Genomic DNA, 115,132 nt, shown 5'->3' on the forward strand with positions numbered 1-115,132 from the left:
CCTTTTTCCTAATGGTGTGTTATGATTTCAGTGATGCCTATGAAGAGAAAAGTGACAGCGGCCCAGAAGGGCAAGACAGTGGACGGAAGAAGGACTGAGCGAGAGCCGCCGGTAGATATAGAGGAGGGTGAGTCTCAGAATGAGGTTCCATCTCGGACCTCTCATACTCTACCAATTTCAGAGGAGCATGAAGGGGCCTCAACTCCCGCTCCGATACCTCCAGTTCCTCCACTAGATGTCTCAAGTCAGCAGATGAGAGAGGCCATTCAGTTGCTGACCCAGTTAGTCACCGCTCAGGCCAAGCGGCATGGTGCAGGCCAGGGTGATAGAGCAGTCAGTGCTAGGGCCCGTGATTTTGTTAGTCTGAACCCTCAAGAATTCTTTGGAACAAAGCCGGATGTGGACCCGCAGAGTTTCATAGATGAGATGTTGAGGACACTACGGATAATACATGCTTCTGATGTTGAGTCAGTAGGGTTAGCCTCCTATAGATTGCGAGATGTAGCTGTTCATTAGTATAGCAACTGGATATCTTCTAGGGGATAAATGCACCTCCTCCTCTATGGCAAGAGTTTGTAGATGATTTCCTCTAACATTATTTTCCGCTAGAGGTTCGACGGGCCAGAGCTGACAAGTTCTTGAATCTCAGACAGGGTAGTATGAGTGCTCGAGAGTATAGCCTTCGATTTAATTCTTTGGCTAGGTATGCTCCAGCCATGGTAGCAGATATGGGGGACCGCGGGCACTGGTTTGTGAGTGGTTTGGGGCCACATTTGATTAAGGAGTGCTTGACAGCCTCACTTCAGGAAGGAATGGACAACTCTCGTATTCAGGCTCATGCCCAGAATCTGGAAGAACAACAGCAGCAGCAAAAGAGTGAGCGTGATTATAATAGAGGTTATAATAAGAGGGCTAGATCTTCTAGTGCTATCAGTGAGTATAGAGAAGGTCAGTGGCAGCAGTATTCTAGGTATTTAGGCCAATCAACGGCTAGTGCACCTCCTCGGTTTGCAGGTAAGAGATTTTACCATCCTATTTATTCTGGACCGGCTCAAAGTTCCGGAGTTTCGGGTTTCCAGTATAGCGGTGATTTCGGGCAGGCGAGACCACCTTTACCGCGATCTACTCAGTGCGGCAAGTTGCATGCAGGGCAGTGTTGTTTGGGTTTAAATGTTTGCTATACTTGTGGGTGGCCAGGCCACGTTATGCGAGATTGTCCTTTGAGAGGAGGTAGAGGTATGGTTCAACCGACGGGGTCTGCAGTTGGTTTTTCATCATCTGTGCGCCCTCCTGGGTAGATTTCTCATACTCTAGCAGGCCATGGTAGAGGCAGAGGGGGAGCATCCAGCTTGAGCAGTCCTCAAAACTATATTTACACATTGACTGGTCGACAAGACTTGGAGTCTTCACCCGATTTTGTTATAGGTATATTGTCAGTATTTTCTCATGATGTGTATGCATTGATTGATCTAGGTTCTACATTGTTATATGTTACTCCTTATATTGCTGGTCGGATTGGGGCGAGACTTGAGTCGATTAAATATTTCAAAGTGTTTCATTAATGAGACGTCAGTATGATTAGATGGGAGTTGTAACTTCTTCTCGAAGTAAGGAGTGAAAGGGATAAGTATATGTTTAAAAATGATCCTTAAGTATAAATATGCTAATGATTTATGAGTACAAAGGGGTCGAAGAGGTAAGAGAATGATGTACGTTACTAAAAGAGCCAGATATCGACAAAGGCCTTTTTATCGTATAAATTATATTGGCAATGATGTTGTATGGAGGTACGAGTATAAGGATTTATGAATATAAGACAAAGGTACAGAAAAATTCTCTTCTCTTGTCACAAGTAATACAAGGCTGAATAGCTAATGAAGGATGTGAATGACGCTTTGAAGGAATTAGTTATATGATGGTAGATGAATGAGTTTGAAGTCGCGAGTTGATATACGATGTGCCCTTCATTAATGAGATAAGTTTGTAGTTTAAAAGAGGCTCATCTAAAGACCGAGTGTTTAGGTAGCGAAGAAAAAGAGGAATATTAACAATCAGGGCAGAGTTTGAGAATAAAATTTGCGCTAGATACCATCACGGTGATGAAATGGGAAAGCGAGTAATAGGAGAAAGGGTATTTTGGAAGAACAATGAAGAAACTATGAAGATCTTTTGATGAAAGATTAGACCCATCCAGGGCTAGTACGTCCACGAGAGTATGTGACTCGTTACAAATATGTGCAACTGACTAGATAAAGTCAGACGATGAATAGTCACAACTAAGATTAGTTGCGGATTCGTTGAGAGTATGTACTTACAAGAAAAAGGAGAACTAATGGGATGTTAAATATAGAATAATGGGCTAACTCCCTAAGGGGGGAAGATGAGACAAACAAGTATTGGATCAGGAGTATGCTTGTTAGAAGCTGGAAAGATAGCAACAAGATCAGGAACTATCTCAAAAAGGATAAGTACGTTGAGTTAGGGTTAAGTAAAACCACTTTGGAATATAAGGAGCAAGCATTATTAAGTATATTTAATGAGTGAAGGATGTATATAATGTATACCGGAAGGTTTTATAAGGAAATGAGTGGAGGAAATGAAGTAGTATGACTTTGGAGAAAGGATGGGTAATGTTTTGTGTGACAATTTTGGTCCAACTTGGGGGACGAATATTTCTGAGCATATGAAGTGTTTTAAGGTGAAACAAAATCCTAAAATGAAGTTCGTCGAGTTTGGTTTCCAATGCAACAAACTGCTCGTCGATAGGACATCAGAGTAGAGAATTATGGACGTTACAAGTCCAGCTGACAGAGCAGAAACGTGTGCTACAGCGCTGCTACAGTGACCCCGACCCGAATTTGACCCTTATAAAAAGGGTAAGAACCCCTTTTTTTCACCAAATTTTGCTGGAAAATTCCAGAAAATTGAAGAGAGAAAGTGAGGGAATCAAAAGTGTGCAATTTTTAAGTCGCAGAGTAGTGGTTTAGGTCCGGGTAACGCATGGTTGTGATTCTAGTATTGTTTTGCGGGAGATTTTAGTGTGGATATTGAGGATATTTCTGTCTTAACAAGAAAAAAGGTATGAATCTTTCTCTTTTGGTATTATTTAAGGCTTATTTACGGAGAGAAAGTTGTTAAATAATTGTGTAGTAAGTTGGTTAGTTATGGAAGTTGGAAAACAGCGTGTGGGCTGTTTTATGGTACATATTGGTGTTGGAAATGATGTTATGGATGTTGGTATTGTTATTGTTGTTGTTGGTTGTTGAATTGAGAATTCGGGCTAGGCATATAAACAGGGGAGATGCTACCCGATTTTCGGCAGAATATAGAATAGTATAATTTGAAACTTGGTACAAGTGTGCGATGAAGAGGCTAACGTTAGTATAAATCCTCTTAAATATAGACTCACATAAGCGTAGCTACTAGGAGGTTGAACAGGTATGTTAAGGCTCATCCCTTTCTTTCAAAGGCATGATTCCTATGGTATGATTCCATAAGTGTTTTCATAACCTCCTTGATTTCAAAGCTAGAAGTTTATGACTATTAAAGCTTCTTATGATGTTAAGAACGAGAATGTTTTTATGAGGATTACATTGAGGATGATTTTATGCTTAAAGGTCTCAAATATTATTTCAACTATGATATGAAAATGTTAAGTTATTTCATGATTTTCTCGATTTATTTCATTGTTGTTGATCTCACCTTATAAATTGTTCCTCCAAGGTGGGATAGAGCGATAGTTTTCATTTGAACTCCTATACATGCCATGAGTATAATATATGCATATGGCTATTTTGTGACATTACAGAGAGCTCTATTATTTCATTTTGATTATGCACTGCACTCATTTTCATTCTTCATGTATATGTAAGGCACAGTTGACAGGGGGTGTGCTGTGGCCTTTGTTGTGATGTGTATATGTATGGCATAGTTGACAGGGGGTGTGCTGTGGCCTTTGTTGTGATGTGTATATATATGGCACAGTTGACAGGGGTGCGCTGTGGCCTTTGTTATGATGTGTATATATATGGCACAGTTGACAGGGGGGGGGATGTTGTGGCCTTTGTTGTGATGTGTATATATATGGCACAGTTGACAGGGGGTGTGTTGTGGCCTTTGTTGTGATATTTCTATGGATATATGTGTTTCTTTGATATAGCTATACTGATTCATTTATTTTGCCCATTCATTGACACGCCTCAAATGTTTTCCATGATTTTATGTATATATTGATTTCATGTCTTACATGCTCAGTACATTATTCGTACTGACCCCCTTTCTTCGGGGGCTGCGTTTCATGCCCGCAGGTACAGACCCTCAGCTTGGTTACCCTCTAGCTTAGGATTTCTGCCCAGCTGCTTGGAGAGCTCCATTGTTCCGGAGCTTGAGATATTTTGGTACAAATCCTTTTGACATAGATTCTGCTATACTCTTAGAGGTCTGAAGACATATATGGGTTGTATATGTAAGATCTGGTCAGCTATACAGATGTAGTTCGTTTGGATATTCCCGTGTATAGTGGCAGCCTTCTCGGCTTGCATATTTTGTTATGTTGGGTTAACTGTGACTGCTCATGGGACAGGTTCATTATTATATATGGCAATATGAGCCCACGACATGCTTTTACAGATTTCCACGTTGTCCATAGTATCAGTCCGATTATATCTAACAGGTTCATATACGAGTGTCCAATTCGGACACTAGTCATGACCCATCGGTTTGGGTCGTGACAAAAGTCTTACCCGAAGTTCCAAGACAAAGATGCTACGAAAGGTCCAGTGATGAAGAAACAAAGAAGGATTGGGTATGAAAACATGGAAGCAAAAGCTTATAGATGATTCAAGAATCTTAGGTACAAAAGATCTAGGATGTAAAGGAATTAAAGTGACGTTGCAAGTAAGATGGAACCAGATAGACCTAAATGAGGAACTAAATGCTGGTAGTGGTAATGAAGAAGGATAACGACGAATAACTTCGCGTAAAATGGCTTGGTTGTATTAAGAAGAATGAGAATAAATCTAACACCAAGATAGATACGCTCATTTTGGAAAGTAACAGAACGGTATAGAATTATGCATCACAAAGATGATACAAGTATATGAGAATCTTGATAAGATTATTATAGAGCTTCAACTGGTGAAGCGTAGCGTAGTCGAGGATAGCAATGGAAAATAATATGATATAAGTCGAAAAACTTGAGTAACGATATGGTATCCTAGATGTGGCATATCTCTTAAACCGAAGCTTGAAAGGGTATTCAGGAAAGAGTATCTCAGTAAGGTGGATTCCTAGGTTGAACCTATATCAAATGTAGTGAAGGTAGATGATCTATTCAGAGGCAATAAAGATGTATCATGACCTAGGTGGATCGAAAAAAATAATATTACAGAGTTCATAGTCCGCTAATAAATAAACAGAAAGCTTGAAAGACCGAGAAGAACATATGGATGGGTCTTTGATAAATGAAGGAATGATCAGTATGGATTTTATAACTATAAGGAAGTTGGGATAACCAGTTAGTGTGTTCTAGTCACCATTCCAATATTCAGATGGCCCTGTATGAAGCTTTATATGGGCGGAAGTGTAGATCACTAATTGGATAGTTTGAAATGGGAGAGACGAAATTAGTACGGCCAGATTTAATCCAGCAAGCGGTGGAGAAAGTTAAGTTTATTCAGGATTGGTTATGAACAGCCTAAAGTCGATAGAAGTCTTATGAGGATAATCGCCGAAGAGACTTAGAGTTCCAAGTTAATGACTGGGTATTCCTGAAGGTGTCGCCGATGAAAGGCGTTATGAGATTTGGTAAGAAGGGTAAGCTTAGCCCTCAATACATTGGACCCTACAAGATTGTACAAAAAGTGGGCCAAGTAGCCTATGAGTTAGATCTACCCTCAAAATTGGAGACAGTCCATCCGGTCTTTCATGTGTCCATGCTTCGCAAATGTGTTGGAGATCCTTCTAGAGTTGCACCTATGAATGATGTCCAAATCACTGAACAATTATCCTATGAAGAAGTTCCCATTGCAATCCTGGATAGACAAGTTCGAAGGCTGAGAACTAAAGATGTAGCCTCAGTTAAAGTTCTATGGCGAAACAATAATAGGGAAGAAATGACTTAGGAAGCTGAGGAAGATATGAAGTCCAGGTATCCGCATTTGTTTCCATTCCCAGAAGAAGTTCAGACAGAGACATCATTGTCTTTAGGTACGTAATGCTTTCCTTCTTATAGTTCCTTGGTCGTGTGGGGCCATTATTGTTGTTGTTGGAGCCCTGTGAGGCATTGTATATTTTGGGTTGTTGTGAAAGGATGGTAGTGGTACAATTACAGGGGAATCTTTGGCGAAATTTTCATAGAATTCCTAAGTGTTTAACATTTGAGGACGAATGTTTCTAAGGCGGGAGGAATGTTACACCGCGTAGTTTTGTAAGTTGAGATTCATAAGGTGTTAGTTGTTCAATTGTAGACACTGGAGCTATTTTCTAGGATATATGAGATAAGGCTTAAGATAAGCATATGACGGTAAGCCTAACAATAGTATGAATTCTCTTGAATGTAGATTTACGAGCTTGGAAGGATAAGCGTTAAGTAGTTAAGGAGATCAAAAAAGTACGTTAATGCTAATCCATTTCTTTCTAAAGACATGATTCTCTTCTTATGAACCCATACATGACTTCCATAATATCCTTATTCCCAAAAAGCTAGAAGTTCATGATTCTCAAAGTTCTTATGATGCTAAAGATAGATGTTTTCTATGATGATAATGATGATGATGATGATGATCCCATTTCTAGAAGATTCCAAAGCTTATGGTTTTGATGCTATTATTAGGTTATTGAGCTTATTTCATGATTTTCTTGATTTCATTCATTGTTGTTGACCTCACCTTATGATAATTGTTCCTTCAAGGTGAGATATAGCGATGATGATTGTTCCATAATATAAATCGGAAGTTACCGACCTTACGTCACTCCGATAAAGTAGTCGCTTTTATTTGGGCTCTCATGCATGATATTTATATTATATATGTATATATGATATGAGAAAAGATTGCAGCATTATATACGCGTATATTATATTTATATGGGGTATGGGTAAAGCTGACGGCGTTATATACGCATAACCACCTGATCAGTTGGTATACTATGATATCGTCCCGGACGCGAGATATATAGTTATGGATTGGGCTGTTCATTCCGCAGCAATATATATAATGATGATATGATATATGGATCGGGCTGCACGTTCCGCCGCAGTGCATATATATGTATATATATGTACGAAAATGTTTATTGTTTTTCTAAAGTTAAGCATGCATGATATCCGCCTTGAGAGGCAATTAGGTATACAGGTTATCTCTTTATCTCATGTTCCTCATATCTTTATTATGTTGTTATTCATGCCTTACATACTCAGTACATTGCTCGTACTGGCGTCCTTTCTCATGGACGCTGCGTTCATGCCAGCAGGAAAGCAGGGAGACGGATCAGATCCTTAGGAGCTTCATCAGCGGAGTTTTAGGAGCACTCCATTTGCTTCAGAGATGCAGTCTATTGGTATTACTCTTTTGTGTATATACTTGGGCATGGTGGAGTCCTGCCCCGTCTTTATGGATCCCTGTATTATTTATAAGGCTCATAGACAGATGTATGTAGTTAGATGTCTCATAACCTTACCAGTTCATATTGTTGTATAATATTTTGGCAGCCTTGTCGGCTAGTGATGATGGGCATAGTTGTTGATGATTATATAGAGATGTGTCGTTATCTTGTGATGTATGCCCTTACAGAGTATGACGCCCTTGAGCTAGCTTTGTGGCCCACCTAGAAATAAGTATGAGATGTATGTTCAGTGGTGCTCGGAAAGTTAGCTCCGGGTACCCGTCATGGCCCTCCGGTTGGGTCATGACAATATCTTACTTAATATTCCGAGACATATTCATACTATTGATGTATTTTTTTTATTTCCAAACTTGTAAATCCTAGTTAGATGCTCTTGTATGGCTAGACAGATTTTTGGGGTGGTTTTGACGTATTTCCGCATTATCGATCTATTATTATGTCAGAATTACATATTTCTATCTCTTCCGCTTAGTTTTTTTATTATATTCATTTATTTAATATTATTGGGATAAGGGGTCACCTACCGAGATGGGAAAGGTAGGTGCCCGCGCGACTTAGCTAAATTGGGTCGTGACAAGTTGGTATCAAAGCCCTTGGTTAACCGGTCTATAGTACAAGAGCGTGTCTAGTAGAGTCTCATGGATCGGTACGATGAGCTTCGTACTAATCTACGAGAGGCTATAGGACATTTAGGAAACATCACTTTCTTTTCTTTTTTGGTGCCACTTTATTCTAATTGGTATCTAGAAGAATCGAATTGGTATCTGACTCTTATCTCTTCTCTCTCAGATGATGAAGACTCGAGCTACGATAGCTCGAGACCAGGTTCAAGATCCCACAGCTATGGTTGGCGCCAAAGGGCGAGCAATAGCTAGAGGATGTGGTAGAGCTAGAGGCTGCGGGGCTACCCTAGCTAGGGGCAAACCGACTCCTGCGGTAGGGCAGCGGTGTGAGAGATCTCCAGAGCCTGATCCTGAGGTTCAGCAGGTTCGAGGCCAGGCCACTAAGGATGATGGGGCTCCAGCACGGGTACACCTCGAGGCCACTTCAAAGCAGATGATGCAGGAGACAATGTCTTGTGTACTACTCCACTTAGCTGCCCAGAAGGCTGCCGCTAGTACTGCTTCTCCGATTAGAGGATTGTTGGGGCGCCCGAGCAGAGGCCGACCCATGTAGCACATCCTGCTGTGGCTATGGCTTCACGAATGGACGTCGTGCCAGCTCTGAGAGATGATTTTAGACCCATGGTGGTCCTTGTTATGACCTTGACTGATCAGGAGTTAGTTGGGAGGTTTAGGAAGTTGGAGCCACGGAGGTTCTCAGGTACTTCTAGAGAGGATGCGTATGAGTTCACCTGGACATGCATGAGTAGTTACAATGGATGGGGATTGTTGAGTCCCATGGAGTTGACTATGAGTCCTACCAGTTTCGCAGAGACGCGAAGACTTGGTAGAGGTATTTTAATGCTTGCAGATCTGTGGGTTCTCCTCCACTGAACTGGACATAGTTTTATCGGGCTTTCCTTGAGAAGAATATGCCTCGGGCTTTGAGAGAAACGTGTAGGGATGAGTTTCTACATCTACAGCAGAGGGGATTGTCTGTGGAGGCCTATGTTACTCACTACTTGCACTTGGCTCGTTATTCAGATCCTTTGTTCCCTACTGTGCCTGACAGGATTTAGCGCTTTGCTGGTGAGCTCATTGGTTCTCTTCAGATTCCTTACCTTCAGCTTGAGGCTACGGGGGCTTCCTTCCAATCCATCGTTGAGCATGCTTCTTTAGTCAATGCTGCTAAGGACCGTGCATTTGGAGGGGTTAGTGGGAAGAGACAGCTACAATTTGGGAGTTATGTTCCAGCTCGAGAGGTGCCAGTCAGTCTTCCAGGCCGTATCAGCTATATTTTGACTGCCTGTATATTCAGCTTTGCAGGCTTCCTCTAGTGAGCCACCTAGACAGAGAGCTCCTGAGAGCTCATTTTCTCGACCAGTAGAAAGGGTTGTTCTAGCTAGGTCCTCAGCTTCAGTCTATCAGTCTCTGCCCTCTAAGGGTTGTTTTGTGTATGGAGAGTTCAGTCATTAAGCTAGGGGTGTCCCCGATCCAGGCATGGTCATCAGTCTCAAAGGACTCTAGCATCGTCAGGTAGTCGAGGAGGTGCTTCTTAGAAAGGCGGTGTTCAGTTAGGCCGTGGTAGTTCTCAAGTTTCTAGGGCTGGATCCCAGGCTGGTAGACGTGGGTCGTAGAGTTCAAGAGGTAGATCTCAGTCTAGACGTGGTGGGGCCCAGTGTTACTCATTCCCAGGTAGACCCGAGGCAGAGGCCTCAGATGCTATTATTTCAGGTACAGTTTCTGTTCGACATGGAGTAGCATCTGTGTTATTTGATCCTGGATCCACTTATTTGTATATGTCGGCATATTATGCTGTTGATTGGGATTTTCCTTTTGATAACATACCTATACCTGTTCATGTATCTACTCCGGTCGGAGATTCCATTATGGCTGATCGAGTTTATCGGTTGTGTTTGGTTACTTTTATGGGTTATGACACTTGGGTAGATTTTATGATTCTTGATATGGTGGATTTTGATATTATCTTAGGAATGACCTGGCTTTCTCCTTATTATGCGATCTTGGACTGTCATGCCAAGATAGTCACTTTAACCATGCCGGGCATTCCTAGACTTGAGTGGAGGGGCGCTCTAAGCCCCGCTCCGAAGAAGATTATTTCCTTTCTTCAGGCGAAGAAACTAGTCAACAAGGGGTGTTTAGCTTATCTGGCTTATGTGCGTAATACTATTGTTGCATCCCACCCTTTGAGTCCATTCCTATTGTGAGTGAGTTCGCGGAGGTATTTCCATCTGATCTGCTGGCTATGCCACCCGATCGCGATATTGACTTCTACATTGACTTAGATTTAGGCACTCGCCCTATTTCTATTCCACCATATTGGATGGCACCTGTCGAGTTGAGAGATCTTAAGATCCGTTACAAGATTTATTGAGTAAGGGGTTCATTAGACCGAGTGTCTCCCCTTGGGGTGCTCCTATGTTGTATTTGAAGAAAAAGGTGGATCTATGAGGATATGCATTGATTATCGCTAGTTGAACAAGGTTACCATTCGAAACAAGTGTCTTATGCCTCGTGTTGATGATTTATTTGACCAATTTTAGAGTGCTTCAGTGTTCTCAAAGATTGACTTGCGTCCAGGCTACCACCAGCTGAGGATCAGGGTTGAGGATATTCGGAAGACAACATTTCGGACGAGATATGGGCATTATGAGTTTCTGGTGATGTCATTTGGGTTTACCAATGCCCTGGCTACATTCATGACTTTCATGAATGACATCTTTAGGCCATTTCTTGATTCCTTTGTGATTGTGTTTATTGATGATATCGTGTTGTATTCCAAGAGTGGAGAGGAGCATGAGAGTCATCTTCACACTGTACTTGGGTTATTAAAGAAGAGTAGCATGTTTGCTAAGTTTTCGAAGTGCGAGTTTTGATTGGAGTCTGCGGCGTTCTTGGGCCACGTTGTGTCTAAGGACGGGATCATAATTGATCCTTAGAAGATTGAGGCTGTGAGGGATTGGGCGAGACCCACTACTGTGATCGAGATCCGTAATTTTGTGGGTTTGGCCAGCTACTACCACCGATTTATGAAGGGTTTTGCTTCTATTGCTTCGTCTTTGACGAGATTGAATCAAAAAGATGTTCCCTTCCAGTGGTCCGATGATTGTGAGGAGAGCTTTCAAAAGCTTAAGGCTCTTTTGATTTCAGTCCCGATTCTAGCATTACCCGTAGAGGGTAAGGACTTCTCAGTCTATTGTGATGCATCCCGTGTGTGTTTGGGTGTTGTATTGATGTAGAAGGGTAAGGTCATCGCCTATGTTTCCCGTCAGTTAAAGATCCATGAGAAGAACTACCCTACCCATGATTTGGAGTTATTGGTTATGGTCTTTGCTTTGAATATTTGGAGGCATTACTATTACGGTGTCCATTGTGAGGTTTTCACCGATCACCGTAGCCTTCAGCATGTGTTTACCCAGAGAGATCTTAATTCCAGGCAGCTCTGATGGATGGAGCTCCTAAAGGTCTATGATATCTCTATTCTTTATCATCTAGGGAAAGACAATGTGGTTGCTGATACCTTGAGTGGCAAGGCCATGAGTATGGGGAGTTTAGCTCATTTGGTTATTTTCGAGCATCCATTGGCCATGAAGGTTCAGACTCTGGCCAACAGTTTCATTCGTCTTGATATTTCAGCCCCAGGCAGAATTTTGGCTTGTGTAGAGACGAGATCATCCTTATTAAATCAAATCAAAACTCATCAGTTTGAGGATGCTCAATTGAGCAAGATTCGAGATAGGGTTCTGAGGGGTGAGGCCCAGGAAGTCATGATTGATTCTGAGGGTAATTTTAGGATTAAGGGGCATGTGTGCATTTCTCGTGTTGGAGACTTGATTCATTGGATTTTGACAGTGGCCCATAGCTCTCGATATTCCATTCATCCGGGGGCGACTAAGATGTATCGTGATTTGAGGCAGCACTATTGGGTCCAATTTTGTGGCTGAGTGTGGTAATTGTCAGCAAGTTAAGTACAAGCACCAGCGACCCGGTGGTGTACTTCAAAGGATGCCCATTCCCGAGTGAAAATGGGAGAGGATTGCCATGAATTTTGTTGTGGGTCTTTCGAAGAGCCTGGCTAAGTTGATTCGATTTGGGTGATAGTTGATTGGTTGACTAAGTACGCTCATTTCATTCCAGTTCAGATTTCCTATACCACAGAGAAGTTAGCCAAGTTGTACATTCGTGATATTATGAGATTGGATGGGGTTCCTATTTCTATTATATCTGATCGGGGTACTAACTTCACTTCCCATTTCTGGATGGCTTTTCATGAGGAGTTGGGGTACCCGATTGGATCTTAGTACAACTTTCCACCCCCAGACCGATGGGCAGTCCGAGTGGACTATTCAGGTGCTCGAAGATATGTTGAGAGCTTGCGTTATTAATTTTGATGGTCATTGGGATCAGCACTTGCCGTTGGAAGAGTTTGCATACAACAACAGTTATCACTCTAAAATCGACATGACGCCTTTTGAGGCTTTGTATGGTAGGAGATGTAGATCTCCGGTTGGTTGGTTTGATGCATTTAAGGTTCGACCTTGGGGTATGGATTTGTTGAAAGAGTCTCTTGAGAGAGTCTCTTGAGAGAGTGAGAGTTATTCAGGCCAAGGTTTTGGCAGCTCAGAGTCGACAAAAAATGTATGCGGATCGGAAGGTTCGAGATTTAGAGTTTTCCGTTGGTGACCAAGTTTTATTAAAGATCTCAGCTATGAAAGGTGTTATGAGGTTTGGGAAGAGAGGTAAATTATGTCCGAGGTATATTGGGCCATTTGAGATTCTTGACCGTGTGGGCGATGTTGATTATGAGTTGGCCTTGCCGCCGGGCTTGGCAGGAGTTCATCCAATTTTCCATGTGTCTATGCTGAAAAAGCACCATGCCGATGGTACTTATATTGTTCGTTGGGATTCGATATTGCTTGATGAGAATTTAACCTACGAGGAGGAGCCTATAACAATTTTGGATAAGCAGGTTCGAAAGTTGAGGTCCAAGGAGATTGCTTTTGTGAAGGTGCAATGGAAGCAGCATCTTGTTGAGGAGGCCACTTTGGAGATTGAGTCTGATATAAGTAGCCGATATCCCCAGTTGTTCGCTAATTCAGGTACTTCTCTGTTCCCTTCCCTTCATCGTTCGAGGACAAGCGATGGTTTAATTGGTATATGATGTAACGACTCGCTTGGTTGTTATAGTCTTTCCGACGCTTTTTGAGTTTTCCTCGATCTTGTCAGCTCACTTTTGACCTGAGGGGACCGTTGACATGCTTGTCGAGGTGTTTGGAGTTGATTTGGGTGAGTTTTTGGGAAAATTGGGCTTTAAGTGAAAAATAGTTGACTCAAAGTTGACTTTTAGATAAACAGACCTTTTTCAGAAATCTGTCGATTTTGAGAGATCTGGATGGTCTTTTAGAACTTGTGTGCATATCCGGTTTGGTTCCCAATGCACTCGAGTGCATTTTGGGACTTGGGTTGGGAAGTTGGAATTGAGGTATCGGGAGTTGACTTGGTCAACGAGATCTCCGTTGGGAATTCCGAGGCCATGAGTACGTTCGTAGCTTATTTTTATGTAAGTATGCATATTTGGTAAGTGAGCAGATGGCCTCGGGATATAGTCAGAAATTCGGATTGAAAGTGTGAAACTTGGAACTTTTCTTTGCCCGCTTTGGCGGCACCAGCACCGCGGCAGCGGTACCACTATAGCGGTCACCCTGCCGCTGAAGCGGCCAGTGCCATTTGGGCATGACCGTTGTAGCGGTCATGGGACTGCCGAAGCGGTGCCGTTGGAGCGGTCATTTGGTCGCGAAAGCGGGTGTCGGGTAGTTAATTCATTAAATGAAATGTTAAATTCCCTAAGTCCCTCATTCATTACTATTTTGAAATCTGAGCTATTGGGAGTAATTCTAGGATATTCTTGGAGGAAATTCTTGGTGGTAAGTCCTTCTAATTCCTTTACTATTCCATTGTCCGTAATCACCTTAGAATTTCTTACCTTGATAGTTCATTAAGTGTTTGATGATTAAAAATAGGTTCAGCAAGTTCTTTCTAGACTTCTAAATCATGATTTGTTGGTTGGGTTAGCTCTATTAAGTATGGAATTGATGACTAGAACCTATAATTGCTTGATTTCTTCCTGATTAGTCGCTAAATTATGGGATTGGAAGTTAGGGTTTATACCCAAATTTGGGGGTTTTGCCTAGAATTCGAATTTGAGTAAATTGCTAATTCTTCTAGCTTAATATTGATGGGAATTGATCACCTAGAGCTTTAATTTCATGTTGGGACCTTTAGATTCCTAATTTCACCCTTCGAGTTCATAAAACCCATTCCGTAGGTTGGGGATTTGGTTCCTGAATAGAAGTAGGGTTTGTTAGATGTTCTTCTTGATTCGCATTTGCCTTGATTTTCTTTATCTCAAGGATCAAAGGAAAGGGAAGTCCAAGGAGTGATTGTTGGTGATGTTGCTTTTCGGCCTTCCAGGTAAGTTACGGTTTACCTTACGGTGAGCCTTCATTTAGCGAAGCATATATTTAGACGATATTGTCGAAGAAAGCAAATAAACCTTATAAACCTTCGGGCATAAAGTTGGGTTAGATATTGTCTTAGGTTGGGCCCTGTTGTGTGATTGGGGTTAGCCACCCCATTATGTTGTGACTTATCTTGTTCTGTTATTGTTGGATTGATGCCACTTGGAGATATTAGATATTGGAGACGGTTGATATATCTTAATCATGATATTGTAGTATCTTATTTGTTGTCGTTTGATATGAGGATAGTGCTCTATTATGGCTTATTGTGTAGCCTTTTCATGATATTGTTGGTGTGCCCATGCATGGTACTTTGATATTGATTTGATTATTGACATTGAACTCATACATTGCATGCATTGTCATCCTTTAAAATATACTGTTGATACATTGATGATACTTGAGGAAAAACTGTTACGAGCTGGGCTCAGTTGGATGAGAGTGACGTGAGGATCGATGTCCGAGGTTTATCCCGGATTGAGGTATGAGTGTAGAGATTGTCGAGGTTGTTGCCGAAATCGTGAGGTAGCAGTTTCCGAGGTTGTTGCTGGAACCGTGAGGTACATGGACTTCGCAGCTCCCCTATGGGTTGTACTACCGAGATGTGATGTTCCATCATCGAAGTACATGTGTACAGTACATATGCATTGCATCCACATTTCATACATTATTGCATTGCATTGTACTATGCCTTCTATTGTGATATTCTTGTGATGTACTTGTGATATATGAATTCAAATTGAGTATTTTGAGACTTGGCACATTTGGGTTTAGATGCTAGACATAGGTGAGGACGTGTACTTGGATTTTGGCTCATGTTTGACTTATACCTTGTTGATTTACCTGTTTATCTTATTTTATTGCCTCGATATGTGTTAGCTAAACTTAGTCGGCCTATGATACCTACTAGTACTTGTTTTGTATTGACCTACACTCGCTACATTCTTTTATTAATGCGGAGTTCCAGGTGGGATCAACCTCGGCTTCTCGTGGATGATAGTGGTTCGAGTGTTAATGTTAGAGTCTTACAGGGTGAGCATGAGGACGTCTGCCGCATTGAAGATTCTTCTTTTATTTTATGTCTTACTTGATATTCCGAGACATATTCAGACTATTTAAGTATTATTGTTATTTCCAAACTTGTAGATCCTAGTTAGATGCTCTTGCATGGCTAGACAGATTTCTAGGGTGGTTTTGATGTATTTTCGCATTATCTATCTATTATTATGTCAGACTTACGTATTTCTATCTCTTCCGCTTATTTATTTATTTATTTATTTATTTATTATTTTCATGTATTTAGGATTGTTTGGATAAGGGTTCGCCTACCGAGGTGGGAAAGGTAGGTGCCCGCGAAATTGGGTCGTGACAAAGGGCTTCCCTGATTTTCTTTCTATCGCTTGTCAACTCCACCCGCGATTCTGAATTTGAAACATATTTCCCGTTTATTGGAGTTTTCCTTCTATAATAGAGACTAGGTTTGTAGGGGAGAAAGCAAAAATCATATCAAGGGGCATAAATATGCAAATATATATATATATATATATATATATATATATATATATATATATATATTATTTTCTTTTACCTATATTTTTATGTATATGACATTATTTAAAATATACTTAAAAGGAAATAGTATACTTCTAATTACTAAACTTTATTTAAAGTATGAGAGAGGGAAAAAGAAAATAGTTCTGAGTTTAACGTCGTCATCTCGACTTATTTGTACTCTTTTTAAGTAAAAAGAATTGTTGAAGCCTATTTGTCAAAGATTCTGGTGACATAATGCTTCAACCGATAACCGTCCACTTTGAAATTTTCTCCCCCATCTATATGTTGTATTTCGATGGCACCATAGGGTTTACTTCTATTACGATGTACGGTCCTGTCCAACGTGAGTTGAATTTTCCTGAAAATAATCTTAATCGACTATTGTACTACAGAACATGGTCTCCAATTTTAAAATCCTTATAGAAAATGAGGTTATCATGCCATTTTTTTTGTCTTTCTTTGTATAATTTAGCATTTTCATATGCTTCAAGTCTGAACTCCTCCAACTCATCAAGCTGCAACAAACAATTTTTACCTGCATCTGGCAAATTTAGATTCAACAGTTTTATGGCCCAATATACTTTATGTTCTAATTCCATAGGTAAATGACAAGCTTTTTCAAAAACAAGTTATAAGGCGATGTGCCTATGGGAGTTTTGACAGCAGTTTTGTATGCCCATAAAGCATCATCTAATTTGAAAGACCAATCTTTACGAGAGGAACCAACAGTTTTTTCTAAAATTCTTTTCAATTCATTGATGGATACTTTTACTTGCCCGCTTGTTTGAGCATGATATGGAGTTCCTGTTTTGAGAGTTACTCCATATCTTGACAACAAACTAGCAAATTGTCTGTTTATAAAATGTGTTCACTGATCACTTACGATAACTCGTGGAGTTCCAAGTCTAGAAAAAATATTTTTCTTAAGAAAAGCACAAACAACATGAGCATCATTTGTCCTAGTAGAAATTGCTTCTACCCATCTTGAAACATAGTCAACAACAACTAAAATATATTCGCAGCCATTTGAAGGAGGGAAAGGACCCATAAAGTCAATGCCCCACAAATCAAATATTTCACATACTAGAATAGAGTTAAGAGGCATCTTGTCTCGTTTGAAATGTTACCGCTTCTTTGGCATTTGTCGCAAGCGGCGACATAATTTCTTGCATCTTTGAATAGAGTAGGCCAGAAAAAGACAACTTCAAGTACTTTTGCGGCTGCTTTTCTCCTTCCACTAATCCATCGTGGCAATGACATAAGATGTTGTTCATTTCGATCTCTGGTACACATCTTCTGATTATTTCATCTGCACAAAATTTAAACAGGTAAGGATCTTCCCAGTAGTAATGTCTTGCATCTTTTTTTTCTTGTTCACACGAAAAATCTTTTGGGATCCATCCTCCAGCCAAATAATTAGCGATGCCAGCAAACTAAGGTGGCTTGTTTACAACTACTGTGATTGTATAGAAATGTTCATCAGGAAATTCCTCCTGATATCGGATATTTCAGTAGGAGGGTTTTCCAAACGTGACAAATGATCAGCTACCTGATTTTCTGATCTTTTTCTGTCTTTTAGTTCAAGGTCAAATTCATGTCAAAGGAGTATCCATCTTAACATTCTAGGTCTGACATCTTTCTTTGTTAAGAGATACTTTAAAGCTACATGATCAATGAATATTGTAGCTTTTGTTCTCATCAAATAGGAATGGAATTTGTCAAACGCAAATACTACCACCAGTAGTTCTTTCTCAGTTGTGGCATAATTTCTTCGAGCTTCATTGAGTGTTCTACTGGCGTAGTAGATAGGCCTGAAAATCTTGTCCTTCTTTTGTCCCAATACAGCTCCAACTGCTGTGCCACTCGCATCACACACTATTTCAAATGGTTGGCTCTAATCAGGAGAAACAACAATTAGGGCGTTGGTCAATTTTTCTTTGAGGATTTCAAATGCTTCCTTGCAATCATCTAAAAATTCAAAATTCACATCTTTCATCAGTAGGTTAGTCAGTGGTTTTGAAATTTTTGAAAAATCTTTTATAAACCTTTTGTAAAATTCTGCATGCCCTAAGAAACTTCTAATACCTTTAACAGTAGTAGGAGGAGGTAATCCTACTATCAGATCAATTTTTGTCTTATCCACTTCTATCCCTTTAGCAGTAATTTTATGTCCTAAAACAATCCCCTCTGTTACCATAAAATGACATTTTTCCCAGTTAAGAACTAGATTTGTCTCTTCATATCTTTTAAGAACCAAAGTTAAATGATAGAGACAATCTTCAAATGTCTTAGCAAAATGCGTGAAATCATCCATGAAAATTTCAAGGAATTGTTTTGTCATGTCTGAAAAAATTGCTGACATGCAACGCTGGAGCGTTACAAAGTCCAAATGGCATTTTTTGGTAAGCATATGTACGTTTGGGGCATGTGAATGTGGTCTTATCCTGATCTTCTGAAGCAATTGATATTTGATTGTATCCAGAATATCCGTCAAGAAAACACTAAAAATCATGACAACTCTCTCAAGCATTTGGTCAATAAAAGACGGAGGAAAATGGTCTTTTCTTGTGGCTTCATTAAGCCGTCTGCAATCAATACAGAATCTCCATCCTGTGACTGTTTTGGTAGGTATGAGTTCATTATTTTAATTTTTCACTACTGTCATACCTCCTTTCTTTGGTACTACCTGCACGAGACTTACCCAAGGGTAAGTCCTCTATGAGAATTCTATGCATACAAATAGCTGGACTGATTCCTTTGATGTCTGCTATAGTCCACCCTAAAGCTCTTTTGTGTTCTTTTAGCACTTCAATTAATCTTCTTTCTTGTCCTGTATTCAAAGAAGATGAAATGATCACTGGAAAAAAGTCAGATTCAATAAAAACATATTTCAGATGCGAATGAAGGATTTTGAGTTCTGGTGAAACTTCCTCATTTCTGAATCTTTTTGAAGGGTTTCAACTTCTTCTTTAATTATGGGGTCATCATCACTTGTGGAACCTGGTTTGGACAAACATCTCTCCAATGAATCAGTAATCAACTGATCATTTATGTATTCATCTGCAAGGTCATTTAGCAAGTCAATTTGAAAACAAGAAGATGATGACTCATCCTTGAAAATTTTATTATTTTCTGCATGTCAAAAATCACTCTTTCCGTATCAACTCGCAGTATCAATTGTCCTTGATGGACATCAATGATTGCTCTTCCTGTAGTGAGAAACGGTCTACCTAAAATTAATGGTACCTCAGTATTTTCTTCCACTTCAAGTATTATAAAATCTACTGGGAATGTAAATTTATCAACTCTTACAAGGGCATTTTCAATTATTCCATTCAGTTTTTTAGTACTTTGATCCCCCAATTGAAGAGATACACCAGTGTCTTTCATTTCACCAAGCTCTAATTTTCTGAAAATTGAAAAAGTCATTAAATTTATTGAGGCACCTGAATCACATAATGCTTTTTTAAAATGAGCACCTCCCAAAGTGCAAGGAATTGTAAAACTACATGGATCCCCAAGTTTCTGTGGAAGCTTATTTTGAAGTATAACACTACATTTTTTGGTAAGCTTAACGATAGAAACTTCTTCCAATTTTCTTTTATTTGACAAAATATCTTTAAGAAATTTAGCATAAGAAGGCATTTGTGTCAAAGCATCTGTGAAAGGTATGTTAATGTAAAGCTATTTTAAAATTTCCAGATACTTTGAGAACTGCTTGTTAAGTTTTTCTCTTTTCATTTTTTGGGGAAAAGGGAGAGGCACAAAATGAGGATTTGTAGTTAATTCATTTTCTTGCACCTTTTTTCCTTTTTTTTTTTTTTTTGACTTGGAGGCTCAGGTTCTTCTTTATTCTTGCTTTCATTTACATGTTCTACCTCTCATGGAGTTCCTTGTCGATCCGCATACGGATCATCAAGAGCTTTACCTGATCGTAGGGCAATGACTTTGAGGTGCTCCCTTGGATTCTTTCACGACCCGACTAGAGGCCATGACGGGTACCCGGGGCTAACCACCGAGCACCGCTCGTATCGTTACCCAACGTACACATCAAGCGTTCATACATTAATCTAATGCTCAAATCATAGGAAAACCATTTTTCTTTTGGAAACATAAATACTTTTATACACATAAGCCCTTCGTCTATCAAAATAATATACATACAATAATAACATCGTGAGACCATGCTACCCACACATACCTATCTACGAGCCTCTACTAGAGTACTAGACATATGGACGGGACAGGACCCCGTCGTGCCCAAAACATATATGTACACTAAACAGTAAATCAATGGCACCTCCGGAATAATGGAGTGCTCTCAAAAGTCTGCTTATCGGCTTCTATAAATCTGGGTCGCCCCCCCCCCCCCCCCTGTCTACCTGTGGGCATGAACACAACGTCCAAAGAAAACAGACGTCAGTACGAATATTGTACTAAGTATGTAAGGCATGAATGAAATGAACATAATGGAGAAATCATAAGACATAAGATGAAGATATGACCTGCATAACTTTCAGGGGTGGATACCTTTCATGCCTATATCGTATATAACCATAGTACATGTATCATCATAGCGCATATATCGTCGTATCATATATGTATATCATAGTACCGTATCTGCTCATACACATTAAACATTATCCGTATTCGGCCACATAGTGGCTCGATAGTATCACTTACATATCCTTCGGGCTTTTCATACATTCTAATACATAGTAGTATCGTACCCGACTATATATGTTCGATGTCTTACATACCCATCTATAATAATTCTTGGTGTTATACGTGTCTGGCCCTACCAAGGCTCAGTGTTGTTCATGCCTGGCCCTACCAAGGCTCAGTGATATTCGTACCCGACCCTACCAAGGCTCAGTGGTATCTGTACCCAACTGTAGTGGTGCGCGCGCATTATATATATATATATACATATATTCTACCCGGCCATATAAGCTCGAGGTTTTCATAATAGCCACACATAGGCACATATACATAAAAGCCCATGAATATCATTAGCGTCAACACTATTATCATCGTCATCATTATCGTCATCACTATCAACATCGTCATCGTTATCATCACATATATCTCATAAGCTTATCATAACTTTTCATAGAGCATGCATTTGAATTTAAAGACTATCTATGAAAATCATATCATATTTGTAGCATGAACTTCGTAAAAATATCGCATGATAGATTTTATAATCTCTAAACTTAGACTCATCATTACCATCATCGTATCTATGGCATATCTCTTAACTTTATCTCATATGGAACCACCTATGAACATAGATTCGTAACTTTTCGGAACATTGGTCATAGGACATGCATTAGAGCTTATAGACAATCTATAACAATGTCGGGGTGACATAAGGTTGAGAGCCCCCGATTACATTATGGAGTAATCATATTCATCATATCTCACCTTGAAGGGACTAACATTTTAAGGTGAGTGTACACAAGGAATGTATCAATGGAACCATATTTAGGATTATTAGCCTCATGGACATCGTATGTTACTCTAGGATTCTTTATACTTAAATTCATCATCATCATTGCCATCACATACATCTCATAGACATTATATATTGCTTTAGAATCTCTAGGCCTAAACTTACCATCATTATCTTCGTATTCATGACATATTTCTCATTTTTATCTCATAAGAAGCTCTTTATCAATATTGTCCCGTAGTTCCCGGAATGTAAGAAGGTCATGGAGAGGTAGGGAAATAATATCATAGGAATCATATAAGGATCATTATCTTCGTAGGAATATCGTATCATGAGCTTTAGGACTTCTATACTTAGATTCATCATCAGTATTGTCACGCTTGTAACGCATCTCGTTTCTTTATCTCGTATGAAGCTCTTTATACTCGTAGATTCGTAATTCCCGATATGTAGGAAAATCATGGAAAGATAGGAGGATTCATACCATAAGAGTCATGCCTTAGAAATAAAGGACTAGCCTTACATACCTATTTCGTTTAGCAATTCCATCGCTTGATTGTTCTCCTTCAATGCTCACGTTTCTACGTTCAAGAGAATTCGCATTAACGTTAGCTAATCGATTATATGAACGTGCTTACTAAAGCTAAAGAAATTGGGTAGAATTTCCTTTGTCTATACAACCTTCCCCATATTGTATATCAACTCCTAAACATTTATAACAACATTCACAATATCATAACCCACAACCTTTATTCATCTACATTACCCTCATTTCACAATTTCACTTCAATTCATCCATATTCATGGTCATAGTATACTAGTACGTTTTCTCACATATAATGATTATACCATGTCCTTAATATCATTTATAGCTTACTTATAATCACCACATCTCAATATTCATGATTCACTCCAAACTACTACTCAAAATGTCACTATTCACACACTCATGGCCCATTTTCTCTCTCCTTCTACAATCCAAGTGTTTCAAATTTTCAATACCTTAAATAACATGGAAATACCATAAAACTTACCTTTGATAGTGTATAAATAAGCCTTGAGTTGAAATACTTCTCTTGCACCAAAACCCTAGTTCACTTCCATTGATATTCCTTGACTTGGATGAGCTTTAATGTGTTTCTTACACTTGATTTTGTGGGTTTGATGAAGTGGATCTTTAGTTTCACTTGGATTCTTGTATATGAAGTGTTTGGAAGGTTCTAGAGAACTCTTGAGTCGTGGAGGAGAAATGGGAATGAAAATAATGAACTTGGGTCTCTTATTTAAAAACTTAAAATCTGACCCGACATAATTATACGGACACTTATACGGTCCGTATAAGTGACCGTGAAATCACCCCATCAAATTCTCGCTTCTGTGTTTATTATACGACACATTATTCGGGCCATATAAGTGACCGTAAAATGACCTCTTCAACATCTTGCCTCTATGACCATTATACGGCACATTATACGGGTCGTATAACTTTATACGGTCCGTATAAGTGACCGTATAATCTCACCAATGAGGGACTTCACTGTGAAAATTCTGCGGACCATTATACGGACCATATAATCGACCGTATAACTCATCTTCTTTCTGATCTCGTTCTTGTTACTTGGTTTGCTCTCAAATCCTTACGGGGCCTTCTTGATACTTGTTTAATACCTCGTTAACAATCTAAGGGACATTATAACTCTTCTTCAAGACATCATTATGTCCTCATTAATTCAATGCTCATAATTTCTTTCCCGACACACAACATATATCTTGCTTTCCTTAGCAACTTTCGTCTCCTACCTCAAATGTCTTTGAAATCTCATTTATAATCATCAAATATTATTTCTTACTCATCAAAACATCGTATTCGTCGTGCCCTTCGTAAGTCTATTCATTGTGCATGAACGGAAAATTTTCCGAGGTGTAACAGATTCTTCTCGGTATTGCTTGGTAGAGCACCTTGAATTTGTCCTGACACGAGGGTTGCTGTTTGGCTTACCTGGATCTCCAAGTTCTTAATGGCTGATTTTTGACTTTCGGCCCTCTCTTCAATAGCCCTATTGTGTTTTTATATTAGGTCATCAGTATTCTTGAAGTGTTTATACAGCAAGTCTTCGAGGCTTGATTGATGATTTATTTGGGGCTGTTGTTGATATTGTTGAAAGTTTTGTTGCCCTCTATTTTGATTTTGGAAACTAGGTGGTGTCTGCTGCTTTTGATTAAAAAATCGTTGAGGATTTTCAGCACCATTAGGATTACTCCATATTAAAGCACCAGAAATATACGCTTGAACTGAAACATGCTCTTTATAGTAAGTTCCTTTCGGTTACCTTACTTGCTATAACTAATTGCTACACCATCTTCCTCTCTCGATTACAAATAAGTGTAAAATTAATTATAACATAAACCAGATAGATGTTACTAAATAAATGTTAACATCTATCCATACCAATATTAACGTTATTACCTCTTTCGCCTCTCTCGATTACAAAATTAGTAATACGTTAATATGTAGTATAAAATAGATAGATGTTAACAGATGAAATAACATCTAATTGTAACGCGAATAAAAATTAAATAAAAGCTTCAACTCTAGCATGTGAAATTGAGGAATAATATCTACTATTATATGGAAATATCAAGATCCGTCATTCTCCCAACATAAAAGAAAGTTACTCGATATTGGAGTCCGTACAACTCATGGAAATATTCTTATCCATTAATAAGAAATATTCAAGAAGAATAATTCCGCTATTTAATTAAAAGTAGGAACTAGAATAATTTCCTACATCGAATAATTAAAGATATTGTAGAAGAATAAGCTTAAGAATGGAACAAAGAAGAAAAGAACTCTTCTAAAATCTTGTTGGCTCCCCCACCGAACTCGTCCATCAAGCAGCACAAACAAGTGCTATTTATAGAATTTCTTGTATAGGTGAAACTTACTGCTTCCTCTAAATCTGGCAACATGCAAGTTGCAACTTGCATTTGTTTTCATTTTAAATTTGTGCTCACAAGTCACAGCAAATCTTATCAAGTTGGCAAGTTGGATTTGATTTTGATATGGGTGTAGATTCACTGCATCTCCATTTCTATTTTCTACCATTTGAGTCTTTTCGTTTTAATTTTTAGTTTTGTTTCAATTCGGTGGGTCCCACTCTTAAGGAAAATTTGCACAATTATCTCCATCTTTGCAGCACTTCGTTCCTCTCTCATTTTTCTTTTCTTTTAGCATTTTGTTTTTGTGGAAAATTTTCCTTTATAAAATGTACTTGAATCCACATATCTCTTTGATTGATGAGATATTGATCTTCTTATCAAAATCATGACATTTTCTGCAAAGAAATATAAAAATGTTAGTATTAAAATTAAATAACAACTTAATTTATACATGGTATTTTTCTCTTATCATTATTCTATTGTTAAAAAATAACAAACAATTAGATAACGTATCCTTCACACTCTCTTCCCATAGGATTTGAGTGTAAGGATCTCCTATTCCTTACCTTCTTATCTTGTCAAACTCATTAACACCTCTTGTTCTCAATATAGAATTTGACTCTTATTACTATTCAAAATCCTCCTCATGTGAACTTCTAGCTCTTCAAAATTATGACAAAAAACTGCCCTATGATCCAAAGCATGATTGGCCAAAGCATTAGCCAATTTATTAGCCTCTCTCAATGTATGGGTGAAGATTACATCCATATTTTTAATTAAGATTTCCACTTCTTCCACCCAATTATTAATACTCCAAGGTGGTTTCCATCATTCAGCAAGTATTTTTTGAATCATCTTTGAGTCAGTCTGTACAATGATATTCTGTAAATCATTACCCTTGAAAAACCTCAAAGCTTCATGTATTGCACAGATCTCTGCCTCTGTATTAGTGGCATAACCTATGTCCTCTGCCTGCACATGAATTAAGTTCCCTTCCGCATCCCTAAAAAAAAACTATATGAACTTCTTGCAGGATTTCCTCTTGAAGTTCCATCTATATTGCAAACACACCATCCTAGAGGGGGAAATTTCCATATTACTTTCGTTACTCTTATAGTTGCCCACCCCCTTCCATCATTTGTACCAATTCACCCCATTAATTAGGAATATTCCAAATTGAGGGATTCCTCATTTGAACCAACCTCTAAATGGTCACAAAAACCTAGTAAATAACCCTGCTTTCAGTCTTTCTTTGTCCATGCTTTATCCCATTCCTCCTCTTTCATAATTCCCACAGAATAATTGATGGAACTGCATAATAAATCCGCTTCAATCTTCCTATCACTGGTGCTTGCCACCATTTCACAATGAGTTGTTGAAGTTGTATTACATCCATATTTATACTTGCACTAGCACAAAAATAGAACCATGTTCTCTTAGCTATATCTGATGTGAGGACAAGATTTTGAATTGTTTCTTCCTTAGGATTTAGGCAGCACCAACACCTAGACACCATATTAAATTTCATTTTCCTCAATATATCATTCAAAGGTAACTTATATTTCCAACACCTCCATAAGAAGAAAGAGATTTTACAAGGCAAGCCTTTTTCCCACATGAACTTATATTTGTCAATTTCCTGCCCCCTCAACCTAACAAAATCCCAAGCAGATCTTACTGAAATTCACCATTATTATTCAACAACCACCATGGTTTGTCAACTCCTCTTTGCATCCTGGGTGGTGTAACTGTATTTGACATATGCTCCACTACCTCTGCAGATAGTATTTCCTGTAGTCTTTCGATATTCCATTTCCTGTAGTCTTTCATTATCCTCAGTTATCACATGGTAAACTGCCCCTAATCCAGTCCAGTTATCAAACCAAACTGAGAATCTCCCAGTCTTACTTGCCACCAAATTTGATGCTCTATTAAATCCCTGGCATCCAATATCATTTTCCAAGTCTGGGATCCATATTTCCATTTAACAACTACTGCATGCTCTTTTCTACAGTATTTATTGGTCATGAAAGCACTCCATAGTGTAGGCTTAGTTCTAAAATTACACCATAATTTACAAAATAAAGAAAGAGCCACGTCATGAAGTGATCTAAAACCCAAACCCCCTTCTTTTGTTGGAACACAAAGCTGGTTCCATGAAACCCAATGTCTGCTTTTTCCCCCAATAGTATTACTCTAGAAGAATTGAACAAACATCTTGTGCATTTGCCTAATTACCCCAATTGGTGGGTTAACGGTAGATAGCATATGAATTGGCTACTTTGTAGAACATGATTAATTAGTATTTCTTTTCCTCCAAAGGACAACATCTTGCCTTTCCAACCCTGAAACTTGTTCATAAGCTTGATAATCAAGGCATTGAAGAATTCCTTTTTCCTCCTGCAATGATAAATAGGACACCCCAAATACATAAAAGGAAAATCCTTTCTATTAATACCAGTTGCAACCTCTACAGTAATGCTAATGTCCCTTGGAACATTTTTATGCATATACACAGAACTCTTCTCCATATTGATTTTTAGCTAGATGGCTTCTCATACTTCTTTAGAATTTCCATTATAAGATATAGAGAAACAATGTCTGCTGATGTGAATATAATCATATCATCAGCATAAGCAATATGTGTTACACATCGAAAATTTTCACGTCGTTTGTATCGTAAGTAAACTAACGTAAGCCCGGAGAGGTCATGGAACCCTTATAAGGTTAAGGAAGAATTTTAACAAGTGCTAAGCAGGTGTCTAAAGGTTCCGGGATCAATCGAATCGAAGGAATTAAGTTTGTCGAAATTTTGGGGAAACTTGGCATAATTTTGGTTGTGAATTTTTGGTCCAACTTGAGGGAGGTATATCTCCTAGCATATGATGAGTTATGGAATGCATAACCTATGTAAATTTAAGTTCAGTGAGTCTTCTTTCCAATACAACTAGCAGACCGCAAATCTGAGAAGTACGGGATAAAGTACGACCCGTAAAACATTATACGTCCCGCACCTCATTTCCCGTAATTTCCAGAATTTTCCAAAAAGTTGGAAAATTGATCTTCCAGGTACGGGCTGAAAGTACGGGACGTACAAAAATGCACGACCCGTACATGGAGGCCGTACCTTATGTCTGTGGAAATTTTTTGTTGGCCTATAAATAGATTTCCCATGACTTGGGGCTCATTTGTTCACCAAAACATAACCCTAGTGACCCTCTAAGCTCTCTCCATCATCCATAAACATCCCAAATCATTTCAAGAGAAGACCAAGCTCTAAAATCCTCAACTAGTTCATAGAAGTGTGTGTTCTTACTTCTAGTTAGAGTGGTGGTGAATAAGCTTTGGAGTAAATTGTGTGAGGTGAAGTTCTTCAAGCTATAAGGTATGTTCTTCACTCTAATACTTATGTTGGGTTGATTTGGAGGTTTAGTAAGTCTTAAAGCTGGAGAGAATCATAGTAGAAAGGTCATAAAGTGTTGTGTTGAAGTTGTTGACTATGGACTGATTTTGAAAGCAAATTTTGGGATTAATTTGAGATTAGTTTGCATATAATCTTTTGGCTATCGTATTGTTGATATTGTTATTAATGTTTGGGAGTTGTTATGGAGTTGGGAGGAAGTGTATGATATAGGGGAAATGCTGTCCAAATTTTGTTAGCTCACCTATTAGTTTAGTTTGACCTTATAATTGTTTCAACGACTTAACCTTAGTGTGAATCATCTTGAATTTATATTTGAGAGCTCGAAAAGGTAAACGTTGATTGGTTAAGTAGACGATGAGGTATGTTAAGGTTGTCCCTTTCTTTCTTTTGGCATGATCATATTGATACGAACATATACAAATATCCTTCATAATGACTCCATTCCTAGAAATATTGGAAGCTTATGTTCTTGATCTTCTCATGATGTTATTGATTTTATCTCATGGTTATTGATCTTGTCTCATAGTTATTGACCTTGTTTCTGGTTGTTGATCTCATCTTATGGTCATTGATTCCTTCAAGGTGAGATATGCCAATGATGTTAGCTCCATAATGATAATCGGAGGTATAACGACCTTACGTCACTCCGATAGAGTCGTAACATTTCTTTGATCTCTCATGCATACTTTATATATGTATGCAGCTATTTTCTGACACCGAGCCGCGCTATAGTCGGTCGGGTACGGCATCTATTGTGCATACTACTGCAGTTAGGTACGGATAACACCGAGCCTAATATGGATGGGTATGGATAACACCATGCCTTATGATGGCCGGGTACGGTATTATGATATATATGTATGAAAATATTTTTTTTAAAAAGGAAAGCATGGATGACATCAGCCTTAAGAGGCATTCAGATGTACAGGTTGTTTCTCTTTTATCTCATGTCTTTATTATACTGTTTCCATGCCTTATATACTTAGTACATTATTCGTACTGAAGTCTTTCTGTTTATGGACGGTGCGTTCATGCCTGCAGGTAGACAAGAAGACGGTTCAAACCCTTAGGCTGCCTTCTTTGCGATTGGTAATGGAGCACTCCACTTGTTTTAGAGTTGCGGCCTAGCTTGGTATGTTTCTTTCGTGTACATATAGGTATGGCGGGGTCCTGTCCCGTCCTTATTATGTCTTGTACTCCAGTAGACACTCGTATAATGATATGCACAGTTAGAGGTTCTATGGACATCTCGGTCTATATTTTGTTGTATCATTATCTTTGGTAGCCTTGTCGGCTTGTATACTTGGGTTCAGTTGATTACGTTTATATATATATTTATATATATATATATATATATATCTTTTGGGCTTGTGTCCCTCACGGCTCATGATATCTATTAGTTAGCACTATCGCCCACACTCAGGTATGATCACGTAATGCCATGTATGTCTTGTGGTGCTCAGTAGGTTCAATCCGAGTGCCCATCACGGCCCTCTGGTTGGGTCGTGTCGAAAGTGGTATCAGAGCAGTTCGTTCTAAGGTTGTCTACAAGTCGTGTCTAGTAGAGTCCTGTTTATGGGTGTGTAGTGCACCACACTTATAAACAGGGGGGCTGCAGGACATTTAGGAAGATTGCCTTTATTTCTTATCTTAGATAGTGCGAAAGAGCCATGTTATAAGAATTCCCTTTTTCTGGCCGTGTGTTATGATTCCAGTAATGCCTGTAACGAGGAAAACTTCAGCGGCCCCGAAGGGCAAGTCAGTAACAGGTAGGAGAACTGGACGGGTACCGCTTGTAGATGTTGAGGAGGGCGAGTCCCATAATGAGGTCCCATCTCAGACCTCTCATACTTTGCCCGCCCCAGAGGAGCAAAGAGGAGCTCCAGCTCCAACACCCCCAGTTCCTCCACCTGATGCCTCAAACCAGGAGATGCGAGAGGCTATTTGGTTGTTGACTCAGTTAATCGCCGCTCAGGCACAGCGACAGGGTACAGTTTATGGTAACAAGGCTCCAGAATTCTTTGGGTCGAAACCAGATGAGGACCCACAGAATTTTATAGATGGGATGTTGAGGACGTTGCGGGTGATGCATACTTCAGACACTGAGTCAGTAAAGTTGGCTTCTTATAGATTACGGGATGTTTTCGTTCATTAGTATGAGACCTGGGTGTCATTTAAAGGGATTAATGCACCCCCGCCCGTATGGCAGAAGTTCACAGATGCCTTTTTTCGGCATTATTTGAGGCCAGAGATTCGACGGGCCCAATCTGATAGGTTCATGAACCTTAGACAGGGGAATATGAGTGTTCAGGAGTACAACCTTCATTTTTATTCATTGGCTAGATTGTTTCAGTTGTTGTAGCTGAGATGGGAGATTGTATCTACCAGTTTGTGAGCGGAATGGGACCACATTTGGTTGATGACTTTATGACAGCCTCACTCCAGACAAGTATGGATATTATCATATTCAGGCGCACACTCAGAATCTAGAGGAGCGTAAGCAGCAGCTGAGGACTGAGCGTGAGCATGATAGGGGCCAGAGTAAGAAGGCTAGCTATTCAGGTGCTGTCAGTGAGTTTAGAGGTGGTCAGAGGCAGCAGTACATAGGCATTCAGGCCACTCAGCGGCTAGTTCACCTCTGCAGTTTACAGGCTAGAGATTTGATCGATCTACTATTCAGAACCAGGTCAGGGTTCTAGAGCCTCAGGTTCTCGGTATAGAGATAAGACAGGCTAGATTAGGCCACATTTACCACGATGTACTCAGTGTGGTAAGTTACATACGGGACCGTACTGTTTGGGTTCAGATTTTGTTATGCTTGTGGTAAGACAGGCCATATTATGCGTGAGTGTCCAGCGAGAGGTGGTAGAGGTATTGTTCAGCCCACCGAATCAGTAGTTGGTTCATCAACATTGGTATGTCCTTTGGGGAAAGGATTGCAGGCATCCGTAGGCCGCGGTAGAGACAGAGGGGGAGCTTCTAGCTCAAACGGTCCTCAGAACCACATTTATGCATTGGTTGGTCGCCAGGATCTTGAGTTTTCGCCTAATGTGGTTACAGGTATACTATCAGTATCTTCTCATGATGTATATGCACTGATTGATCTAGGTTCTATATTATCGTATATTACCTCTTTTATTGCTAGTCAATTTGGGGTGAAACTCGACTTGATTAAACCTTTTGAGGTGTCTACACCCATTGGTGATCCAGTGATACCTAGACAGGTATATAGAGATTGTGTGGTTATAGTCTGTGATCGTCATACTATGGCAGATTTGATTGAATTAGATATGGTAGACTTTGATGTCATTATGGGTATGGATTGGTTGGCTACTTGTTATGCTAATGTTGATTGTAGAACAAAGATGGTTTAAGTTCAGTTTCCAGGAGAGCCAGTTCTAGAGTGGAAGGGTAATACAACATCACTGAAAGGTAGGTTTATTTCCTATTTCAAGGTAAGGAAGATGATTGCCAAGGGTTGTATTTATCATTTAGTCCGAGTTCAGGATACAGAATCAAAGCCACCGACTCTTCAGTCTGTTCCAGTAGTTAATGAGTTTCCAGATGTATTCCCGGACGAGCTTCCAGGTCTTTCACCAAAGCTAAGAAATTATTTTCTTTGGGGAGGGACTAAGGTTACCCTTCCACTCAAGTCTAGGCACCCCGGGCATAGCTAAGGTGACTATCTTGGCATGACAGTCCAGAATTGCATGATAAGGAGCTAGCCAACTCACACCCAAGATAACATCAAAATCTACAATGTCTAAGATTACTAAGTCAACCCAGGTGCCATGCCCCATAAGTGCGACAGTACAGGATCGAAAAACTCTATCTATAGCCACAGAATCTCCAACTGGAGTAGATATATGTATACGGGCATCAAGTAAATCACATAACATATCAAGACCCATCGAGAAATATGTAGACACATAAGAAAATATAGAACCCGGGTCAAACAATACTGAATCCATCTGGTGACAGACTGAGATGTTAACTGTAATAACCGCATCTGAGCCCTCAACCTCTGTCCTGCTAGGAAAGGCATAACAATGAACCAGTCTGCCAGTAGCCTGTAAACCATTGCGATCAACCTGCCCTATCTGAACTCTACCCCTACCGGGCTGATGACCACCTCTACCATACTGAAACCCGCCTCTGTTAGGCTGAGGCCACCTCTACTGGCTACCGTTACACCCCGACTGGGCATTGTTTCCACCATAAGATCCTCCCCCTCTACCTGATGCTAGGGCTCTGGGAGCCTGAAACTGAGTACCCTAGCCGCCTTGCCTAAGTTTGGGATACTTTCTCTTGAAATGCCCCGTATCACCATACTCAAAGCATTCGCAGTCTAGCAGCGTCAGACACTGAACAGGAATGGACAAAGCCGAATAACACCATGATCTGGAGCTCTAGCCTGCGAACCCCCTGGTTGAACAGAATAGTACTGACTGGTCCCTGATGGGCCTCCAACTGAAACCTGCATGGCTGACTGAACAGGGCATCCCGAATAAAACTGGGAACACTGGCCCTTAGAGAAAGATCCATTGTAACCACCACCCTTTCGGGCCTTCTTCTCTGCGTGCATATGATAACCCTCCGGCCGAACTCCCTCAACAATCCTAGCATGATCCACCACTTTCTGAAATGAAGCACCTATTGCTGCAACCTGAAGAGCTGACAACTAAAGAGTTGTGTTTAGCCCTTTCACAAATCTCCTAACCCTCTCCTCCTCAGTAGGTACAAGCTGGAGGGCATCTTTGAGTCAACTCTTTTTTGCATAAAGCCCAATTTCACAAAAAGTCACCCGAATAAAATCTAGACACCTCAGCTAGCGTGTCAATGGTCCTCTCGAGTCAAAAGTGAGCTAACTAGGGCGAAAGTACAGGAAAAACTATAACGACCAAACGGGTTGTTACATTTGCTCACTTTAAATGGAACTTGTATAAATCTTGTGGCACATTTTTACAAAAAAAGGATATACTTGAAGCTTTCACAAACTTATAAGGACAATGAATAGGACATAACATTTGGACCAAATTAAGTTGAACTCTACTCAAGAGAAATCTTGGGTGTGTTTTTGGTCCGAAAAATGAAAACCTTATTAGTATATTTTCCCAAGGCACTCAACTTCTTTTTTCGATTAAAGGGGTTTTTTCCATAACATTTCAAATGATATGCCATGACTTGATATACAACATTTTAAACTCTTTTAAGCAAATAAAACAACAAATCACACATTGAAATTCTAAGGTCAACCATATTCTACAGATTCATAATATCAAGGTGTCTAACACCTTCCTCAAGGAATTAACAGAACTCTTACCTCGAACTCTGGGTTAAAAAGAATTTTTCTCAGCTTGAATTAACCCTTTTAACTTGGTTTTCCTAATTTCCCTTAATAAATTAAGCGACAACTCTAAAAAAAAATTAAAAAGAGTACATAATTATGAATAGCTTTTATGCCTCGCGTAAAAGTGAGCCATAACAACCATATCTCATTTATAGTATGAAAGTGGCATCAATCTTGAGCTTGAGGTGTTATTATGTGATTCATGATGTGTACATATTCATTGCCTACTTCATGCCTCTAACAACACTTGTTACTGTGCATCTTTTACTTATCCATGCATGCATACATTTATACATTCATTGTAACGAGGCATTTATGACATATGAGATGGTCTGTCGAGACTGATAAAAAGGTAAGATTGATGTGTTTAGCCCGAAGGGAAATGATTTTGGGTGTGATGGTATGAGTTGTGCAGAGATGACACAACATTATATGGTTCTTACCCAGTCCGAGGGTACATACCGGATGGTGTGGAGAAGTATATGGACCTCGTCAGTCCCCCATGGGTCACGACTAGATCGAATGACCACTAGCGTGTGTGTACCAAGTATAAGTTTTGACTAGTGCATTTGCGTACATGCATATGTTCATTTGACTCATTGCACTCTCACTTGATTACTGGCTGCCATCTTTTTGGGTAGAACATGACTAAGGTTATAAGAGGTATATAGATGTTGGTTGTATGATTCTTCTTGTATGTTCAGTTTCAACCTTTATATGTTGTACTCATTATTCCTACCTAGTACTAGTAGTTTTGTACTCATCTACACTTGCTGCACTATTTTCTGGTAAAGATACAGATCGGTGCTCAAATTCTATTCCACGTAGCTGATTCTGAGGCCATCATTCCCAGATTCTACGGTGTGTGACAGCAGGATCTGCAGCCTTAGACTGTAACGACCCGTTAGGCCATTACCGAACCTTTATCAATTCATATCCTAAAACCTTCCTGATCTATTGTGCCTGTTAGTTTCACGCGGAGGATTTTCTGTTTAAGTTGACCCCAAGTCGAGATAGAAGGATATTAGAAGTCGAGCTATGGCCACTAGGCCTAGTAGTTCACCATGGCTAGGGGTGGATCGCTGCAGTGGATCCGCCCCAGCGAATCTCAGCTCGCCATCACGGGCTGCTTATGACTAAGGGTCTTCGCCCCAGCGAATCCCACTTCTACCATGGTGGGAGAAATGGACTTTCTTGAGATTGAGCTTTCCCCCGTGGTCGATTGTTCGCCATAGCGATCACTCGCTACAGCGGCCCCATTGTCTCCACAACGGACGACGCTGGGCATACCTAGCATTTAAAGTCCATTTCGGGTTTTGACCTCATTTTTCACCCAACTGATAAATCAAGCTGCCATTAGGGGCATTTTTAGAGCAAATCTCATGGAACCTTGGGAAAAGTAACATCTATACCTTATTTATTTCATCTCTCTTGACTCCCTTCCTTTATTTGCTACGTTTTGATTATAAGGATTAATAAAAATGGTGATTTCCTAACTTGCAATGCCCTAGGAAGGTAAAATGGGTTTCTTCACTTAGAAACATGGCATTTTCAAAGGAACTCTTAGATTCCTATTCTAGGCTAATTAACCAAACCCAAATCCTATTTATTCCACTATTTTGCAAATGGGTTAAGTCTTGGATTTTCTTGAAATTGGGGACTTTAAAGAAGAATGCAATTTATGACTTGTTTCGGTGTAGATAACAATAAGATCTAGCTTATTAGTCAATGGGAACCTATAAAACCTAATTTGAGGAAACGTTCTGGTTTTACCCTTGTGGGCCTGGAGTTGTATTTAGATTCTCTAGATTTTTAATGGGTATGAATACCTTAATCCTTGAAACTTGCATACTCGGAGTCCTTGCTATTCCTAGACCTTTCCATCTCTGCCTCCTTTTTAGAAATGGAAGATGAAGATCAAGTGGATGTTCCGGGCACCTCCTCAACCTCGAGGTAGGTTACGGTTTACTTGAATTAGACTCTGATTAGAATTTCATCTATGCAAAGTATAGATTCATGGAGAAAGCATGCCTAGGTCTCTGGACATAGTGTTGGGATGGATATTCCTAGGTTGGTATTGTTATGTGTGGCTCGTTACCTCGTGATTCTTGTTGGTGTCTTGTTGGTTGTGAGTGTTAGTGACTATTTAGCAGGACTAAGTTTGTGGCGTATTATTGAGTTGTATTGATGATTCTAGTTTACCTTATGCTTAGACTTCGGTTAGCAAAGAATATTTAAGGTTAGTGATTGTTGGAGAAAGCATGTTATGCCTTCAGGTATGAAGTCTGAATAGATTACCTAGGTTGGTATTGTTGCTTGATTGTGGCTTGTTGCCTTATTATGATCTCTTGGCCTGCCGCAATGTGTGTGATACTAGACTTGATGCTTAGTTGTCGTATCATGATTGTGAAATTGTATCTCTCATTTATTGCTTATTATCTGGTATAGAAGAAGGATTTGACTTATTCTCGATATTGTGGTATGTGTCCATATGTGGTACGATTGGTATTGATATATTCTTATTGGGACTGATATACCCTTACTGTCATTGATATCATTCATGCATTCATACTCATATATTTGTAACGGGTTGCACGCCGCAACACACACACACACAAATATATATATATATATATATATATATATATATATATATATATATATATATATATATATATATATATATATATATATATATATATATATATATATATATATGACCGGGTTGCACGTTCCGCAACATATATATATATATATATATATATAGGGCTGCACGTTCCGCAACATATATCGGATCGGGTTGCACGTCGCAGCAGGTACATAGCCTTGCGGGTCCCCCATGGGTAATGACAGTCGAGGCATGGAGGTATTCTACCCGGAGGATATGTGTATGGAGATTACATTGGCCATTGCATATCATTGCGTTATATATGCATTCATTATCATCATCTCATTTTACATCCATTGATCGGATTTGTTGGTTGTACTTGTGTTTATTGTTATTCTAAGGAATTGTTGGAAACTTGGCAAACATGTGCTTTGGTGCTTCACAATAGGCTATGATTCGACTATTTGATATTTCTGTACTAGAGTTTCTATTCTCGAGACAATGTCTGTGATTGTATTTGGTTCAGTAGGGTATTTTTATATGGTATCCTGAGTCCCTGTATAGTTCACCCTTGCAGCGTGATTTGCCTGTTTATCTTGTTAAGGGAGTGGAAGAGTTCCCTGTTGAGAGTAGTCTTATTTCGAGTAGTAGGCGCGAACTTGATCTATGATTGGTTTTAGTGAGGTTTTCATACTTGATGATGTAGGTAATATTCGTGTGGGTGTTGTCTTGTATTGCATGGTTTGCGGATTAAGGAGTAGAAGTTTCATGACCCATTTTGGGATTGCGCAGGCATCTACCATTCCCAGCTCGGTAGGCGAACCCTTAGCCCAAAATCAAACCAATTTAGCAATCATAAAACAAGATTAAATTTCCTTCAATTATGACAAAAACAAAATGCGGAAGCAAACTCACTTATATAATTAAAGTAGAAGTGTTTACAAATTGCTTTTATACACAGTGACTCCTTTTCCCATGATCTGGTCTAGACTAGTACAAGAGCGACTAATTTGGAGAGAATGCACAATGAAAATAAAAGACTTAACCTCCATCTAGGAATAAGATGAGGAGGTCTTCAAGATAGGCACCACAATCTCCCGGAAACTCCAAAACAACCAGTAACCTGCACAACTCTATACCCCGAGAGGGATGTCGGAAGAGTAGTATTAGTACAATACTAGTACCGGTAAGCATCATAGGCCGACAATGGTTAAAATAACATAACGGTAATAGAATCAACAAATAAGCATGATAGACCATCCTAAGTCACTTATACATATAACCTACCATTTGTTCTGACAATTATAAAGTCTTTTAACACACTATCGCATCATTAGTAAACCATTTCCTTAACCTTTATCCTTACTCACATTCTAGCTCTTCAAGTATACTAACTAGGTAACAATGCTCAATTATCGAAACTTACAAATTCTATCAGGGCCAATCTTATGCTAATACCGCAGATCAATTATCATTTATCGGACCCGTAATTTGTTTTAAGGAAAACTCTCTATCATTTTAATATTCATCACTCACCCAAACCTAACAAGTCATACACACCTATACTAAGGTCCTCTAGCACCACACTTTCCCAATCCAAGGTCACAGCCTATAGCTATAGCAACTAAGCCCAATTGTGCCAAGTTCAAGAGTATTCATCCAAGACCCAAGTATAACTACAGTATTGCGTCCTCTAGTCACATAAAAAGATTCCAACACAATCCATATCAAATATGAGCTATAATCCAATCATGCTATGCACATAAGAGAGACAACAAAATGTGATAGGAATATATACTGCCTCAGTGTATCAACTCTGAATCCATAAATCACAACCTTATCATGCATCTAAACCCAATTGTGCCAAGTATCAGTATAACCAATCCGAACCACTACATCACAATCATACCACAATCATATTACAGAAAACCAAGAGGTACAATCCAATGCAATAATGTATGAATGATAAATGCAATGCATATGCACCGTTTTCGACCGATGGAACATCACATCTCGGCAGCACAGCCTATGGGGGACCTGCGAAGTTTATGTACCAGCCACTCCGCACACAGCCCAGAGATGACTCCATTCCCACCTATACACCTCATATTAGTCATTCCACACACAGCCCATAGATGACTCGATATACACTGTGTTTCAATAGAATTTGTATTTCCTTTTGACTTTCCATCCTCAGTACCATAACAATGCACTATCAATGTATCATATAAATGAGTATGAATACGATGCAATGTATTATCAAACAACCAATTCAATCCCAAACAGTACCACACATGGAACACAAGTAATATCAATAATAAGGCTACACAATATGCCACAATGGAATCACAATTCTTATCTCAATATCAAATCAAAGTCAAGTACTGCAATATCAATATCATGATATATCACTAATCACTAATGTTTCAACGTGGCAACGAGCCACTAAGTAAATAGAACAAGAAAAGTCAACAATGAAACGGGGTGGCTAGCCCCAAAACATACACAAGGCCCAACCTATGGCAATATCCTTCCCCAACTTCAAATCCTCAGGTTTTCATGCATTCTCCGACTATATCATTTAAACACACGCCTCGCTAATCGAAGTCCCACCATAAGGTCATCATAAATCTACAACTATATTAATAATACATAATAATCACTATTTCTTATACGTTATCAATCTAAAGTATCCATCCCAATCTCCGAAATCATATACATGCATTCTCTGTTTCATCTAACACGCGGTATATGAAAGTCTAACCAGAGTCTGCCAATAGAGGGAAGCCGTAACCTACCTCAAGGCCAAACAGGTGCGCGAACATCCACTTGGATACCATCTTCCATCTTTGTAGGGAATTTGTGGATCCGAGAGGTCTGGGAACGACGGATGATTTCAAGTAAGCAACAATTTAGGAATTGAGGTCATAGGGGTAAAATCGTCATCTCTCAATTAACACCTTAAGCCAACTTATCTCACTAACTCACATTCCAAATTATCAAAGCCTAACAAGTTAACCCATTTGGAAATAGAAGGATTTAGGCTTAGAATTTGTTATTAATCTAGGTTTGGAAATAAATAAGCAATCTTTGAGTTACCAACTACTCTAGGTCAAGAATACCTCTTCTATCTCAATTAGCCTTTTAGAAAAATGAGAAGGAATCTTCATTTGATGACTTTCCATAACCATAAATCATGTAAGAAGGAAGGAAGAATTAATGAGAGATGAAATGGGGAATTAAAGGGTGTTACCTCCCCAAGCATTCAAGTCTCTAAGGCTAAAAATCCTCCATGTGGCGGCTGTAACTTTGGGAAAATGAAATATTAGGCCAAGTCTATAAATGGGGCTTTAAATAAGTCAACCACTAACCGTCTAACGCTTCAGCGGTCAGTCTACTGCTATAGCTGCACCGCTTCAGCGGCATCGAGACCGCGGAAGCGGTCTACTGAAATCTTTCCCGCCTTCGCTTTAGCGGGGAATGGGTCACTCAGGCATGACCGCTATGGTGGTCATCTTAGCGCTGGGGCGGTCTAACTGGTCCGAGGGCCAAAATTCAATATTTTAATTCCTGCTCCCCCGACGGGTCCAGTTAGGCTAGATGCTCACCGGGGATATGTAACGAACCGAACAATTCCAGTATGTCAAAGTTGCGAATATTTTCGAATTATGGTGACGACTAAACGGGTCATTACAAGGAGTTCATATCTAGGCTTGAATGTTGAATTGTATCCTTATGGTAAAACCTTCCCCCGTACTGAATCTTTAGACTGACTGAGTTACTGCCTACCATACTTATATGTTGTTTACTATTATTATTATTATGTTTTCCTAACCATTGCCGGCCCATGATACTTACCAGTATGAGTGTTGTACTGATATACTCTTGCTACACACTGAATAGGGTGTAGAGTTGTTACAGGTTGAGTTCATGGATTAGTAGCTTCCTCGGATTCTCCAGTGTCCATCTCAAATACTTCTGCTAATTCTATTCCAAAACAGATGTTGTGCTCCATTGTATTACATTATTCAATTGTAAATCTTAAAAACTCTTGTACTAGTCTAGAACCGGTTTTGGGAATTAGTTATTATAAAAGTATTTCTTGCATAAATTCTAATTTCAATGGATAATGGAATTGCTAGTGTTGTGTCATTCATTCTTTATGTATTGAATGAGTGCTTGGTAAAAGGGTTCGCCTCCTAGGTGGGATTTGAGGAGGTGCCCGCACGATCCCTGATTTGGGTCGTGACAAGTTGGTATCAGAGGCTATAGGGCATTTAGGAAACTTCTTTTCTTTCTCTCTTATCGTGCCACCTCGGTCAATTTGGCATCTAGACATGTCCAATTGGTATATGGTTGATTCTAATTGGTATCTAGATATGTCCAATTGGTATCTAACAATGATATTATTGTGGTGTTATGTGGTCTAGTTCGTGTGTAAAAAGCGATTCGACAAGTTCTAAGTATTGTGCAAGTTTTGAGGGCTTCTGAATTTCCCACTGGTTCAACCTTCTCGCCGCAGTAAGCAAGGGTTCACGCCCGCGAAGGGAGGGTCACCGTGGTGATGGCAAGTTTTGGGTTAAGTACCGCTCCAGCGGAGCCTTGTCCGTAGTAGCGAGTCCGCCATAGCGGATTTGTGTCCGCTGGAGCGGACTCCTCATGTTCCTTCTTATCCGCTGTAGCATATCATCTTTTGTTATAGCATGTCTGCCATAGCGGATCTCACGTCCACTGTAGTAGTATTATGGCAGAAAACAGTGAGTTATTGCCCAAATCTCCAAAACCTGTCCAAATTCAAAAATTAGAGAAACAACATTTCACGACTAGTAAATTCAGATACATCACCAAGCACGACAAAGGTAAAATCCATCAGAGTCATATCACAAAAACAAATATGGAAAAACAAGAAAACCAATTGTTTAACATTCATCAAGAGAAATTAAAAACCAATGTCTGAAAATCAGGCCCTATAAGGTAAAAACCATTACTCAGAGGGAGAAGACCCCTCCTCCTTCCTTGTGCTAGTTGCTTCATTTCCCTCATCATCTGAACTGCTGACCTCCCCACCATCCTCGAGCTCGCTCAGAAAGGAGTAACTCTCTAGATCGTCCTTGTCCGCAATCGGAAGCCTTGCCTTCGACTGCATGACCTTGAACATCCCTTTGACGCCTCTCCACATCTTTATAAACAGCTTGTCCCTGGACATTTTCTTCTTCCTCTCCTTGTCAAAATCCATCTGAAGCTCACCATGGGCCTTAGCCATAGAGGTGTAGATGGTCTGCAAGGTGGCCACTTAAGTCTTCATATCCTCCTATGTCTTAAAATCCTCCTACTTCTCATCGTGAGAGAAGTAACCAGCAGCAGTACCTGACAGGCCGTCCTTGATGGAAGGCCTAGAGAGCCCAAGGATTAAACCCTTCATCACCTCCCTTTGTGTATCCAGCCGCTAAAAAGGATCCTGAGTCTGTGAAAGTGCAGTCTCGTCCTCTTTCTCTCTAAGGCCCACATCACTCCCGACGCCCTCGTCGACCTTCCTTTTCTTGCTCTAGATCACAGAACCACATCCCTTCACTTTTAGAGGGTTGAAGTCAATATCTGAGTCAACCCAATCATCCTCATTTCTTCGCTGGACATCTGCCTCCTGGCATAGGGCGGTGATGAGGGAGGGAAACATCAAGCTCGGACCCTAATCCACCATAAATTCCCTCCACTCTTGGATTACATAATGACCCACATTCACTGGAATGTCATCTAGGATGCAAGAAATCATGAGAGCCCGAGGGTAGGTAACATCGATCGTATTGCTCAAGGAGCGTACCCATCAAGAAATGATGTTCAGCCACCTCCTGGCCTCAGCAGTGAAATTGATACACTTGATTTCGGTCCTCCTATTTACCTAATCGACCTTCCTCCTCTCCTCCTCCGCTACTATCTTCGGCACTAACCAAGCCCCGTTACCCTCGTAGTTTTCTCAACCATGGCCTCCACCGGTTGGTCCCCAAAGCGATGGTGGGCATCGATCACCATAACCCCAATCTTCACCATGGTGCACCGAATAATGATTTTCGGATCCAGAGCGGACAAGTCTACCGTCTTGAGCATAGCATAAAACTCTCCTACCTTTTTTTTCTTATCAAATCCACCCAAAGAGGTGGAATTTTACTCCATAATAGTATTTACAGATAGGAAGCAAAATATTTACAGAAAAAAGAAACTATCTAATAGTGGAAAAATAAGCTAACTATGATCAAAACCTTAATACTGCATCTACTAAATAAAGCCAGGGACCTGGATTTGTATCCACCTATCACACCTTCAAGTCTAAAAAAAACTCTCTTACACAAGTTTCATTTGATTTGCCGGGATCAGAGGTGAAGCAATCACACCTAATTCTGTACAACCCGATCATAGAACTCCGGGGCACGTCGATCCACCTTGTTAATGTTAAGGCCCCTCTCCAATAACAACCCCTTTCTCACAAACTCTAAGTAGCGGCGATGATATTATAGGGTCGGGAAGAGAACGTAACTCTGACCTCCTTCGTTTTGAGCCATGTTTCCAAATTTTGTACATACAACAATCGACGAAGTTAGGTTTAGCAATTGCGCCAAGTCCAGTAACTGATTATGTGTTTTACAAGCCAAGGAAACCAGCAAAAATAACCCTAGCTACGTTAGTGCAAGGCTACTATTTTTTTTCTCCAATTTGGAGTAGGCTTCGCAGCGGCGATAGTAGCACCACTGTAGCGAGACCACGGCTGTGGAAAAATATTCGCCAGGGCGAACCTGATCTGCGATATCATTTGTTGAGATGCGGGAACGAATTTACCACAACGAACAAGCACACGCACACATGTAACAATCCCTTTTCCCCTTCGTCCACGCCAGCACACCCTTGTGCGCCACGGCAGAGTCGCGCCAGTGGATACGTTTCCGCGGTGGCGGACTCATCGTCCCCAGCGAAACAAGCCTAAAAATTTTCAAAAATTTTCTCAAATTTTTGGACTCAAAATTAGTGTTTTACTCACCGATCGGCTAGTATTCAAGCATGCATGACTTTTAAACTCTATTGAAAACAATTTCAAGCAACAAACACCCCCAAAATTTGCAAAGAAGCTAACCCACTACCAAGAACAATGCACCATTATATTCACGTTTCTCACCCCAAAATCAAGCAATTCTAAAGCATTACGCAATGATGAAACTATTTTTGGTGCTAAACAAGTCACAAATTTTGGATTCTCCCTACCACCAACTCGAAAACCCATCAACCCAAATTTAAAGTTTTCTTGCAATTTTTGGTAATAAGGCATAAAAGAGTTCAGATTGGTAGTCTCATATTTATTCTAGAGTTGTTAGAAACGATTACATACCTTGATTTGAGAGCTCGAGAGAGATTGCACTATATTTTGTTAACCCTCCTTGCAAAGGAAATTTTGCCCTTTTTGCTTTGTGGGATTTTCAAGTGTTTGATAGAGAATGGGTTTTGAATAAGGGTAAGGGGAAGTGTTTTTGGTACTAAAGGGAAGAGTTGGGAGGTTGAATTGTTATGGGAGTGGGAGAGAAATTCGTGTAGTGGGGGAGTGGAGTGAAAAGTGGGGAAGGTGAAAAATCACCCCTTTTGTATCTGGAAACGTCGACTTCCGCTACGGCAGAAGTAGGTCGCCACAGTGCAGAATTCGCCATAGCATCCAATCCACCCGTTTTCTTGGATTTTCTCCGAAATGCAATGTGCGCCGCGCCAGCGAATGTGCGCCCGCAGGTCGTGTTCCATGGTAGCGAGACCTGTCGTTCCTTTTCCCCTTAAGATTAATTATCCATTTTAATGCAGCCCGAGTTTATTCTCAGTTGGAGTGTGACCTAGAGAGCCATGTGGGTCATTAAAAATTCGGTACCCAGAGAGCCAAGTTGGAGTGTGACCTAGAGTTTATTCTCATAATTCATGGTGTTAATTTGTATTCGCAAGAGGACGGTCCCAATTCTTTTGCAAACAAGATTTGATTCGCAAATAAAGGCCAGGATCAATAAATTCAGGTGTAAATTTTTGTCGTTGACCCTGGTTATTTTTTTGTTGTCGGTTGTGTCAACCCCATTTGCCTCCTTTCACCTCCACACTGTTTGAGGACGAATGGTTTTTTAATTGATATCTTATGTAACGACCCGTTAGGCCATTACTGAACCTTTCTCAATTCGTATCCTAAACCTTCCTGATTTGTTGTGCCCGTTAGTTTCACGCGGGAGATTTTCTATTTAAGTTGAGCTGAAGTCGAGATAGAAGGAATTTAAAAGTCGAGTTAGGGCCACTAGTTCCAGTACTTCGCCGTGGAGAGGGGTGGACCACTGCAGCGGATCCGTCCCAGCGAATCTCTGCTCGCTATCGCGGGAAGCTCACGACTAAGGTTCTTCTCCCCAATGGATCCAATTTCCACCATGGCGGAAGAGACGAACTTCCTTGAGCCCGCCCCCGTGGTCGATTATTCGCCGTAGCGGTCTTGCGCTACAGTGGTCTCATTGTCGCCACAACGAATGACGTTGGGCAGACCTAGTATTTAAAGTCCATTTCGGGTTTTGACCTCATTTGTCACCCAACTCTCAAATCCAGCCAACATTTGGGGCATTTTCGGAGCAAATCTCATGGAACCTAGGGAAAGGTAACATCTAGACCTTATTTATTTCATCTCTCTTGAATCTCTTCCTTCATTTACTAAGTTTTGATTATAGGGATTAATAAAAATGGTGACTTCCTAACCTATAAAATCCTAGGAAGGTAAAAGGGTTTCTTCACTTAGAAAATTGACATTTTTGAAGGAACTCTTAGATTCCTATTCTAGGCTAATTAACTAACCCCAATTCCTATTTCTTCCACTATTTTGCAATTGGGTTAAGTCGTAGGTTTTCTTGAAATTGGGAATTTTAAAGAAAAATGCATTTTATGACTTATTTTGGTGTAGATAACCATAACATCTAGATTATTAGTCAATGAGAACCTAGAAAAACAAATTTGAGGAAAAGTTTCGATTTTACCCTTGTAGGCCCAGAGTTGTATTTTGATTCTCTAGATTCTTAATATGTATGAATACCTTAATCCTTAACACTTGTTTACTTGGATTCCTTGCTATCCCTAGACCTTTACGTCTCGGCCTCCTTTTGGAAATAGAAGATGAAGATCAAGTGGATGTTCGCGGCACCTGCTCGGCCTCGAGGTAGGTTACGGCTTTCTTGAATTAGACTCTGATTAGGATTTCATATATGTACATTAGAGATTTACAGATAAAGTGCCTAAGTCTCCGGACATGGTGTTGGGATTGATAGTCCTAGGTTAGTATTGCTATGTGTGGCTTATTACCATGTGATTCTTGTTGGTTGTGAATGTTAGTGACTGTTTAGCAGGACTGAGACTGTGCCGTATTATTGAGTTCTATTGATGATTCTAGTTTAACTTATGCTTAGACTTCGGTTAGCAAAGCATATGTAGGGTTAGTGATTGTTGGAGAAAGCATGTTACGCTTTGGGTATGAATTTGGGATGGATTACCTAGGTTGGTATTATTGTTTGATTGTGGCTTGTTGCCTTATTATGATCTCTTGACTTGCCACCACGTGTGTGAAACTAGACTTGATGCTTAGTTGTCTTATCATGATTGTGAAATAGTATCTCTCATTTATTAGGTATTATCTGGTATAGAGGAAGGATTTGACTTATTCTTGATATTGTGGTATGTGCTCATGTGTGGTACGATTGGTGTTGATATATTCTTATTGGGACTTATATACCCCTCACTGTCATTGATATCATTCATGCATTCATACTTATGTATTTGGATCGGGTTGCATGCCACAACACACACACGCATATATATATATATATATATATATATATATATATATCACCTATTACTATTGTGCACCACATATATATGTGGTGCACAATAGTAATAGGTGATATAAGTTTAACACGCACCTTCTTAATGAATATCATTAGGAGTAAAAATACTATTAAAAATAGTAAAAAAGAGGAATATGATATGCCTCTGCAATTAGATCTACTTAATAAGTGGACTATTCCTAAAATTCAGCCTAGATTAATTTATTAAATGGGTACTTTTGAGAAATTACGTATCAAACAAGTGGTAAAAACCACGGAAGAAACTATTACGGTTGATATTGATCATGCCACTTTTAGATTATTATCTAAAAGTGACTTAGCCCCTTATAGGGAAACACATAGATTTATGCATATTGGGTTTGTCCAAGCTGCATTCAAGCCACTTACATTAAGAGGTTTGCCAGAAAGCTTTATAGCAGCTTTAAGTGATGGTAGAAATCAAAATTGGAAAAAATGCCTCATAGGGACAGTTCAAACCAGTTTGGCATATGGTCATGTATATTTTAATGATTATCCTAATTTACATGTATCTTTGCAGGACGAGAATTCTTTAAATGCTTTAATATTGAGTTTTAAATTACATGGCTATGATTATGCCTGTTACTGAAGTTATATGTATTTATTATAGAATATATTTTAAACCATTATATACTATGAATCCTATGCGTAAAATTATGGATTTCAAAAATGAAACTAATTTTGGCAAATCTAAAGTTGTTACTCGGAGACCTATTAAATGGGATGAAATTTATTTTCCCAAAGAGTGGTTCATAGAGAGAGTTGCTCCCCCCCCCCCCCCCCCCCCCCAAATAATTTAAATACTGATATTATTGAAATTGAGCAAGCCCCAAATGGGACTATTAGATTAAGGTTCGCAAAACCAAAATCTTTATTAGATAAAGCTGAAAATCATAGCATCAGCACCAGATCTAGACTGACTAGATCAAATTCTTCATGTCATTCTTATATTTCACTAGTTGATTATATTGTCGAGTCTCCATCTAGCGCTCTACTTCTCAAATTAGAGAAACTGATAATAATAGAGTCAGTAATCTAAAAACTGATCAAGATAATATTGTTAGTGGTATTCAAGACACGGAATTGACCGAGTCAGACATGGACTTTCCACATATTTAATGGATCAAGACCATAAAATTCATTATAGTCGGGGATCACCCGCAAGAGCTAAGATTAGTACAGAATTGTTTTACACCCAGATGGGAACCATTTAGAAAATGGTTTTTTGCAAGTTTTAATAATATTGAAGGAACAGTTTTCCAAGAAGAATTTTGTACAGATCTTTTCAAAGCCAATAAGATTATATCTTTTGTTCCTTAGTTTATAGCTAAATATGTGGGAAATTATATTTCTGTCTTAGAATGAGAATATAAATTGACTAATGGAGAAATTATTAATACAATATTTCCTCCACAATAGTCTTTTCAAATTGGTAAGGATGATAAAGTCCTTCATTTTGCAGATTTTTCAAAATTATTTGAAACTGATACTTTACAAGTCACTCCTAGGCATATTAATAATATGCTGAAACAGCAACATTATGCCAATATTTACATGAATATTTTGGGTGAACAAATTCTTTCACTACATGATAGAATTGATAAATTATTTTCCAAAATTGGAAAATTACAAGATTCTGCTATCCTTAAAGGAAAGAAGCAAGAAACCATAACCACCCCGAGTGTTCAACCTCCACCTGAAATCAAAGATTTTAAACTAAAACTTTTTTTAGAATTAGAGCAAATGCTTGATGAAAAATTCAAAGGTTTACACATTCGTCTGTTAATAGCAGAGGATGATGACTTTTCCGGTCGGGATTATAAGACCGAAGTATCGGAAGAAATAAATAAAATATCAAAGGCTTATGTTGTAAAGCCTCAACAAAAGATGTTCTATTATCCTCGCCCTAATCCTCAAGATGTTCTACTTAAAGAACATGAGCATATTACTACCAATAGTTATAGTGGTGAAGAAATATATGAATGGAATATAGATGGTTATAGTAAGAGGCAAATTTACTATACGATACATAAAATTCTAATGTATAGTACAATTTGCAAAGTTAATAAAAATAATGAGCGAAATATTGCTGAAATGATTGTTGTCGGTTTTACTGGCCAACTGAAAGGTAGGTGGGATAATTATTTAACCCAAGAAAGTCGTGCTAATATTTTAAGCGCTATTAAGCTAGAATAGGGCTCAGAAGGATCTGTTCAGGTACCAAATGTTGTTTATACACTTGTTATTAATATTATAGAACATTTCTAAGGATGATGGTCTGATAATAATGAAACCATTAGAACCTTACTTCAAAACCTAAGATGTAAAACCCTTACTGCATTTAGGTGGTACAAGGATGTGTTCCTTAGTAGGGTTATGGAATTACTAGAATGTAATGACGTTCATTGGATGTCCAAATTTATATATGGACTACCTAGCCTTTTTGCAGAAAGAGTTAGGAAGGCTCTTAGAAAAGGAGAAGCTAGCATCAATTATGATGAATATATTTATGGTAAGTTAATAGGATTATATATGCAGGAAGGTTTAGCCTTATGCAATGAGATTAAGTTGAATCAGCAAATTAAGAGACATGCTCTAAATGAAAGACAGCAATTAGGAGAATTTTGTGGACAATTTGGCATGGATATTCCACAAACCAAAGCGCCTCATAGGCAAAAGAAAAAGTAGAAATATTTCCAAGCCTAGAAAGAGAAACGCTTCCAAAAAAAAGCAAGAAGGAAAAAGGATTTCCGGAAAAAGAAGGATTATGTTCAATCCAAAAGCCTGTTATAAGTGCGACAGAGTCTATCATTATTATAAAGACTGCAAAGTTAAGGAAAAAATTAAGAGCCTTAACATTGATGATGATTTAAAGGAATCATTAGTCAAGCTATTGCTAAATTCAGAACTAGAAGATTCAGGTTTTGATTCAGATGAATCGGAGGATTCTATTTCAAATAAAGATCTTAGGGTTCTTGATAATGAGAGTTATACCTCTATATATTCAGATGAAGAATGCGTACAATGTCAAATAGGATAGCCTTTTACTAGTAAAGGTAACAAAGAAGAAGATGAATTTTATAATATCTATTATCAGTTTAAAGATTTAGATATTAATGTTTTAGATGGTAATAACCTCGTGGATTTATTAAAGATCATTAAGGATCTAGAGCTTAGATCCCAAATTATTGATAAGATTAATGAAGCACCTAAGAAACCAGAAATTCAAATTGGTACTCGGATTCGAGAATCTTCAGGTCCATACACCATGTCAGAAGTTAAAAAACTTCTTGGACAAAGGAGAAACATTATAAGTACTCCGACTACAACTCAAGATTTGGAAAAAGAGATTGATAATCTCAAAAAGGATATTTCCACTCTCAAAAGGCATAATATTATTCTGGATGAAAGAATTTCTAGAATCGAGGACAAAGGAAAACAAATTGTAGAACCAATTCAGGAACCTACTAAAATTGCAAATGCAATGGAAAGTACCAGCAATAACGAACATGGAGAATTTCTCAAAACATCAGAAATTATTACTTCTCAAAAGTTTTTTTTTATAAAAGTCACTCTTTTAATTGATTATAATTTCAAAAAAGAATTTACTACTCTAGTTGATAGTGGGACTGATTTAAACTATATTCAAGAAGGATTAATTCCTTCCAAATAGTTTCATAAAACTACCCATAGTCTTCGATCTGCTAATGGGCAGAAAATGGGGATTACTTTTAAATTACCAAAAGCTTATATTTATCAAAACAAAGTTTGCATACTAGAAACTTTTGAATTAGTAAAAGATATTTCCAACCAAATTATTCTAGGAACCCCATTCTTCCAAAAAAATATTCCCCATTCAAAAATGGGATAATAAAGGCATTATAGGAACCTTTGAAAATCAAGCAATAGAATTTCAGTTTATAACTAAACCATTTTCAAGGATTTCGAATGAGATTAAAGACAGGTTGATGAGTAAACATCAACAAGTTAATTTCCTTAAACCCGAAATTTATGCTCTCAACATTGAGGAAATTTTACAAAATCCTAAATTACAGCAAAAAATAGATTTTATAAAAAATCAGTTTTCATTACAAATTTGTAGTGATCATCCTAATGTATTTTGGGATAGGAAAAAACGTATTGTTACTCTTCCATATGAAGAAACTTTTTCCGAAGGAAATATTCCTACAAAATCAAGACCATGTCAAATGAATTCTGAATATTTAGAATTATGTAAAAAATAAATTTCTTCTCTTTTAAGAAAGGGTCTTATAAGATCTCCATGGTCATGCCCAGCTTTTATGTTAATAAACATGCTGAACAGGAACGCGGAGTTCCAAGATTAGTTATTAATTATAAACCTCTTAATAAAGTCTTGAAATGGATTCAATAACTGATTAAAAAAAAGGTTTTATTAGACAGGCTTCATAATGCCGTAATATTTTCAAAATTTGATTTAAACTCTGAATATTGGCAAATTCAAATTGCCGAAGCAGATAAATACAAAACTGCTTTCAATGTCCCCATAGGGCAATTCAAATGGAATGTTATGCCATTTGTACTAAAAAAATGCCCCTTCAAAATTTCAAAAAATTATGAATGATATTTTTATGACCTCTAGCAATTTTATCATTGTTTATATAAATGATATCTTCGTATTTTCATATACTATAGAAATGCATTTTAAACATCTTGATATATTCAATAAAATTATTATTCAACATGGGTTGATCATATCCAAGCCAAAAATGTCTCTTTTTCATATAAAAGTCAGGTTTTTGGGACATAATATTGAAAAGGGAAAACTCATTCCTATTAATAGAAGTATTGAATTTGCTTCTAAATTTCCTGATATTATTATTGATAAAACCAGCTTCAAAGATTTCTTGCAAGTTTAAATTATATTTTTCCATTTTATAAAAATCTAGCAAAAGATACATCTATTTGATATGATAGATTGAAAAAGATTCCAAAACCTTGGACTGATGGTCATACCCAAGCAGTTTGCAAAATCAAAGAAAAAGTTAATAACCTTCCTTGTCTTACTTTAGCCAATCCTAGTTGGCAAAAGATTATTGAAACAGATGCTTCTGATATTGGCTATGGAGGGATATTGAAACAATATTCTCCAGATGATAAACATGAGTATTTAGTCCAATTTTATTCTGGAAAATGGAATAACATGCAGAACAATTATGCAAATGTGGCTAAAGAAATTCTTGCTATAGTAAAATGTGTTCTTAAATTCCAAGGACATTTATATAATCAAAAGTTTTTAATAAAAACTGACTGTCAAGCAGCCAGATTTATGTTTAATAAAGATTGTAAGCATGATGTTTCTAAACAAATGCTTGCAAGATGGTAGGCATTATTAGCCCCATTTGATTTTGAAATTCATTATAAAAAAAGGATCAAATAATAGTCTCCCTGATTTTCTCACATGAGAATATTTGAGTTCATAACTCTTAATTATTTAATTTGCAGGATGAGACCACAATTACAACCCCTCTCTAATAGAGGATGGGGAGGCTGAGGTACTAATAAAGGAACAGGCAGAGGCACTGTCCTTGCCCAAATGGGAAACCAAAGGCTCATAGCCGCTAATATTGCAGGATCTTCCAGTAATAGCAAGGAAGATATCACATATCAACAATATCTGGATTTTATAAAATCCTAGAAGACAAAGGATAATATGCCACCTTCGTATTCGGATGCCCTTACTGAGAATGATAATGAGGACACAGATTCATATGATAAAAATGACATCAGCGAGTTAATAATTCTCCTTGAAAATGAAGACCTTCGATGGAAGGATGAACCTTGGAAAATAATGCAAAGGTATCTTGATACAGCATCATACGCTACTTATACTTATAAGCATAGAATGAATTAAGAGTTGATTCTTCTTCCTTAGGATCGGCAGAATTTCAACATTTTTATCCTGCTAATAGGAGAAAAGTTTATAACTTTTCAAAAATTATTATAAAAAAAGTTTTTTTCTCCAACAGAATGGGGAATGAGTACTCTCAAGGAAAAGGATTATATTCATCCTGAGCAAAAGATCCCTGTAAAATTTAGTTATTGGATTATGTTGAAGGCTTCAATAAAGTCCTTTTATATGAAAATAATAATAGAAAGCATTCATGGTTTATTAAAATATGTGTCAATGTTGATAAACAAGGCATTCCAAATTGGTTCTGTCAATGGTGGATTCATTATGGTCCAACCATCCAAATTTTACCTGAACCCTTTAAAAGTTTATATACTGAATGGGTTGAAGTTTCTCCCAAGCTAATAGACTTGGAAACAAATAATACATTCTTTGATGAAATTGCTAATATGTATTTCTTCATTGAATTCTCTATCCCATGGATTATGAAATGGTCTGTGGAAGAGGGTTATACCCCACAAAATATACCTTGTTTTAATAGAATTTTTTATACATAATTCTGGAAGAAATTAATCCAGAAATCTACTGATGGCACCTTCCCTGGCCAAGAGTTAATAGACCAAATTCAAGCCACTATAGCTAGCTATAGAGACTCAATTAATTCCAGACAGCAAAGGAAAATTTCCAGTCCTTTTCAGCACATTGCCAGAAGGATTCAAATGAAAAAATGAGTCATATCTCAAGAAGAAATGATAGCAGCTTACGTGGAGGAATTCAAAAAGGATTTAATAAAAAATTTGGACATTGAAATCCCTTCAAATATATCTATGGCATCAGTTGGTAATACCACAGATAATGAAAATAATGATGCAGACGCTGAACACACATGTTTAGCCGGAGAATCTCAACGTCCTGATAATACTGAGAATTTTTCACAATTCATGGCCCAATTCAAAAGCAAGCAGGAAGAATATTTCAGCTCACCAAAAGATCGGGAAAAATAAAAAATGAAGTGATAGGGCAGCCCCACAACAAGAATCTGCTTTTATAAAGCATATCTTTATTAAAGAAAAGTATTTTGTTTTATTTAATTATTGTACTTTTACTTTTAAAAGTTGTAGCTTTTTCTTTTCTTTGTCAGTCATTCTTATCTTTTAATTTTGTCGTTGTTATGATGATCCATTATAAAAGGATCCTGTGTTGAAGATAGAAGGCAGGTTTAGACACAACCCCCTTCGCTCTCTTGTAAAAACACTCTCCCTATAAAAGTGTGTTGTTTGATATACATCCATCTCTACTGAGCACAACATCCATAAATTAGGTAATTTTAATTTCCTTTATTTTGTTTTATTTTAAAATTACATATTCATATTTAGCCTAAATAATAGGCTAAACACCTTGTGTTGAACTATATCATACTAGACTACTAGGTATTATGGTGAAAATGCATTAATAATCAAGAGTTCACCAAGGATGGTACTGAGGTCAGGTAGAGAATAACCCAGGCGGACTGTTCAGATTCAGAAGGTGGTCCTATTGTTATGCCTGCTAAGCCGAGGTGGCGTCTAGGGCTGTTGTTGGACTTGTTCTGGATTGGACAACCTCCTTGCCAAGGTTATTGACCTAGTAAAAGTCCTTCTGTAGCACCATCCCGAAGTACGGTCCTGCGTTAAATGGTATCAGAATCGGGTTGCACATTCCGCAACATATATTGGATTAGGTTGCACGCCGTATCAGGTACATGGACTTCGAGGGTCCCCCATGGGTCATGATTGTCGAGGCGTGGAGGTATTCCGCTCGGAGCACGTGTGTACGGAGATTACATTGGCCATTGAATATCATTGCATTGCATACGCATTTATTATCACCATCTCATTTTACATCCATTGACCGAATTTGTTGGTTGTACTTGTGTTTGTGGTTATTCTTAGGCATTGTGGGAAACTTGGCAGACTTGCATTTAGGTTCTTCACCATAAGCTATGATTCGTCTATTTGATCTTTTTGTACTAGAGTTGCTATTCTTGAGACTGTGTGTATGATGGTATTTGGTTCAGTAGGGTATTTTTATATGGTATCATGAGTCCCTGTGTTGTTCACCCTTCCGGTGTGATTTGTCTATTTATCTTGTTAGGGGGTGGAAAATCCCCTATTGAGAGTAGTTTTATATTGAGTAGTAGGCGCGAACTTGATCTATAATTGGTCTTAGTGAGGTTTTCATACTTGATGACGTGGGTAATATTCGTGAGGTTCTTGTCTTGTATTGCATTGTTTGCATATTGAGGAGTAGAAGTTCATATCTAGGCTTGAATGCTGAATTGTATCCTTGTGGTAAAACCTTCCCCGGTATTGAATCTTTAGACTGACAGAGTTACTGCCTATCATACTTATATGTTGTTTACTATTGTTGTTATGTTTTACTAATCCTTATCGACCTATGATACTTACCAGTACGAGTGTTGTACTGATACTGCTCTTCTACACCCTATTCGGGGTGTAGAGTTGTTACAAGTTGAGTTCGTAGATTAGTAGCTTCCGAGTATTCTCCGGCGTCCATCTCGAAGACTTCTGTTTATTCTATTCCAAAACAGAGGTTATTCCCCATTGTATTATCATTATTCAGTTGTAAATCTTAGAAGCCTGTGGCATTCATTCTTTATGTATTAAATGAGTGTTTTGTAAAAGGGTTCGCCTCCTAGGTGGGATTTGGTGAGGTGTCCGCAAGATCCCTGATTTGGTTCGTGACATGTACTCTCTCTCCTTTATATTACCCTGTTCCTTCATTCTGAGACAGTTTATATTTCTGTATTAGCTAAGATTGTAATTTCTTTAGAAGTTCTTGTACGAGTAAGGCCAGATTTTGGGGTTGTAATTGACTATGTACTATTCCGTACTTATTTATATTTATGATAAGGTTGTTGGATAATATCGATGCTGTAAATGATTTTCTTACTTTCTTTCTAAATGAATTACTACTCTAGAATGGTACGCCTAGCGGTGGAAGGGCGTAGGTGTCATCATGATCCTCGAATTTGGGTCATAACAGAACTCAAGTCGCAACTCCTCAATCTACAACAATACGACAACGGAACAAATATTAACGAGGGAAAAACTAGAATACGGTATATCGAGCGACAAGCTCATCTCTTAACAAATACCAACGCTTCTCTATAGCTTTCTCTTCTTTACAAAACTTGTAGTGCAGGAACCACAACATGATTACGTTATACTTCGAGATTTCTAGCCATAAATAGCTCAAGAACACCTCAAAACAATCCACAACACTACAACAATTCTAATATGATTTCCAACCTTTCTTTCAAAACTTCTTTTCCGGACTGTCATGACCCAACCCGCCATGACTGGCAATACGCCTAACCATCTACTCATTCAATCCATTTTTAGTTAAATAATTCGTAATATTTAAACACAAGATAAATCAATAAATAGTCATGCCATAAAATAATAACGTAAATGCGGAAGTCCTAACTATTACAACCCCAAAATCCGAAAGTCACCGTACAAGGACTCTAATCCAAAACATGTCTAAGAAATGTATACATTCTGAAATAAATAACCATCAATGTCTGGAATGGAAATAGACATTAGGAAAAATAAGATCTTCGGGCAGCCTGGCATAGATAAAATCTCACCCTCAATCTGTCAGCCCTCAACGCTAAATATGAGGTCGGGTAGCAGTCTCTGGATCACAGTCTGCACTCAAAAGAATGCAGCAATGTAGTATCAGTACAAACACTATGTATCGGTAGATATCATAGGCCGACTAAGATTAGTATCATGCATGAATCATAAAATCAATAAAATAGATAGACCAGTCAACAACACATAATCAAATAACCCAACAACAAGTCAACCAAGGATATTAACAATCAAGTCACCCAATGATATCAAGAATCAAGTCAACTGAAGCAATTAATGGAAATAAGTCTACCGACAACAATCTCAATACTCAATCACTGACCACATATGCTAATTGGTGTCATTGCCCAATAGTCATGACCTGCAGGGGACCCATAGTGTCCATGTACCACTCGTTCCAGATTCACTCCTCGGACCCGAGCTCACAACTAGGCCATATCCTCATCCCCGGTCAAATGTGGATGTTTATATCTAGGTCTCATCCTCAATCCCGATCAAATGAGCCTTTTCCATATATATACCTATTTATTGTCACATCGCTTTCATAATCGATTTATCATTTTGTACCTCAATTTCACCAAGAAGATTATATTAACTTCTCACCACAACATCATTAACCTATAGGTCCTAACATATCGAATAGTGGCACTAAGCTCATATAATCACTCAATCAATAGCATATAGGAATTTCAACCACACATATTATGCTTGAAGACTAGACATGCTTTCTCCTATCAATTTCACAACGCATACAATCAACTAATCAAAGTCTAACTCAAGTAGACCGTAACCTACCTCAATTATAGAGCTAAAATAATGCAAATTACTCCGCTATAGCCTTTCCCTTCCGTAATGCCTCGGACCGTTTAAAGTCAATTAAGATGCTAAATAAGTCACAATCACTCTAGTCACAAAATCAATTCAATGAACACCCTTCCCTTTTTCCCATTCTAATGGGTGAATGATTTCTAGGTATAAATCAATCTAACATTGGTCGTAACAACCACGAACTATCAATTTACAAGACTATTTAATCAAATTATCTTTTATAAGCAGTTTATATAGTCAAGCTACCATCTTTATGAAACCCTAAGTATCAATTCACTTAGTTCATGTCTCTAATGGTTCAATTCTTGATTAGAAAGTGATTACCCAAGCCATTAGATGATAACCACACAATAATAATCATGACCCACCAACTATTGAAAATCTATTAAGTTCTAGGGTTACTATTCTCAATTCACCCTTGTAGACCCATAAAAGGGATGATAATTATAGAGATGAAAGCATAATTATGGAAGGAATGGTTGAGACTTACCTCTTAATGATATTCTTTCCCTAGCTTAGAATTTCGCCCTAAGTGCTTATGGGGAACTGTTTTGGGGTTTTATGAAGAAAAAAATCGAAACTAAGTGTTTAAAAATTGAGAATTTGTCCCCGCCGACCGATGCGGTGGTCCAATCATCGCTGCAGTAGTCCCGCCATAGCGGACCACACAAACACAGTCCCTCTGCTGTGGCGAGCCTGGTCCTGCTGCAGCAGTCCCGCTACAGTGATCCAGTGCCCGCCATAGTGGACACCCTATTTCCCAGATGACCACGGTGGTGAGAGGGCTGCCGCTACAGCTGCCCTACCGTAGCGGTACATACCCAGCCGCAGCGGTACCACTGAGCCAGTAGGCTCACAAAGTTTCACAATTTTTTACTCTATCATGGAACACTTCATCCGAGGCCTTATAAACAAAAACCAAACATGCACATTAATGTAAAAACAACATGCAGACTCACCCGTGGCCTCAAAATTCCCAACGGAGGTCTAATTTCCTATGTCACCCCCCAATGGACTCAACAAAATCAAACAATAATCACAAATAATTCAAATTTTTAGTTCTTAGACTTATACATTCGAGTTTCTATTAGCTCGTTCTACCCTTGGAGGGGTTCTCTTTGGTAGGGTGATTCTAGATTTTTCATAACGACCAGGAGTGTCGTCACATGAACGTTCAATTCATGTTGTTCACTTGAGATTTCTCTCTTGGTGTAACGACTCGTTTGGCTGTTACAATACTTTAACCTTGTTGACCTTTTTTCGAGCTTTATTAGCTTATATTAGACTTACAGGGAAGGGGTACGATTTTCGAGGTCATTAGGTGAATATTAGATTGGTTTTCTGATAATAAGCCTTAAAGAGAAAAAAAATTGACCCAAAGTTGACTTTTGGGTAAACGGACCTTTTTCAAAATTTCATCAATTTCAAGAGGTCCGGATGGTCATTTGTGACATGTCATTATGTTCGGTTTGCTTCTCAATGCGTTAGAATGCATTTTGGGACTTGAGTTAGAAAGTTGGTTTTGGGGTATAAGGGGTTGACTTGGTCAACAATACCCCCGTTGGGAAATCCAAGGCCACGAGTGAGTTCTTAGCGTGTTTTTATGTGTGTTTGCATGTTTGTCTTGTATTTGTGGGGCCTCGGGTGATAGTCGAATTTGGGGTAGCGAATAAACAGACCTTTTTCGGAAATCCGTCAATTCTGAGATGTCCGGAGGGTCGTTTAGAACTTGTGGTTATATCTAGTTCGGTTCTCAATGCACTCGGATGCATTTTGGGACATGAGTTGGGAAGCTGGAATTGAGGCATCGGCAGTTGACTCGGTCAACGAGGCCTCCATTAGGAATTTCGAGGCTACGAGTGCATTCGTAGCGTGTTTTTATGTGAGGTTGTGTATATGGTTTATGAGCCGATGGCCTCGGGAGTTAGTCAGAATTTCGGGTTGAGTTGTGAAAATTGTGATGGTTTTCTGGTGTTTGGTTCCCGTTTTGGCGGCACCAGTACCGCGACAGCGGTACCGCTATAACCGTCACCCTACTGCTGAAGCAGCCGTGCCGTTTAGAAATGACTGCTGGGGTGGCGCCGCTAAGGCGGTCTGAGTGACCGTGGAAGCGGTGATTGGGCAGTGACTAGGGTATTTAATGATATAAAACCCAAGTCTTTTCATTCATTATTATTCCAGAAATAGTTCATATTGGGAGCAATTCTAGAGGATCCTTGGAGAAGATTCTTGGTGGTAAGTCCCTTTAATCCCCTTGCCAATTCATTATTCCTAATCATCTTAAAATCCCTCTTTCCTAGTTAGTTCATTAGTAATGGAAGATTAAAATTGGGTTTGATGGATTTTTTATCTAGGCTTTTTAATGATGAAATTGATTGGGTTTATGCTAGATTATGATGTATCTAAGGTTGTTAATCATATATCTCCCATTATTAGTGTTGAATTCTACTATCTAAGAGTTAGGGTTTATACCCAAAATTGGGGGTTTTGCTTGGATTTCGAAATTGGATAAATCATTGAGTAAATTTAGCAATTGGTTGATGGGTTTTGATCACCTAGTGTTTAATTAGATATTTTACCCCCGAATTTCCTATTTTGACCTTGTGGGTCCCGTTTCCCCAAATTCTAGGGTTGCATTTTGACCTAATTTGAATGATAGCAAGATAGGTATCGATCTTCACAATTTCTAATCTAGATTTCAAATATGCCTAGACTTTCTTGATCTTGAGGTTCAGCGGAAGGGCAAGGCTAAGGAGTGATTAATGGTGTATTGTTGTTCGGCCATCCAGGTAGATTATGGCTTACCCTTGGTGAGACTTCGTGTAGCGAAGCATATATTTAGATGATCTTCTCAGAGACAGCATGTAAACCTTCGGGTATGAAGTTGGGTTTGGATATTGTCTTAGGTACGGCCCAGTTGTGTGATTGGGGTTAGCCACCCCGTTAGGTTTTGACATGATTGTTCTATTGTTGTTGGCTTGATGCCATGTGATGATAGTAGATACTGTTGACTGTTGTTACATCTTGATTATAATATTGTCGTACCTTACTTGTTGATATTGATACGAGGATAGAGTTCTATATGACTTGTATAGTCTTTCATGATATTGTTAGCGTGCCCATGTTTGGTACTTGTGATATTGATCTGATTATTGATATTGACACATACATTACACGCATTCTCATCCTTCATGATATACTGTTGATACGTTATTGATACCTGATAAAATACTGTAATGAGTTGGGCTCGGTTTGGATGAAAGTGACGTGAGAGTCTGATATCCGATGTTTGTCCCACAATCGTGGATTGAGTGAGTGCATGGACTCTGCGGGTCCCCCGAGGTGGTGCTGATAAAAATCCTCCGTGGGTAAAGATCCTGAGTCTCATTTGTCTATTAGGCAAAGATCCGGGATGAGTAGCACTTAGACTTCGCGAGCCACCTTGGGTTGTGCTACCGAGACGTCGATACTTCCGTCTGGTGTACATGTGTACGCAGCATTGCATTGCATTTGCATTCTTACAACATTACATTGCAGTGCATTATGGTTTATATTATGATGATCTGGTGAATTACTTGTGTTGTTTAGTTTCGGATTGGATATATTGAGACTTGGCAAACTTGGGTTTAGATGCTTCAACCTAGGTGATGATGTGCACTTGGTTCTGGCTGGTATATAAATTATATTTGTTGATTTATCTGCTTATCTTGCTTTATTGTCTAAATTATGTTAGCTATACTTAGTCGGCCTATGATACCTACCAGTACTGTGGTTTTGTACTGACCTGCACTTGCTGAATTCTTTTATAAGTGCAGTGTTCCAGGTTGGATCTTCTTCCGTCTCCCGTGGCTGATAGTCCCTATCAAGATTGCTTTGAGTCTACAGTGTGAGCACGAGATGTCCACTGCCTTGAAGACTCTTCTTGTTTATGTCTTACTTTCCCATTCTGAGATATATACATATTTGAAGTATTATTATAATTCTAGACTTGTATATTTCGGATCTAGATGCTCTTGTATGGCTTAGACCAGACCCTGGATGTATTTTCTTATTTCTGCACTTTCTTTTGTACTATTATCGTAAGACTTACGTGATTTATTCTCTTCCGCTTAATTGATTTATTTATTTATGCCTTTATTATCGTTGGGTTGAGGGTTTGCTTACCGAGATGGGAAAGGTAAGAGTCTGCATGGCTTATCCAAATTGGGTCATGACAAGTTGGTATCAGAGCCCTAGGTTACCCAGTCTATAATACAAGAGTGTGTCTAGTAGAGTCTCGTGAATCGGTACGATGAGCTCCGTACTTATCTGCAAGAGGCTATAGGACATTTAGGAAACTTACAATTCTTTCATTCTCTCGTGCGACTTCATTCAAATTAGTATCTAGTAGATTCCAATTGGTATCTAAACTTTCTTGTCTTAATCACCCATAGAGGGTGGACACTGGTCCTTAAATTCTTATGTGAATGGTTGATCTATTACGTGTGGTGGTTTTGTGCGAGATATGTTATTTTGATTCGAGAAAGTGATCAAGTTTAGTCTCTAGTTATGGCCTGAGGTTTTTGATTATGTAGAGTCGCGATTGGATTCAGTTGCTGTGTGGAGTTGCGATTGGACTCGTTTATTGTGAAAGTTCTTAAGAAATGGAAAGACAGTTAAGAGGGTTACAGGGTCTCCATGTTTCAGCGTTGGGTTGCTCGGAAGTGACAAAGTGCATTTATGGCTTAACGATTATGGGTTGCTCGATGATATGTGTCACACCCCAACCTTGGTAAGGCGTGATTCGCACTCGGCATCTTACAGAAACCGAGCGAACCAACTGATAACTCGCATTCTCTATGTCTCAAACGGCAAAATAAGGCCAAGAAGGCCAACTATGAATATAATATCATGCATACGTATATATACAATGGGCATAGGACGTCAACATATCCACTAACAAAGCATAACTGAGCTATACACAGATGTTTGCAAAGCCTCTATGAACATGGCTGAAGTACATAAGTCGGGATAGGGCCCCCGACATACCCTTAACACAAAATACATATACAACCCAGACTCGGCAATGCTCCAGGAAGAAGTGGAACCCACCAATCAAAACTAGTACCTGAAAGCAGCCTACTGTGGAAGATCCTCGTCCCGTCTGTCTACACCTACGGGCATGAACGCAACGTCCACAAGAAAGGATGTCAGTACTAATAATGTACCGAGTATTTAAGGCGAAAATGTAATACAAAAAATATATACTGGAAGAAGAAGGAAAAGAGTCAACCTGGCACTTCGGACTTACCAATCAGAATCTAGTACGCATGTCTCTTAATACACTTATCTCTTTAACTACATCTATGTTTGATACTGTGTCTCTAACTTACTTATCCTCCTGGTGCTAACTGCCCAACTGATCAGAGGTAACTGCCCGACCGGCCATAGCACGGTGGTAATTGGCCGTCTGATTATCGCCCGACAGTAGAGCGCAACTGCCCGATTGATCAGTGGTAACTGCCTGACCAGACGTAGCACGATGGTAACTGCCGGTTCGATTATTGCCCGACGGTAGAGCGCAACTGCCCGACTAATCAGTGGTAACTGCCCGACCGGTCGTAGCTCGGTGATAAATACATAGCTGCCCAATTAGTCATAGATCAGTGGTAAACACATATCTGCCCAACCGCCTGTAGCCCGGTGGTTACATCTGCCCGACTGGTCGTATACCAGTGGTAATTATAATCGACATCATAACCAAACTTCTACAAGTAATCTCTATGCACTTCTCATGGTCATCACTTAACCCGTAGTGTCTACATAGTCTCATAAGACTTATAAGCACAGCTCAGGCCATTAGTACTTCTTCCCGCTTGACTAAACAATAACTAAATCCTAAGATCCAACATAAATTTCTCTTCTAACCTTAACTACCTCATTAGAGATCCTTTATTAGCACTCTATTCATGTCCTATATAACATTTCTTAAGAACCTGTTCCTAAACTCATTGGTTTATTATTATGGAACCATCATCATGAACACATCTCACCTTGAAGGAACAAAATCGTAAGGTGAGATCAACATCAATAGCCATGAAACAAGCTCAATGATATCACAGGAACATCAGGAGTTGTAAGCTTTGGTATTTTAGAAATATAGTTATTGAGGATATCATATATAGGTTCACAATAAAGGGATCATGCCTTAAGAAAGAAGGGGGTTTAGCCTTAACATACCTGGAAGCTTACTTTGTGACTTTCCAGCCTACCTCCTGGCTTGCAATCTACTTAAGATCGTTCGTAGTCTCGTAATCTACATATAAAACCATCCATACGATTGTTAGGCTCGCCATGGTATACCTGTCTCAAGCCTTTAATTAAAATACTTTTAGAATCTACCAAAATTCGGGCAGCGTGTCCCCTGTTTATATACCTAGCCTGAAATCACAATCCAGCAACCAACAACAACAACAACAATACCAACATCAACTACAATATTATCAATACCAGTATATTCCATAAAACATCCCACACGATGTTTTCCAATTCCTCAACCCATAAATTCATTATACGATCATTTAATAACTTTTCCTCCGTAACTAAGCTTAATTCAATATTAATAAGAAAATATTCATACCTTTCACCCGGTAGAACTGCAATATCTTTAATTATCACCTTGAATCCAAGCTAAGTTTCACCGCAATACGATTTTATAATCACAACTATACGCTATCCGGACCTAAATCCGGAGATTTCACTTAATTCGAGGTAAAATTTAGTAAATGGATTTTGGGGAAGAGTTCCAGAATATTTAGGAACTTTAGAGGGGTGTTTGGTCTGAAAATAAGGGGGTAAACCCCCTTTTATACTTGGCTAGAGTCGGTTAGCACCCTCTCAAAAATTGCTCAGCGCGACCGCGCAGCCTTGTGGCGCATTCGCGTAAAGTTGTTGGGTTCTCCTCTGTGCTTTCGCGCCACCTTCTGGCGCGTTCACGCCACCTTCTGGTGCGTTCGCGCAGGGTTAATTCCCTGCTCTGACAGCTCATCTTAAAATGCTCATAATTCTCTATTCCGATGTCGGATCGATGAGGGGTTTGTTGTGATAGAACTACACTTCATGATCTTCGCTTTAGGGTTTTTCTTTGCTTCAAAACTCCACATATACTAAAAGATATTCTTCCTCCAAGTTGGGCCAAAATTACCCTTCATATTTTCTCCAAAGTTCCGACAAACTTAATTTCCTTAAATCACTTGTCCTCCAATCCTTCCATAACTTATTATATGAACTTAAACCCTCACAACTATAAGATAAGCGCATATAATCTCACATACCTCCTGAAAGGTAGCTCGAATCTCAACATACGAAACTACGGGGTGTAACAATATGATCGATTGACTTTAGCTTTGTCAAGGCTTTATGATGGTGCGCGTGACACTGGCAAACCAATGGCGGGTCAACGATTCAGCAACGGTAGAGTATTAGAGTTCGATATGTGAGCACAAGTATAAGTTTGGTGATGACATCGAATGTGGACAATATATTGTAATCGCAGGTAATAAAGAACAGAAGTTGACAATAAGGTCGTGAAGGAATATTTTATGGAAAGTGTGTAGCGAAGCAAGACTTCTTAGAATATCTTGGACATGAGTACTTTTCGAGAGATTGGGAAGGGAAAATTGGTATCAGACATGGTTGTCGGGATAAGGTTGCGACTGGTGCAAAAAGGTTATTCTTGATATAAGCTCGTTGATGTTACAGGACTACTCAGCTATTAAGTGTATGCTATGGGCACATCGTTTGATCGGAAAAATGTTTGGGTTGTGGACTTCTGAGGAATTAGTAATCAACTTATAGAAATGACTTCAATTGTGGGCGAATGCGATGAGTTAATGACTTCAGGAGTTACTAGTTGTTTCACTTAGATTTGAGGAGAATTATGGATATTGTGATGTGGTGGCTTAAAATGGATGATTAGTTTTGAGGATCGAGTGGATTTGAGTGTTTGTTGGTTGATAGTGATAAAAGTGTTTGGAAATGAAATACTGGAACTGAAGGATTACAATGAAGCATCTTACTATCGAGTTCAGGAGATTAAGGTTCGTGAGAGCTTGGTTGCGATTGTAAAGTGTAGAGTGGGCTTAAGAGTTTATGGATGAGTTGGTATGTTCGGTTATGTGATAGACTAATTTAGGTCAGTGGTCGACTAAGGTTGGGAACCTCGTTTTCATTGTGTAAAAAAATTGGCTAGATCCCTCTACTAGTGGCGTTATTACTCGGCTTATGAGATTGAATAAAAAGGGATAATCGTGCAAGTGGTTACAGGTATTCAGATTCGATAGTTGAGGTGATTCTTCGAGGACTAGTAACGTTAAGGATTTGAGTAAGAGATTAGTAAACCTGGATACTTAAAAAGGTAGATCGATGATGGGTTGGCTGAGTTAAGTTCGGTATACATTTCGAAAATTGAGTAAGGCAATTCGGGCAAGGACGTTTCAGTGAGATACATGAGGATATTACTGAGACTGTTTGTGTAACACGCTAGATTTATAGAGTGTTCCATTTTGAGTTGTAAGTGTTAAGAAAACTCTAATGTGCAGAGTGTGTGGTATGGCCCTATCTCCCGGATTGATTCGGCTAGCTTGCAGAGCTTATGATTATGCAGTATTCGATTGAGTGGATTTTAGGATTGACTACGGTATTGATGATCGTGAATTGGCTAGAAATTGGGAAATTGACGAGTCAAAAATAGGCATAGTTGATTGTGAATCGATATTTCTTGGGCCAGTATGGATCGTGGTGTCATTTCCCCGCACATTCCAGTTGAGGTTTGATTGTTGCGTGAGCTTAAGAAGGAAGTCTGCTGGAATGGACTATGTGATACGACACAGTTCTGTGAGGTTTGTGATCAGTGACTAGTGAGAAGCAAATTTTGGTGAACTGACACTGTTGAGGCTTAGAAGAAATGACTTGGTGGCACACCGTTGGAAAAGTTCGTAACCTTCTACAGTGAATGAGTCAGCTTGCTTTAAGGGAAAGGATTGTGGAATTCCTATCAGGTGAGGACCAGAATTATATTTTCGGGAGGAACCTTGCTCGTGGTAATACAGTGTGATTGTAATTAATATTGACTGAACAGTTTGGGTAAGAGCTTTTGGTTATTAAAGACTTAGGGCAAATTGCATGAGATTTCAAGTGGCAGTGTAGGATTGGATACCTTTGTAGAATTTACGAGCATATTGGGGTGTTACTTTGAGAGGTTCGATGGTTATATAATTACTATATGAAGCTTAAGGAATGCACCGAAAAGTTCGGGGTTGTATCGGATTTGCGTATTGGGTAAAGGTTGAGAAACATGAAGTTTGACATCGTAAGGTATGACTCTTCGGTACTAAGTTGATAACTGGGATTGGACTCTACTTGTGGAGTCGAAAGTAATGGACAAGATTTGTTATGCGTGTTATGGTTGTGATTGATTTCAAAATTCGGAGTCAGATCTAATGATTATTGGTGGTTTTCAAGAGTTGTGCATTCATTCACGGTCAGCATGGTTCGAGTTAAGCTTACTGGTCTATGGTTAAATTTTCAGGAAGATATCTAAAGATTAGATGCATTTCGGCTCAGATCTGAGGTAAGACTGACTTACCAAGCTTTGTTAGGATTTCCTAGTGGATTTGGTGATATTTTCTGAGAACAGTTACTTGGACAGAATAACGGTATACAATGAGCCTAGTACAGATTTGAGGAGGAACTATTGTGCAAGAGGTCTCCATAGTGATCAGTTGTTTGCTCGACGAGATATTCAGTGGTATAGTTCCTGTATTGTGAATTGAAGGTTCCAAAAGATTTTGAACTGGCCAAGTTAGCTGCCGGTAAGATCAGTTTTGATAGAATTGTGTAGAGATCGCAGATGAATCAAGGATTCTTCTAGCGAGAGTAAGTTATGGGTTCAAAATTTTGGTATGTGTGTTCATATGTTTCTAAGAAATCGTGGTGCGAGTAACGGCTTCAGAAGATGTGGGCGAAGGAGTTAGCGGAACCAGAGTATTTTATGGGTTCAGAATGGGCTAAGGTTTATGACCATGTTTCAGAGGATTGCGTCGGTTTGAGAAAGTGTTTGTGGGGCCTATTGATCCCATTCAGGATTGTGGTGTTATCCAATCAGAGAATTCGGGTAAAAGCAAATTCCTATTCGAGGATCAGTTGTGAAGGAAATTTGAATGCGGAGATACGAGAAATGGAGCTTGAGCTATGTCAGAGGGTTATGACTGGTAGAGTGAACGATCAGGCTTTAATGTTACACCCGGCAAGGGTGTCTTACGATTTGGGAAGGAGGGCAAGTGAGCCGGAGGTGTATTGGCCATTGAGACTACCCGTTATTAGGCCCTTATTCTATGAGTTAATTTTCCACCAGATCTGTCGAATGTTCATCCGATTTTCCATGGTTCTGTGTTGGATAAGTACCGTTCTGGTGGTTTCTGTACATTCATTGGGATTCAGTTTTGCTCAATGAGAATCTTTCCTGTAAGGAGAAGTCAGACATACATAGCCGATATCTTCAGTTATTGCCGATTCGAGCATTTTTCCTCCTCTCTTCCTTGTCGTTCAAGGACGAGAGATTGCCCAATTGGTATTTGATGTAACGATCCGTTTGACCAGAGAGGACCGTTGACACGATTCTCGAGGTGTTTAGATTTGATTCGGGCGACTTTTTGTGAAATTTGAGCTTAAAGAGAAAAAGATTTGACTCATAGTTGACTTTTGGGCAAACGGACCTTTTTTAAAAATTCATCGAATTCGAGAGGTCCGGAGGGTTTTTTAAAACTTGTGGGTATACTTGGTTCGGTTCCCAATGCACTCGGATGCATTTTGGAACTTTGGTTGGGAAGTTGGATTTGAGGTATCGGGGGTTGAATCGGTCAACGAGGCCTCTGTTGGGAATTTCGAGGCCACGAGTGCGTTCATAGCGTGTTTTTATGTATGGATGTGTATAGGGTTTGTGAGCAGATAGCCTCGAGAGTTAGTCGGAATTTTGGGTTAAGTTGTGAAAATTGGGATAGTTTTCAGGTGTCTGGTGCCCGTTTTGGTGGCACCAGCACCTCGGTAGCGGTACCGCTATAGTGGTCACCCTGCCGCTAAAGCGGCCGTCCCGTTTAGGCATGACCGCTGTAGCAGTCAGATGACCGCTGGGGCGGCGCCGCTGAAGCCGTCTGAGTGACCGCAGAAGCGGTGATCGGGCAGTGACTAGGGTATTTAATGATATAAAGCCCAAGTCTTATCATTCATTGTTATTCCGGAAGTGGCTCATATTGGAGCAATTCTAGAGGATCCTTGGAAAAGATTCTTGGTGGTAAGTCCCTCTAATCCCCTTGCTAATTCATTATTCCTAGTCATCTTAGAATCCCTCTTTCCTTGTTAGTTCATTAGTAATGGAAGATTAAAAGTGGGTTGGATGGATTTTCTATCTAGGCTTTTTAATAATGAAATTGATTGGGTTTATGCTAGATTATGATGTATCTAAGGTTGTTAATCATATATCTCCCACTATTAGTGTTGAATTCTAGAATCTAAGAGTTAGGGTTTATACCCAAAATTGAGAGTTTTGCTTGGATTTCGAAATTGGATAAATCATTGAGTAAATTTAGCAATTGGTTGATGGGTTTTGATCACCTAGTGTTTAATTAGATATTTTACCCCCGAATTTCCTGTTTTGACCTTGTGGGTCCCGTTTCCCCAAATTCTAGGGTTGCATTTTGACCTAATTTGAATGATAGCAAGATAGGTATCGATCTTCACGATTTCTAATCTAGATTTCAAATATGCCTAGACTTTCTTGATCTTGAGGTTCAGCGGAAGGGCAAGGCTAAGGAGTGATTGTTGGTGTATTGTTGTTCGGCCATCCAGATAGGTTATGGCTTACCCTTGGTGAGACTTCGTGTAGCGAAGCATATATTTAGATGATATTGTCGGAGACAGTATGTAAACCTTTGTGTATGAAGTTGGGTTTGGATACTGTCTTTGGTTCGGCCCTGTTGTGTGATTGGGGTTAGCCACCCCGTTGGGTTTTGACATGATTGTTCTATTGTTGTTGGCTTGATGCCATGTGATGATAGTAGATATTGGGGACTATTGTTACATCTTGATTGTAATATTGTCGTACCTTACTTATTGATGTTGATACGAGGATAGAGTTCTATATGACTTGTATAGTCTTTCATGATATTGTTAGCGTGCCCATGTTTGGTACTTGTGATATTGATCTGATTATTGATATTGACACATACATTGCACGCATTCGCATCCTTCATGATATACTGTTGATACGTTACTGATACCTGATAAACTACTGTGATGAGTTGGGCTCGGTTTGGATGAAAGTGACGTGAGAGTCTGATATCCGATGTTTATCCCGGAATCATGGATTGAGTGAGTGCATGGACTCCGCGGGTCCGCCGAGGTGGTGCTGATGAAAATCCTCCGTGGGCAAAGATCCTGAGTCTTATCTGTCTGTTGGGCAAAGATCCGAGACGAGTAGCACTTAGACTTCGCGAGCCACCTTAGGTTATGCTACCGAGAAGAGTTTTCACCGATTTTCGTAGCTACTGTTTATAGCTCAAACCACACTGCTCTGGAGTTCCAAATCTGATATACACTGTTCATATTTAAGACCTATATGTTGTGATCACTCAGTTAAAATTTGGGCTCGATCCAACGACTAAATTAGCTAGAAATGCCAAAGGAAGTTGGCTGGTTGGAGGGAAATCTACAGCAAAATTACTAGGGTTTTGTGTTTGATGGAGTGCATCTAAATCAATCATATTTCGTATTTGTACCAACCATTAAATGTCTAAAACACAACAATAACTCCATATAATCCATTAATGATTGAGGGGCTTACCTTTTTGATGAAATCTCAAAGCTTCATTCCAAATTTGACCTTGAATGGATTTTTCCAAAGTCTAGCGATTCCAAATAATTATTTGGTGTTAATCTAGTGTTGACTTGATATAATTGACATAGGTATTTGAATAAAAACTCATCTTAGGTGTTTGGTAGTAGATCTGGTCGAAAATCCTTGAATAAAACGTTTTAGGGTTCTATTTATAGGTTATCATAAAGGCTTGGGCGTTAAAACCTAATCCTACAAGAATCGGGATATCCATTTCACACGTCCTCAGTATATTGGCCATAACTTTATGTACCGAACTCTGTTTGACATGGGCCTTATATGGATGGAAAGGTATTTCAATTGGGTACAACTTTCATGTTTTGAGTTTTCTCCAATTCTCAATAGATTTTCACGAAATCGGGCTGGAAGAAGAACCTATCAAAAACTTAGGCTATTCCATCGAATCTTAAACACCTTATTATTAGCCACTTTGCCATGATCATATCTCCTTGCTTCGATCTCTGATTGGCCTGATCCTTATATGCCATGAAAGGTACTTCCACGTACTACAACTTTCACCGAGGAATGCTCAAACCTTCAAATTTCGACCACTTTCGCAAAATGCTCAAACTTTAAAATTTCCTCTAAAACTCTAACGATACGAGTATAACCTTTATTGTAAGATACGAGGTGTTACACCGATAATGCAACATTTCAAAATTACAAAAAACAACAGCAAACCACAAACCATCCTCCAAAATTTCACTTTCTTTTTCAAAGTATTTGTCTCGCGTTGAGAGTCTCTAAGATTATCCTTGAAAAAAACTCTTTTTTTCCCGATTCTTGTAGCAACATCTCCAGAAGTTCAACTTTTTCTAGAGCTTCCGAATATTTTCTAGAGCTTCCCTAAGTTGATACTGCAAATCAAACTTCATGGTATCTATATTGCTTCATGAAATCGCGGTATCTCCATCAACCAGTGCCTTTTTAAAATTCGGCGTCACTGTTTTATCGGCGAGAACTCGATTCTCCCACCGAAAATATGTACACCCATCATTTTCCTAATAAAATAAAAAATAAAAAATAAGTTTTGCAAAGTAGAAAATGTAGACAATGTGACAAAAACTCTATACAAGGTTGCAAAATAAACTTACTTCGGGCACTTTACAACGCCAAAAATGACGGCCCAGATTTTCTTGGGTCCTTGATATTTTGAGCCGGCAATATACACCGCATTAACATATGTGGGGTTATATAGCATGAAATAATGATTCAGAATTTTGAGACATGATTTATGAGGCGTAAAGTATGGCAAAATAGTGAAAATGGAGGATAATGGAGAAGTGTTGGAAGATGGAGGTTCTGCCCTAGTTTTATTGACTGCGTTATACAAGTCAGATAGCGCAGTAACTTACTGCGCTAAAGGACTTAACTGAGTCGTTACAGTTAAGTCCTTTAACGCAGTAATTTACTGCGTTAAGGGTACTTTGGTACCAGTTTTATTTCTTGGGGGTATTTTGGTTCATTTCTTCTTTTTTTGGGTCATTTTGGTTCCGGACTCTCAAATTCGTTACCCTCACCAAACAAAAAAAAGGAGTGAAAATTAAGCAGCTTTTGAAATTATTTACGCCACATAGCGCAATATACAATACTATATAACATTATATCTGGAGAAAATAGTTATACATAATGTATCAACCTTATATAAAGTGTTTAATAGTGTTAAAAGGTGTTTATGCATAAATATGGGCTAAATCAGGTTATACACAAAGTATGGGCTACGTAGCGTAAATATTTTTAAAACTAGACATAAAGCGTAATTTCCCTAAATTATGGGTGAGGCACAACCAAAAAAGGCTTGGGAGGTGTTACACCTTGTACTTTTTTACATTAAGTTTTATCGTAAGTTAATCAACGTAAGCTTGGAGGATGAGATTATCTTGACGTTATAAGTGGTTAGCCATGTTAATCCTAAGAGCACAAAGGTTTAAGACCATGTTTAGTAGGTATTAGAAGGTTTAGAGGGTAAATGAATCGAAGAGAATACATTTCATCAAAATTTGGAATTTAGAGATGTTTTACGGACCGTATAAATTGTGAACTCCACTGTAGAATTGAGACAGAAAGTTGGAAGAAATTGTGGGATTTTATGGTCCAAAAATACGGATCATATATTGATTTACGATCTGTATATTGGACCTTACATTTGAGGCGTTGGGATTTTCTTTTAAGTGTATAAAACGATGGTTCTTCATTTTAACCTCATTTTTCAAATCCTGAGATCTCTAACACCTCCCAAAACCTCTCCTATAGCTCACATATCCAAGTGTCACGCCCCAACTCGGGGAACGTGCGGGCACCTACTATTTTCCACCTCAGTGGGCGAACTCGTCCCTTATGTAACCAACCAAAAATAAATAAATAGATGAAAAACCCAAGAATAATACGATAAGTCTGACATAATATATAAATACTAAGTGCGGAAGATAAACAAATCCCAAAATCTGGTCTGATTAGTACAAGAGCTACCAAATACTACTGCAAGTCTGAATAGTCAATACATCATCTGAAATACATATTGTCTCGAATATAGAAATGGGACAATAAAGAAGATAGAGTCTCAGGCTGCATGGAACATTAGTAGCTCACCCTCAGAACTCTAGGAACGCTGTCTCTGGATTAGTCGCCAGGTGTGGAAGTCTCTCCAACAGCGAACTCTGCAAACATAAAAAGAGTACAACAAGGTAGCATCAGTATAAAACACGATACTGAGTAAGCATCATAGGCCGACAACAATTAGATCATGCATGCAAACAAGGAAATGGAAAGATAATCATGCTCATAGACAAATACAAGTCCAAGTAGTACAATCCAAATTACCAGCGACGTCTCAAATATTTCACGAATCCAAACATAACCAAATAATCACCCAATAACTCAAATATCACCGAAGATCAATATCAATCCAAATGTCGCTAAGAACATATAATGTGAATACATGAAATGCAATGCAATGATACACGCATGCTTCCGGGGGAGGGGGCGATGTTCACCTCTTGACAGTCATGACCCATCGGGGAGCTAAGTCCATGTACCGTTATTCCGTATCACATAGCCTAGAATGATTCCTCCATCCAATATCAATGCTAACCACTCCGTATCACACATCATAGAGATGGCTACGCAAATATTGTAATGTCGCGTGAATCATACTTACCTCCGTCATCACCATTTCCCAATATCATGATCAAGACAAATACATCATGGATATGAGAAAATATGTCATGTAATGAGAGTATCATCAATAACATATGGATTCCAATCAATTCATATAAGGACAACCATCATATTACAAGTATCACATGAATCCGTTCCTTCCAACCAATCTTCCATAATACAAAGAAACCACCAATTCACATAAGAAAAGCCAATCATAACTTAGGGATTTTACGAGCCATGAGCCTGAACACACAAGTTACACAACAGTACCAATCCAAAGAATTTCATCCCAAACTTCATACCCGAAGGTTCACATGATGTCTCCAACAATTCCTTAGTACTACATACAAGTCGCTAACCGAAGTCTAACCAAAAAGGTAAGCCATAACCTACTTGGAGTGCCGAACAGGAATTCCAAACAAATCACGCGAGCGCCTTGCCTTTCCTCAATGCCTCCAAATACTCAAGGTCTATTTATAACGTAATCTAGATTAGAAATGATGAAGAACGGTACCCATATTGCTAAGCTTTATATTCAGTCAACTTAAGCCTATGGAAATTGGGGAAACGGGCCCACAAGAGAAAAATGGGAAATTCGAAAGTGAAATATGCAATTCAAGTCTAAGTGATCAAAACCCACTAATCAATTTTTCAAACAACTCAATATTAAGCTAAAATTGTATCTAAAGAGAAACCCCCAATTTTGGGTATGAACTCTTACACTCAATTTCATAAATTGGTTACTAATAATGAAGGAATTATGTTTATATAGCTATTACCCATCAATTCCATACTAATAAAAGCTTATTCCGTCAAAAAATAAAGGTTTAATAATCAAAAGTTCATCCAAGAAAGAAACCCCAAGAACCCTCTTTAATCCTTGTGTTATTGGAAGATTCTAGCATTAGTTAAAGAGTTTCTAAGGTGGATTATAAATCATAAATGAAGAATAGGGTTAGATGAACTTACCTCAATGAAGAATTGCCTAAGAATCTCTTGTTTTGCTCCCAAAATGGCTCTAGAACCGAGGGCAATGAATGAGGAGAGATAGGGTTTGAAAAATGATTTTGTCACGACCCAATTTGGCTAAGCCGTGCGGGCACTTACCTTTCCCACCTCGGTAAGCGAACCCTCAACCCAACGATAATAGAGGCATAAATAAATAAATCAATTAAGCGGAAGAGAATAAATCACGTAAGTCTTACGATAATAGTATAGAAGAAAGTGCAGAAATAAGAAATTACATCCAGGGTCTGGTCTAAGCCATACAAAAGTATCTAGATCCGAAATATACAAGTCTGGAATTATAATAATACTTCAAATCTGTATATGTCTCAGAATGGGAAAGTAAGACATAAACAAGAAGAGTCTTCAAAGCAGCGGACATCTCGTGCTCACACTGTAGACTCAAAGCAATCTTGATAGCGACTATCAGCCACGGGAGACGGAAGAAGATCCAACCTGGAATTCTGCACTTATAAAAGAATGCAGCAAGTGCAGGTCAGTACAAAACCAAGGTACTGGTAGGTATCATAGGCCGACTAAGTATAGCTAACATAATTCAGACAATAAAGCAAGATAAGCAGATAAATCAACAAGAATAATTTAAATACCAGCCAGAACCAAGTGCACATCATCACCTAGGATGAAGCATCTAAACCCAAGTGTGCCAAGTCTCAATATATCCAATCCGAAACTAAACAACACAAGTAATTCACCAGATCATCATAATATAAACCATAATGCACTGCAATGTAATGATGTAAGAATGCAAATGCAATGCAATGCTGTGTACATGTACACCGGACGGAAGTATCAACGTCTCGGTAGCATAACCTAAGGTGGCTCGCGAAGTCTAAGTGCTACTCGTCTCGGATCTTTGCCCAACAGACAGATAAGACTCGGGATCTTTGCCCACGGAGGATTTTCATCAGCACCACCTCGGCGGACCCGCGGAGTCCATGCACTCACTCAATCCATGATTCTGGGATAAACATCGGATATCAGACTCTCACGTCACTTTCATCCAAACCGAGCCCAACTCATCACAGTAGTTTATCAGGTATCAATAACGTATCAACAGTATATCATGAAGGATGAGAATGCGTGCAATGTATGTGTCAATATCAATAATCAGATCAATATCACAAGTACCAAACATGGGCACGCTAACAATATCATGAAAGACTATACAAGTCATAGAGAACTCTATCCTCGTATCAACATCAATAAGTAAGGTACGACAATATTACAATCAAGATGTAACAATAGTCCCCAATATCTACTATCATCACATGGCATCAAGCCAACAACAATAGAACAATCATGTCAAAACCCAACGGGGTGGCTAACCCCAATCACACAACAGGGCCGAACCAAAGACAATATCCAAACCCAACTTCATACCCGAAGGTTTACATACTGTCTCCAACAATATCATCTAAATATATGCTTCGCTACACGAAGTCTCACCAAGGGTAAGCCATAACCTATCTGGATGGCCGAACAACAATACACCAACAATCACTCCTTAGCCTTACCCTTCCGCTGAACCTCAAGATCAAGAAAGTCTAGGCATATTTGAAATCTAGATTAGAAATCGTGAAGATCGATACCTATCTTGCTATCATTCAAATTAGGTCAAAATGCAACCCTAGAATTTGGGGAAACGGGACCCACAAGGTCAAAACAGGAAATTCGGGGGTAAAATATCTAATTAAACACTAGGTGATCAAAACCCATCAACCAATTGCTAAATTTACTCAATGATTTATCCAATTTCGAAATCCAAGCAAAACTCTCAATTTTTTGGTATAAACCCTAACTCTTAGATTCTAGAATTCAACACTAATAGTGGGAGATATATTATTAACAACCTTAGATACATCATAATCTAGCATAAACCCAATCAATTTCATTATTAAAAAGCCTAGATAGAAAATCCATCCAACCCACTTTTAATCTTCCATTACTAATGAACTAACAAGGAAAGAGGGATTCTAAGATGACTAGGAATAATGAATTAGCAAGGGGATTAGAAGGACTTACCACCAAGAATCTTCTCCAAGGATCCTCTAGAATTCCTCCCAATATGAGCCACTTCCGGAATAACAATGAATGATAAGACTTGGGTTTTATATCATTAAATACCCTAGTCACTGCCCGATCACCGCTTCTGCGGTCACTCAGACGGCTTCAGCGGCGCCGCCCCAGCGGTCATCTGACTGCTACAGCGGTCATGCCTAAACGGGACGGCCACTTTAGCGGCAGGGTGACCATTATAGCGGTAACGCTGCCGAGGTGCTGGTGCCACCAAAGCGGGCACCAGACACCTGAAAACCATCCCAATTTTCACAACTTAACCCGAAATTCTGACTAACTCTCGAGGCTATCTGCTCACAAACCCTATACACATCCATACATAAAAACACGCTACGAACGCACTCGTGGCCTCGAAATTCCCAACAGAGGCCTCGTTGACCGATTCAACCCCCGATACCTCAAATCCAACTTCCCAACCCAAGTTCCAAAGTGCATCCGAGTGCATTGGGAACCGAACCAAGTATACCCACAAGTTTTAAAAAACCCTCCGGACCTCTCGAATTCGACGAATTTTTGAAAAAGGTCCGTTTGCCCAAAAGTCAACTGAGATTGGTCAGAGCTTCCGAGACCGAGTCTGTTGAGTTAGCTTCATATCGACTGCGCGATGTAGCGGTAAATTGGTATGAGTCCTGGGAGCTGTCTAGGGGTGAGGATGCTCCCCCTGCCGTGTGGGACGAGTTTGTAGCCGCCTTTCTCAGCCACGTTTTGCCCCCAGAGTTGCGGCGGGCGAGAGTTGACAGTTTTTTACAGCTGAGACAGAGGGGCAGGAGTGTCCGAGAGTACAGCTTAGAGTTTTATTCTCTGGCCAGATATGCACCCACCATTGTAGCTGATATGACTGACAGGATGCACCGATATGTGATGGGGTTGGATGATTACTTGATTGATAGTTGTATGGCGGTGGCATCCCAGTCTGGGATGGATATCGCATGGGTGCAAGCCTATGCTCAGGGGATGGAGGATAGACGTAGAAGACGTCAGCCTGACGGAGATTATGACCAGGGCCAGCCCAAGAGGGCTAGATCAGCTGGTCATTCTGGGGAGTTTCGAGGCGGACGGCCTCAACAGCATACTAGACAGTCTTCTCAGCCAGCGCGAAGCGCACCCCCACAGTCTACTGGTGAGAGATTTGATAGCACAGGATACTCAGGAGCAGGAAAAAGCTCCAAGGCCTCGGGTTCGCAAGTGAGTAGAGGTTTCAGTCAGTCAAAGCCACCCATGCCTTGGTGTTCTTATTGTGGAAAGCCTCACCCAGGGAGGTGTTATCGTGCTATGGGCGCCTGTTTCTTTTGTGGTCGTCAGGACCATGTCTTGAGGGAGTGTCCGTTTAAGAATGGTCGCGGTGGTTCAGCCCAGCCCACTGGGTCAGTTGCTGGTTCATCTTCCCCTTCTGTAGCTATGCGCCCTACGGGGCGGGGCATGCCAACACCAGTGGGCCGTGGTAGAGGTCATGGCGGAGCTCCGGGTTCTAGCGGTCCTTCGAACCGCTTATATGCTTTGGCCAGCCGATAGGACCAGGAGGCGTCACCAGACGTAGTTACAGGTATACTACTTATCTTTTTCCGAAATGTGTATGCGTTGATAAAATATAGTTTTCCCTGGTTGCTAGTGGAATTGGAATGAAACCCAAATCAATAGAATCGTTTGAGGTAGCTATTTATACGGATAAAAAAATGAATGTTGAGAATTTAAAAGGCTAATTTAGTAATTACATAATCAGAAAAATGAACGACCCTCTCTAGATCGGAGTGGGACCCGCTACGAGAACCTTCCGGAAATTGTTAAGACCCCGACTTGCCCTAGACTACGTGAGAAGGGTTGTGCGGGGAAGTGGGTGCAATTATACCAGCATTTTCGTATCGAAATGCATTAAAGTTTTGAGGTTAAGCGTGCTAGGGCCAGAGCAATTCTGGGATGGGTGACCCCCCTAGGAAGTGTATTAAAATTTCCACAACTATAGAGATAAGGGACAAATAGGAAATTTGGGGTAACCTAAAGGAAATTAGAACATGCGGAGCAATTAGAAACCTTAAAGAGGTCAGGTAGATTAAGGCAGAATAGGCCGGTGAAAAGAGAGACAGAGCGACGCAGCTTTGGAATAAAAGTAAGTTTGAATAAGCGTTTGGAGAATGTTTTGTAAGAGAAATGGTAGTAAATGTATGTGTATGCATATGACATCCTATTTATGACTGTATCGATCGACAGGTGGGCCCCAGCAGTCAGTGTTGCGATATATGAAAGACATTGACTGAACGGAATCTAAAAGGCAAACCGAAAGATATGGTACAGATGTTACAAGTAGACTAATACTGATTCCACCACTAGTTAAAGCTGGAAAGTCTTAGTACAACGATGTTCGGGAATAGAAAGAAAGCGAGTACGAAAAAAGGGGATAGCAGCTGTAACGTTTGGAAATTTTTGAAGGAAAGATAGAGACCTCCCCAAAGTATTACAATACCCCATAATGTCAGTTGAACATTCGAGGAAGAATGTTCTAAAGGGGGGGAGGATGTTATATCCCGTAATTTTGCAGATTCGGATAAATTGAAATAAGCGTGACTAATAAGAGACAAGGCAACATTTTGGTCTTACTTAATATTTATGTTGTTATGAAAAATATTGATGCGGAAATATGGAGGAAGGCCAAGGGAAAAATTGAGAATTTGGAAATTGGGTTCATGAATTACAAATATTCACCATAAGTAATTGGGCTAGCAAAAATCAAAAAAAAAAAAAAAAAAAAAAAAAGAGGCCCAACGTGTGTGTGTGGCCGGCCATAGAAGGGAAAAAGGGGCCCAAGCCCATGTTCTAAATTTAATTGATCAAATAAATATATAAAGAGGGCCACCATTTGTCTTCATCTAGAATCTTCAAGAGAAACAAGACTTGAGAGCACAAAGAGAAGGGCCATTCGGCCAACACAAGGAAACAAAAATAAAAAAATTTTAGCTCATCAATCCTTGATCCAAAAACTATAATTTTCTAGTATTCCTACTAAGCTCAAGACCCTCTTCAACGTGGTATAATTTTTGAGGCAAGAAAGTACTTTTGTTGGCAAGTGGAAATTCTTGAAAAAGGTAAAGATTCTACTCTTTTTGTCTTGGAAGAATTATATATATATATATATATATATATATATATATATATATATATATATATATATTGTAGTATATGGAAATGAATGTAAAGTATGAAATTTGTGTGTTGTGGGTGTGTGGGTGTGTGGCCGTGTGTGGATATAGTGAAGGGGGGAAGAATGAAATTTATTTAGTATGTTAAATTATGTTGTTGTGGCCTTGTGATGTAAATGGAAGAATAATAGTTCAAGTTGGCATGAAAATTGGTTGTTAAGTTGTTGTAGGAAATTATGTGATTTTATTATAGTTTTATGTAATTATGGGAATGGAGTTGTTAAGCTGCAAATTGTTGTTGTTGTTGATGAAATTGGAAGATAAAAATGTGTTGTGAATGTTTGTGTCGAAGATTGGAGGTTTCGGGTGAAGTATGGTTTTTGGTGGGATTGTTGTATATTTTGTAGAATTGTATGAAATGCTTTTGAATTGTATTTGAATGATCTTGAATTAGTAGTGAATATGTAAGTGTCGATCTTGGCTTGAATGTACGAAGTTAAATTAAATAGTGATGAATTATGTTGAAAGGAAGGTTACTAATGTTAAGAATTTGTTTTGAAATGGTTATTGATGTTATTGGTATGGTTGTTGGTATTGTTGGTATGGTTGTTGATGAATTTGGCCGAGTTACATTCTCGGGGATGTTGAATTTACAGGGGAGATGCTGCCGAAATTTTTGTAGGCAAGTACTAGTTAGAATTGAATTTCTAAGTACTTGTAGATAATATTTGGTAATTGATAATATTATCGTAGATATTGGAGAGCCCGAGACTTGATTCGGGATTTGACTAGCGAGCGATCGAGGTACGTAAAGCTTACCTTTCCTTCTTTTGGCATGATCCCTTTGAAATGGACAAAAAGGTATATGTATGCGTATAAAGAAAATCCCATTCTTAGAGCCACTAGGTTGGCCAACATCTTCGACTTCCATAAGCCATTCTATAATTTTGAAGATCCTAGTCGTTATGTTTCTGAATGTTGTTCGAATGATAACCGAGATGACTAAAGTCTTTGATGAATGCTTCGATATGAAAATATGGTCTTAAAGTCCCCATTTGATTTGATCCATAATGTTATCCGAAAGTTTCCTAATATGAAAATGTGATCCATAATGATGTTTGAAAGTCTTCTAATATGAACGATACTCGAATTTCCAAGTATGACTTATGAAATATTGTCGGAAGGTTCCGTACTAAGAAAGTTCGTAACTCTCTCATACTAATTCCGATTGACCCGAAACTGATTTCTGAGCCTTCGGATGTCGTGAATATATTTGTCCATCGAGTCTTGGAATTTATTTATTCAGTTACATGCATATAGTTTTAATACGTATCTATGACTTTTGAAGCTCTATTTGAGATATTTCCAAGTTGTCCACGATTTTTGTTCACATTCGATATGAGTACGCTCGACATAATGGAGCTTATTATATGAATTAATAACAAGATAAGCATAAAGAATTTTGTTCCTAAAGAGTTTCGTAAGTCTGGATATCCCTAACTTCCGTAAGTGATCTCGGATTTGCTTTGAATGTCCGTAAAAGTTCTGTGATAAAAAAAAAGGGAAAAGAATGTCCGTAACTTTTACATACTAACTCCGATGGGTTCAGAACGTGTTTATGATCTTCAAATGTCAGTAAGTGTATGTATCTGTCGAGTCTGGATATGTGTGCATATGGTTTCTCACTGCTCTGTTCGTGCAAGCCTCAGTATGTTATTCACTGCGCCCGGGCCAGGTTCTGTTATGTTATCGTGCATCTTCCTCTGCATTGTTCACCGCGTCCCTCTCCCTTGCGGCCGGGTTCTGTTATATGTATGTCTGTATATGATGATATGGGGATGGCGGCCAGGATGACACATGATGATTCTGTTCATTGCGTTCCGCAATAGAGGGCCGGGATCTGTTATCTGCATATACGGTACATGATTCTGACATGCATTGATTACTCTGTCCACCGCATCCCTCACTAAAGGGCCGGGACCTATTACATGCATATATGGTATCCGATTTTGGCATCTGATGACTCTATCCACCGCGTCCCTTACCAGGAGGGTCGGGATCTGTTACATGATTCTATCCACCGCGTCCCTTACCAGGAGGGTCGGGATCTGTTATATGTGTATATACGATATATGATTCTGATATATTTGGTTTGTGTTCGGAAAGTAAGCATTTTGGCATTCTGTATCCTCTGTACTTCTCCTGACATACGATATCAGCATACATGATTTGTGTCTGGAAAGCAACTATTCTGACGCTCCGGATCCATACTTTTTCTGACATAAGACCTCGGCATATACGATCCGCGTGTGGAAAACAATCATTCTGATATTCTGAGTCTGCACTTTTCTGACATATGATATCTGCATATATGATTTATGACTGGGTAAAACAGCACTTTGGTAATCTGGGTAATGTACTTATTTTTGTACCGTTGTTCCGGTTATGGTTCTGTTTTCTGTACTTCATGCTTTACATACTCAGTACATATTCCGTACTGACCCCCTTTCGTCGGGGGCTACGTTTCATGCCCGCAGGTACAGACACTTATTGTGGTGATCCGCCAGTCTAGGGTGTCGTTCTGCTACTTGGAGTGCTCCTTTGATCCGGAGCCCACACTTTTGGTACAGATCTTTCCGTTGTACATATTTATGTGTATGTGACTAGTCAGGGGTATGGCGGGGCCCTGTCCCGTCATATGTTTCTGTTATGGTTTGTAGAGGCCTGTAGACATGTATGTAGGTCGTGGGTCGCATTAGATCTGTGATGTATGTATGGTTTGCGTCCGGTTTTCTTATATACTACAATAACCTGATTTATTTAGGTGTTATAATGTAATCGACGACCTAAGTGATATGTATATGGTTTTGTATGCACGAAACCCTTAATATGTAAACGCAAGTAAAATCTGGTTATTAGGTATGTACGGGTGTCCATCTCGGGCACCAGTCGCGGCCTACGGGGTTGGGTCGTGACATCATGTTATTTCCGCATTCATGTTATAACGAGTATTTTATTAACTTTTATGACTTCATGTGTGTTCTTAAAAGCCCATCATGTTCTCACATTATATTTCCGCTCATGTTATGCCTCATGATGATTCAGCAAGCCATGTGGTTCGCTCGGTCACATGCAGTAAGGCACCGAGTGTCGTGTTTCGCCTAGGCCATGGTTCGGGGCGTGACAGTTTTATGCATACGTATTGCTTGGGCCTGAGGCCACAGTTCATATTTGGGCCCTAGGCCACAGTTTGCATTTACAGTTATACAGGTGATTCTTCATTCCGAACAGGAAGTATTTCATATCCTTACTTTCCTGTTTAGTTCAGTTTACAGTTATCAGTTTCAGTTTCAATACTTACAGTTCTTTCTTTCAGTTTGCTTTACATACCAGTACAATTCAAATATGTTGATATCCTTTTTATTTGCTTGGGGGCCTACATCTCGCGATGCAGGCAACGATCTATAGGTTGACGATTCTGCTAACTAGGACTTGTTCGTATCAGCTGTTTGGTAAGCCCCAGTTCCTCCGAGGTGTTATCCTGCTTTCAGTTTCTCAGCATTATAGACAATTATCTTTTTAGTATTCTTTAGAGGTTTCATAGCCATAGTTCAGTCAGTCAGATATTAGCAGAATTTTATGTATTAGCCTCGTTGGCTATTTATTCAGATGTTTCAGACTTAAAATAGTAGTTTCCGCATTTAATATATTTTCAGTCAGACTTTAGTAGATCAGTATGTGTTAGTATTATTTCTTTATTATTGCATGTTTTGATATCACATGTTGATTCAGCCAGCCTATGGGTTCGCTCGGTCACATGCAGTTTGGCACCAAGTGACGTGTTACGCCTAGGCCATGGTTCGGGGTGTGACAATCGGCTAGATTTATTATTTCCTATGTAGTTTGTTTTTATTTTTAGTAGTTTAACTTTTTATGTATTATGTATTTTCTATGGTTTTTGTAATGTATTATGTAATCGTCACATTTTATCTAGTAGTTTATTTCTGTTTTCTATAAAAATTTGAATCTTTGCACTTTGTATTTATGTATATAATGTTTGTCAATTCAAATATGCTTAAGTAAGTAAATAATAAAATATAAGAATAAATGCAATACTAAACATACTAATATTCTTCTAATTAATGATATCATCATAAATTAAAAATATAATTAAAATCACAATATTCTTAATCATCAGAATTGAAGTTGTCGATATCGTCCTCAAATAAATATCTGGGGTTTCTTAAGACAAATCTTCTTTCTGTGGATGTTAGCTCCCTACCGGTTGATGATGCTTATTCTTCAGCCAACTTGAGCATGTAAAATCTACAACGTCGTGCCAGCATTTGGTAGTTCTCTTGCCTAATCTCCATTACCGTAACCTCGTAAGAATCTTGATCAGACGAGGCATGCTCATTAAGAATCTTGTTGGGATTGGAGCGTTGAGATTTTCCAAGTCACGAACAAGACTTTGTGATTCAGCGTACCAATATGCTCATTCGCGACGTAAACCACAATAATATTCAAGTGGATCTAAATATTCTAGCTCATGAAAATTGTCGTTATGCTCTATTAAAGGTGGGGCTTGAAATTGTCTAGCACGAATTCACTTTTATCGGTTGAGGAATCACCGGAGTAGCTGCTATGATTTGAGTTGTCGTCATCACTGCTATTCGGTTCCTTTGAAAAAATACCGACCAATCTACATTTCTACTATTTGACATTGAATTTTTAGTAGTTTACTAAGTAGCGAAAGATACTTATGTATGTATCAAAATCAATAGGTTATTGGATCATGACTATGACCACGCCTACTTTATTTTAATGATACCATAGGGAATCATCATCATCGAATATCTCAAAGTCTGAGTCCCACTTGGATGTGACAAAACGATTTCGACTATATCCAGCCCTAATACAACGTACTTTCATTCAGTTGTTCTCTTTGCGAAAATGATTAAGAGCAAAATTCAACTCTTGTGGAGTGCTACAAGGCATGGACGTAGCACGATTTTTTGGGCGTTTAAGTTCAAATGCCCTCAAGTTTTGTTCCAGTGCTACAGCTTCCCTAACACGCTAATTCCACTCATCTGTCATTGTATTGTTGTAACGTTGATTGTATCTCTTGTTCGCGTTATTTGAGTATTCAAAATCTTCACCTAATTCTCATGTCCTACCCATTGCTTTGAATATATCTCCTAGACAGAACGATGTAATACGACTAATATTTTGAAATTGGTTAAAAAATTACATAATAACTTGATTTTGTGTGGTTGCTAGCTATTCGTCAATTACTTTATATAACACTCGCTGGTACTTTATCTCTATATAACGCTGCTTTTACATGCGTTATACATGGTGGATTTATGATGTTTCTGAATGACAACTTTGATAGAAAACATAATGCACGCTTTTGACAACTTTATACAACACACTTATATAACGCTGATTTTACATGCGTTATGCATGGTGGATTTATGACGTTTCTCAATGACAACTCTGATTAACAACACAATGCACGCTTTTGACAACTTTATATGACACACTTATATAACGCTGATTTTACATGCGTTATGCATGGTGGATTTAAGACATTTCTGAATGACAACATTGATTGACAACACAATGCATGTGTTTGACCACTTTATATGACACACCTATATAGCGTCAATTTTAGATGTGCTATGCATGGTGGATTTATGACGTTTCTGAATGACAACACAATGCACGCGTTTGACCACTTTATATGACACACCTATATAGTGCCAACTTTAGATGTGTTATGCATGGTGGATTTATGACGTTTCTGAATGACAACACTGATTGACAACACAATGCATGTGTTTGACCACTTTATATGACACACCTATATAGCGCTAATTTTAGATGCATTATGCATGGTGGATTTATGACATTTCTAAATGTTACACCTCGGAAGTTTCATGTCATTGTGCTGTAAACAGACTAACGCAAGTTAAGGTATACATGATCTCCCTAAAAGTAAGAAGGGATACTTAACGATTCTAATTAAGATTCCAAAGTCATTTGAGGCGAGAGAAGAAAGCTCGTCAGGGAAAGTTAAAGTAGAGTCTTGCTTGGGAGAATTTTACATCATTTGCGTTAAGCATTGCTTGACATCACTTTGAGGAAGAGATATAGGGCCCCTGGATGGTCAATGAAGTTTTATGTAAGTGCCAAGAAAGTTTCATAAGGATTGGAGGTCAAACGAATCAAAGAGAGCGCGATTTCGCGAAACCGGGCAAAATAGGGCAGTGTGCGCCCGCACACTGAGTGTGCTGAGCCGCACACTGTGCGCCAACTCTCCAAAATTGGAGAGCTCACTGCCCATCACCTACCGTAAGTGGTGGGTAGAGTGTGCACCAGCACACTCAGTGTGCACCCGCACACTCAGTGTGCAAGGTCGCATACTCTCCGCCAACTTGGTCGGGGGGCAAAAATGACACCTTTTTAAATCCCAAACGACCCTAAACGTATTTATAACTTATCCCACTTATTTCTCCCCCTCTCTAGACAATTCCAAGGAATTATTAAAGGTTCCATACCACTCCACACCCTTCCACAACCATCTAAAGAGAGAATCACGTGTAGAGAAGATCATTAGAGTTTCTGGAGGCCAAGGTTTTCTTTGAAGTTGAAGTGGGGGTTTTCTCAAGTGGAGTATCCTCATCAAAATCCCATTCCTACATAATCAAAGGTGAGTTAGACACTTATTTCATGTTATTAAAGGTATTGAGTGGTTGAAAGACTTGGATTGGAGAAGAAAGTAGAATACGGAGCCCAAATATAGAAGTAATGGCATTTTGATTAGTAAATTAATTTGAGTTATGATTCTTAGTATGAGATGAGTATAATATTGTCATGAATGATGCTAGTGACGTTGAGGAAGTATTATGTGAAGAGCGAATATGGTGTTGTATTGTACTCATAGTTATGGATATTTGAAGGTGAATTTGAAAAGTGAACAATATTTAACTTGAGAAATCTATTGTTTATGATATTATGAGTGACGCTATTGATGTTTCGGAGTTGTTATGTTATATGGAGAAAGTTTTCGAAACAAAGGAAATGCTGCCCAATTTTCGTTAGCCCTTAGTCGCTTTAGCTTAGCCTTAAGTATGTCTCTAATGATCTAATGTAATACGAATTCACTTGAATGTAGAGTGGTGGGCTTAGAAGGAGAACGCTTAGTCGTTAAGGAGACGTAAAGGTATGTAAGGCTAATCCCTTTCCTTCATTAAGGCATGACTCTTATATTACTACCTTCCAAGTATTCCGTAACCTTCTTACATTCCAAATTGAAAGTTCAAAATTCTTAAGAGCTAGAGATAAGAGATGATGTATGATAAGCATGATGATGATGATGATGCTATTTCCAAAGATTCTGAAGCTTATGAAATGATATTGTCAAGAACTTGATGATCTTATTTTATGATTTCATCTATGTTATTCTTTGTTGTAGTCTCACCTCATGATATTAGTTCCTTCAAGGTAAGACATAGCGATGATGATTATTCTATAATGTAATCGGACGTTCCCGACCTTACGTCACTCCGATAGACTCGTAGCTTTCATTTGAACTCTTATGCATGCTATGTATAGTATATGATGTACATGGATATATGAGTATGTATACATGGGATATGGGAAGAAAGGCCAGGCGTTATATACACAATACCACCTGATCAGTTGGCATATTATGATATCGTCCCGGATGCAGGATATATGGATAAAAGGATCGGGCTGCACGTTCCACAGCAATATAAGATATATGGATAAATGGATCGGGCTGCGCGTTCCGCAGCAATATATGATACATGATACGATGGATCGGGCTGTATGTATCGCAGCATTAATGATATATATATATATATATATATATAAGATGTTAAAGAAAGTAACATGCATGATATCTATCTTTAGAGGCTAGCAGTACAGGTTATCTCCTTATCTCATGTTTCCTTACTTCTTTATGATGTTATTATTCCTGCCTTACATACTCAGTACGTTGTTCGTACTGGCGTCCTTTTTCTTTTATAGACGTTGTGTTCATGCCCACAGGTAGGTAGGGAGACGGCACAGACACCTAGGAGCCTTACCAGCAGTTATACAGGAGCACCCCACTACTCTGAAGGTACAGCCTATTGGTATATTCTTTTGTGTACATATTTGGGGCGGGGTCTTGTCCCGTCCTTATGATTTCAGTACTCCAGTTAGAGGCTCGTAGGTACATATGTGTGGGTAGTAGACGTTATGCGATTTCTTAGTGCCCATCTTGTACATCATTTTGTAGTCTCGTGGGCTTATATATATGTATACACGTGTTCTTGGGAGATGTGTAGTAATCATTTCTTTGTAAGTTTTACTTTGAGAAGTTATATTTGGTCAGGTTGAGTGTGATAATTAAGCATGGCAAGTGGTGCTCGGTAGCCAGCTCCGGGTACCCGTCATGGCCCTCTAGTTGGGTCGTGACAAAAGTGGTATCAGAGCAGTTCCATCCTAGGGTGTGTCAACGAGCCGTGTCCAGTGGAGTCTTGTTTACAGGTGTGAAGCGCGCCACACTTATAAACAGGAGGCTACAGGGCATTTAGGAACAGTGACCGTCTTTCTTCTTCATAGATCGTGTTATAGAGTTATGTCATAAGATTTCCTTTTTCCCTAATTGTGCGTTATGATTTCAACAATACCGGTAAAGAGGAAAGCAACCGCCGCCCAGAATGGCAAGATTGCGACTGGAAGGCGGGTTGAACAAGAGTCCCCAGTAAATATAGAGGAGGGTGAATCCCACAATGAGGCTCCATCTCATACCCCTCACACCCCGCCTGTTCTAGAGGAGCATGAAGGGGCCTCAGTTCCAGCTCCAGTGCCTCCAGTTACTCCACCGGGTGCTTCGAGTCAGCAGATGACCGAGGCTATTCAGCTATTGACTCAACTAGTTGCCGCCCAGGCTCAGCGGCAGAGTGCGGGTCCGGGTGATAGAGCCACTAGTGCCAGAGCCCGTGTTTTTATGAGTTTGAACCCGCCAGAATTTATCGGGTCAAAGCCGGATGAAGACCCACAGGGTTTTATAGATGAAATATTGAGGACGCTGAGGATTATGCATGCTTCCGATATAGAGTCAGTGGAGTTGGCGTCTTACAGGTTGCGGGATGTTACCGTTCTATGGTATAATAATTGGATATCTTTGAGGAAGGAAAATGCACCTGCCCCGGTTTGGCAGGAATTTGTAGATGCTTTCATCCGCCATTATTTGCCACCGGAGGTCCGTCGGGTCCGAGCTGACAGGTTTTTGAATCTAAAGCAAGAAAATATGAGTGCTCGGGAGTATAATCTCTGTTTCAATTCATTCACCCGGTATGCTTCGACCATGGTAGCCCATATGGGAGACTGGGTGTATAGACTTTTGAGTGGCTTAGGGATATATTTGATTAAAGACAGCTTGACAGCTTCACTCCATGAAGGGATGGATATATTTCATATTCAGGCACACGCTCAAAATTTGGAAGAGCAACAGCAGTCGCAAAGGGGTGAGCGTGATATGGACAAAGGGCATAGTAAGAGAGCTAGATTTGTCGTTGCTAGTAGTGAGTATAGCGGGGGCCAAAGGCAACCACATTCCAGATATTCGATCCAGTCCGCGACTAGTGCATCGATTTGCGGGCAGGAGATTTGACCGCCCTATTTATTCCGGACCGAGTCAGAGCTCGAGAGTTCCAGGTTCTCAGTACCGAGGTGATTCCAGCCAGATAAGACTACCCTTACCACATTGTACTCAGTGTGGCAGGCCACATTCCAGACAGTGCTGCGTAGGTTCAGGTGCATGTTATACCTGCGGTCGGGTTGGTCATGTGATGCGCGATTGTCCGTTAAGGAATGACAGAGATAGGGATCAGCCCACAGGATCAGTAGCAGGTTTTTCTTCATCCGTACGCCCTTTAGGGCAGGCTCCCTAGACTTCAGCAGGTCATGGCAGGGGCAGAGGGGTAGCATCCAGTCCAGGTGGCTCTTAGCCCCGTATTTATGCCCTAGCCGGACGACAGAATCTTGAGTCCTCCCCAGACGTTGTTACAGGTACATTATCACTATTCTCTCATAATGTTTATGCATTGATTGATCCGGGTTCTACCTTGTCGTATATTACTCCGTATATTGCTGATCGTATTGGGGTGCAACCCGAGCCAATAAAACCTTTTAAGGTGTCCACTCCTGTGGGTGACCCGATAATAGCTAGACAGGTGCATAGAAATTGTGTGATTATGGTGTGCGATCGTCATACTATAGCTGACTTGATTGAGCTCCAAATGTTAGACTTTGATGTCATTATGGGCAAGGATTGGTTGGCCTCTTGTTATGCTAATGTGGATTGCAGAACAAAGATGGTTCGATTCCAATTTCCAGGAGAACCAGTACTTGAATGAAAGGTAGCACAACATCCCCCAGAGGTAGGTTTATTTCCTATCTTAAGGCGAGAAAGATGATCACTAAAGGCTATATTTATCATCTAGTCCGGGTTCATGATACCGAAGCAAAGTCGCCGACTTTTCAATCCGTTCCGGTAATAAATGAGTTTCCGGATGTAATTCCAGATGAACTTCCTGTTCTTCCACCGGAACGGGAGATTGACTTTACTATTGATGTGTTGCCGGACACTAAACCCATATCGATTCCTCCTTACAGAACAGCTCCTGTAGAATTGAAAGAACTAAAGGCACAGCTGAAGGATTTGCTTGAGAAGGGATTTATTAACCCCAGTTCATCGCCATGGGAGGCACCTATTTTGTTCGTAAGGAAAAAGGATAGGTCCTTACGAATGTGCATTAACTATAGGCAATTGAACAAGGTGACGATAAAGAATAAGTGTCCACTACCGAGAATCAATAATTTGTTTGATCAATTGCAGGGTGCTAAGTGGTTTTCAAAGATAGATCTGAGGTCAGGATATCATCAAGTGAGACTTAGAGAAAAAGACATTCCGAAGACGGCTTTCAGAACCAGCTATGGTCATTATGAATTTCGTGTTATGTCGTTTGGCTTGACTAACGCTCTGGCAGTGTTTATGAATTTAATGAATAATGTATTCAGGCCTTTTCTAGATCTATTTGTGATTGTGTTCATCGATGACATTCTGGTGTATTCTCGGTCAGAGGCAGAGCATGCAGATCATTTACGTACAGTCCTTGGAATTCTTCGGACTCGAGAATTCTTTGCAAAATTTTCAAAATGTGAATTTTGGTTGAATTCTGTAACTTTTCTGGGCCATATTATCTCAGCTGATAGTATTTGGGTTGATACTCAAAAGATTAAAGCCGCGAAGACTTGGCTAAGGACTACAACGCCTACAGAAGTTCGTAGCTTTCTAGGATTAGCGGGCTATTACAGAAGATTTGTGAAAGGATTTTCTTCTATTTCAGCCCCATTGACGAAGCTAACTCAGAAATCAGCAAAATTTCAATGAGCGCAGTTTTCAGGAATTGAAAGAAAGATTGACTTCTGCCCCAGTTTTGACACTCCCAGAATGATCAGAAGGCTATGTCGTCTATTGTGATGCCTCTGGTGTTGGGTTGGGTTGTCTGTTGATGCAGCACGGTAAGGTCATTGCCTATGCTTCCAGGTAGTTGCGGAAGCATGAGAAGAATTATCCAACCCATGATCTTGAATTAGCTGTAGTTATTCATGCACTAAAGATATGCAGACATTATTTGTATGGTGTTCGTGTTGATATTTATACAGATCATAAGAGTCTCCAGTATATCTTCAAGCAGAAGGAGTTGAATCTACGGCAGAGGCGATGGCTAGAGCTATTGAAGGACTCTGATGTGAGCATCTTATATCATCCTAGGAAAGCAAATGTGGTAGCCGATGCGTTTAGCCGAAAATCCATGGGCAGTCTATTTGATGTTCAGCCGGAAAGGAAAGAACTAGTCCGTGAACTCCACCAGTTAGCTAGCCTAGGAGTCCGCTTAATAGACTCAGGCAATACAGGAGTTGTTGTTCACAATCCATCTATTTCATCCTTAGACACAGAAGTGAAAAAGCGCCAATATAAAGATTCGAAGTTAAGTTATTACAGAGATATACTCCCCCAAAAGGAAAAGTCACCATTTAGGGTCTCTGCAGATGGGATTCTCAGGTATCGAGGCAGGCTATGTGTTTTAGATGTTGCATGACTACGCCATTAGATTTTAGAGAAAGCCCATTATTCCCGATATTCTATCCATCCCGGAGCGACGAAGATGTATCATGATCTTAAATCAATGTATTGGTAGGATAGAATGAAGAAGAATATAGCAGAGTTTGTAGCTAAGTATCCAAATTGCCAACAAGTGAAAATTGAGCATCAAAAGCCAGGAGGATTGCTGCAGGCTATGGAAATTCTAGCCTGGAAATGGGAAGTGATCAACATAGACTTTATTTTAGGTTTGACTCGTTCTCGGCGTAAGTATGACTCTATATGGGTGATTGTTGACAGACTCACGAAGTCAGCTCATTTTCTACCAGTCAGGGCTACATACTCAGCAGAAGATTATGCAAAGTTGTATCTTAAGGAAATAGTGCGACTTCATGGTGTCCCATTATCCATTATTACCAATAGAGGGGCACAATTCACAGCGAATTTCTGGAAGACCTTTCAAGAAGGTTTGGGAACTCAAGTGAGACTTAGCACCGCATTTCATCCACAGACTGATGGACAAGCTGAGCGTACTATTCAGACCCTGGAAGATATGTTACGGGCATGTGTATTAGATTTTGGAGTAATTGAGATGATCATTTTCCACTCATTGATTTGCATATAACAACAATTATCATTCTAGCAACCAAATGGCCCTGTATGAGGCCCTATATGGGAGAAGGTGTAGATCGCCAATTGGGTGGCTTGAATTAGGAGAGACGCGACTCATAGGTTCAGAATTGATTCAGCAAGCGGTGAAAAAGATCGGGCTTATTCGAGATCGGTTGCTAACAGCCCAGAGTCGTTAGAAATCTAATGCATATAATCGTCGACGAAACATGGAATTCCAAGTTAATGATTGGGTATTCCTAAAAGTGTCCCCGATGAAAGTTGTAATGAGATTCGGCAAGAAGGGCAAGCTTAGTCCTCGATATATTGGACCCCATAAGATTGTGCGCAAGGTGGGCCAAGTGGTTTATGAGCTGGACGTACCTTCGGAACTTAAGTCAGTTCATCCAGTTTTTCATGTGTCGATGCTCCGTAAGTGTGTTGGAGACCCTTCTAGGATCGTGCCTATAAATGATGTTCAAGTTATACATAAGTTGGCTTATGAAGAGGCCCGTTGCTATTTTAGATAGGCAAGTGCGAAAACTCAGAAACAAGAAGGTAGCCTCAGTTAAGGTCTTGTGGAGAAACAATAACCAAGAGGAAATGACTTGGGAAGCGGAAAAAGATATGAATTCCAAATACCCGCATTTGTTTCCACCCCCAGAAGAGGTTCAAGACGAGACGCCATTGGCATAAGGTATGAAATGCTTTCTTTTAATGCTTTTAGTCGTGTGTGGCCATATTTTCTTCTTGTTGTTGTTGCAGCCCCGTGAGGCGATGTTATTTTGGGTTGCTATGACAGGATGGTAGTGACATATTACAGGGGAAACTCTGGTGAAATTTTCATAGAATTCCCGAGAACTTAACATTCGAGGACGAATGTTCTTAAGAGGGGGAGAGTGTTACACCTCGAAAGTTTCATGTCATTGAGCTGTAAATAGACTAATGCAAGTTAAGGTGTACATGATGTCCCTACAAGTAATAAGGGATACTTAACGATTTTAATTAAGATTCCAAAGACATTTGAGGCGAGAGAAGAAGGCTCGTCGGGGAAAGTTAAAGTAGAGTCTTGCTTGGGAAAATTTTACATCATTTGAGTTAATCCTTGCTTGACATCACTTTGAGGAAAAGATATAGGGCCCTTGGATGGTTAATGAACTTTTATATAAGTGCCAAGAAAGTTTCATAAGGATTGGAGGTCAAACGAATCAAAGAGAGCGCGATTTCGCGAAACCGGGCAAAATAGGGCAGTGTGTGGCTCGCCAACTCTCCAAAATTGTAGAGCTCACCACCCAGCACCTCCCCTAAGTAGTGGAGAGAGTGTACGCCCGCACACTCAGTGTGCAAGGTCGCATACTCTCCGCCAACTTGGTCGGGGGTAGAAAATGGCACATTTTTAAATCCCAAACGACCCTAAACTTATTTCTAACTTCTCCCACTTATTTCTCCACCTCTCTAGACACTTCCAAGGAGTTCTTTAAGGTTCCATACCACTCCACACCCTTCCACAACCATCTAAAGAGAGAATCAAGTGTAGAGAAAATCATTAGAGTTTGTGGAGGCCAAGGTTTTCTTTGAAGTTGAAGTTGGGGTTTTCTCAAGTGGAGTATCTTCATCCAAAGCCCATTCCTACGTAATAAAAGGTGCGTTTTACACTTATTTCATGTTATTAAAGGTATTGAATGGTTGAAAGACTTGGATTGGAGAAGAAAGTAGAATACGGAGCCCAAATATAGAAGTAATGGCATTTTGATTAGTAAATTAATTTGAGTTATGATTCTTACTATGAGATGAGTATAATATCGTTATGAATGATGCTAGTGACGTTGAGGAAGTATTAGGTGAAGAGCGAATATGGTGTTGTATTGTACTCATAGTTATGGATAGTGAACAATATTTAACTTGATAAATCTATTGTTTATGATATTATGAGTGTCGCTATTGATGTTTGGGAGTTGTTATGTTATATGGAGAAAGTTGTCGAAACAAAGGAAGTGCTGCCCAATTTTCGTTAGCCCTTAATCGTTTTAGCTTAGCCTTAAGTATGTCTATAATGATCTAATGTAATACGAATTCTCTTGAATGTAGAGTGGTGGGCTTGGAAGGAGAACGCTTAGTTGTTAAGGAGGCGTAAAGGTATGTAAGGCTAATCCCTTTCCTTCTGTCACACCCCAATTCCGATAGGGCATGATGGGCACCCGACCCTTACTTAAAGCCGAGCGAACCCGCTGGTTCTCGTTATACTCATAATCTTACTGGACTCTTAATCATGAAATGATATGCATAATGAAAGCTTTACAAAACATTCTTTTCGTCTTTGTTAAATAAAGTAAAATATGTAATCATATGAAATCCGTAAAGTAATGCAAAATGATATATCGGCTTACATAGCCGCTTACAACAATGACATATTATGTACATGACTCTGTCTGCAAAAGTCTCTAGCGTAGAACATGATATCAAAACATAAGTTGGGACAAGGCCCCAACATACCCATAATGCATCTGACTCAAATCATAAAGAAATACTCTGACTCGACCATACTCCGAATGAAATGGAGTTTACCAATCCAGCTGATAGCCTGGGAATACCCTACAGTCAGTCTCCTGTATAATCTTTCCTGCAAAACAATCTGGGGCTACATGGCATGAACACAGCGCCCCCAGGCAAAGGGACGTCAGTACGAACAATGTACCGAGTATGTAAGGCAGCAGTAATCACAAGGAATGAATCATAAATCATAATGAAAGTATGAGAAACAACCTGTACGGTGAATAGCCCTGAAGGCAGAGAACAATAATGTAAATTGCCCCGAAGGCAAGGACTAGTACTGTAAATAGCCCTGAAGGCGATGACAATGCATGCTTCCATGTAAAATCATTTATCAAATGCATGGGCATAGGTTATAATATACTGATAGTGCTGTGGAACGTATGGCCCAATCCATATATAATATAATTGTGCCGAGGAACGTACGGCCCGATCCATATATAATATAATAGTGCCGAGGAACGTACGACCCGATCCATATATAATATAATATATATAACTGCATGTAAGACTCGGAAAGGGATACTCTAAACTCCTCTGGTGACATAAGAAGCTAGTATGATAAGTCTCTGGGAGTTATGGACATAAAACATAGGAGGCCAAGGATGCAAATATCTCTACACTATCTAAGAATAGAGTCTTTGGAACTCGCTTGCTCACTGTGTTCGTTTAATGATAAGGATCATGCCAAAATAAAAGAAAGGGATAGCCTTAACATACCTGGTCCTAGCTTAACGGCTCAAGAACTCAACTCGTATCTGCTCCTCGACCTATATGATAACAATAATGATACTATCGTTAACCATACAAACGATTCTCTTAATCATATAACGAAAACTTAACTTATCCTAGAACAAAATGGACAACATCTCCCCTATTCTTTAATGACCACAACTCAATCAACAAAACCAACAACAACAACAACACCCCCATATAAGCCTCTTCAAGCTCAAAACGTCAACTTCCAAGGATATACACCAAAACAGTCCAATATGCGCTTCGTATACGATATCTTTACACACTTTTTTTCTTCCAAATTCAAGAACAACAACATAACAACATCTACCCTCACTTATATTTCAGAAAATCCAGCCACAATGACTCGATATCATATTCCAAATAAGTCCACAAAACTAACAAGAGCCCTAGCAAGTATCCTAACTTTTCTTCCCCAATTTCTTTATCTAACAAGTTGACTAAAGACTAAACTAACTCAAGAACATAGAGAAAGGATGTAATCTTATCTCAATCACACAAGAACAACCTTAATCTTAGGATACTTCACCAAGAAGAAAGCTTCAACTTCAACACAAAGTAATCCCGAACTTGCTTAGATTCGGGGGGGGGGGGGGGGGGGGGGGAGGGGGGACCAAGGTTATAATCATGAAATCATTGGAGGAATAACCGTGTTTAAACTTGTTATTGCACTTAATCTTCAAAACTCTAAAAAATTCATTTGTGAAAAATGAAACCTTGCGGCACTTTGTTCGCTAACAAGAAGAGAATACGTCGTTGGCTAGGAAGAAAAATGGAGAAAAAAAGAATGAACTTATGTTTATATCTCTATCCGAATGGAAGTGAAGAATGTATTACAATTTAAAACTTTACTCAACAAAAAGGATATGAACAAATTTTAAACGGTTTGTCCCCACTTACTTTTTCCTAGGCGGTGGAATCATGAATTGTAAATGCATATCACTTAGTTTACTAATATACTAATGTAGATATATCTATTGAGCCGCATGGAAAAGTTAAAAGAAATTAGTCACTTTTTCTTTATCATAATGTACTGCCAGTAAAATACTAATAAATCATGGTCGTTTTACAAAATTAATACATACACTAATATTGTATAAAGACATAAAGATTAAGACATTGGTAAAAATGTATACTTTATCAAATTCTAATTTTTCCAATCTTATATCAAAAGTGCAAATTTTATTTTGTACCACTAATTCTAAAAATGGGAAAAGATAATTCTCATATGAGAAAATAATTTCTATTCTTATAATAAATAAAATCATAATTGTCTAACTTTTACAAAAAGAATGTTTCACTTTAAAGAAGATATCATATCAAGACAATATATACGGTTTCGAAATTCGTCAAACTTATGAGTCTTACATCTGCAACCTCATGTACAACGTTAATCTTCTGAATCCATATTGATCAACTCGTGACGCATCTTAACGTAAACGTACGGGATGTAACACCTTCGTTAAGGCATGACTCTTATATTACTACCTTCCATATAATCCATGACCTTCTTACATTCCAAATTGAAAGTTCATAATTCTTAAGAGCTAGAGATAAGAGATGAGGTATGATAAGCACCATGATGATGATGTTATTTCCAAAGATTCCGAAGCTCATGAAATGATATTGTCAAGAACTTGATGATCTTATTTTATGATTTCATCGATGTTATTCTTTTTTGTAGTCTCACCTCATGATATTAGTTCCTTCAAGGTGAGACATACCGATGATGATTATTCCATAATGTAATCGGAGGTTCCCGACCTTACGTCACTCCGATAGAGTCGTAGCTTTCATTTGAGCTCTCATGCCTGCTATGTATAATATATGATGTACATGGATATATGAGTATGTATACATGGGATATGGGAAGAAGGGCCAGGCGTTATATACGCAATACCACCTGATCAGTTGGCATATTACTGGTTATGGTTAACTTAATACCATTCTCCACCTAACATCAGTTATTATTGAATTTCCAAAGAAAGTGGTCATAATTTAGCTACTTTTGTAATTGACTACAACTTACTATATCCATCTACGTTTGAAGCTTAGATCGATATTTTCTTTTTTTTTGAGTCATCTTTCCAGTAATACTGTAGAATATGAGCTGTCTTTCCCTTGGGTAGGCTTACCGTTGCATATTGGTTCCTCTTGTTCTCTCTTCTAATTCTTATAGGTCTACTTCTACTCTTTATTTAGGTCGCATAGTCCGCAGCGTACCTCCTTCTTGGAGTCATCATTTTAGTCCTCTGACATGCACTATCTATGACATTCCCTTTGAATAGTTGAAAACGAGATTCCTTCTTAGTAATGACACTCAGTTGCAACACTCCCTCGATTCCTCAGGAATATCCTTTCAAGAGATATAAATGAGTCACTTTCCTGATATGATCCTCCTTGATACTCGGACTCGTCGATCCTTTTTCTTGCTCAATAATGGTATTAAGTCTCACATGGTTTGCAAATCTCACCCTCTTCCCTTCTTCCATATGACCATGGTAATGGTATTGATTCACATCTGTAGAGTCTAGATAAATTCAATCCGAGATGTCCTGTCGTAGGTGTCCCTCGTCAACTCATTAAAGGCTTCATAATTTTCAAGAATTTCATAATCCTCTAGTAAACTGTTGGAAATTCTTTATAACCACAATGATACAAAGATGAAAGTTCCAAGGCGTAATATTCTTCTGGTAAAAACCCATTTATTCAATGATCCTATCGAATTTGTAAGCAATCTAACACACCCCAAGGCTATCGTAGGAAACATATAACATATACTTATATCATATTCAGAGTAATTGTCCTATTTGTCCTTAATGATAATTCCAACTCAACATTTTGACTCAATTTAACATATATTTTCCCCAAACTGACCTGGAGTGTCAAAAACACACTTATTCTTGCTTACCTCTTGTCACACCCTAATCTACCTACGGTGTGATGGGCACCCGACCCTTACATAGGGCCGAGCGAACCCTCTGACTCTTATCACATACGTATTTTTTTTATGGACTTTTAAATCAAATAAAGATGAACACATAACAAGCTTTCAGAAATATTCTTTCTCGTTATTCTCAAATCACACAGATCTGTAATCATATAGAATTTATTACATAATACAGAATGACACATCGGCTGATGGAGCCTCTTACAGAACTGACAATCAATACCCACGACTCTGTCTGCAAAGTCTCTAACATTACTCAGATATCATAGCACACATACTCTGACTTGGCAGCACTCCAGGAACAAGTGGAGTTGCCAATCCAGCTGAAGCATCTTCTAACAGTGCCCTGTACTCATCTGGGTGTACTTGCATGGCATGAAACGCAGCCCCCGAAGAAAGGGGGTCAGTACGGAATATGTACTGAGTATGTAAAGCATGAAATAAAGAAAACAAAACCGTAACCGAAAGAAACAGTACAAGAGTGAGTACAGTATCTAGAGTACCAAAGCACTTACTTTCCAATCACAAATTGTGTATGCAGAGATCACATGGCAGAAAAAAAATTGCAGATCCAGAATATCAGAATACTCGGCTTCCAGACACAGATCATATATGCCGAAGTCCGATGTCAGAAGGGGTACAGAAGGTACAGAATTGCCAGAAGGTTTACTTTCCAAACACAGATCATGCATGTCAGAATCATAAATCATATATGCGTATGACAGATCCCGGCCCTTTAGTGAGGGACGCGGTGAACAGAATCATATAACAGATCTCGGCCCTTTAGTGAGGGACGCGGTGGACAGAATCATATATCACATATGTATGTACCAGAACCCGGCCCTCTAGGGGACGCGGTGAACAGAGTCATCATATGCCAAGATCATGTATCATATATGCATGTAACAGAACCCGGCCCTTTAGTGAGGGACGCGGTGAACAGAATCATATAACAGATCCCGGCCCTTTAGTGAGGGACGCGGTGAACAGAATTATCAATGCAAGTCAGAATCATATACTATATATGCAGATAACAGATCCCAGCCCTCTATTGCGGAACGCGGTGAACAGAATCATCATATGCCATCCTGGCCGCCACCCCATATCATCATATACAGATACACATATAACAGAACCCGGACTGCAAGGGAGAGGGACGCGGTGAACAATGTAGAGGAAGATGCACGATAACAGAACCTAGCCCGGGGCGCAGTGAATAGCATACTGAGGCTCGCACGAACAGAGCAGTAAGAACCCATATGCACACATATCCAGACTCAATAGATAGGTACACTTACCGACATTTGAAGATCATAAACACGTCCCGAATCAATCGGAGTTAGTATGTGAGAGTTTCGGATATTTTTACCACAGAACTTTTACGGACATTCAAGCAAATCCAAGATTTCTTACGAAAGTTAGGGACATCAAAACTTACAGAACTCTTTAGAAACAAAATTCTTTATGCTTATCTCGTTATTCATTCATATAATAAGCTCGATTATATCGAGCGTACCCATATCGAAAGTGGACAAGAATCGTAGACAACTCGGAACATCTCAAATAGAGCTTCAGAAGCCATAGATACGTATCAAAACCATATGCATATAACTGAATGAATAAATTCCAAGACTCGATGGACAAATATATTTACCGACATCTGAGGACTCAGAAACAAGTTTCGGGTCAATCGGAATTAGGATAAAAAAGTTGCGAGCTTTTGAAGTAGAGAACGTTCTACAAGCGTTTCAGAAGCCATTTTTGGAAAATCACAACCATAATCATGTCAAAATATTTTGGATGTCGTTATGGATCAAATCAAATAGAACTTTTGGAATCTTATGTACATATCAAACATATCAAAGGCCCGATGGAACAATCGAACATGTTAACATTTGGAAGGTCAAAACTATAGTCATATCGTTTGTTTCTCACATGCTATTCGGGACATATTGGCCAAACTTCGGACATCATAGATACACATCATCGAACGTCATGGATACATATCAAAACCATACGGAACAGCTATAGGAAATCAAGAACGTTAGCCATCCTAGTGGCTCTAAGAATAAGAATCTTTCTGAAGTCATACATATACGTCATATACTTATTTCATAAGGATCATGCCAAAGAAGAAAAGGTTAAGCCTTACATACCTGTCCCACGACCAACTAGCTACGCTTATTTGTCCAAACTTGCTAATCTACATTCAAGAGAATTGGCATAATTATTAGATTCATCGACATATACTTGTCTTAGTCTTTCAAATGAATTCACTTTATATTCTGCCAAAATTTCGGCAGCATTTCCCCTGTAAATACACCATCCCCGAGAATCTAACTCGGCCAATTTTATCAATAACAACCCGAGAATTCAACTCAGCCAAATTATCATCAACAACAATTCCAACAATCATATTTCCAACTTCAACAATTAGTTCAACATACATTCCAACATTAGTAGCTCTTTTTACATAATTCAACAACATTTCCTTTATACTCAACTCATGATTGTTCACATATTCAAATACTAATCCGAAACCATTCAACAATATTCAAGAACACTTCAACAACTCACACAACATTTCAAACGGTCCACCCAACACATACACTACCCGAATTCCTCCAAATTCAACAAGAACAATTCCAACACATTTCCTTTCTTCCATACTCATAAATTATAACAACCACACATTAACAATATCATTCATGCAAATATAAGGAATCATACTAACATCACATTAACTTCTTCCATAATCCACAAACAATTACAATTTCATTTCCAACCATTAAATCCTCATTTGACATCATAAAGTCTACCACAACAACAATTAAAATACTAAGTAAAATCAATTCGTCACATTTCACCAATTCAATCCCCCATTCGGCCATCACTCCAACATACATATTTTCATGTATTTCATCTACTACTACATATTACAACATATACAAATCATCCATAACACAACAATCAAACTACTAAATAAAATTATTTCATCTTTCCTACACAACACCACTATATTCGGCCAAGCGCCATACACACATATTTCATGAATTTCATTCATTTCCACGTACTACAATACTCAACAACATGCATAAACCATCAATAACACATGAAAGAGAGTTAAACCTTACCCTTTTCTTCTTAGCTCTTCAACTTGGCTAGAGTTGCTCCTCGTAAAAATGGATGGCTTTATTGCTCCAAAAATTATACCACGTTAAAGAGGACCTTCAAATTAGTAGAAAAGCTAAACGAAAATTATTTTTCTTGGCCAATATTGTGGACACCATTTTCGGCCAAGCCATGGCCGAATGGTGCCTTCTCTCCTTTTCTCCATGCTTCTTGAATTTTCTAAGGATGAAATGAAAATATGACCACTTGGTCATCTAATTATACACATGGATAGTTAATTTAATTTGTCCAAGCCCACCCCAAGTGCGCGGCCAACATGGCCCTTTTTATTCAAGCCCACTTCTTTTTTTTGTTTGTATTTAGTCTTGTAATTCACGAAAAATATTTTCCAAATTCCGAATTTGCCCTTAGCCTTCCGCCATATTACCATAAACCATCTTGTGAATTTTCCTTTTTACCCTTAGCTTTTCTCAATATTTCCATACTAATAATATTCATAAATAATATTCATAACAACTTGTACATTAAAATAATTTTTGAAAATGGTCTTGCCCTTAACTTCTCGCAATTATCCGAACGTACAAAATACGGGCTATAACATCCTCCCCCCCTTTAGAACATTCATCCTCGAATGTTCAACTGATCTTATGGGGTGTCATAATACTTCGGGAGGGTTCCTTCTCATAGTTGTCCTTTTCTTCATGCTCATCCCTTATCTTTTACCCTATTTCCTTTATAATCAAACTCCTCGGTCTTTGCATGAGTCCTCATTCCGTGTCATAGGTTTTTCTAATCCATTGTGTCAACTTATTATCCTTGTCCTTCCCAGGTCATCTATTGACCCAAGCATACTTGTCTTTGATTTCTTTGTGCTGGCGCTCATTTCGTTCATCGTTATTCCTTGTTGGCTCTCCGGTGTAGATTCCTTACGAATATGATTGAGCATTGCTTCACGTCGATGGTTCATATAATTCCATAGCGTATACTCTCACTCTCCGTATAATTAATAGTCCATAAACTATTTTCTAGCATCCGATGAACTCTTTTATTTCCTTCACAGGCGCTGCGTTCTTTCTTTCTTTTCAAAAATTTCAGACTACCAATTGTTGATACTTTCGTTATAATAGCCGTTGTCATCCAAAATATCCTTTGAGTCCTATCATTTTCTCCATTATTCTTTGTAAACTTAGCTTGTAAGCACCTTCTTGCTCTTTTTATTACTCTTTCCGCATGTCGCTGTGTACTTAGATACTACGAAATTTTTGCTCGATACGGGGGATTCAATTTATGGTCCAACCATGTCATAATTCATGCCGGCATAAAATATTCTCTTAAGGTGTCTTTCATCCTTTCCCTTCATGTCGGCCTCACGGTATACACATTGTCAATTCGTTTCTATTTCTTTCATGTATTCTCTTGGTATGCCGATATGTTTCGAACTCTGGCCCCGAGCTAATAAATTTCCTTTCTTGACGCTTGAAATGTTGTGATTCCCTTTAAGCCTGATATAATGTGGTCTCCCCCCTTTTAAGGGGCTCTCTATATGCCAACAGTCCTTTTGTGAAGTCTTCGTTCATACCTCCCTCCTCACCTTTCTTTCCAACTCTGTGCACAACATATCAAAACTTCTTACCATAAGTTTTCCTTTCATTTTCTGTCGATATCATCATTCTTGTCAACATTCCCATATCTTTCCATCCACTATTAGTCCTTTCGCACATTTAGCTCGCTTACTCATAAGTCTTCTTAACTATGCGCTTGCGCTGCAGCGGTGCATCCATGTTTTTCGAGCGCCCACTTGCTTCTGCTCTTAGCACAGAATTCTTACCGCTTACGCTCTCTTTATCCTTTTCACGTACCTATGCTTGCAGTTTTTATCCAAGTAGTCTCATGCTTTATCGGTAATTTCTCTCGGGCTTCCCTTACCGGGATTTCTTACCTTCCACCTTTTTTCGACATTTTGGTCTCTTTGCCTTCCATTTACTCACTTTCTTTCTTTTCAAATATCGTTGTATTATAACCTTTCCAGTCTTAACCTGTAATGAAAGTAATAGCAGTTTGCCTTGTAACACTTGTACCATTCACTTTTGCTGTCACTTAAGCTTTGGTACCCTTACTTGATTGAGGCCTTCTTTACCATAGCGCCGGTTACTGGGACTCACATGTCCACTGATACAATCACAGATGAGATATCATACGCATCCATATATATATATAATTACTATCAGCTAGCCCACAAGGTACTTCCGGACGCTATTCAAGCCTATCCCAATTCCCAAGCTGTAGTGCACTTTATTTCCCTTTACCGATCTAGTCTGTCTCGTCCTACGCGACCTCTTATGGCCTCCAACCATCCCATATACTCTAGCTTTCTCTTAGGTTACTCTAGATTTTCGTTTGTCTCTTACGTCTAAATCTTTAGGATTTCTAGCATACTTCTCAGGGGGTCACCCATCCAAAAATTGCTCCCACCTTAGCACGCTTAACCTCGAAACTTTGGTGGGATTCGGTGCCCTAATGCTGATATAATCGCTTCCGCTTCCTCACATGACCTTTATTACATGATCTAGAGCAAATCGAAGCCTTACAGATTCTGAGGCATCTTCGTAACACGTCCCTTCCCTTACAATTACTGTTTTACCCTTTTTAATTCCTAGTGTTCACTTTTCACTTATGTGTACAACTACCCTTCGTCGCCATTTCCTATAAGTACTCAGGTATCAGTATGCTCAGATTTCCACTCACCATCCTTACATAATAATCTACAGCAAAACTAGTTGTCGACTCTCTGAATCCTCTATCAGACCTTGTCCCTCGTATACCATTCTTTCTTTTCAAAATCTGTACACAGCAAATATCAACAATGCCTCACAGGGCATACGGCTACATATCACATTCTAGCCACCCGGAACTGCCACTTTCAAGTAACAGATCAAATATATCATGACTTACCCCTGTAGCTTTCCATATCATCACTTACCTCCTTCCGTCGTATGTAAGGCTTACATAAGGAATTTCATTTCCTGTGACTTGGCTCTATCGCACGATCTATGACAGAAAGAAGGTCAACAATCCCTAGATGACCCGTAGCCTCCTGTTTATAAATGTGGCGCGCTTCACACCATAAACAGGACTCTACCGGACACGACTTTGCGGACAACCCCTAGGACAAACCTGCTCTGATACCACTTTGTCACACCCTAATCTACCTAGGGTGTGATGGGCACCCGACCCTTACTTAGGGCCGACCAACATTAGTAGCTCTTTTTACATAATTCAACAACATTTCCTCTATACTCAACTCATGATTGTTCACATATTCAAATACTAATCCGAAACCATTCAACAATATTCAAGAACACTTCAACAACTCACACAACATTTCAAACGGTCCACCCAACACATACACTACCCGAATTCCTCCAAATTCAACAAGAACAATTCCAACACATTTCCTTTCGTCCATACTCATAAAATATAACAACCACACATTAACAATATCATTCATGCAAATATAAGGAATCATACTAACATCACATTAACCAAATGACTCTACTGTCAATTCCTTTGCCTCTATTCCAGCATAGCATCGCTATCCTTTACAATATTCCTTGAGTTATTTGCTCTCTTTCCCGTAATCGACTTATAGTAACGGTAAATGCATTTTCCCTTAAACCCACTATCTTTGTTTTCAAGGATCTAAGTCTCATGCGCAACTAATACCCCTTATGCCTCATACTCTTTTACTCTTGTGTTGCACTCAACATTGATTTCAAAACCAATCATAATCATATCGTATTTGTCGTTGATAATAGCCTTGCTTTATCGCTTTATCGTCATACGGTAAACTCATAACTCATGGCCACTTTTTTCTTTCCAACTTATTCCTTTATATTCTTTCCTCCTCAATTTATCTTGTTACCTCCGTTTTATAATCAATCTTTTATTCCTCGCACAAGGAACCCCAATCTTAACTCAGTACCGCTTTGTCCTTTAGAATAGATTACTTCTATATAATTCATTCTTCATTTCCAAAACTTATTCTGTTCATTCTGATCATCCCCTCTCATCCTTATTATGCTGATCCTTTCCTAACAATCGTTCTATTTTGTTATTTATCTTTTCGTAGTCTTGGTCTTTTACATCCAGCCAACGATATTACTCGTGATCTCGATTATACAAATCACAAACTGTTACTACTTTGCCATATCACTTTTCTCTGATTTCCTTTTACCTTTTCCTTGCTATCATTTATGTCATTGCGAAACCTCTATGCTGGACTTTCCCCTAACAAGGTCTTATAAACTTTCTTCTCTACTACCCCATGGTTCGCTTATTGGTTTCACACTTGCATTCACTCTTTATTCATATAGAACATGTCACATCTTTAGTCGTTTCCTCGCTATACTTTACTTACTTTGTATCACAGCTCTTGCTACGTTCTCATTATATCCTGATCATAATCAACTCTATAGAGTGTCACTTCTTGATCACATTCGCAAGCCTGCTTATAAGATAGAATAAACCTCATGAAGTAAGCATACTTAACCTGTTACTCTTTCTGATCAGCCCTATTACACTTACCACATAAGTTGTCTTACCAATGTATTCACATTCGTTATAACCTCTTGTATTTCGTACCCCTATCTCAGTCATGTTGTTACTTTATTTTGCTAGTAAACTTGTCGCATTTTACTTGTGCTTATCCATCCAATCAATACTTCAGTATCACACTCTATTGGAGTTACCCATTCTCTTCTATGTCATGTTTTAGTGCTACCAGTCTCCCGAATTTACTCTAGTATTTCTCTTTACCATATTAATGTCGGTCTTATAATTAGGGTTACTATTAATTCAACAACATTTAACTCATCTCTTGTAGTTGTCAACGATACTCCTAACTTAATCCCATCCTGCCATTACTTTTTACACAACATCTTTTCCCGTTAGGACATATTCCAAGCTTATATCTTATCTCCTTTAAATTCTAGGAAAATTTCGGCAGAGTTTCCCCTATATTTTTTACTATAAAAAACCTACACGCAGCAAATACCCACAATGCCTCACAGGGCTAATATATATATATATATATATATATATATATATATATATATATATATATATATATATATATATACGACATATCTCAGCCACATAGGGCTCCCAATTTCAAGTAAAAGTACAAAGATGTCGGAACTTACCTCGAGATGTACCCGATCCTTTAGCAATCTGCCCTGTTATACCTTCCTATTTACTTTCCCTGTCATTCTTCAGCTTTATATTTCAATCATACCTCAATATTCTTACCTTACCCAACATACATCTTTCGTACCGTTGCTTACCTTTGTACTGATTCATTCAATTTATTTAGTTCACAAACTTATAACTGAACTTATCATCAAGAGATACATTTAATCAATTCCTCTGTTGTACTTACACTGAAGTACCTCTATGTCAACCAACCCATTATCATATAAATACATATTCTGATAACGTAGCCTTAACGAAGTGACTTACCTCTGTAACTTTCAATATCATCACTCACTTTCTTCTGTCGATACCGTTCTTCTGCTGAAATCAAGGGTTAGTATAAGGAATCTCATTTCCCATGGCTTGGCTCTATCGCACAATATTAGATATGAAAGAAGAGTAACCATCCTAAATGCCCTGTAGCCTCTTGTTTATAAATGTGGCGCGCAACACACCATAAACAAGACTCTATTAGACACGACTTTGCAGACAACTCCTAGGACGAACTACTCTGATACCGCTTTGTCACACCCCAATTCCGATAGGGCATGATAGGCACCCGACCCTTACTTAGAGCCGAGCGAACCCGGTGGTTCTCGTTATACTCATAATCTTACTGGACTCTTAATCACGAAATGATACGCATAATGAAAGCTTTACAAAATATTTTTTTCGTCTTTCTTAAATCAAGTAAAATATGTAATCATATGAAATCCGTAAAGTAATGCAAAATGATATATCGGCATACATAGCCGCTTACAACAATGACATACTATGTACATGACTCTGTCTGCAAAAGTCTCTAACGTAGAACATGATATCAAAACATAAGTTGGGACAGGGCCCTAATATACCCATAATGCATCTGACTCAAATCATAAAGAAATACTCTAACTCGGCCATACTCCTAATGAAATGAAGTTTACCAATCCAGCTGATAGCCTGGGAATACCCTACAGTCAGTCTCCTGTATAATCTTTCCTGCAAAACAATCTGGGGCTGTGTGGCATGAACACAGCGCCCCCAGGCAAAGGGACGTCAGTACGAACAATGTACCGAATATGTAAGGCAGCAGTAATCATAAGGAATGAATCATAAATCATAATGAAAGTATGAGAAACAACCTGTACGGTGAATAGCCCTGAAGGCAGAGAACAATAAAGTAAATAGCCCCGAAGGCAAGGACTAGTACTGTAAATAGCCCTGAAGGCGATGACAATGCATGCTTCCATGTAAAATCATTTATCAAATGCATGGGCATAGGTTATCATATAACTGATAGTTCCATATGTAATATATATATATATATATATATATATGCATGTAAGACTCGGAAAAGGATACTCTAAACTCCTCTGGTGACATAAGAAGCTAGTATGATAAGTCTCTGGGAGTTATGGACATAAAACATAGGAGGCCAAGATGCAAATATCTCTACACTATCTAAGAATAGAGTCTTTGGAACTCGCTTGCTCACTGTGTTCGTTTAATGATAAGGATCATGCCAAAATAAAAGAAAGGGATAGCCTTAACATACCTGGTCCTAGCTTAACGGCTCAAGAACTCAACTCGTATCTGCTCCTCGACCTATATGATAACAATAATGATACTATCGTTAACCATACAAACGATTCTCTTAATCGTATAACGAAAACATAACTTATCCTAGAAAAAAATGGACAACATCTCCCCTATTCTTTAATGACCACAACTCAATCAACAAAACCAACAATACCCTCATATAAGCCTCTTCAAGCTCAAAACGTCAACTTCCAAGGATATACACCAAAACAGTCCAATATACGCTTCGTATACGATATCTTTACACATTTTTTTTCTTCCAAATTCAAGAACAACAACATAACAACATCTAACCTCACTTATATTTCAGAAAATCCAGCCACAATGACTCGATATCATATTCCAAATCAGTCCACAAAACTAACAAGAGCTCTAGCATGTATCCTAACTTCTCTTCCGCAATTTCTTTATCTAACAAGTTGACAAGACCTTGTTTGGATGGGCTTAAAAAAAGCAGCTTATAAGCTGGAAACAACTTATAAGCCGAAAAAAAATAAGTTGGGATAGCCCAACTTTTATTTCTGGCTTATAAGCTGTTTTCAGCTTTCCCAACTTATTTTTTTTCGGCTTATAAGTTGTTTTCAGCTCATAAGCTGCTTTAGATAAGCTAAGCCAAATGGACCCCATTAATTTTTGGGCTTATTTTAAGCACAAAATGATTTTGAGCTGGCCAACCAAACACTCAAAAAAGCTGAAAACACCTTATAAGCCAATCCAAACGGGCTCTAAAGACTAAACTAACTCAGAACATAGAGAAAAGATGTAATCTTATCTCAATCACACAAGAACAACCTTAATCTTAGGATACTTCACCAAGAAGAAAGCTTCAACTTCAACACAAAGTAATCCCGAACTTGCTTAGATTCGGGGGGGGGGGGGAGGGGGGGAGGGGGGGACCAAGGTTATAATCATGAAATCATTGGAGGAATAACCGTGTTTAAACTTGTTATTGCACTTAATCTTCAAAACTCTAAAAAATTCATTTGTGAAAAATGAAACCTTGCGGCACTTTGTTGGCTAACAAGAAGAGAATACGTCGTTGGCTAGGAAGAAAAATGGAGAAAAAAAGAATGAACTTATGTTGCTATCTCTATCCGAATGGAAGTGAAGAATGTATTACAATTTAAAACTTTACTCAACAAAAAGGATATGAACAAATTTTAAACGGTTTGTCCCCACTTACTTTTTCTTAGGCGGTGGAATCATGAATTGTAAATGCATATCACTTAGTTTACTAATATACTAATGTAGATATATCTATTGACCCATATGGAAAAGTTAAAAGAAATTAGTCACTTTGTCTTTATCATAATGTACTGCTAGTAAAATATTAATAAATCATGGTCATTTTACAAAATTAATACATACACTAATATTGTATAAAGACATAAAGATTAAGACATTGGTAAAAATGTATACTTTATCAAATTCTAATTTTTCCAATCTTATATCAAAAGTGCAAATTTTATTTTGTACCACTAATTCTAAAAATGGGAAAAGATAATTCTCATATGAGAAAATAATTTCTATTCTTATAATAAATAAAATCATAATTGTCAAACTTTTACAAAAAGAATGTTTCACTTTAAAGAAGATATCATATCAAGACAATATATACGGTTTCGAAATTCGTCAAACTTATGAGTCTTACATCTACAACCTCATGTACAATGTTAATCTTCTGAATCCATATTGATCAACTCGTGACGCATCTTAACGTAAACATACGGGATGTAACACCTTCGTTAAGGCATGACTCTTATATTACCACCTTCCATATATTCCTTGACCTTCTTACATTCCAAATTGAAAGTTCATAATTCTTAAGAGCTAGAGATAAGAGATGAGGTATGATAAGCATGATGATGATGATGATGCTATTTCCAAAGATTCCGAAGCTCATGAAATGATATTGTCAAGAACTTGATGATCTTATTTTATGATTTCATCGATGTTATTCTTTTTTGTTGTCTCACCTCATGATATTAGTTCCTTCAAGGTGAGACATAGCGATGATTGATTATTCTATAATATAATCGGAGGTTCCCGACCTTACGTCACTCCGATAGAGTCGTAGCTTTCATTTGAGCTCTCATGCCTGCTATGTATAGTATATGATGTACATGGATATATGAGTATGTATACATGGGATATGGGAAGAAGGGCCAGGCGTTATATACGCAATACCACCTGATCAGTTGGCATATTATGATATTGTCCCGGACGCGGGATATATGGATAAATGGATCGGGCTGCACTTTCCGCAGCAATATATGATATATGGATAAATTGATTGGGCTGCACGTTCCACAGCAATATATGATACATGATACGATGGATCGGGCTGCACGTTCCACAGTAATATATGATACATGATACGATGGATCGGGCTGTACGTTCCGCAGCATTAATGATATATATATATATATATATATATATATATATATATATATATATATATATATATATATATATATATATATATATATATATATATATATATATATATGAAAGATGTTAAAGAAAGTAACATGCATGATATCCGCCTTCAGAAGCTAGCAATACGGGCTATCTCCTTATCTCATATTTCCTTACTTCTTTATGATGTTATTATTCATGCCTTACATACTCAGTACATTGTTCGTACTGACGTCCTTTTATGGACGCTGTGTTCATGCCCACAGATAGGCAGGGAGACGGCACAGACACCTAGGAGCCTTACCAACAATTGTACGGGAGCACCCCACTACTCCGGAGGTGCAGCCTATTGGTATATTCTTTTGTGTACATATTTGGGGCATGGCGGGGTCTTGTCCCGTCCTTATGATTTCAGTACTCCAGTTAGAGGCTCGTAGGTACATATGTGTAGGTAGTAGACGTTATGTGATTTCTTAGTGCCCATCTTGTACATCATTTTGTAGTCTCGTGGGCTTATATATGTATACACGTGTTCTTGGGAGATGTGTAGTAATCATTTATTTGTAAGTTTTACTTTGAGAAGTTATATTTGGTCAGGTTGAGTATGATAATTAAGCATGGCAAGTGGTGCTCGGTAGCCAGCTCCGGGTACCTGTCATGGCCCTCTAGTTAGGTCATGACACTGAATGACAACACAATGCACACATTTGACAACTTTATAAGACACACCTATATAGCGCTAATTTTAGATACGTCATACATGGTGGATTTATGACGTTATAAACACAACGATAATTGTATTCATTGAGGTAAAAAAATCACATTTTCAAAATGCTTAGAAATATTAAATTCAATAGTTGGTTTAGAAATAGACAAAAAGGCGAAGGTAGCTCAAGGAATCCCCATAGTAGGACAGAAACAAACACAGTTAAATTTTATTTTGAAAAAGATATATTAGGATGTTACAAAGATTTATCAGATGAAAAATGGTATTGTGTTGTTCGACCATTTGAAAATCAACCTCTTTGTATCCATGTTGATTTAAAAGTTGTTGGACACATCATTGAGGGCGATGCACACTCCTCAAAACCTGAGGGAGTTCGAATTTGGGGTGAAAAGCTCTAATGGATTGAATTATATTCGAAAAGGTGTGATTATGAGGTATTATGTCGTTGGCATAATTTGGTCGTGCCACAAGCATTGTCGGCTACATTTCAAACCTCCAAATTCAAGGATGAACCACTAGTCATCCAACACTTGATGAAAGAAATTTTAGAAATGCAAAAAAGCATTAGACATGTATCATGCTTTGGACAATCTTAACTTTCGTGGAGCGGATGAAGAAGTGCGTTGAAAACTGTTAGAAAATAAAGACCTTCAATGAGATTCTTCTTATCCAGTTTTTCCAGTCATTCAAGAATGGATAGGCGTTCCAAAATATTTACCACAAACATTAGAAGTGCCATATTGTTGCGTAAACCAAGAAAGTGCTCCTAATAATGATCGTTGGGATCTAGACTACAATGAGTATAATGAAGATGAAGTAGGGAAAGTCTATGAAGAAGAGAAAGTAAGTAAAGACGAAGATGAAAATGACGATGATGACGAGGTCGTCCCAGAAAGTGACGAAACTTAATCATTGTATTTGACGAGACTTTATCAATGTTATGTCTTTATCCTTTTTTTAAGATAAGTTATTTCTGAATTGCATCATTCATAACAATTTCAAAATAATTAAATTGCATCATTCATAACAATATGAAAATACTAAAAGTACATCATTAATAACTAACCGAAACTACTTAAAATACATCATCAAACAAAATACTTAAAATAGATTCATCAATTTATGGCCATGACTAGATGTTCCACCACCGCGAGATATACCGCCACCGCGAGATGTGCCACCACCGTGAGATATGCCACTACCACGAAAGTATCTTCCGCCATGAGAGGTACTTCCACTGCGAGATGTACTTTCACCACGATCCTGTAAAGGACACTTGCGCTTATCATGACCAACATAATTGCAAATTGAGCAATTTCGAGTGTATCTCCCTAATGGAACATCCATTTCATTAGGAATACGGGAGTATGCTCACTTTTTCAATTTACGGATAAATGCTTTATTAGCAACTATGAAAAATGGCTCTGGTGGCCAATTACTATCATCACCAAGTGGGTAAAATCGACCGGCATACGTTTTTGCATAATTTTCCACAGTATATTCCGAAGACACATATAGCGAGGCGTTCCTTCCAATAGTGTGAAAATACTTGAAGGCATGAGAGCATGGCATGTGGTATGATTGCCACTTGCCACATGTGCATGTTCTTGACAACTCACAAATTGTGTGAATATTACCTCCACGACCTTGGTGCACACTTGTTGTGAGTTCAAATATACGTTGTGTCGGGCTGTACTCAGTCAGTGAGTGTTGCTGACACTTAAATTTGTGATACTCAAATAATTGTATTGGTTTTGGCATCCATTTTAGATTGTCTGCCACAAATCTTTTGGTCGCCTTTGATCTAGTCAAGAATCGCTCCACAACTTGCCTAAAAATCATTCTTACCATTATGGTAACAGGTAGTCCCCGTGCAGATTTCAACAAGTCATTGAATGACTCAGAGTTGTTTGTCGTTAGCATGCCCCATCTCATACCTTTATCTTTGTGTAATGTCCATTTATCTTTATCGATTTTATTCAACCAGTGGAAGGCTTCCTCATTCGCCCGCCTAATCAACTCCATCCACATATGAAACTTCTTCTCCTAATGCTTTGTTGCAGCCGCCCATATCCAACTGTTCAGTGCTAAGCTTCGATGTGTCTTCTGAAAAATTTGCCTTCAAATGCCTTAAACAATAACGATGGTGGGAAAAGAGCGGCTGCCGCCCATGCAAGTCCCACGTATTGCTCAATATGCCAGTCTTTTTGTCTGATATAACACATATACCCATTCGATCCTTAATAATGTGTTGCCTCAAGTAGGTAAAAAACAAAATCCATGTCTCTGTGATCTCATTAGCTGCAATTGCAAAAGGCAAGGGGAATACAGACCCATTCGCATCCATTCCAACTGCAATTAGTAGCTTGATGTTGTATACCCCATACACATATGCCATCTATTAAGATTACTGGCCGACAATGAGAAAAACCATCAATGCATGGTTTGAATGCCCAAAACACAAACTAAAAAATATTACCAGCTACACCAGGTTTCGACTTGAGCTTCCATTCAACAACAGTACCAACATTTAAGTGTTGTAGAGCTACCATGTATCTCGGTAACGTCTTGAAAGAGCTCTCCCAATTGGCATAGAAAATATCATGTGCACGGCTACACCCAAGATATGCCTTTCTCTTACTTATGGTTTTGCAATATACTTTCAGAACGGCTGTAATGCAGTCTTTAATTTTGAACCTGAAGAAGTTTCAATATCAGCATTTAGCAACATGGAACCTCATATTAACATCAAAATTTAAATAAACTTGAGTGAAGGGGGTACCTTGGGCTTTGTGCAATGTCGCCAACTAGCACAACATCAATCATATTGATATCTAGATTGAAATGATCAGGCGGACATTCACCCATATCACAAGTGTGCTTTGGGTAGAACTTTGAAATAGTCAACATCTTATCATCAGTCTCTTTACCACGGAGCATCCATTGACAACCTTGATTTTTTCGCCTCCAGACCAATCGCCAATATTTTCGAGTGGAATCATCAACTTTGAACTCCCCCACCTTCTGGAAGCAAAAAATCTTAACAGCCCTTTGCAATGATTTTTTCGAGGTGAATATCATGCCTTTTTCAATATGAACATCCTCTTTTACAAGATCTTTTGGCTTTTTTCACAATCTTGGATGAATATGATCCTCCCTAGTAAAGACAAAGGCATCAGGGCGACCTTGAAGATCAAGATAGGGAATCTCCTTGGAATGCCAGTGAATCAGGGTTTCTTCCAGCATCGGTTCTTGCTGCTGAAATTGGCTTTGCGGCATCGACTCTTACTGGTGAACTGGGTACTGCGAATTCAGCTCTTCTTGGTGTGACAAACTTTGCATCATCGCTTCTAACAGTGGTACTTGACTTTGAGGATTAATATCATCCTCACTTTCACTAGCTGATAAATGGACTTCATCTTCTAATTCCTCTGCATTAGGTATGTCGTCACTATCACTCGATGATGATTCTATATAATTCGAATAATCAACACCATCCAGAAAAGTCTTTTCCTACAGAAAATAGGTAAAATACATTAACTACCAAACATCAAAATATATAGGTTATTTAATGTAAAAATAATGGACCTACCGATAAACACTGCATGGGTTTGAGGAATGATCAACATTTGGTGCAACGAGCTCATTTTGTGTAAAATTTTCCCTACACAAGAAAGTAGAGTATTTTAACCACTAAACATCAAATATAATACTATTGATGTTCAAAAAGTAGACCTACCGATAGTAATCAACTGCACCGAAACTCGAGAAAGGAGCATCGTTTTGAATAGTTGGATAGGCTGAGGATGTTCCATCATGATTCATCCATCCTGATTGAGAGGACTGCCCGATATTATTCATATCAGATGTATAACCCATACAATCAACATCACTATTACCATACAAATAATAAACATATGCTACTACACATAATAATAATAATAATACTAGTAGTAGTAGTAGTAATAGTAGTAATAATGAATATTTACCATTGTCCATCAAATTGTTAGCTTAAAACTTCTAGAGACATTTGACCACTCAAAATGTCTCCATAAGAACTCATGTCAGGATAAGTGTTAACATGAGTAGATCGGACATCAGCGACTTCAGGCTGAACTTCCCGACGAATTCTAGACGGGGCTTACCGACGAGTTTAATTTGGGGCTTCCCGAGGAGCTCTAGCCGGGACTTTAAGATGATTTATAAGGACCTTCTCGATATACATTTCAAGGACGTCAAAGTGATACATTCGCTATAATCATCCGACGCCTTCAAATA

The 115,132-nt window shown here is 38.9% G+C and overlaps 1 long non-coding RNA gene across 5 annotated transcripts; it reads left to right on the top strand.

Moving 5' to 3' along the window:
• The first annotated feature begins 24,921 nt into the window (after positions 1–24,921).
• Positions 24,922–60,477, top strand: LOC132614685 (uncharacterized). 5 transcript variants are annotated; one of them, XR_009572407.1, is made up of 6 exons: positions 24,922–29,269; positions 29,853–31,197; positions 39,999–44,745; positions 45,220–45,297; positions 51,482–60,045; positions 60,190–60,477. It is a non-coding gene; the product is annotated as an uncharacterized LOC132614685 (long non-coding RNA). The 5 variants fall into 5 exon arrangements; XR_009572408.1 differs by lacking the exon at positions 29,853–31,197 and having other exon boundaries at positions 24,924–29,065; positions 29,179–29,269; XR_009572409.1 differs by lacking the exon at positions 29,853–31,197 and having other exon boundaries at positions 24,924–29,269.
• The last annotated feature ends 54,655 nt before the right edge of the window (positions 60,478–115,132 follow it).

This window comes from Lycium barbarum, chromosome 10 (assembly GCF_019175385.1).
Source record: "Lycium barbarum isolate Lr01 chromosome 10, ASM1917538v2, whole genome shotgun sequence".
Lineage (NCBI taxonomy): Eukaryota > Viridiplantae > Streptophyta > Magnoliopsida > Solanales > Solanaceae > Lycium > Lycium barbarum.